Source organism: Coffea eugenioides, chromosome 7 (genome assembly GCF_003713205.1).
Source record: "Coffea eugenioides isolate CCC68of chromosome 7, Ceug_1.0, whole genome shotgun sequence".
Taxonomy (NCBI): Eukaryota; Viridiplantae; Streptophyta; class Magnoliopsida; order Gentianales; family Rubiaceae; genus Coffea; species Coffea eugenioides.
Genome location: NC_040041.1, coordinates 10,567,309 through 10,706,519, shown reverse-complemented (window position 1 = coordinate 10,706,519; position 139,211 = coordinate 10,567,309). Strand labels below are relative to the sequence as shown.

The 139,211-nt window shown below is 35.2% G+C and overlaps 18 protein-coding genes, 9 non-coding genes and 1 pseudogene across 42 annotated transcripts in view; 12 read left to right on the top strand and 16 right to left on the bottom strand.

Moving 5' to 3' along the window:
- LOC113776851 (F-box protein CPR1-like) overlaps positions 1 to 525 on the bottom strand; it is a 1,218-nt gene extending 693 nt beyond the window's left edge. The window contains exon 1 of the mRNA XM_027321906.1: positions 1 to 525. This exon is cut by the window's left edge and continues 693 nt beyond it. Within this exon, the coding sequence (XP_027177707.1) occupies positions 1 to 525 (525 nt within the window).
- A 1,557-nt stretch (positions 526 to 2,082) lies between these two features.
- Positions 2,083 to 2,391, bottom strand: LOC113778759 (monothiol glutaredoxin-S2-like). The gene has a single exon (XM_027324250.1). It carries the CDS (start codon positions 2,389 to 2,391, stop codon positions 2,083 to 2,085), a length of 309 nt encoding a protein of 102 aa, XP_027180051.1.
- A 4,315-nt stretch (positions 2,392 to 6,706) lies between these two features.
- LOC113778768 (monothiol glutaredoxin-S6-like) lies at positions 6,707 to 7,015 on the bottom strand. Its single transcript, XM_027324258.1, has one exon. It carries the CDS (start codon positions 7,013 to 7,015, stop codon positions 6,707 to 6,709), a length of 309 nt encoding a protein of 102 aa, XP_027180059.1.
- An 8,101-nt stretch (positions 7,016 to 15,116) lies between these two features.
- Positions 15,117 to 15,426, bottom strand: LOC113778822 (annotated as a pseudogene).
- A 4,296-nt stretch (positions 15,427 to 19,722) lies between these two features.
- LOC113778680 (monothiol glutaredoxin-S2-like) lies at positions 19,723 to 20,139 on the bottom strand. Its single transcript, XM_027324157.1, has one exon. The coding sequence runs from the start codon at positions 20,072 to 20,074 to the stop codon at positions 19,766 to 19,768; it is 309 nt and encodes a 102-aa protein (XP_027179958.1). The 5' UTR covers positions 20,075 to 20,139; the 3' UTR covers positions 19,723 to 19,765.
- Positions 20,140 to 26,751: 6,612 nt separating this feature from the next.
- On the bottom strand, positions 26,752 to 27,441 carry LOC113778139 (monothiol glutaredoxin-S2-like). Its single transcript, XM_027323428.1, has one exon. It carries the CDS (start codon positions 27,324 to 27,326, stop codon positions 27,018 to 27,020), a length of 309 nt encoding a protein of 102 aa, XP_027179229.1. The 5' UTR covers positions 27,327 to 27,441; the 3' UTR covers positions 26,752 to 27,017.
- Positions 27,442 to 32,090: 4,649 nt separating this feature from the next.
- Positions 32,091 to 37,721, bottom strand: LOC113778708 (deubiquitinase OTUD6B). 2 transcript variants are annotated; one of them, XM_027324189.1, is made up of 3 exons: positions 37,647 to 37,721; positions 33,430 to 33,544; positions 32,091 to 33,104 (listed from the first exon to the last, which is right to left on the bottom strand). In XM_027324189.1, exons 2-3 carry the CDS (start codon positions 33,531 to 33,533, stop codon positions 32,228 to 32,230), a joined length of 981 nt encoding a protein of 326 aa, XP_027179990.1. In that variant the 5' UTR covers positions 33,534 to 33,544; positions 37,647 to 37,721; the 3' UTR covers positions 32,091 to 32,227. The 2 variants fall into 2 exon arrangements, with proteins under 2 accessions (XP_027179990.1, XP_027179988.1); XM_027324187.1 differs by having other exon boundaries at positions 33,430 to 33,541; positions 37,638 to 37,713.
- A 966-nt stretch (positions 37,722 to 38,687) lies between these two features.
- Positions 38,688 to 43,674, bottom strand: LOC113778805. Its single transcript, XM_027324302.1, has 10 exons — positions 43,386 to 43,674; positions 42,271 to 42,366; positions 42,021 to 42,095; positions 41,592 to 41,660; positions 41,099 to 41,175; positions 40,723 to 40,811; positions 40,160 to 40,289; positions 39,446 to 39,536; positions 39,301 to 39,366; positions 38,688 to 39,180 (listed from the first exon to the last, which is right to left on the bottom strand). Exons 1-10 carry the CDS (start codon positions 43,560 to 43,562, stop codon positions 39,061 to 39,063), a joined length of 990 nt encoding a protein of 329 aa, XP_027180103.1. The 5' UTR covers positions 43,563 to 43,674; the 3' UTR covers positions 38,688 to 39,060.
- A 2,707-nt stretch (positions 43,675 to 46,381) lies between these two features.
- LOC113778591 (F-box/kelch-repeat protein SKIP6-like) lies at positions 46,382 to 47,156 on the bottom strand. Its single transcript, XM_027324041.1, has one exon. The coding sequence runs from the start codon at positions 46,922 to 46,924 to the stop codon at positions 46,382 to 46,384; it is 543 nt and encodes a 180-aa protein (XP_027179842.1). The 5' UTR covers positions 46,925 to 47,156.
- A 6,818-nt stretch (positions 47,157 to 53,974) lies between these two features.
- Positions 53,975 to 57,952, bottom strand: LOC113778419 (F-box/kelch-repeat protein SKIP6-like). 4 transcript variants are annotated; one of them, XM_027323825.1, is made up of 3 exons: positions 57,636 to 57,952; positions 56,773 to 57,455; positions 53,975 to 54,464 (listed from the first exon to the last, which is right to left on the bottom strand). In XM_027323825.1, exons 1-2 carry the CDS (start codon positions 57,887 to 57,889, stop codon positions 56,792 to 56,794), a joined length of 918 nt encoding a protein of 305 aa, XP_027179626.1. In that variant the 5' UTR covers positions 57,890 to 57,952; the 3' UTR covers positions 53,975 to 54,464; positions 56,773 to 56,791. The 4 variants fall into 4 exon arrangements, 3 of the variants coding, with proteins under 3 accessions (XP_027179626.1, XP_027179624.1, XP_027179625.1); XR_003469265.1 differs by having other exon boundaries at positions 56,728 to 57,951; XM_027323823.1 differs by having other exon boundaries at positions 56,773 to 57,951.
- Positions 55,311 to 55,392, bottom strand: LOC113778909. Its single transcript, XR_003469374.1, has one exon. It is a non-coding gene; the product is annotated as a small nucleolar RNA snoR27 (small nucleolar RNA).
- LOC113778901 lies at positions 55,719 to 55,806 on the bottom strand. Its single transcript, XR_003469366.1, has one exon. It is a non-coding gene; the product is annotated as a small nucleolar RNA snoR26 (small nucleolar RNA).
- LOC113778904 lies at positions 55,909 to 56,001 on the bottom strand. Its single transcript, XR_003469369.1, has one exon. It is a non-coding gene; the product is annotated as a small nucleolar RNA snoR27 (small nucleolar RNA).
- Positions 57,953 to 60,119: 2,167 nt separating the features above from the next.
- LOC113777407 (octanoyltransferase LIP2p, chloroplastic-like) lies at positions 60,120 to 67,682 on the top strand. Of its 8 annotated transcripts, XM_027322457.1 has the most exons (8): positions 60,120 to 60,139; positions 60,266 to 60,312; positions 64,368 to 64,516; positions 64,604 to 64,868; positions 65,322 to 65,472; positions 66,261 to 66,663; positions 66,818 to 67,071; positions 67,320 to 67,682. In XM_027322457.1, exons 2-6 carry the CDS (start codon positions 60,295 to 60,297, stop codon positions 66,617 to 66,619), a joined length of 942 nt encoding a protein of 313 aa, XP_027178258.1. In that variant the 5' UTR covers positions 60,120 to 60,139; positions 60,266 to 60,294; the 3' UTR covers positions 66,620 to 66,663; positions 66,818 to 67,071; positions 67,320 to 67,682. The 8 variants fall into 8 exon arrangements, with proteins under 8 accessions (XP_027178258.1, XP_027178263.1, XP_027178264.1 ...); XM_027322462.1 differs by having other exon boundaries at positions 60,127 to 60,312; positions 64,452 to 64,516; XM_027322463.1 differs by having other exon boundaries at positions 60,127 to 60,312; positions 66,261 to 66,456; positions 66,945 to 67,071.
- Positions 67,683 to 67,974: 292 nt separating this feature from the next.
- LOC113777433 (F-box/kelch-repeat protein SKIP6-like) lies at positions 67,975 to 72,050 on the top strand. 2 transcript variants are annotated; one of them, XR_003469166.1, is made up of 2 exons: positions 67,975 to 69,250; positions 71,525 to 72,050. XR_003469166.1 is itself a non-coding variant. In XM_027322513.1 (2 exons), the coding sequence occupies exon 1, from the start codon at positions 68,069 to 68,071 to the stop codon at positions 69,185 to 69,187; it is 1,119 nt and encodes a 372-aa protein (XP_027178314.1). In that variant the 5' UTR covers positions 67,977 to 68,068; the 3' UTR covers positions 69,188 to 69,205; positions 71,525 to 72,050. The 2 variants fall into 2 exon arrangements, 1 of the variants encoding a protein (XP_027178314.1); XM_027322513.1 differs by having other exon boundaries at positions 67,977 to 69,205.
- LOC113778906 lies at positions 69,987 to 70,079 on the top strand. The gene has a single exon (XR_003469371.1). It is a non-coding gene; the product is annotated as a small nucleolar RNA snoR27 (small nucleolar RNA).
- Positions 70,182 to 70,269, top strand: LOC113778902. Its single transcript, XR_003469367.1, has one exon. It is a non-coding gene; the product is annotated as a small nucleolar RNA snoR26 (small nucleolar RNA).
- On the top strand, positions 70,595 to 70,676 carry LOC113778908. Its single transcript, XR_003469373.1, has one exon. It is a non-coding gene; the product is annotated as a small nucleolar RNA snoR27 (small nucleolar RNA).
- Positions 72,051 to 74,087: 2,037 nt separating the features above from the next.
- LOC113777434 (F-box/kelch-repeat protein SKIP6-like) lies at positions 74,088 to 78,825 on the top strand. The gene is made up of 2 exons (XM_027322515.1): positions 74,088 to 75,282; positions 78,335 to 78,825. Exon 1 carries the CDS (start codon positions 74,133 to 74,135, stop codon positions 75,216 to 75,218), a length of 1,086 nt encoding a protein of 361 aa, XP_027178316.1. The 5' UTR covers positions 74,088 to 74,132; the 3' UTR covers positions 75,219 to 75,282; positions 78,335 to 78,825.
- Positions 76,813 to 76,906, top strand: LOC113778907. Its single transcript, XR_003469372.1, has one exon. It is a non-coding gene; the product is annotated as a small nucleolar RNA snoR27 (small nucleolar RNA).
- On the top strand, positions 76,997 to 77,084 carry LOC113778903. The gene has a single exon (XR_003469368.1). It is a non-coding gene; the product is annotated as a small nucleolar RNA snoR26 (small nucleolar RNA).
- Positions 77,408 to 77,489, top strand: LOC113778910. The gene has a single exon (XR_003469375.1). It is a non-coding gene; the product is annotated as a small nucleolar RNA snoR27 (small nucleolar RNA).
- Positions 78,826 to 79,854: 1,029 nt separating the features above from the next.
- LOC113778369 (shikimate kinase, chloroplastic) lies at positions 79,855 to 86,372 on the bottom strand. 2 transcript variants are annotated; one of them, XM_027323759.1, is made up of 11 exons: positions 86,162 to 86,372; positions 85,782 to 86,050; positions 84,936 to 84,994; positions 84,697 to 84,751; positions 83,351 to 83,423; positions 82,995 to 83,082; positions 81,365 to 81,447; positions 81,136 to 81,265; positions 80,933 to 81,011; positions 80,708 to 80,772; positions 79,855 to 80,262 (listed from the first exon to the last, which is right to left on the bottom strand). In XM_027323759.1, the coding sequence occupies exons 2-11, from the start codon at positions 86,002 to 86,004 to the stop codon at positions 80,227 to 80,229; spliced, it is 891 nt and encodes a 296-aa protein (XP_027179560.1). In that variant the 5' UTR covers positions 86,005 to 86,050; positions 86,162 to 86,372; the 3' UTR covers positions 79,855 to 80,226. The 2 variants fall into 2 exon arrangements, with proteins under 2 accessions (XP_027179560.1, XP_027179559.1); XM_027323758.1 differs by having other exon boundaries at positions 86,217 to 86,372.
- A 2,653-nt stretch (positions 86,373 to 89,025) lies between these two features.
- Positions 89,026 to 98,681, top strand: LOC113778303 (developmentally-regulated G-protein 3). Its single transcript, XM_027323661.1, has 10 exons — positions 89,026 to 89,213; positions 90,402 to 90,455; positions 91,577 to 91,750; positions 93,371 to 93,442; positions 93,841 to 93,900; positions 94,693 to 94,802; positions 95,122 to 95,421; positions 96,169 to 96,360; positions 97,911 to 97,962; positions 98,091 to 98,681. The coding sequence occupies exons 1-10, from the start codon at positions 89,172 to 89,174 to the stop codon at positions 98,139 to 98,141; spliced, it is 1,107 nt and encodes a 368-aa protein (XP_027179462.1). The 5' UTR covers positions 89,026 to 89,171; the 3' UTR covers positions 98,142 to 98,681.
- A 1,836-nt stretch (positions 98,682 to 100,517) lies between these two features.
- On the bottom strand, positions 100,518 to 103,687 carry LOC113777739. Its single transcript, XM_027322926.1, has 3 exons — positions 103,353 to 103,687; positions 102,216 to 102,449; positions 100,518 to 100,909 (listed from the first exon to the last, which is right to left on the bottom strand). The coding sequence occupies exons 1-3, from the start codon at positions 103,368 to 103,370 to the stop codon at positions 100,862 to 100,864; spliced, it is 300 nt and encodes a 99-aa protein (XP_027178727.1). The 5' UTR covers positions 103,371 to 103,687; the 3' UTR covers positions 100,518 to 100,861.
- A 16,184-nt stretch (positions 103,688 to 119,871) lies between these two features.
- Positions 119,872 to 125,685, top strand: LOC113777697 (ABC transporter F family member 5). The gene is made up of 9 exons (XM_027322864.1): positions 119,872 to 120,937; positions 121,472 to 121,813; positions 122,504 to 122,644; positions 122,817 to 122,996; positions 123,133 to 123,288; positions 124,402 to 124,503; positions 124,603 to 124,731; positions 125,177 to 125,281; positions 125,374 to 125,685. Exons 1-9 carry the CDS (start codon positions 120,083 to 120,085, stop codon positions 125,467 to 125,469), a joined length of 2,106 nt encoding a protein of 701 aa, XP_027178665.1. The 5' UTR covers positions 119,872 to 120,082; the 3' UTR covers positions 125,470 to 125,685.
- A 1,109-nt stretch (positions 125,686 to 126,794) lies between these two features.
- Positions 126,795 to 131,248, top strand: LOC113777698 (programmed cell death protein 2-like). Of its 2 annotated transcripts, XM_027322866.1 has the most exons (8): positions 126,795 to 126,877; positions 127,516 to 127,616; positions 127,704 to 127,787; positions 127,892 to 127,989; positions 128,104 to 128,420; positions 129,063 to 129,279; positions 129,920 to 130,124; positions 130,759 to 131,248. In XM_027322866.1, exons 2-8 carry the CDS (start codon positions 127,524 to 127,526, stop codon positions 130,843 to 130,845), a joined length of 1,101 nt encoding a protein of 366 aa, XP_027178667.1. In that variant the 5' UTR covers positions 126,795 to 126,877; positions 127,516 to 127,523; the 3' UTR covers positions 130,846 to 131,248. The 2 variants fall into 2 exon arrangements, with proteins under 2 accessions (XP_027178667.1, XP_027178666.1); XM_027322865.1 differs by lacking the exon at positions 126,795 to 126,877 and having other exon boundaries at positions 127,398 to 127,616.
- Positions 131,249 to 131,282: 34 nt separating this feature from the next.
- Positions 131,283 to 135,976, bottom strand: LOC113777700 (DNA-directed RNA polymerase II subunit 4). 2 transcript variants are annotated; one of them, XM_027322868.1, is made up of 7 exons: positions 135,867 to 135,976; positions 135,487 to 135,557; positions 133,498 to 133,606; positions 133,071 to 133,148; positions 132,212 to 132,245; positions 132,059 to 132,127; positions 131,283 to 131,608 (listed from the first exon to the last, which is right to left on the bottom strand). In XM_027322868.1, the coding sequence occupies exons 2-7, from the start codon at positions 135,533 to 135,535 to the stop codon at positions 131,531 to 131,533; spliced, it is 417 nt and encodes a 138-aa protein (XP_027178669.1). In that variant the 5' UTR covers positions 135,536 to 135,557; positions 135,867 to 135,976; the 3' UTR covers positions 131,283 to 131,530. The 2 variants fall into 2 exon arrangements, with proteins under 2 accessions (XP_027178669.1, XP_027178668.1); XM_027322867.1 differs by having other exon boundaries at positions 135,835 to 135,952.
- Between the last annotated feature and the right edge of the window lie 3,235 nt (positions 135,977 to 139,211).

Genomic DNA, 139,211 nt, shown 5'->3' with positions numbered 1-139,211 from the left:
ACTTCTTGATTTTGGATAAAGTTTATATAGCTTGACTACCTTGTAATCTTGGGTGGATGGATCAAAGCCAAACCCTAAAGCATGTGGACTGACCGATTTGAACCCTTTTGGTGGATCAAAGCGGAGGCTTGGAGGAAGTGTCAGGAATTGGCGTGTTGCAGGATTACACAGATGAATTTCGGAGAGATCCGAGAAGCAAACGATGCCATTGCACGCTCCATATATGTCGAATGAGTAACGATTCCACGAAGGTAGCTCTATATTAGGGGCAACACTGGGGAGAGATTCATCTTCATCGTGAGAATGGAATGATAACAGGGTTTTGAATTCGTTCTTGATGAACCGCTTGACGAGGACGACTTTGCGATTCTTGCTGTGTAAGTATTTCAGATGCTTGTCTTCAAAATAAGGGCTGTTGATCAAAGCGAACCATGTTTTAGAGACGCAGCAGAATCTCAACAATGTCTTGACGGGCAGTTTCACGAGGATTTCTGCCAGGGCATCCTCCGGCAACGAATTCGCCATAGTAGAATAAAATTCAGGAGTGGAATCGATGAATGGATTTTGGGATTTTGTAGAGAATCCACTAATTAATATGATGGTCCTTGTCCAAGTTCATGGGCGATTTCAAGCGTCCAAAACAGAGAGAGAGAGAGAGAGAGAGAAGGGTTTCAAAGCCGATGAGTTGGGCTTTAGGGTTTAGCTCCGATTATTGCTTAAGAGGGAAAAAATTTTTGGGTTCTCAGATGAAATATGACACGTACGACGACGTTTCTAGCTCCAAATCCATGTTGATGAGGATTAAACGGAAATTGATGAGAAGAGAATGATTCAACTCCGCAATTAAACCTAATTTTCTCAAGTATGAGTTGTCAACTCATTACTTCGCCAGCAGATATCATACGGAACATTACACGTAATTTTTTCTTTTAAAGATGGTACAAGTTCATCATATAAATACTAGTCAGTCAAAATTACGCATAAGAATTTAGTGAAATTAATCATATAAATTTATGCGTAAATGATACAATTATATATATATAGTATATTGATGGATACACTATCATCGTTGAATTCATGACATTTATGCAAAAGTTAAATTTCAACTTTAAATTTTACATAGTTGTCATTCATCCAACGCTGATAATGTATACATTGTCACTATAGGAAAGATTAATCCATATATATATATATATATGATGAAACTAAAAGTATGGAAAAGATTATTACAATTCTCGGAGACTATGCTGTATTAGTACCAATACGAGCTCGTATCCTTCATTATGAGATATTAAAATTATTATTATTTCATCACCTTATTATTTTTATACCTATAAAATTTATGATTTAAGAAGTTGCTAGATTGTATATAACTCGGAAGGTATGCTATTATCTTTGTACAAATTTTAAAACTTTTTAAAAATTGAAGTATAATTTGTGAAATATAATATACCAAAAGTTTATTACGTGTTTTATATAGATTAGTTGAAAAGTATGAGTATTATTCAGAATAACTTTTAAATGAAATTTTTTTTTTTATTATACAGATTAACAGGTATAATACGAGTTCTTAATAACTAGGTTTTCAAATTACTACAACCAATCTAGCCAGACTATTCACAGCTATCCAGCAAATCAAAAGTCCTGAGAGAACAAAATTAACTATTAACTCATTTCATTTCCAATTGATCAGTTAAAATTAAAAAGCTTAAATCACATCCTTCAAAGCAAAACTACCAGGGAAGATAATTAATTAAGTAAGCTTATCTCTTATCCCTTCCCACTTAAAATAAAAACCTCAAACAAACAAGATGTTAATAGGACAATTGGGCATTAAATACCATCATTGACTATAACCTTATTAGTGCATCAAAATCAGAACGGTACATGGAATATCTGACTTGCATTTCATATTACAATGACTAAAAGTCACTCAAAACTCAATAAAACTTAGACTTAATAAAAATGGTAGGAGTCCATGCTCAAGCCCTACCTGAATTTGGGTTGCTTTGCTCAAAAGGAAAAGACAACAATTTAAATAGCAAAACCAAATCCTTTGGGCGCTTAACTATATTCTGGTTATTACATCCATATAGCCTTTGCCTCGATAAGCAATGGCTTCAGCTTGCCTTGAATATTGAGGCTCATAACCTCATTGGAACCACCAACAAATAGTTTCCCTATGAAAACAGCAGGAACACTTGGATGGCATCCTAATGCTAGCAATGCATTCTCAATTTCCCTTCCTTTAGGATGTTGATCAAGCTCATAAACAGTAGGGTTCGCGCCAAAGCTGCATAACAACATCCTAATAGCATGTGAAATGCAGCAATTGCTCTTGCTGAAGATCACCACTGGCTTTTCTGACCCCAATCTCCTCACTGCTTCCATCCTACCTTTGACAAAAAAAAAGTCTAGTCAAGAACTTCAGAATATGCACTATTATTGAGTTGAGAATTGAGAGGAAGTTTGAGGCTTGGTTTGAACAAAACCTGAATTGCATGAGGTATATATAGAGGCCTAGAGCCATGGAATTGTACATAGTTTTATTCAAGCAGGAATTCTTATGAAAGCTGTAAAAATTTGCTTCCAGAGTTGGTGTTTGGATTGGAATCTATAGTATAGTACCTTAATGTGTCTCACACAGAATAGAATCTCAATTAGTTGCATAAACATTTTGAGGTTTGCTTCTTATGACGGAAAGTGAAAGAATTAATAGATGATAACAGTCTCCTTCCTTTACTAGAAGATTATGATGGCAAAAGGATACATGGCTCGTGGATTCCCTTAGATTGTCAAAATCAAAGAAATTCTTGCTTTGCTGTTATTTTGTATAGCGCCACCAAATTTAGGGCTTCTTTATTGCAAAAATTGACTATGACAAGTGATCATAAAGAAAAATCAAAATCAGTCAAAACCACTTTCAGGGAGATTCTAAATTTCAATCCTTTTGGTTATTAAAAATGTTAAATTATGAATACAAAAGCAAATGAGAAAATCAACCAAACAGACTGTCTAAAATATCAGAACCTAAAATCAGTGGATGAAATAATCAAATGACAACAAATATTAGCTTTTTGCACTAAAGGCCTCAGATCAGCAGGTACAGTCAAAATATGGACAATTATGCTATGACTTTGCACGTGTAATTTGTACAGCATAGGCATGCCCTAAAATGACTTTAATTCTGAAATCAAATTAATAAGAAACAGCAAAATATTACAAAAATTTGAGTCATGAATTCCAAATAACTGAAAAAGAAGAATGAACAGAATCTTCAAGCAAGTGAAGATAAATGCATCCATTTTAATAAAAAGACATTGCCTTCTTCTTGACCGCTGGTCATGATATGTACCAAAACTTGCTTCAACTTAGCATTAATTAGACTTCTCCAGATGAACGGAACCAAATCCTTAGATTGTGTAGAGAGAATCCATGTAAATCACATCCTTTTGGGCTTGCTAAGTATGACTACTTTGCCTTTTATTTCTTTTAAGCAGATGAAGTATACATTGTATTGCATCTAAGACCACTGATAAAAATGGGAGAAATAAATTGTTCAGCAAAAGTTGATACCCTTTGGTTTTTTCTTTTGGAAGAAAGGGATTCTTGGCCACCCACCCAATTGACGGTACAGCATAGCATCATAACATGGACTAAAGCACAATGGTATGGTTCAGAAATCCGTACAAAAGGCAGAAAAAAGTGCCAAGAAGGGGTAGTAATAGCAGATTCCCCCCTTGTGAGAGATATATTTCGACTCTAAGCCAAAAGAGATGCCTTTCTTGATTTCCTCCCCATGATAAATACATCAAATAATGTGAATGATCAAATCACATAAACTTGTTCTGTTCTACACCCTTTACGTTTTCATCCTCGGAACTATTTTATTTTAAACACTTCATACTGAAAAGTTATCAAAATGTTCAAAATTATCCAAAATGGTTGTTAATTTTATCCATAAAAGTGAGCAAGAACGTATATGCTTTCACTAAATTTTGTGTGGGTTTCATGGATTTTGATGTCAAATTTCAGGATACCGTTCATATAGTTTCATTATACATATTTTGAGATAAATATGAAGCATTCAAAGATTGGAAGTGTAAAGTGACACTAAATGGTTGTCAAAAATACTGCCAAGATGTCAGGAATGAAAAAACGTTTAAGTGTAAAATGTGCAATCTTTTAAAACATAATAGATTTAAAAGTGAAATTCATTAGTTTCTATACTTCTATATTCACCAACAGGTTGTAGACTAGCCACCCAAGAGAATAAAAGGTAGTTGCCTGCTCCTACGGGGTAGTCCAGTGGTAAGCGAACTCTTAAGAACTCCTTTGATTCTAGGTTTGAATCTTATCCTGAACTTAAACTCCCGTGACTCGCCCGGGTGTGTTGCGTGAGGCCGTGGCGTACTCCTTCGGTTTGATGTGTCGGTTCGAATCCTACGTGGTTCAAGTCGAGGCATGTTCCGGTTACCAAAAAAAAAAAAATAGTTGCCTACCTCTTTCCAAACCAAAAAAAAAAAAAAGAAAAATATCCCGTTAAGATATGAGAGAGAAGTATTGGGAGACATAGGGAATGAAGGCTAGATACCGCTATATCCTCCAAGCTGCTTGTAAAGGTACTAATTAATTACTTCTTGAAGATGAAAAATCACGTCTTCAGTTAGTCTTTATTCTTGTAAGCAGCCATAAAAATCAAATCAAAGCCGACCATGATGCTATAAACTTGACCAGTATGATGTATAATATTTGCATATTAAGCAACTTGTAAAGGTGTTAATTCATTAGTTCTCAAAGATGAAAAATCACGCCTTTAGTCTCTATTCTTACTAAGCAGCTGTAAAGATCAAATTAAACCCGACACATAATGCTATAAAATTGAACGGTATGATGTATAATATTTGCATGTTTCTCAGTACTACTTAATATATGATAAAAATAAATATGAAAAAGAAAGTTATTTATCTTGAATATAGAATACAAAAATTTTTGGGAGTCCGACTAACAAGCTTCTAGTATATATCTAACAATCGACATTGGAAAAGTTATTTGATTTTCAATTTTTCTTCAGAGTCAATATAAGCTCGTTAATTCCGTGTTCTAATCGTGCAATTAACTAATTACACTCTCTGGACAGGTTTTTAAGGTCTCGATTTGTTAGTCGACCCAATTTCCATGTCGGATGGAATTAAGGTAGACAAGGTATATTTGTACGTTAATACTTTAGCGTCCATGTTAATATCTTAGTGTCCACATTTAGTCTTTTGTGGGTGTATTTATTGCATTACTTCTTAAAGCATATGGTCCAATCTCCACCGGTAATTTTTTTCCTTTTTTTTTTGGTTGACAAGAGAACCCGTAGCTGCTACTCGAAAGTGCGCACTGGATAAACTCTTCCCCGTGCAATAGCCCGCCATGTGCATGAGGCCATAGGCATTATATTTTCACTCATTTTTCCAAGAGTAGAATGAGACTGAATATTAGAAGAAACTCTACTAAATTATTGACTACTCCATTCTCCATTGGGGTGATAGTTCAGTAGTTGATTGATGTCTGCTCTATACCGTAGAAGAAGTCCAAAATCTAACATTGAAATGAAAAAAAATAACCATCTCAATCCGAGCTTATGCCAACATACTAACTGAGATACTAAGTTGTAAACATTAACATACAGAAACACTTCTGCCTTTTTTTTTCCTGCCAAGTATTGTCTCACTATATATTGCTTAAATTACCAATTCGGTGTAGTTGCCTTCAATGTACTAAGTCAACAATAAGTCAAACTAATCTTGCAACACAAAAAAATAAAAAATAAAAAATAAAATACAAGCTGCAGATTAATTTAGTTTAATATCCAATATCACTACTTTGCCATTCCACTTGAAACTAAAGAACCTCGTTGAGTTTACTTTTCTAATAAAGCAAAAAGTATGAGAGAAATAAAGTGCCACCTATATATAGCCCCCCCCCCCCCCCCAAAAAAAAAAAAAAAGAAAACCCCACAAACAAAAATTTTGGTTAGATCACCTTTAGTCACTAAATTATTTAAGGATCTAATTTTGTGTACTGAATTTCTTTTCTTCTTCGTTGTCTCAGTTGGATCTTACAATAGTCATTGCACGTAATTGTTGCCATTTTTTGAGAAAATGCAATTACGAAACTATTTCAGAGTTTGATTTCACCTATTAATTAAATTTGTCTTCTTTTTCTCTCTTAATTTTTTTTTTTTTGGTGTCCTTATACACACAGAATTCTTAATATGTATTAGGGATTTCTTGAAAACTGAAGGACATGCATGCCCATGATATGATAGTATGCAAGGGACATCAACTCAGTTAACTTAAGAAATGACCAAGAAAGCATGTTTAAGAGTTCAATGAGTAAACTGACCCAAAAAATAAGTAAATAAATAAGAAGGTCTGGAGGAAAAAGCAAAATTTTGACATTGTTTGGTGACATATTTTGACTTCCACTTGATAAACCATACAAAAACAAAGATACTGCAATACAAAAGTATCTGGCACCCTTAGTACATCAAAATCAAAAGGTAGAGACATAGAATATCTAACTCACATATTATAATACAAAAAAACACCTGTAGGAGTTTATACTATCCAAGATTCTTAGTGGCTTTCTTTAGAAGGAAAAAAAAAAAAAAGAACCGAGGCTAATTCATTAGATGTTTCAGAACATCTGATTAATCTCACATCCATATAGCGTTGGCCTTGATAAGCAGTGGCTTCAACTTGCCCTGAACATTGAGGCTCATAACCTCATCAGAACCACCAACAAAAAGCTTCCCTATGAAAACAGCAGGAACACTTGGATGGCATCCTAATGCTAGCAACGCATTCTCGATTTCCTTTCCTTTTGCATGTTGATCAAGCTCATAAACCGTAGGATTCGCCCCGAAGCTGCTTAACAACATCTTTATAGCATGGGAAATGCAGCAGTTGCTCTTGCTGAAGATCACCACTGGCTTTTCTGACCCCAATCTCCTCACTGCTTCCATCTTAATATTGGGAAGTGATCTTGGGATTGAAAATTTGCACTAGTAGTATTTGATTTGAGGGGAATTTTAAGGCTTGCTTTGAGGAAAATATTGAAGTGCATGCAGGTATATATAGAAGGCTACCTGAGAATGATTGCAGTAATTTTCTCAAGGAAAGACTAATGTATAATACCTATGTTACGCCTATAAATCCTCTATTATACATTAAAGTATAACACCTATGTTATATATTTTGAAACATTGATATGTGTACTTTTCAAGAGTTCAACTTAATTAGAAACATAATGATAATAATTCAAAAGGAACAGACGTCAATACATCAAAGGGCATAAAATGAATGTTGCATACTATGGTGCACCAGAAAACCCGTTGCCATCTCACGACTACATAGAATCTCAACTTGCTTGAAGATTCTGAAATGGAAAGTTATAGTGGATGATAACAGTCTTTTGCCTTTACTGATTCTGAGTGCGGAATGGTACACAGCCCATGGTTTCGATAGACAAGTCAAAATCAGAAAAATATTGATTATTCTTTCTCTAATCATGTACTGAATTTTCCACGATTGACAGGTTTCACTATATGCCCCCTAACTGTCCAATTTAACGTGTTTTCACAATTATTGTACAAAATTCTATGATCCAAATTTACAAAATTAATCCAAATCCTAGTTACTATTTCTATTCCTTTCAGTATGATCGGGCAGTGGCATATTTTGGCAAGTCAATAACGATTAAGATTAATCCAGATCCTATGTAGTTCAAAAAAAAAATGAAATGGTAGTTTTTTTTTTTTTATCTAATTCAATAACGATGATAAAATTCAATAACGATCATATTGTTTGATCTAATTTGCATACTGATTGGACTTCTCCAAATGAACAGAACATGATACCTTTTGCCTGTGGGCATCCAAATGAATTTGTTAATGTTGCTGACAAATGATATAATTATTTTCTGTCTTTTATTTAAATAGGTTACTTTTACTGATATATCTTGGACCAATAATTCCAAATGAAAATTGGATTCATGTAACGAGAGAAAGATTTCTCATTCCGTAGCCGGGAAGATATGTGGCTATTCTATATCTAAACCAAATAATTTATGAGAATATCTTTCTAACTGCTCTAGAACAATTAGAAGATTCTGTAGAAGAAATATGAGGTTCTGTAAGGGATACAAATAGAAGGAAATTTATAAAACATTCCAAGAAAAAAATCTGCCAATTAAACTTTACTTCAAACTTATTAAGTTATAGAAATTTGTAGAGAATATCAAAACAGTTTTAAGAAAAAAAAAGAGGTTCCGAGAAAGTAAAAAGAAAATCTTAATTTATACAAGTTACTAATTTTAAAAAAGAATCAATTTGATTGAGCAAAAGAAGTTTCTCTGTTTGGATTAGTTATTTTTGGAGTGTTTTTGAAATATTTTACTGTAATAATATAGGTGAAAAACTTTTACTATAACTATTTTTGAAAGTATTTTTGAAATATTTTGCTATAGCAATAATTCGATTTTATTTGTATATTATTGTAACATTGTATATGAAAAATTTATTTTTCAAAAAATGACCAATACAAACGCAGAGGTTACTTTTTTATCCAGATGATTGACCCCTCAATAAAAAGAGGAGCCTCTCACCCAAAAGAATTATATCATAATCTAAACGAGACTTTTGACTAAATCAAATAACGGGCATGTTACATGGATCCGTACAAAAGGGAGAAGAAGGAACCAAGAAGTGCTCAAGCAGATTCTCCATTTCTGAGCAAAGGCCAAGAGAGATGCCTTTCTTGATTTTCTCCACATGATAAATGGACTAAGTGATGTGGATGATTCAATCATATTTACCCATCAAATCTCATCAAATATTCCTTGGAAAAAAGATGGCAGTTAATGGCGCTGAGGGTCGGTTTGGTATCCTCTTTTTGTAATAATTTAATTAATGGGCTAGTAATTCTCTTTCTATATAGCTTGGATCAACCTCAAAGATCGATAACTATAGATAAAACCAAGTATGCTTAGCAAAGCTAGTGCCCATGTTATGTAGGGAGAGTGTGAATTGTAGATCTTTTATGTCGACTATTTGGCACAAAATCCTCAGTGTTCAGTTGCCGCATCAAGGGCATATATCCTATGAAAAAAATGGCATTAGAATTGCCAAAAAGCAACAATTTCGTAGCTCAATCTTAAACAGCTGTAAAATGCGCAGACGATGAAAGCTTTCCAACATAAAATTCTGACTACTAGAAGAGAATCATATGTAGCTGCGTACTTCCTTCATCAAAAAGCAAAGAACATGATTTAGGACACAGTTACATCTTAAGTTAATGTGTTTTTATCTTAAATTAATGTTGTACACACTGAAAACGTAATAAATTGTTTATACTCCCTCCGTCCCGTTTTGTTAGTCTTGGTTTTTTTTTCACACAGATTAAGAAAGTGTAATTAATTTGGTTGGAAACATAAATTTAGATTAATAATTTCCTAAAATACCCTTATGCTAATCACGAAGAGTGCCAATTAATATCAGTTACAGCTAATGGTGCCAATAAATATCAGTTACCGTCAATAGTGCACCGCCAATAGTTACCGCCAATAGTGCACCCTGATTGTTTCAATTACCGCCAATAGTGCCAATAAATAACAAAGATAGACTTTTCATTTATCTATGTATTGGAAAAGCTCAATGTATTCAATGTAGTGGGTTAGTATTTAATAACAATGTATTAATAACAAGATATTTAATAAGGTTATTTTAGACAATTTGAAAGATTACTACATTCCTTAATGGGAAAGTGGACTACAATTTGGAACAGACGAAAAAGGAAAACAAGACTAACAAAACGGGACGGAGGGAGTATCATGTAGGTGTAGTGATACGAACCTGACTCTCCAAACTCCCGCTTTTCAAAGAGACAATTTGACTAGACAGTGAAAAGACCTATGTTGACCAAGTTATGGATAATATTGGGATGGAAAATAGGGTAGGCCGGTCACAATTTAGGTGAATACCAAACTGATATGACACTCAATCCACTCAAAAATCCTCACTTGAGATGAACCAAAATTTGAAAGACAAGAGTTTCCACTTAAACTTGAAGAAAGAACGAAATTTCAAGTTTCATTCATTTGAATCGACCGTCTATTACAATGATGTTTAAAACCTTATATAGGCAAAACCCTAACCTAAACCGAAATCCAAATCGAACTTGGACTGATTTCACTTATTTAATAACTAATCTATTGGATTCAACTAAATTAACGGCCCATTAAGTTCAAAACTTAACACAAGATTGGCCATTTTATTGACTAAATACATCTAACCAAATTACTTAGTAAAAAGTCAAACAATAATTACTTAAAACAGACAAAATAGGAAAAATCCTAAAAGAAATTAATGACACAAAAACCGCAGATGGATTACACATAAATTCCACTGGTTAAATGGACCGGTTTGTGAGCAATAATTTAATCTTCCTTCTCGAGCTAAGTCAACATCTTCCAAGTTTCTTGCTTGAACCTCCTTGCATTCGAATTAAATTAATGGAAATTTGAAAAGGTTTCTTAATCCGTCCTGCACAAGCTTTAATTTAATGTCCATATCATGTAGACTATATATATATGTTTATATGAGTTTTTCTAACGAGTGTCTATTAAACATTTGTTAACATAGCTAAATGCCAACTATAAACATACTAACAATTATCATCACTTTTCTTTACCTTTATATACTTTCCCTAATTAGTCATACCTTTCCAAAGATCTAACACCTAAAATACGTCTTCACCATTGTTCATTGAACATCCATTAGACAAACCCTGTGTGTATATCACAAGACAGAATACTCCAATTCCAATCCACTTTCAAATTAATTTGCAATAAATTTCTCCAATCATTTCAATGTCTTGCATATCCTCCAATTCTCGTGTTGCTTCTTGACCATCGAACATCTCATGATGCCCGTGCAGCTATACCTTTTTTTTTTTTTTTTTTTTTATGAATACACACGAATTACATTCGAGCAACACTGCAAGTAAATCCACACAAATTGTGCGTACAATAAACGATATATGTGGGATAAGTAATACACATATCTTTAACATCAGAAGCACCTTTAGAGTGACCTCTTAACCAGCTCGAGTAAGTATGCTGGTTGACATAACATTCTTACTTAGTTACTGATTTTCAAGGTATCCTAACATAAAACTAAAAGGTCCCTCAAGTCATGGATCAAATTTTCTTACTTTACAATACACCTAAATTTTCTTCAATTGTTCTCGATGCATCAATTTTTTCAATGTGGTAAATTAATCGATTAAGTTCGCCCAAATTGAATATGATTTTTAATGGGGTAACATGTTTCTGCATCAAAAGATAAATTAACCGCCAAAAACCGATGACTTGTGGATTGAGGAGGGAAAAAAATTCACTAGAGGAGATATCTGTCCATAGATCATTAATTTTATAAGGCCCATAATTGTCCCACTATTTCTATGTGTGAAAATATTTTTTTTTTCTTTTTTAAGCAAATGATGGATTTTAAGGCTATCTTTATAATTTCAGTGCAACATGTATACCTAAGTTGTCAAAATTCGTTCAATTTGAGGTTGATTGGTCGATTGTATCATGAATTCGGAGTTTTGCACCCAGTTCTTACTCCTGGACCTCAACTGTTGTTTCCACAACTAGAGAAGCACTCATTGGCATTTCACACTAATATAAATTAAGTTGATTTTCTTCATCACTAAATTGGTTAATTTTTTTTAACAAAAAAAATTGAAGCAAATTAATCATTGTCAACAAATTTGCACCAATTATACAAATTTGCTTTTTAGCATTATTGCAACACATATTTGCATACACTTGATTGCAAAACTTTGACTGCTGAGCGATCCCGTGAAGAATAAAGGCTAGCAAGAATGGTTTTTGGTTGGAAAGAGAGAACAAGGGGAAAAAATGAAAAATTAACAAAACCCAAAATTGTATTCCGCTGCCGGGATTCGAACCCGATGAGTTTCACTCGAGCCAATTTGATAAGTGCCACGGCGGATTTACCATTAGATATATGATATATGTTACATCCAACCGTGAAAGTATATACACTGGCAGTGTATATAAAATTTACTTTATTTTTATTCCATAATAATATTCGTCTCTTCTTTATAGGGGAAGGGAGTATAAATGAGAATTTCAAGATTTGAGATCTCCCCACTCGCATTATACAAAAATAAAAATAAAAATAAAAAATATGTTCATAAGTCACCTCCCAGACCATGAATTTTCTTGAATGCCAAATTTTAAAAATCCTACTAATATCTATTTGGAGTTTCTTTAATTTTAAGTCCGTACACACCCATACACAACTCAACTGGGAACAAATCACAAAGCCCAGGTTCTTCAAGAACATGTTGAAGTGTGATCCAATGATATGCTAAGGCCCAAACAAAAACTCATAAAGTCAACGTATTTTCAACTTTTTTTTTAATCCACTTACTTCTGCCTACATCCTTTCCACCCCTATTCAGTAAAATTTACATGTAAAATTAAAATTTTCCTTTTTTGATTGGTTAAACTTTGACTGCTGAGCGATCAAGTGAAGAATAAAGGTTGGCAAGAATGGTTTTTGGTTGGGAAGGGAGAAAAACGGGAAAGAGCGATCAAGTGAAGAATAAAGCAGAAAAAAAGAAAAATTAACAAAAATCAAAAAACGTTTTCCGCTGCCGGGATTCGAACCCGGAAGTTTAACTTAACCCAATTTGATAAGTGCCACAGCGGATTCACTGCCTGTTGTATACGAGTCTCAGTTTAATTTATTTAAACTAAGTTCTGAAACTCCTGATATCCATCTAATATTTCCTTTTTCCAAAAGTGATCCTTTGAACCCCAATTTCTATTACCAAGGTTTTTTTTTTTTGGTTCCATTCTACCTCTTCATTATCTTTTATGCATTCTACAGAAATTAATACTATGTTCAGAAGTTACTTCCCAAACCATGAATTTTCTTGAATGCCAAAATTTAAAAATCCTACTAATATCTCTTTGGAGTTTCCCAATTTTAAGCCCATTCACTAAATTTTACATGTAAAATTAGAATTTTCCTTTTTTAATTGGTTAACCTAAAACATTATATTTTCCGAATAAATAACTTGTACAAAATAAGAACTGTAACTCTATTACTATGGAAACTCGAATATATATAGCCTTTTTCCTTTTGGGATTTCAATATGTCGTCAACGACTGACATTGTTCATAACTAAATACTAATATAAATACTAATAAGATTCAAATAAAATTTTCCCTAGCCTTTTCTGACTTCTTAAATTATACCCTCCTCTGCTGAAAATACTTAAAGATTCAAATAAAATTGTCAATAAATGTGACATCAATGCAGACTTGCTCAATGAATTAATGAATAAACTTAACGGCCATTCTCTAGACAAAGAAATGCATGTGTTAGAAAAATGCCCGAGGACAAAATGTAAACTGCAAAGCCATATTCAAAGACTCAAGATTGAAGAGCCGAACCAAACAATAACTGAACCAGTTCTTTCTCCATTACACTTTAAAATCTAAGGAATTTGGAACATTTTAATAAATTAGCTAAGCAAAATATATATAGGGAAAATCCTCCAAAACGTCCCTCATATTTTGTAAAATGACTTTTTTCGTCCCTCACTTTTAAAAGTATAATTTTATGTCCCTTACGTATTCACATCGGTCAAATTTAGTCCCTAACTAGGTGTCCGATCATTTTTTGGCCGGAATCCATCACGTGCAAGGCACGTGATCATTTTTGAAGGGTAAATTTATCAAATTATATTTTACATAATCTGATCTATAGTTCTCCACATTTTATAAAACAAATTTTTTCGTCCCTCACATTTTATAAAATGATTTTTTCATCCCTCACATTTCACAAAATGAATTTCTCCATCCCTCACATTTCAAAAAATGAATATTTCCATCCCTCACTAATTATGTATGTGAGGGAAACCCTAAAAAAAAAAATGTGTGTGAATACATTTTGTTTAAACACATGTATATGTCTATTTGATTTTGCTTAATAATACGAATAGCATAAATATATGTATGTGTCTATTTGATTTCACTTAACAATACGAATACCATATATTATACGTGATCATTTGATTTCATCTGGTATTAGCTAGTAAATAATCTTGCATTCATTGTCAAGTTGGCCAATAAAGCTATTTTCGGTCAAAATACAATAAGAATATGCAAATTAAGGTTCTATTGGTAAATATTAGTCATAATCATACAAAAAGAGAAGATAGCCCACAAGTTGGGCCCAATTACATACATGTGTTTATGCTATTATTATTAAGCAAAATCAAATAGACATATACATGTGTTTAAAAAAATGTATTCACACATATAATTAGTGAGAAATGAAAAATTCATTTTTTGAAATGTGAGGGATGGAGAAATTCATTTTGTGAAATGTGAGGGATGAAAAAAATCATTTTATAAAATGTGAGGGACGAAAAAAATTATTTTATAAAATGTGGAGGACTATAGATCAGATTATGTAAAATATAATTTGACAAATTTACCCTTCAAAAATGATCACGTGCCTTGCACATGATGGATTCTGGTCAAAAAATGATCGGACACCTAGTTAGGAACTAAATTTGACCGATGTAAATACGTAAGGGACATAAAATTATACTTTTAAAAGTGAGGGACGAAAAAAGTTATTTTACAAAATGTGAGGGACGTTTTGGATGATTTTCCCATATATATATTAGAAAAGATAGATTACCGAGGCTCAATTCTTTTCATTGGCACTTAAAAGTAAAACCTCGCAGAAACAAGATCAAGTGGCTGTGGACTTCTAACCATGTGTTACCATCACCACTATAACATTGTTAATTAACGTCAAAATGAAAGTAACATGACATTAACTAACTTTGATGTGAAGTTACAAAACTGGACGAGACTCAAAACCGGTTCAAACTGAAATTGAATAAAACTGGCAGGAGTCCATGCAAAATCAACATCCACGTTTAGGTGGCTTTCTTCAAAAGAAAAAAAAAACGAAGCTGAATTGTTTGGATGGAAAAAGTTGTAGGTGATTATCACATCCATATAGCCTTGGCCTTGATAAGCAATGGCTTTAACTTGCCCTGGACATTGAGGCTCATAACCTCATTGGAACCACCAACAAAGAGCTTCCCTATGAAAACAGCAGGAACACTTGTATGGGATCCTAATGCTAGCAATGCATTCTCGATCTCCCTTCCTTTGGGATGATAATCAAGCTCAAAAAACAGTAGGATTCGCCCCGAAACTGCATATCAACATCTTAATAGCATGGGATATGCAGCAGTTGCTCTTGCTGAATATCACAACTGGCTTTTCTGACCCCAATCTCCTCACTGCTTCCATTCTGCTTTTGGGAAAAATAAAAATAAAAAGTCGATCGAGAGAAGTGATCAAAGGCTTGAAAATGTGCACTAATCTTACTTGATTTGATAGGAATTGTAGGACTTGCTTTGATAAAAAAACTGGAGTGCATGAAGGTATATATGGAATGCTGAAGATGAATGCAATAATTTTTTAACGAAAAGATTGCAGGGATGTAAAATATTGCTACAAAATTTGATGCCTGGATCAAATCAGCAGATATACGAAAAACGGTTGATATATCCCGACTAGATAGAATCTCAACTTGCTTGAAGACTCTGAAGTTGGTTTTCTCATGCAAAAAATAGGAAAGTAATAGATGATAACAGTAGTATTTCGCCTTTTATCACATTGATATATTTCCTTATGCTGTATAAGAATAAGTTATGATCAAAAGGGGTTGAATTTCAACATTATGGATATGAGGGCTTTTTGGGAATATGAAATGTTGTGTAGTTTTTTTAAAGTTTTTGGTACAACAGAGCAGCATGTGTTTAGGTATATTTATCAAAATACCCCTCATTTTGGTACATTTAAAGTTTTGATTTATGGGATAATTTCATAAACTTCCCCTGAGTTTTGTCATAATATCACTCAACTCCTCTCAAGTTTTTAAAATCTCACTTACCTCCCCTCAAGTTTTAATCCAGAATTTTAGTCAATCATCTAGTTAATTTCTTACCAAGCGATAAACGCATCACACGACTATATTTTAGATTAAAAGTGTGTTTAATTAAATCCTACGCCTCTCTCGATGGTCATAAGAGTTCAATTAAATCCATTAAAATTCTCAGTAATATAGGTATATTACACATAATATAACCTATTCTCGTGATTAGTCTATGTGTGTTTATTTATTTATTGCTCGGTTGTATCTCCTTTCTCAAGAGAAAAAGAAGCTATTGTTTATCTAGTTGACTGACCCCTAGCCTCAATAGCAAAAAGAATCTCCCACCCAAATCTAGAAACAGCGTAGAATCCTTGACTAAACCAAACGAGGGGCATGCCATAAGGCTCAGTATTTAGAAGGGAGAAGAAGGTACCAAGAAGGGCTCAAGCAGATTCTCCACGATCTTGAGACTCGCCCACCATAGATGCCTTTCAAGATTTTCTCCACATGATAAGTGGACTAAGTAATTATATGGAGGATACAATCATACTTATCCTTCATATCTCATCATATATTCCTTGGGAAGAAAAATGCTTAATGACAACTAAGGGTCAGTTTGTACCTTTTTTTTGTTTTGTCGTTTTGCTGCGTTAAAGAATCTAGGTTTCCATTTCAAAATCGATTAGCACTAAGTGAAGGGATTCAAGATCTTCATTAATCATTTTATTGGTTAGTCTCCCAACCAATATGGATTATTTAAGCTTTAATCAAACTGAATTGCTCTTTTTGACGAACTCTTAATAGCTTCCAACGCTAGTCCGTGTCAACTATTAGCAAAAATCTGCTATGTCCATTCGCCACATCGAAGGCATATATCCTGTGAAAAACGACATCAGAAATGCAACGACAGCTTGCATATCTCATCTTCTTCTTCTTTTTTTTATTGTTCTTGTAAGCGAAGAGTGGAATTTAAAAAGTAGGAAGAGAATAAGGGAATTAAAAACCTAGCTAATATTGCTAAGGGCTTTTCTAATGGATGCTCTAAGGGCACCATTAACACATCCAATATTCACCTAACCAACCATCTATATATATATATATATATACATACATGCTAACAATTATTATCTTCTCCTGCATTTATATACTTTTCTTATTTAATTTTGTCTACCCTCTCTTGTATTTATTTAATTTTCCTAATTAATTTTGTAATTCCAAAAAATATAACACCTGAAATATATTTTAACAAGTACCCATAGAGCACCCGTTGGACAAATCATATTTCTAATTTCTGAAGTTACAACCTTAGCTATGAGGCCATTTGCATCTCTCATCTTAACTATTCTAAATGTGCAAATGACCTCCAACATTAATTTGTGAACATTACTAGAAAAGAATCACATGTAGCTGCATAAATCCTTCATGAAAAAGGAAAAAAATCTTAGGACACGAAGATTATCTTTATCTGACAAGATAGAGTACAATAAAAAAATTCTCCATTCAATTCAAAGTCTTGTATATTTTGGAAATCATGCGTTGTTTCTACAATCATCTATAAGCAACCATGAATTAACGACTATTGAATGTCTCATGATGCTGAGTAGTCGCACTTTTATAAGTAACCACACTCATTGGATCAATGCGAATGGACTTACCCCTAAGTATTATTTTCTTTCTTATTAACTAGTAAACTATTTTCAAGTTACACTCTAAGACACTTCGTCTGTAACCGACAAATTACATATTCGAATCATCAAGGGGTAAGTAGAGAATTATTCTTGATCCTCTCAAAAAAATTTTAAAAAAAAAAAAGTTACAATACCCCTTAGGAGCTTCAATTTTTTTGGGTAATTATGAAATGTTCCTCAAAAAATAGGTTGAGTTCTTTCGCTTTAAACCACCCGGGCTCATTTCCAAATCAACCTATCTGGCCCCTGTTCTTTTTCATCAATTATTCTCGTTGTATAAAATTTTGTTCAATGCCATACAATGAATTAAGTTTGTCCAAATCGAATATAATTTTTTCATCAGATGACATGCACTTGTTGCATCAAAAGATAAATAGACCACCAAGGAAACCAACGAATTTGTGGATTTAAGAAGAAAAATATGCATCAGAGTTACATATTTGTCCGTAAATCATTGGTCGTATAGAGCTCGTATTTGTCCTTTTATTTTTTCGTGTGTGTCAATACATGTTTTCACCCAAATATTTGAATTTATTCATGCAAATTTTTATCGTATAATTGTTACTGTTTACCTGAGTTGTCAAAATCCGGCTCAATTATTGATGAATTGATGGAACTTTTGCTTTTTCTGTCTTTTTTTCGCCTTTTACTCTTTAATTGGCTGCGCAGTAAAAATCTTGTAACATGGTTAATAACTCAAGCATCATTGAAACTTGAATTTTATTACCAACAAAGAAAAAATACTTGAATATACAACGTTTTCATCTCATGACTTCGAATTGTCCTTTTTTTAAAAAAAAAAAAATTAGAGATTACAAGTGCAACAACTCAAAAAAAGTAGAACAACTTATTCACAAATACTAATACTGGAACTAACAACAACTAAACAATGTACTAAAACTCCCATTTGGGAGTTTATAACAACCTTATTCTCACTCTTGAATCTCAACCTTGGTTTTTTCTTCATAAGCAATTTACATTATTTTGTTCATAGCTAAATTGGATGAAATGTGAAATTTTTTAGCAAAGCAATGTCAAACTTCAATTCCTGGGAGATCAATAAAGGCCAGCACTTAGCAATAATGGTTTTTGGTTGGGATCGAAGAAAAAAAAGGTCACAGAAGCAAAATTTCTACTGCTGCCAGGATTCGAACCTGGTTAATTAGCTTTACTTAAGCCAGTATGATAAGTGCTACAGCAGATTTGTCCCTTGTTGCTTCCAAGAGTCGGTTTGACATAGCTATTCTTTTCCGTGGAAAAAATTTTCATCCAGTGACTAAGATTGAGACGTCTAGACATTAGAGATTCTAAATTTAAATTCCTCCTTTCTCTTCCATGTTTCTTGAATTTCATTCCTCTCAACTAGCCACTCAACAACAAAGAACCTGATCTAGTTAGTTTGATTATGTAGCAAATTAAAAGTATGGGAGAAGATAACTCGTAAATTAGCTAAACTCATTTCTTTCCCATTTGCATTTTGAAACTGAAGCCTAGTGGAACAGGATATAGTGGCATGGGTGGTCTCCTAATTAATACTTCCTCCATTCCAATTATTTTGTCATGTTTCGAAAATCTAATTTTTTAAAAATAGTACTTTGATTGTAATATTTATATTTCTCTTTCTAATTTTACCCTTAGAAATTCAAATTTTGAGTTTGAATGATAACATGCATATAATTAAAGATAAGAATTATAATGGAAGGAAATACTAAAAAGTGTTTTGACTTTCTTAACATAACAAATATTTTGAAACATTCCAAAATAAAAAATATGACACTTTCAATGGGACAAAAGGAGCACGAGTTACCATGATATGACCCACTAGACATTTTTATTATTTCATAATGAGAGTACAAGAACGTAATACATATAACTTTGATGTGATATAACTCGACGAAGACTCGAAACGGGTTTAAACTAAAATTTCAAAAAAAAAAAAAAAAAAAACTTGTAGGACTCCATACTAAAACAAGACAGAAGACCTAGGCTGAATTGCTTAGATGGTAAATTCTATATGTGCTTATCACATCCATATTGCCCTGGCCTTGATGAGCAATGGCTTCAACTTACCCTGGACATTGAGGTCCATAACCTCGTTGGAACCACCAACAAATTGCTTCCCTATGAAAACAGCAGGTACACTTGGATGGCATCCTAATGCTAGCAATGCATTCTCCATTTCCGTTCCTACTGGATGTTGATCAAGCTCATAAACAGTAGGATTCGCCCCGAAACCGCATATCAGCATCTTAATAGCGTGGGAAATGCCGCAGTTGCTCTTGCTGAAGATCACCACTGGCTTTTCTGACCCCAATCGCATCACTATATCCATTCTACTTCTGGCAAAAATGTGAAATCAAGAGCTATTTATGAATGTGCTCCAGCAATTGAGTTGATAGGAAGTTATAAGGCTTGCTTTGAGTGAAAACCTGAAGCGCATGAAGGTATATATAGAGGGCTGGCTGAGAATGATTGGTTGCAATATCTCTTTTTTGGATAACAACAAAAGGGCTATAAGATTACTGTTGCAAATTTGATGCTTTGGGGGTCACATCAACAGCAATATGATAAAGGATTGATATGAATCTCAAGCTGCATTAACATCCTGGCATTGGGTTTTCATGCAGAAAAAGGAAAGTAATCGACGATAACAATCTTTTTGCCTTTCCTTGATGCTTAGTGCATACGGATACTACTGCTCATGGAATCGATGCGGGAGTGGGGCATGCATTTGTGTTGTATTTGGTTTAGTCCAGTTATTATACATGTTATGATTATTGTTGTACAACCACATAATTTTATTTATTGTACCAATTATGTATGAAAATTTTAAATTACGTATATCAACTTTTTCACGAATACAACAATATAATGCTATTATATACCAAACAATGTAATATGTATAATAATCGCAAGAATCGCATGAAACCATAATTGCACAACCCATGAAAAACAGTTTTTGTTTTAAGCTTTTTGTCCCAAAATATTACGAAAGAAATGATAATTATATGCAAAGATGAGCACATAATGGCATGACTGAAGTTAAAGTTCAGCTCAATAAGGTAAAATTAGTTGCAGAGTTAGGACCTAATGTTAGACAGGGCAATTACTTTGATGCATAATGATACGGTACAATTAAGGCAAAATTTTTTGTTGAAAAACTTTAATAACTAGTATGATAATTGCGTGAATTTTGTTAAAATTGTATAGTGTTTCACAATAATAAAAATTAGATGAAAATTATTTTTTCATTCAATAGACAACAAAATCTTAACGATTTTATGTACCAAAAGTTTTAAATTTTATTTTCTGTCTAAATTCTCAACTAATACTTGGCCTCATTTCAAGCATTCCATTATTCATAAATTAAGTGATAATTGTAGATTTCAAGAACTCAAAGGGGCAAAGTAATGAAATATAAGAAATTTTAAAAAATTTTAGGGGGTGCAAAAGGGGTGTACTCGAGCCAAGTCGAGCTCGAGTACTGCTATACTTGAGCTCGAGCTTGATCGAGTCGGAGAATCTCAACTCGAGCTTGACTCGAGGAAATTGTTAAAAGCTCGAGACTCGACTCGATAAGGCTCGACCTTGAGTCAAGCCTTATCGAGTCGAGTAAACTGATCAATCGAGTTTTTTTTATTAATCTTGTAAATTCAGTATAAATTATACTCATAATGATCATTTTATAATTATAATACATACATATTATTTAAATTATATTACTCGACGAGTAGCTCGTCGAGCCACAAGCTACAAAAATCCGGGCTCGAACTCGACTTGAATGTATACTCGAGTAACTCGAGACTCGGCTCGAACTCGGTTTGACCGAGTTCAAGCCAAGTCATTGACCGAACTACTCACGAGCAGCTCGGCTCGCGTGCATCCCTAGATGCAATTATAGGACAAAATTAAAATTTTAAAATATTTCCAAGCCTATTTCAAAATGCTTCAAAGTTGAGGGGAAGCACCCTCACTTGAATGTGGCTCTACCACTGGCTAAAAATGACAAAATATTAATAGGAACAATTATTATGTAATTTCCAAACCAAGCATTGAGTTCCCTAAAGCCAAAGCCTTTCCTCGACAATGTTGAACTCAAAATTATAAGAACAAGGAGATTAGCAATACTCTCTGATAAGGGTTTATTTTACGTATTTTTGAGTTCATTTTATTAGTTAATTCTGGTTCCATTATTTAGTTTTATAACTAAAATAATTAGGATTTTGGTAAAAATATATATTTTCTATTAAAGTGGCTAACATTGCATTTCTATTGCTTTTAAGGGTAAATACTTCATTTTCTTGCAGGATTAATGATTCAATCATCAAAGGGTATGAATGGAGAAGAAAATCTGATGATTGGTGATGAATTGACGTGTGTAAATAAGAAATGAAGTGAAAAACATTTAATTGAAGGAATGCAGTTCGAGACAGTTTTGACACTTTTCGGTATTTCAGCTATATCTGGAGCTACACATATCAGATTGAGGTGATCTTTATACCATTTTGAATCTAAGAGATAGATCTATATTTTGTATGAAAACATTGAAATCAAATTCTGCTGTTTTCATGGACAAAAAATCGAAATACAGAAGCTGCATTCTATGGACGAGGCTAAAACAGGGGTTTGACCAAGTGATAGTATTTCAATCATATCTCAGTCTACAAAACTCCGATTTGGATGATGCTTGAAGCATTGTAAATCTAATTCAAAGGGCTACAACTTTTGTGTTTTTCACAAAAGTTATTTCGACCTCCATCATAGAGAAAATCGCAGTTGAAGTGAGGCCAATTTCACAGAGTTGAAAACAAGAGTTGAGAAAACGTGTCTTGATGGCGCGTTTTGTCAAGTCGCGTTTTGTAGCCAAAATTCTGCAATTTGCTCAGCCACTTCTCTTGTATTCATACTACTTTCCAGCTATATTTAGCAAGAGAATTCGGTTGCACATGCTTCAGAAGATAAAGGGCAGAAAAGATGGCTTATTGTCAAGTCAAAAACATTTGTTATTGACTATCTTAACAAATTTTAGATTTGGGAATCTAGAGGTGGAAATTTGACTAATGGAAATGAGCTTTTGAGCTGTTTTTCCGCAGAGAAAAATGGGGAAGTCAGTGGAGATACGGACGGCAATTTTCTGATAAAAACACATTCTCTCTAACTAAAAAAATTTGGCAGGCACACTTGGAGACTTCATCTTGTAATCATCTAGTGCAAGACATAGCAGAATTTTGGGAGCTTCACCATTAACTTGGCTAAGCTTTTCTTTATCCTTCTTGTAATTGTAACTCATGATGTTTTCCATTAATGAAGTTATGAGTTTGATTATTTTATCATTCATGAGTAGCTAATTTTCTATATCTAGGGAGTAGATGAAACTTATGGCCAAGTGATATAAATTGAATGTAATTTACACTTGTTGTATCTTGTATTAACTTGTCTTCTTGTGCAGATTGATTACTTGTTGTTTGATCACCATTAGCAGGTCATTAGTTGCTATTACTCAATGAAAATTGGTAATGATAATGGAATAACATAAGTAGACCTTGAGTTATAGGTTCATGAGAATAGAAATACATTCAAGTGGATTAATTTCATGCATGAACAAGAGCAATTTTAGTTTTAATCAAGAGATTAGAGAAATCTAGACTGTTCTAAGCCTTATTATCATGAGAATGAAATTTTGGCAATTTTGGAAATGAATCCCTAGTTAAACAAGAGTAGTAACAAGTATTAAATTCATTCATTTCGATCTTTTGTGCCATAAGTGGAATCTACATCCCTAGATTCAAGTTTTTAGTGAATTTTCTCCAATTGTAACTTGCATTTATTAAATCAGATTATAGACAGTAGCAAATATAATTTTTCTGCTCAATCTCATTATAAGTCTAAATAATAGAGAAAATAAGGACCTAGTACTTGTAGACATTGCTCCTCGTGGGATCGACCCGATTAATGCACTAAACTACTAGTTTAGCCTGTATACTTGCAGTCAACGGGTATAAATTAGAATTAAACTTACACTTATATCAAAAACCCGTCACTCTCAAATATGGTATGGAAAGACTAATTTACATATACAAAATTATGAGTGAAAAAAATTACAAAATCTACAATACATTACTATCAAACATTGAAATTAAGACCCTACAACTCTTACTCTTCTCAAACAAATACAATAACAAGGCACTTTACTTATAATTCATGAGTGATAAACAAGAAACAACCACCACAAGAAATTACCTAAATAGAGTATTATTCAAACTGCTAGAAATAATTGACTTGAGTACTACTCAAACTACTAGAAGTAATTGACTTGACCCAAAACCTACTAATAAAAAATTTTGAATTTTATAATATAATTAGACTTGTTTTAATAGGCGAATAGGCAATATGAATTTTACAAATCTGGCCAGAAATATTAAAACAATTTTTCTAAAATATCCCTCTTGATAAAAAGAGAAAAGATTTTATTATTTACCTAAATGAATCATCCCTCAACCAATATAAGGAATCTCCCTCTTCAACAGAAATAATAATAATAATAACAATAACCAGATAATTTTTTTTTTTGATACGTTAAAATTTGTTCCAAAGTGGCAAAATTATGATAAAGCTGATCCAGAAAGTGATCTACAATAGAACTAGATAATTCTCCACCCATCCATTTCAAGAAACAGCACACAATCTTCGAGTAAATAATAACCATGAATGATGAGCACGTAATTGATCCGTACAAAAAGGACGAAGATGGTATCAAGATTAATGGCTCCAAAGTGTAGCAGATTCTCCGTTTTAAGCAATTTTCTTCTTTATAGCTAAGAATATGCTTTCTTGATTTTCTCCACATGATCATATTGTCTTTGCCATCTTATCATATATTCCTTGATCATATATGTAGATGCTTAATGGAGCTAAAGGTCGGTTCTGTAATCTTTTTGAAATTAGATTAAAGGGCTGAGGATGAAGCCATCATGCTGTCATGCATAAGGTGCAAATCTTAATATTTTTATTTTGAGCATCTTAAAGTTGATCAAATCTGTTCTTAAGAACTAAACAAGGAGAAGAATGAAATGGGAAAAAGACAGATTAATCTTTAGTACATTGTCAGTGTAATGATTCATTTTATACTAACAGATTTAGATGCAACTCTTTATCGAATTTGAAATCTTCCTTTTGCAAATTCTATCATGCATCCACGTTTTTGTAAAAAAGCTTTTACAATGACAGTAAAAGAAAAAACAATTCATAACAAAATGCTTGCATTGCAAATTGAAGCCTATTCTCAAACAAGAAAAAAAAAAAAAAAAAAAAAAGTTCCTTGACGGTATATGATATCCACTGTCTTGTAATTGAACTCTTATATATGAATTTTCCACCTTGTTAAACAGTTAACCTTGAGACCCGTAAAAGATAGGTATAGTGTAGATTTAAATTCATGTTCACTATTGGAACAAAATCCACGTTGACCCCAATATCTACATTAACCATATATGATCATGAAATTCTTAATTCGACTCTCAAACTCTCCATTTTATTTTGTTTTTTTTTCAAGGCTTGAAATCTCCCTTGAATTAAAAACAAACAAATATATGGATATTGAGTCTTCGAGTGCTCTTGTTAATGCTAATGTTGATATGGAATCTGGTGTCCTGAGCAAAATTGTGGTTAATAGCTCTCATTCTATAAATATTTCAGTTGACGATCATGTGAATCATGTTCAATCTCCTCCTTTGCTGCATGATATATAGTCTTAAGTTTTTTATTGATACTGGGTAGGGATCAAATATTTCTGATGCATCTCTTGTGTAGGTTAGGTCTGATGAGGGTGCTTGTAGTAACTCTCAGGTGGATCCTTTTTGGCTGACTAATGATTTATGGCAAATGAATTGAATCTGGTTGGTAATTATTCCAGTATTTCACAAAGTGCCAATAATGATAACAATGAAGAAGATCATTATTCACAAAATGAAAGGGATGAAGCCTTTAGTGAAAATTAGTTTATCCCAATAATTTCAAAGAAGGTCAAGGGACAGAAGGGAACATTCAGAGTCTAGCAAGGCGATGCAAACACAACAAAAGTTTAGGATTAATCTTCTATACACTGACAGGGTATACACTTTCACTATTAGATGCGTGACACATAATTCGAATTTGAATTTGAAACTCGAATATTGTATATGTATCATATATCCAATCGTGATAGTGTATACACTGTCAGTGTATATAAATTTATTCAAAAGCTTAAATAAAAAACTCAAACCAATCCATTATACTACATACGTGGAGCGTGTTGAGATTATTTATTATTAAAATTTGTCAAGTTTACATTTAGTCAAACTCGGAGGTATATACCTAATTTTTTATGAGAAAAAAAATATAAATAATCCCCCCAAAAGAAAGGTATTTGATTACCACTATTGCAACTTAGACACATAACCTTTATCCTCTTAGGACTTTAACCTATCACAAGGCTGACATCGTTCATAACTAAAATGGTTATTAATTATTTAACCTTTCCCCAAAAAAAGTGCTTGATTTTTAAACCTTCTCTACAAATCAGCTTTGGAAAAATGTGCACCACTTGTAGCAAAGTGCTTTTCTCACCAATTCCACAAATAAGTGGAGCCCAAAGTTTTCATTTTTCCTTTTTTTTTTTTGGTTCCATTCTTGACCTTTAGTGACCAAAAAAAGTGTATGGGGCGGAGGGATTCACAGCAATTAAGAGTTGAAAATGGCTGGAGTTTATTAGTGCTCTTAGTATCTCTAAAGAGGAAACTGGAATTGACTGTTCAATTGACAGCAATAAGAGCTGAACTTGATGTATCATTGCCAGGGAAAAATATGCCCTATCCTTTCAGGTTTTAAGTAACCATTTCTCTCAAATAGCAAAAATATGAGAACATAACTTATAACTAAACCATTTCTTCTCCATGACACTGTAAATCTAAAGAACTTGGTAAAGTTTAATCAATTAATTAGCAAAAACAAAAGTACGAGAGAAGATAAAAATTGGCTGAACTCAATTCTTTTCCATTGTCACTTTAGAACTAAAACGTCACAGAAACAAGGATCGATCAAGTGGCATGGACTCCTAAATATGAGTTACCATGACCACTATAACATTTTAAAGACTCAAAACCGGTTAATACTGAAACTTAACAAGACTGGTAGGAGTGCATGCTAAACCTACATTTGCCTTTAGATGGCTTTCTTCAATTAAAAGACAAAACAAGAAAGAAAAGTTTCAGTTCGATGGTAAATTCTATATGTGACTTCTACATCCATATTGCATTGGCCTTGATAAGCAGTGGCTTCAACTTGCCCTGAACATTTAGGTTCATAACCTCATCAGAACCACCAACAAGTAGTTTCCCTATGAAAACAGCAGGAACAGTTGGATGGCATCCTAATGCTAGCAATGCATTCTCAATGTCCCTTCCTTCTGGATATTGATCAAGCTCATAAACCGTGGGATTTGCCCCGAAGCTGCATATCAACATGTGAATAGCATGGGATATGCAGCAGTTGCTCTTGCTGAAGATCACCACTGGCTTTTCTGAACCCAATCTCTTCACTATATCCATTCTACTTTTGGCAAAAATGTGAAGTCCTGGGCTAAATGATGTGCTCTAGTATTTTACTTCAGAGGAAGTTTGAGGCTTGCTTTGTGTGAAACCTGAAGCTCTTGAAGGTATATATAGAGGGCAGGCTGGCTCCGGGCTAGTGATGGAAGATTTATAACATTTTTCTTCACAAAATAGCAAAAGGGCCGCAAGATTTTGCTTGGAAAGTTGATGCGTTGGGGTTCATATCAGCAGGTACATGAGAAAAGGATTGATTTGTATTCCCTACTATAGAGTATCACAAGTTGCATTAGCATCCTTGCATCGGTTTCTCATGCAGAAAATGGAGAGCGGTAGGTGATAGATAAGCAAGTAAGAATCTTTTGCCTTTACTTGATGCTTAGTGCGGACGTAGTACGGCTCTTGGATTCCATACATACGTCAAATTTGGGGGAAAATATCAGTATTGTACAAGGATTTTTTTTTATTTGAGCTTTCTTCGTTTTCTTCCTGGAGAGCATTACCAAAAAAAAAAATGAACCTTTTGTTTTAATGGTTCTGGTCACAACCATGAGTCATAGCATGCCTCCAGGACCATCGATGGCTTATAAAAGTACTTACATATTATACACCAAGACAATCCTCTAACATTGTAGCAGAACTCGAACACACTCAACTTTTTTGCGAATAATTAATCCGCCCTTAATAATTGATCCAATGTATATTTCCACATAGGAATATAATAGTTGCATACAAGACAAGCACATATTAGCATGAGTGAACTTGAAGTAGCTTGATAGGACAAAGGACTCATAAGTTGAGTTTAGTCAAGTGCAAATCAGCTCCTATAATTTTTATGATACTTAGTATAAACTTATATATGTTTGGTATAACTGCCAATTTAATTGTATAAGTTGACAAATTCAATTTACCCCTATGTTGTTCTCAAAAGCCAAATCCCTTTTTGGGCAATGTCAATAGTACAAAACTGGCCAGAGAAGATGAAACGAGAGATGGACTTCTCAGAACAAACAGAACATTATTCCTTCAACTGTGTGGTGCTGGGGAGGGATTCCCTTTCAAGTACTAATGCTACCTTTATTCTGTCTTTTTTATACAGCTTGGACCACTGATTAAAAGAGAAAAAAGAAACCATTGTTTACCAGTTGATTCAGCCCTTGATTACTAACAAAAAGGAATCCCCCTCTCCAAAAGAAACGAAAAAGAAAATCATGATAAGATCGGATAATTTGGCACCCATCTTTTTCAAGAAACAGCATACATTCCTTAACCAAGCCATTTATGAGCATGGTATCGAAATCCGTACAAAACGAAGAAGAAGGTACCGAGAAGGACTGTGCAGCCTTTGGAGGATAGCAGATTCTCCATTTCTGAGCAATATTGTTCTCTGTCACAAAAGAAGATGCTTTCTCGATTTTCTCCGCATGACAAATGGATTAAACAACCTGGATCCAACTATGTCTTCTTTCCCATCATATCAGATACCCTTTGACATGGAAACTTAGGTTCACTTGGAGTTGGGGTGCATTTACCAAAAAAAAATACTTTTAAGCAGTAAAAATACTTTCAGGGTATTCGATAACTAATTTTTCGAACTATGTCTTCTTTCCCATCATATCAGATACCCTTTGACATGGAAACTTAGGTTCACTTGGAGTTGGGGTGCATTTACCAAAAAAAAATACTTTTAAGCAGTAAAAATACTTTCAGGGTTTCGATTAATTTTTCGTACAAAAAAAAAAAAAAAAAAAAACTTCTGTTGAAAATATTTGTGTAACAAGTGTTTCTTTATAATTCACCATAACCCCAAACCCAAACGAGACTTAATGAAGCTAATAATCAGTTCTTGAACTTTTTGAAATAAGGTTATAAGGGGCCAAGGATGGAGCTTGTATCAAATCCACCTCCACTTTGTTAAAGTATACAAATTTTTTTAAAATTTTGTTATACTACAATTTTGACCTTAGGCAATTTGGATGAGGGCAAGTCGTGCAATAGAATTTTGTGAAGATATTCATTTCCAAATTTTCCAAATATATAGACCAGCTAGCATAAAGAAAAGTGCCACACTGATTATGCATAAGTTCTAACTCTTAGATAAATCTATAAAAAGGAATTATTCAAAATGGATGAGGTACACCAACATCGTGGCTCTTCCATTCAGTTTTTTGTGGGAAAGAACATAAATAAATTATCTCAAGCACCAGATTTCACTTTAAAGCCTCGAGCCTGATAAAATATAATATTAATCATATATATGCTGATAGTATATGTGCTATCATCCATGATAATTTATTTAAATTTGAATTTGAAATCCAATTTTTACATATATTTTATGTATCTAACTGTAATATTACATACATTATTGATACATATAAGATTTACTCAAAAATATAAAGTAACACATTTGTTCTGTTATTCCTGAGCATCTTAAAATTGATCAAATAATTGTTTTCATTTTTTTTCTCTCAAGAACAAAATCCGCATTGTCGAGCCCCAGCATCCAACACTTGACATTCTAACATCAGAAAGTCACGTCACAGTGCCAACAGCAACTTGCATTCTTATCTTTGAGCGTGCAAATGACAGCAATTCTCCTCGAGTTAGTAGAAGAGAATCAACCCTTGAGTTGGCTCGGATGGTTTCGGGTAGCCTAGTTAGGTCCCGAAATCGTATGTTCGAGTCACCTCTTTATCGCTTGTATATCCTTGAGAGGCGGGGTGCACAGGCGCAGGGAAATTAGTCTGGTAAAATTGGGATACTCCCTGTATTAAAAAAAAAAAAAAGTAGAAGAGAATCAAATGATGGTTGGGTACCCTCCGTCAAGAAATTAAAGACTGAAATGGTGGAAGAAAAAGGTAACAAAACCTGGGACATAAGATTGTATCTTATATTACAAGCTAGAATACTACAGATAATTTCCACTTTTGAAGTTTGTTCTGCAAAAAAATTCTCCTTTCATTTCAATGTCTTGCATACTTTGGAAATCTTGGATCCTTTTTTACAATCAATCATCCATAATCAACCACGAAGTAAAGCTTGTGGAATTTAAGAAGATGCTTGCTTTATTTCGAAGTACATTAAACAATAGGAGAAATACCTATTTTCATCCCTAAATTTTGAGTTATGGACGCATTTCTTCCTCAAATTTTAACCAATTTTATTTTAAACACATTTCTGACATAACACATTTAGTATCTGAACTATCAATTTTTAACCAATTTTATCCTCAAATGGGAAACTAATTAGTAATTTGAACGGAAATTAGACACCTGACGAATATGAACCTCTTGACTGAAAAGCCTTGCATGACTTAAAATTAGCAAAATAGGATGGCTATTTTTACTCTCCCAATTTCAATTTCCATTCAAATTGATCAATTTCTTGTTTGAGGATGAAATTGGCCAAAAATTGATAGTTCAGATACTAAATGTGTTATGCCAGAAAGTTTGAGAACAAAATGTATCCATGACCCAAAGTTTAGGGATGAAAACTGGCATTTTCCCTTAAACAATATGTATTTTGAAACAATTTATGTATTTTGATATTGGCATTTCCCTAAGTAAATTACAGCAAAAGTTCAAGCATCGCCTAATAGAACATACAACAAATCAAATGAAATTGAGAAAAATATCGTAGGAGGAGGGATGGGGTTGTGACCTTTAAAGCAGATGATTTGACCACATGAAGTGGATTATCTAATGTTTCAACTCCATATGGCCATAACCACAGGAAATTAGAAAATTTGGAGCAAAACCAACAGTAATAGCCAATGACATGTAGCACATTCCCGCACCATATTAATTAACATGAAACTAATTAAATTTCAAAAGTTTCAGGTAGATAAAATTAACGGTATCAAGAATCAAAAAGGAAAAGAATAATCCATGCACAGTGCTGTGCTATCAAAAGTTTGCCTATAATTCTCTTTTAAGATATGAAAAACAGAAATTTTCAATCAATCAGACACTTCTTACATCTCTATAAAACAAACCACTATCCCAAATTGTTTGTCGCATTTCAAAATTTCAACTTTTTAAGAATAATAGCTTCATGATGATGTCAATGAATTTGTTTCCAAAGTTACTCTCTAAAATACAAATTTTAAATTTGAATTTAGTACGAAACATGAATAAAGGTGGGAATAACATTAAAAAAAAAAAGAGAGAGATTAAAAGTAACTTTGACTAAAGTAAAATAACAAACATTTTGAGACATCCATTTCTCAAAATAGAAAGCATAATATTTTCAATGGACGGAGGAAGTAATAATTAGCAAGATGAGATGTTTTAGGAAAGACACAAGCAAAGCTACTGAGGACACATCGAAACGGACATGGAAGTGCAGGTAAGCCACAGAAGAGGATAAACTAGATGATGAAGATCTCCACCAGCAGGCTGCAGCTCATGCATTTACCATCTGTTTACTGAAGCATTTATTCTGAAAACGCAGATCTTAGAAGTTGCTACAGACCATTCTCAGAAATTTTGTTCCAAGGATCTCAAATTTCATGACAGGCAAGAAATTTAGTTGGATCAGCGAATAGAAACAATTGACGGCAGTTCAGGTGAACTTACCCATTCACCTATAAGAGCTTGAAATAAAGATCATCACATTTTCAACAGAACAGATCAAAAAATTCACGGAACTACATGCACAAGACTTGTTGCAGAAAAAGAAGATATATGTATAGAAATCATTAATCATATAAATCTATCAGCAGAGTCGAAATAACTTACTTGGAAAAAAAAAAGAAGGAAAAAGTAAAGGACAAGCTATGTCATGTCTAACATTACAATGTAAAAAGAGAACAAAATTGTTGCTTCAGGTCCAAATTTGATACATGTTTTCTGCAACATCGACGTCACAGAGAGTACATTTTGACAAAGGATCAGTCATCCCTATTGAACTGAAGTTGGAATGACGGAGTTATAATGCTCACCAAGCCCAAATGCATGCCTATGGTATGACAGCATAATACTTTTATTGGATAAGCCATTTCCACCTACAAATTTGTACTCATTTCCCATCTCCACATCAGGGAAGGATCCAGAAAATATCATGATATGTTTCTTCAGGCAATGAGTTAGAGCACCAAGTTCCAACTGTCCTCCCCATGCTGCCGTTGATTCCACTTCTGTACAATAATTCTCAAACTTCTCTGCAAGGGTATCAGTGGATTCTCCATCTGCCATATTCTCAGAGAGGAAAAAGGGCAGGAATTCAGATGCATGATTCCTCATATATGATGCCACCATTTGCCGAAGTTCTTGGAAAGTATAAGGAGAGGTACCTCCAGCCTGGAGGGCGAGCTGATCCTCAACAGCTCGGTAAAGACAATGCCCATCTGGCTTTATTTCATTAATGACCAATCCAAGTGGCTCAAGTTTCTTTTCTAACCCCTCATTTTCTGCAACTCTCTCACTGACAATGTTACACTGCTCTTCTCGTATTCTTTGCTCCCTGGCTGCTTCTTGTTGAGCTCTTTTCTCACGCCTCTGAACACTTTTGCTTGGTTTTGATTTCTCAGTTTGATTGGTGGCTGAAACTCCAGCAATGGCCTTAACCAAATTGTCAAGATCTCCTTTATCTTTCTTGTTGCTGCTGCCATAACCTGCAGAAGCCAGTTCTTCTGCATGTCTTTCTTTGAGTTTTGCTGATAGATTGGATATCTCTTGCTCCACTTCTTTCTTCTTAGCTTTCTGTTCAGCCTTGCTGCCCTTAGCAGCTGCCTTTTTCATTCCCACTTCCTTATTTTGTAATTGGGAGATCTCTTTCCTGCAGTATACATGAATTAAAATGCTTTTATTCACAGTAACCAATTCAAAACACAGTGGTTCTACTTATCTGTTTCAAAATAGGTTATCAATTACTAAAGCTTTAATATTCTTTTCTTTAATTCAGGAAATTGTTGTAGAAGTTCCCAATGCAAATCCATCCACTTTCAAACTATATATCAATGGCAATTAACATAAAACATCTAAGAATGTAGAATTGTTAGAGAGAGATAGAGAGAGAGAAGGGGGAGAGATAACTGAATCAACAGTGGTACACCATATTCAAAATTAGAGAACTGATAAAGTCTAGACAAACATTACAGCACCTATGCCTAGAAAGCATCTCCTCAAGGCTTTCTTCCTTCTTCACAGGCGTGTCTTCTAAAATCTCCTCAGAAGGCTTACCCACCACCTCAGGTCCATCCTCCATCTGCAACTCTGAGATTAAACAGGACAGCAATATTGGAATGTCAGGCAAGCATCACATTTCGATGACTATAATTTTGCATTGTGAAATGAAAGAGACATTTGTCACTTGATTATGATGTATCCTTCCTTCATGTCTTAAATAAGCTAAGGGCAAGGAATGAAATATCATGAAAGATCCAACAAGTAGTAGTAAATGGGTGTAATGGCCCATGTATATACTTCGTTCTTTTCATCTGGACATGCTCAAATGGCAGTCAGGTTAACAGAGGTCAACGCGCCTTAAATCAAGAATTCTTAAACTTACAAGAACATGCAACTATTGCACATTTAGTTCATAGTCTAGACCAGGGGTGTGCAACGAATTCGAAATCGGTAAACCGGAAGTTTGAAATCGGAATTTTTCGAAATTTTGACATGTGAATTGCCGACCGAATTCAAATTCGAATTGGCCAATTCCGATTTCGAATTCGATTCCGAATTCAATTCGGAATTCAGAATTCGGAATTTACCGAATTCTTCCGAATTCATCAAATTCAAAAACCTGTTTTCCAATTTTCTTTTTAATAACTTCTCACAAGTCTGCATCACAATACAGGCAACACCGGCAGTGGCAAGCAGAAATATTAAATGATCAGTTTCATATTCTGATGACTACGGATTCTACGAAGGCTGGCTGTGCAGATGCATCTTTGGTTAAATTAAATCTAGCAGTTGGTTCAAAATGGAACCAACACAATCAAGTTGCTGCAAGGAAATCATCTTGAGAACGGCCAAAAGGTCGATTGAGGAACATGGCCAATCGAACTCCACCCTGAGACCTGGGAAGGCAACAACTAACGGTGGCAATAGCAGTCGCAGTAGCAGTAACTTATACAAAGTCCATTTATTACAATACTTATACAACCATTCCAATCCACAAGAATAAAATAGCAGGCACATATGTTCCAATAAACTGCATTTGGGAAACTGAAATAAGACCAAAACTACCAAAATTGACTAATTTTTAGATCACCTTCTTAAAAGATATTGCTTTTATTGAAATTTCGCAACTACTAGAATACTCACAAGCTGTTTGATGAAATGCCTAAGAAAAATAAACTAGAAACACAAATTAATAACAATTATAGCATAGCCCCTATTAAGTAAAATCACCAGCGTACATCAATTTGTCCTTGAAGATGAAGGCTGATGATGGCTTGAAGATGAAGACTGTCGGGCTGATGATGGCTAGCTTGATGGCTTGAAGATGAAGGACTAGAGTGAGAGAGAGTGAAGATGAAACCTGAGAAAGTAGGAAAGCTGAAGGCTGAAGGCTCTTAGTTGAGCTCCTTCTCGACTGAAGACTGGTAGACTGGCGGCAGACTCGGCGGAGGAAGGAAGGTGAGAGTTGTGAGACTGGTAGACTAGCGGGGGAGGAAGGAAGGAAGACCGAAGACTGGAGCTTAAGTGCTTAACAGATTAGGTTTTGCTTTTTTGTCCTTTTTGGAGGTTGTTTTGTAACTTTGTTAATTGGTAGATGTATAACGTATTATTGTTAATTTGTTATTATGTTATATAATATAAATTTTATATTACATATATTGTAAAAAAATATTCTATTATATATATAAATATTATAAAACGAATTCGAAATTAGTTTTCCGCTTTCGAATTCCGCATTCGAAATTCCAATTCGAAATCGGAACTACCGATTTCAAAAACTATATTATCGAATTTGATCCGATTTCGAATTATTCGAAATCGGAAATTCCGATTTGAATTCCGAATTACCGAATTCGAAATTCCGAATTCAATTCGAAATCGGTCGGTAAATCAGAATTTTTCGATTTTGCACACTCCTAGTCTAGACTTAAATTTTGACCTTTACACATTTCAAGGCCATAGACATGCTCAATAGATTAAAAGGTCCCGTTTCACTAAAGACTTTAACTTCAGTTTTCCAGTTTACGTCCAGTGAGGATAGTCCATATTGTAATCTCAACATCAAAAGATTCAAGGGAAGGAACACCCATCAATAAAGCCATATAATTGGAAAATGTCACACAATAATATAACCAAAAGTAAAGGCTTGATAACAGAACACCACAAATCTCATTAACCGGATCATGACTTACTGGCATGAAAAGTATTGGGTGACAACTATCAGCATAGAAAAGTACTAAAGCAGTTCCATTCCTTTTCATTTATTTACTTTCAAGAGAAGAATGTTATACAATTAAAAAAATTTATGCCGTTTCTCAGTTTTAAGCTCATCTTATTGTGGTCTCAGAGTTTCTAACATAAAACCCTAAGCTTCTTTATGATTTCTGAGTGATAACAAGCCAAAAGTAACTAAATGTAGATCAGATTAAGTCAAAGCTTGTAAATTTACATACATAAAAATACACATACTTCTGATCCCCTCATTTTCCACTATAATTCCTATAATCTTCTTCAGTATTTAGCTCGCATTGATTTTAGAACAATTGAGATGTAAGTTTAATTCACCTATAATAAGCACGTCCTTCTTACGACTAAGCATTTTTCTCCATGAATCTAACATTCTACGGCATTGACAACACACGTCATGGTTTAGAAGAATGAGAAAGAGATCAAATATTTAGGGCTCCTATCGTCCGCCTTATAAACTGGCTTTGATTATTTTGATGATCAACAAGTAAGAGAATCAACTACCATAACTTCTTCCATCGCCCCTATTACACTCTCTGCATTTTATTTATGCCCTTGCTTAGTTCTAATTTCCTGTTTGAATTCAGACACAAGCAGCATCTATTGACTTTATCATCCTAAGCTGCTCTAAGACACTGCACTAGGGGCCTTCTGACCACCTTTCCTGAGACCAACTGCCAACATAATTGGTGGATCTCTCTGGTCCTGGTGGTGAAACTAAATGACTCACAAGACCAGGTTAAGACAACCTCAAGCAGTGCTTCCAGCCAACAACAAACACTACTCAAGACTTCGTTTAAAGTGTTAGCACTTAAATAAACAAGCATCGTTTATTGCTTTGCATTATTAAAGGAACCTAATTGAATATGGATAAAACATCCAAAAACCCTAAACTTGAAAACAAAGTGCATAAAAAGTTGCAGCTGAGCTAGCAAAGAAAGGTTTGTCCACTATAAATCAAATGCAAATAGACTTGAATCAATCTGCACTCTACCGAATGAATGATTTCTTCCATACGTGTTGCCAGTAACAATTCAGCACTACTCTTCCACCGACAAATGTTATAAAAGTAAACATTCTTTGCCAACATCCTCACTTCTCAATTAGTCCAAAAAATGACCAGCTATCCTAAATGGGTTTTTAGTAAACCTTGATAAAGCCCTTGTGAATCATGTAAATTAAGACCTCATATTAACTTAAAAAACAACTCATACTTCACTGGAATACGCCTAATTATTTGTAGCAAATTCTTCAATAATTTCATAACCGTCAACTACCCATCTCTTCAATCTCATTATTAGTTTAGTTTCTTTCCAATCTGAAGTGCAAGTGGAGTGCATAAACTGGAACAAAACCAAAATTATTAACACAAAAATCAAACTTTGACAGCGCCGATTCAATTTCTATTTAATCATCAACTTTTTTCTTTTATTTTGAGCACAAATGTAACTTTATTTGATAAGAGAACACATCATACACAGAGAGGACAAACCTCAGTAACAAACTGCTGAACAGCCAAAAAACCAAAAAAAAAAAAAATTACCCCCCCCCCCCGCCCACCTAAATTAAGACAAAACACAGTACATAATAGAGGAACTACTCAAAGATATCAAAAGGCAAACTTCATTCAATAGCTAGTCCACAATTCTCACTCATGCGTTCACCTTATACGCCTCTACGCTACAACCAGGAAAAAAAAAAGGAAAAGAAAAATTAAACAAGATTCCCAGACTTCCACAGGTATCCAAATTTATAATTGTACCCAAGTTGTGGCAAGCATTCAGCTGAATTCAGTAATTAATATGCTTTCTTCATGATAATTCCACGGATAGAAAAGAACAGAAAATTCGATAAATATCTAAGACTGTAGAATAAATAAGCCCATGAAAAGAGGCGGGAGGTGAAGAACTGACTAAAAATAAAACAAAATAAAAACCTGGCGGTGGCGGTGGCGGTGGCGGGCGGCGGCGGCGAAAGAAGAAGAGGGAGGTAGGCAGAGCAGAGGCGGGACAAAGACCACGGCAATACTAAAAACAGAAGAAACTTTTATGCTGCCATAGGATTATGTAATATTACGAGTGGAGAGGCCCAAATTGGTCCAAATTGGTGTTTTTAACCCTAAGTTTCTTAAATTGTTCAAGACTAGTCCTAGTAGTTATTTTTCTAACAAATAATAGAGGTCAAAAATAAATTTTCTAACAAATAATTTTTTAAGTGAAAAATTAATTACTATTTTGGCTGTCCAAGAAACTTTTATCTTCCTGCGGAGAAAAACCAATTGAGGAAAAAAATTTGAATCCACAATATATATACATATAATTGGTCCAAATTGGTGTTTTTAAACTTAAGTTTTTAAAATTGTTCAAAGACTTCAAGTATTATAGTCCTACTAGTTATTTTTTAACAAATAATAGAGCTCAAAAAAAAATTTCCTAAAAAATAATTTTTTAAGTGAAAAATTAATTACTATTTTGGTTTTCCAAGAAACTTTTATATGGTTTTATCTTCGAGTGGAGAAAAATCAATCGAGAAAAAAACATGAATCCGCTATGTATATATATATACACACACACATATATTTGATCCATCAATGGAAGAACCATATAATTTTGGTAATTTGTTGTTGTTATTATGGATAGGTGTAGTAAAATTGAATAACTAAAGGAGAAAGATTTTAATTAGAATAATCTTATTGAAGAAACATGGGCGCAAAAAGGTCAAGCAAGCAAAAGAGATTAGTGATTAGAGCATATGAGGTACACGATATCTAATAACACAGAGCTGATGAATCAACCTAAATTATATTCACTGGGTTGGGCTAGAAGTCAGGGGAGAAGGGTCCTCAGAGCCCTATCTTATAATCATCTTCCAGTTTTTTCAGTTTTTCATATGACCTCACAAATTTTATTTCATGACTTTATAATTGTCAGTAAGTTCCAAATCTTAACATTGTCTAATTACTCAGAATATTTTATGGCTAGTTGCCTTTTTTTTTTCTAATCCACTAGACCACTGGTACAATTGCCAAGAAGTTAAAAGGTAATGATATGGTACAGTTTAAGGAGGAAGATAAGAATTTGACGTAACTGTCCGATACCAAAACATACTTCCAAGTTCCAACATGCATTGAAGGATCTTAGACTTCTTGAATGACAACTTTCAGTTCATCTGAGAGAAGAAAAAGAACAAATCAACAGGTTTAGGCAAAGCCCTCAGAGTGGCAAATTTTCTTCGGACTCAATGCTGAATCCCTTGTCAGAAATGAATTCCTGGTTTGTGACTGATCAAGTGCATTGTTCTCATTCTTAAATCATGTTGATTGTTCTTCTCCACGAAACTGCCATAATTTCATGTTTTGATCACCCTGCTGTTTCAATTGCTTCTATGCACTCCACAACTGTTGCTTTCTTTGACATTGCAGAGATTAATGCTTCATGAAGTGCCTTATTGTTCTTAAGCAGTGATCCAGAAAAGAGTACCTACAATGTAGTTTTCAGGATTAATTGTGTTGGTAAGTAAATGATGAGCTCATTGCTTGCAAGACTTGGTACTAAACACAAATCAGACCAGGCTTAAGGTGATCAGTTGCATAAACTTACTGCCCATCTTGTGAGGTTTTGTTGCTGATCTTTGCTAAGCTGCGGCTTGCTCCTATTTATAAATCTCTGAGAGCAGGGGAAGAAGCCAAATCAATGTAACTAGAAATCTTTCCAAGGAAAGTGCATTTTCAGGAAATCCTTAGACCTGAAGAGTGAATAGATCAGCAGATTGGCCAACCACTTTATCATATGTTAGTCCCTCTGCTGCCAATCCAGCCATTGCAACTACTGCTAACCTGAGAAACATAACTAAAGTTTAGTTTATTAGTCTTTCAAAAAATCTATCCTTAAAACTTCAGTTGAGCTTTGGGATAGGAAGGTTCAGATTCGTCCAAGCGGAGGAGCTTTGATTTATTTCTCCACCATTTGAACCACAGCTGGTCCAAGGTTCTTCAAGATTAGAAGGACAGAAATACAAGCCATTGGACACTTCAGAGACTGGTGGTAATTGCCTTTATGTGCAGTCCTATAAATCCACCCAAGTTTTGACATGAAAAGGAACTTTCAAAAGCTCCAGTGAATGAGAATCCTGGTTCATTACCTTGTGATTGTGTATCATTCTGAATTACCTATTTTTCCCCCAATAAGAAGTGATTCCCTTCTACATACAAGCTAATTTAATAAGGACTTTCAACACTAGGTCGGTTCGTAGTATTCTTTTTCACCATAAACTTAGGATCTGAAGTGTTGCTGCAAAACTTGAATGGAACAGTATAACATGAAATAGACATGCCTTAACGGTTATTTCGACTCTTCTTCAAACAAGAACATCACATTGGCTAGATATTAAAGAGGAAATGGGAATAAGATAATACACTTCCCATTATATCAACAGGCTCTAGTATTAAGACAAAGATACCTGTCTAGTTCTTTGGCATCAAGCTGTCCACTATATATCAGCTGTTCTAGTTTTTCATCAATGAGATTGACATGTTCTTTTCCAATATCCAGTGAATACCCGAGGATAGGAAGGCCAAGTAAGTAGGCAACTGCAATTTCAACAGCGAATTTTGTCATGCCAAAGCAAAATATTTGGGGTACACACATATTTTGCAAAATTGTACGAGACAGCATCCACTTTCATCATAATTTGGAGACCACCTCCTTCTCTTTCTCCTCCTTCCACACTGTGGTCACGTACAACAAAAATAAAAGAATTCCTTGAGGGATTTAATTTCTCATCCCAGCTTAAGCTTTATGACTGAGTATTGTGGCTTAAGGCTCCCCCCCCCCCCCCCCCCTCCAAAAAAACAAAAAAAAAAAAAAAGCATTTGGTGGATTAAGTTTTACATTTCAGATTCCTTTTATACCACTAAAATCTGAAGTTCCACAGCATTTGTCTGGTATTTCATAAAACAATATATAGACAAATACTTCCTTACATTTGCAGATCTACATTTGCCATACTGAAAAAGATGTTACCTAAAAAGTGAGCTGCCTCATGTCTAGCAATCCTCTCCTGGTAATCAGGAAAAAATGATGAAAACCCACCAATGGCTGCCTGAAGGAGACTATATCATGAATACATATCAGCATTTGCTGTAAGACTTGCCTTCCCTCTTATCACTCCCTCTCTTCTCTCTACGACTAAGCCTGTCTTCTGACCTTGTGTCTGTGCTTCTTTTTTTTTTTTTGTGTTTTTGCATGTTGAATTCTATCGATGGTTGGGTGTACAGTGAAAGTTCTGTGCCTGTTACTCACTAATCTCACTTGTCTTCAGTAGACAATCATGGAAAAGTTAACTTTTCACACTTCACATCTATCAAGGGCATACGAAAAGATGTATCTTATGACTTACCCAGGGGAAACGCTCCCAACTGCCAGAACAATTAAAGAGATGCTCCCAATTAAGTATGGAAGAAAGAAACCCCAATCCTGAAAGAGCATAAAGATGATGATCATATACTATGCATCACTAGACAATCAAGCAAAAAACTGCAGAAATCTAACAAAAAGGAGGTGACTTAGTGTCTCAAATTCATACAATGTACTTCAATTTGTGGAGCTTTTGCACCTATTTACCTAATAAAGCATAAAATTGTTTATGGCACCACTCATTTACTAATATAAGTCGCATTTTGAGTGGTAATATCGTTAATCATATGCTTTAAGATCAATATTACAGTTTTTTACTGTTATTGTAGCTTTAAGTTCACCAGAGAAGGGTGCTCCAACACAATGATTAAGGCTTGATTCTCATATACATGAGCAGAAAGATATTCGCCTGCATGATTCATCTATCTATGCTCGGGAGTAGACAAAATAAGTATGCCAATGGACATAAAGCTTACCCCAGGAAGCTGGCTAGTGAGAACACCTAAAAAACCAGTTGTTCCTACCACCGTAAAGAGAAACGCTGCCTGCACTACTGGAAGAATTAGTTAAACTAAAATGAATCAGAACTACTGTAAATTTCTTTGAGGAAAATTATGAAAACATAATCTCCATTTTCTCAAGTAATTATACATAATGCTGCAAAGAAAACATCAGAGCCAATGCATCAAGGTTTTATGTTTGAATTCTGAGCCAAATTAAAATTCTTCTTATTTTAGATAATGCAGATATAGGACACACCAATATCTCTATTTCTTGAAGAGCTACAGAACTGGTTAAGACCTGCAAGGTGGCCTTATAAGTTGAGACCTTTTTTAAGCATTGAATATGCACTTCTATATAATCAGTGGATGTGTTTGAGAATATGCATTTCACGACAAACTTACATCATTTCTAACACTTGGGATTGCAAGGTTCTCTGCATTTTTAATCCCAAGGGTTGTCAACTCTCGAAGAGATGTCTGCGACAGAAATTTCAGAACAATTGTCATTTTTCTGCAGATGAAAACAAAAGAATATTTTAAGGAAACAACATAAAATATATGTTTTCAGAGTACATGTATGCACAGATTTGTAGAAGATGTTAATGCTTGAGTAGAACTTTCCCATAACTTCTCATTCTCAGTTGAGACTGACCGTACGGCGTGATACATATGGCTGAGAACTCCACCTTTTCGCCCAACCAACTTCACTCAGCTGATCAAGTACTTCTTTAACTGCATCACTTTCTTTCTGCAGCATGTCAATAGATGAGAACAATATCAAACAAAATGTAACTGAGGCATTGCAGAATTCTAATATTTTTCTGATCAAATGGATAAAAGAATGGATTGATGTGCACAAGCATTTTATCCTAGTAGCGACTTGTCATACCATAGCAAAGAACTGCATCTGGACATTTAACGGGTCCAAAAATGCTTCATAAATTTTAAAAATTGAACTCGTTTTTGGTTAAATTTGCTGAAGATGCCTTCAGGCTATATCAATAGCTAGTGATGTGATAGACCCTAAAATTGTTTTGCATATGCCTAATAAAAGAAGGGCTAAGAGAAGAATGATCTTGTGATACAGTAACATTTACACTGGTCGGATAACCATGCTGCAATTTCACAACTTAGTAAGAAACTAAGTAAAATGCCTTTTAATACTAGTTACAGATTCGTGGCAGGACCAATGATTGGCCTCAGGAGTTAACCGTTAGCATTTAATATGTGAATATTAGTGGTACGAAAATCAGAGATGGACATTATTATTCATGTGCAAATCTTGTGTACTTTCTATGTTTTAAATGTGCATACAAACGTTAACATGTGTACTACTAGTTTTCCTGCAAATCTGTAAACAAATGTCGTCTGCTAAAGGCAATAACCTATCCTCACTCAATCTCAAATAAATTTCTCATAACCACCGTTACCATTTAGCTGCCTACAGTTTTACAGTGCAGAACATTCCAAAAAGAATTCTGCGAAGATTTCACTCTGAATCGGTTTCAAAAATGCCAACTTTCCATCTGTCCGTATATGGATTCTCATAATAGTCAATAATTTCTCCAAAAGTGAAAAGTCAGACCAATTCAATGCTCACATTTTATCTAAAATTAAAAAATGGAAGCAAAAATTAGTAAAAACACCTCAGATGACAACAATTTTTCCATTTATATCCGTAAAATGCACTAATAATCCACAATAAGAAAAACCCGCATGGAGAAAAATAAAGGTTGAAAAACAAATTTCTGTGAACAAAAGACTAACCTTGGAAATTGCAGATTCAAGAATGCTGAGGTCCACACCAGAAGCAGCTGATGAAGAAGCTCTTATCCTCCAACTCATGGGATGCCTGAAACATGTTCGATTATTCCAACATTGTAAATTAATATGGGAATGGCAAAACAGAGAGGAATAAAGGGTTGAAACGGAGGTGGAAGCCATGTTTTCCTCAGGTTTTCTTTCCTTCTTTCTGTCTTCTGTGAAGTTGGTCCGGGACTCGGGGTCTGGGGATAAGGTTGGCGGGAGGACTTGAATATACGGTTACAAATGTACTAGTCTTTCTTTTCCCCCATATGTAACCATATGGACCCTTTTTTAATTTTTTTTGGTCTTAATACCTTTTATGACATGTCCATTATTTCAATTTGGAGAAAAGTTTCATAGAGAACTTCTACAATGGGTAAAAGAACCTGAATTTGAGGGAGCATTAAAGGGTCATCTCAGAAATACCTCACAGACATTTCTACAAATACTTTGTCTTAAAAAAAGAATCTTTATTTCGTCATGTAGCAGATTATGGCTGGGAAATGGGGGCATACGTATGCCTTTTCCGAGAGTCGGTGGTTATTCAATTCCTTGAAATACAGTTATCTATTCAAAAATACTATTTTCTCCGTCCCACACTTTGATAGTCTCATTTCTTTTTTCACAAAATTTAAGAAAAAATAGTTAACTTTGTTGGAAAAGTAAATTTAGATTGCTATTTTTCTAAAATACCCTCACATTAAATAAAGTACAACTTTATGGAAACTTGAATTAATGGTAAAAAAAGAATCAACTCTCATTAAATGAGGTAGATTTATAGTAACAACAACTTACATTAAATAAGGGCATTTTAGAAAAATTAAAATACAACTACATTCTTCAATTGGAAAGTGGACTACAATTTGGGACAGACGAAGATGGGAAGTGGGACTATCAAAGTGAGACGGAGGGAGTACTATAAAGCACTAAGCAACCAAGAGTATCCTTATTGCCGGCGCAACATTGGATCATTGAACTTACAAATTTTCCTACCATTATCTCCTAAATTTAAGACTATCAAATAGAACCCATTCAACTCTTTTCGATGATGGATAGAGGGAAACAGTTGGGGAGAGAAAAAGGAGAGATTGATGATGGGGTTTGGTGGACTTGGTAGCCCCGCTGTAGACTGCGGCTGACGGAAGACACAAGAAAGAAAGAAAGATTTAACCCGGGGTTAAATCTTTGCTCATCTATGATCTAACAGTTTAGTCCTTACTGGTTTGTTTGAGCGCTTTATTTATTTTTCTTTTAAAGCAAACACAAAAGGAAAATTAGAACCAGAAAATACAAACCCAAAGAGAAAAGGGTAAAAAATAAAAAAAAACCCCTTGTGGTAAAGTTAATATATAGAAAAATCCCCTATGATTTCAAAACGTACAACATGACACCCCATATTTTGAACTAAATTGTAAATGTGACGAAATCCGTTAAGTTTAACGGAAATGAATTATTGGAACTTTAAAAAAAAATTTATACCTAAATTTTAACAAATATACCTGTTCTACCCCTTAGCCGTTAATTATCTCTCTCTAGAGAATAAAATAAATGATTTTGTTAAGTTGTCTTTTGCTTAATTATATCAAGGCATTTTTATCATTTCGTCCATTTCTGTTAAATTTAACAGATTCCGTCACCTTTACAATTTAATTCAAAGTATGAGGTCTCGTATTGTGCGTTTTGAAATCACGAGGGGCTTTTCTCTGTATTACGTTCACCACGGGGGCTTTTTTTTTTTTTTTTTACCCAAGAGAAAATTAGAACCATGTGGAACCACAGAGCAGAACGAGCAAAAGATACAAGAAGCACATATTCATCAAACTGCTGCTTAATCAATTATGGTTAAAACAACTCTAATGAATGTGTCATTTGTAAATAAAAACCAATTATGGTTACAACAACTCTAATTTATGAAATTCGAAATTAAGTTTTAACTTTGCATATGTCACTTACATTTAACCTCCCTAATGCATACATAGGCAGATGGCGTTAGAAAATTTCTAGCACTAAATTACTAACATATTGTCTTTTAGTCCATTAGAATTCATGGTTAAAATATGAAAAAAGAGATAGATTACACTTAACGAGAGTAATCTAGAATGGGATTAATACACACATCGGAATCCTTGCATTGTGAGAAACCATTTTAATGTACATATTTGCAAAATTGTATATTGAAAATTGACATTGAGCAGGAACCATTTAACCTTCATCTGCAATGATCTCAAATTCTTCATCTATGATTTGATGCTATGTGATGGCAATGTTAATCTTGCTCCTTGTAATAAAACGACTAGTATGGAAACATGTTTTTAGTCAGGATATACGAGATTTTCATGATTTTAATACTCTGAATTTTGGTGAAAGATTACTTACAATAATAAGTCAACATTGTTGTAGCTAAAATAATTGATAGCAAACCTGTTAAATTTGTCTTTGTAGCTTATTGGAAATTTTACAAAGAAATCTCTTCTTTTGATGGTTATAAATATAGTGGATATAATTGAATTTAAGTATACCAAGGGCACCAGTCCAAATGCTATATACACTGGTCCAAAAAAAGTTTACAGAGGCCTACGCCTTAGTTTAAGAGAGGTTTTGATTAGACATCAAACTAAAAAAGTAAGTTATGAGCCTTTGATTCGTTAAGTAATTTTTGCTAATTAGACTCTTTTATATTTTCAATTTTAGGTGCCTAATTTTCTAGATTTTGTACTATCTTTTTGTTATAGTAAATTTGCTATCTCTGTGTCTTTCTATTTTTTTTTTTTTTGTTATTGTCTTTATTAAATTGACAAAAACCAATCCAACACCACAAATTGCTTCAAATAATAAATTTTAATAAATTACTTGCCATCTACAACCCTATCTTTCTAGTGGTCCAGGAAACAAGTACTCGAAGTCGAGGGCCAGGCAGAGGCTATATCCCTACTTCCAAACTTCAATATCCACAAACTTCAATATCCACACACTTTATCTCCACCTCCTTCCCACTCCCCTTTTTCTCCCAAACAACACACAACCTCCCATCGAAATTCACCATCGTTGCGCCATAGACGTATACCCTGCAACTCCTTCCAAACACCTTCCTCCACATCATACCCTGCAATCTTCCCAAAAATATTACAACAACACAACACTCCCTGAACCACCGCAGGCTGCCGCCGACAAATTATTAACACGTTTCCGCACTTCCCCACCACCCCAACATCATACACCTCCCCACTTCTACCCGCCATTGCATAAACTCTCCCCTCCATCACCACGCTCGCGTGCATCCGCTTCAACCTCACCTCAACAGGGCTCGGCACCGTGGTCCACAACCCGGTAACCGGGTCAAAAACCTCTGCCCACTCCATAGACTGAGCCGTACCATCCACAACACAACCACCTAGAACATAAATCTTCCCATCAACAACCCCCGCTCCGGCGAACTCCCGGGCCACCTTCATTCTAGGGCCTTCCTCCCACCTATTGAACCTACAATCATAAACCCACATCGAATTTGACGGAATTCTATCAAAAGCTCCCCCAATTACGTATATTTTCGGGCCTAGGACAGCCAACGCGGGCCCTACGGGCTGGATGCGGTTGCGGGGAAGGGGATAAATGGGTTTTTGTGGGTTTTGGCAAGTAGGGACGAGCGTGTATCAGTCGAAGGAGTTGTCGATGCGGAGGTTGAGGTAAAGAAAGGTTTGGGTGGTACGGAGGCGGGGCCGGGCGGTCCAGAGTGTAGAGGAGTTATGGCGGAGTGCCATGTTTTCGAGACAAGAGAGAGATCACGGTAATGGGAGCTGGGGACTCTTGCTAGGCAGTCGATGGACACGTCGTCTGGGAGCTTTGGGATCAGCTGGAGTTTAGCCGATGGTTGTGGCGGCTGGCTGCCACTGGCGGCGGCGGCGGCGGTCATATGGATTGTGAAACTTGGGAAATGCCTATGTTGGTTGACTTGGTTGGTTGGTCGGTCGGTCGGTCAAGGTTGTTGCAACTAAATATGTATTGAGATTTAACTGTAGAGACCTCCCATAAGGTAAAAGTTAGACATAATACTTTGTAAAAATTCCCGAATGGCATTTCCCAAGTACTAAATAATACCGGTTGGACTTGACATTCCTGGCATTGAGTACCTTAAAATACGTTAGCAGCGTATTTGGTCTCGAGCTCGAGGCTCGTCCAGCTCGGTTAATTACTCAGAATATTGACAAAAAAAGATTAATCGCACATGTATGGCTCTGACAAGGTTTTGGTACAAATCTATGGGTATCGGGCTGCATCCAAAAGGCGACTGAAAAATTCTGACTCTAACACAGTCTGGCAGCGAAATTTTTTTTGTTTTTTAATAAAGCTGTAGGCTACCGAACTGTCCGGGCTGACAAGACCCGGTAGCCGACAACCTCTGCACAAAGTTGGCTGCCGGGCTCCCCAGTAAAATTTTTTTTTAAAAAAACTCCAAAGCAGTCGGCAGGGCTTGTGGACAAAAAGAAAATGGTTGGCAGCTAATGTTGAGCATTTCGTGAGACATGTAAAGCTGAACAAAAAAAGCGCTAGTACATAGCAGAGAATGTGACAGCCCCACCTCACCCTAAGGCGAACCAAAGGGTTCGGCGGACCGCCTGCCCAGCTCTCGCCGGGACTCAGTCGTTCAGTTTAGAGCGATCTAATATGTTTCGGGACATACAAACGCGCGTAACCAAGTCAAGATGTCAAAATAAAAAAAAATGAAATCGGAGTCGGTCATGAATAGTAACCGACACGTCAAAACCCAACCAAACATCAAGCAAATATTTACATGTTGAAATTTAGCATATACAACCCAAAGGGGCATACCAAAGTGACTCAAAAGTGGATACGAGTATGGTTTGCCAAATCAAAAGAGAAACGGACCCAAAAATTACATTTAGGGTTTCAATCAATGAGCTATACAAAAGATATGTCCAACTAGCTCAATTCGGCAACTAATTGTCAAATCCAGTCCAAAAGTATTTATTTTCCTGTAAGGAAAACAAAAAGGAACAGAAAGGGGTGAGCTTGCGCTCAATGAGGTACCAGACATATAGCAGTAAACTCATGGCATTTCACATTTAACAAATCAGGTACACATGCCAGATGTAAAGTAAAGGAACCAATGATTCAAATCGGAAGGATACAGGTGGCTCTCAGGAGCCAAATTCCCATTTGCGTCACCGAACCTTGATCGAAATAATAGTTGACACTCCGTCAACGCTAAAGGAGTAACCAATACCGTAGATTCCACTTTCTTCGATTCCTTCCACCACACATACCCCTATCGGGCCCGAAATCCAATCAGATCAGAAATGGTAATACTCGAGTATACCGGAATCAAGGGTCTCAATACCCAAAGATCCCAAAACAGACTACCGTGGTTCGTTATCTAATCGACCAGACCCTTGCCGGCCCGACTCGAGTAACTGGCCACAGGTGTTGAACTCAGAGGTCCCAGAAAAGTCGTTGGATACAAGCTTCCAAACGATGTCAGAACAGATACAGATCCAAATACAGATAACAGATACAGATACAGATAGCAGATTCAGATACGCACTCAAAATTGGCATATGAACAAACAAGAGAACGAGTGTGATAAAGTACACTCTCGCCTCCCTTTTATCAAAACAGTATTTGGCCCCAACAGTCATAAATCAAGTATTTCAGATATTTCACATAACGGGTAGCAGGTAGTGGAACACTCACCGGGGTCAGTACAGATACCTCCCAAAAGAGAGCTTTAATCACCAAGAAACCCTAAAATAATCCAAGGAAAACAATTGAAGGTTCCACTTTCAAAAATCGAGTATATGTGAGGCTCGACTACCAGTCGTATGCCTCGCCAAATAATTACTAAAGCAAGGGTGCAAAACATGATTTTTGGAAACGAAAAGGTAACATGAAAACCTAGGCTCAAACAACCCAAAAGCCCTTCGCTCAAATCACAAGTAAATCCAACTAGCCTTCAAGTAAAATTTCGGCAGCATATCCCTTGTGTTTACCTATTTTCCAGCCATCATGGCTTCATTATTTCCTCAAATCAGTCCCAACATCTCGTACAAAAATAATCTCATTCCCAAAAGCCGTTCACTAGGCTTAATGGCATTCAAGTACAAAATTTAGCTAGGAAATGACCGGATATGAAAGTCAAGCCCTAAACTATTCAAATAAACACAATAAGACTCGATTACAAATCATAAACCAATGCCAAATACTACCAAAATAGGGTTCCATAAGCATACATAGGCATTAGAGGAAACCAGAAAATCTGGAAATGGAATTAGCTTTAGCCCTGAAAAAAAATAGTTTTTGACCTCATTTTACGGTAATGGCACTAAAGGCACTACGATTATCGTATGAAGGTGTAAGAGTCACCATTTCAAAGCTAAGAGATAGGGCTACAATATTACAGAAGGTCACTCAACCCAGTTTCGAGTGTAACCAGGTCAAAAATGCAATCTATTATGCCAGAACCGTAAAAACAGATTCACAGAACGCATTCTAGTGCAAACATCATAAAACAGCCTACATAAGTCCAAATCCAGAAATTCCAAAACCAACTGAAAGATAAGAAATAGGGTTACATTTCATCAGAAGACCTCAACAACCAATTCGGAAGCATTCCTAGACAAAATAACCAATTACAGAAGCAATTCCCAAATTCTGGTAAAACCAGAACAGCAAGGGTAATTTCGACTTTTCTCAAGCTACGCTACTCCGATTGACCTGAAATTTTTCAGGAACCTCTAAAATTTCATTCCCTACAACTTTCATGTTTTAATACAAGGCCAATTTGGCCTCTAACTATGAGCTACAAAACCGGGCAGAATGAAGAACAATGAAACCCTAAGTTTTCAATTTCTTTCCAAAACAGCAATTGCTTGCAATTAACCACTTTTTCCACCTCCTAGGTCCCTTACATACCATTTCCAATCATCATACATAGCCACACAATCATATTCATATTAAAACAGAAAAATCCCCAATAATTACAAAACTTCATCAATTCAACCAAAAATCACAATATAATCCATAAAGTTGCATCTTATACCACCACTAAGCATAAATTAAGCATCATTAGAGGGAGGAGAGTGGTTCTTCATAACTCACCTTAGAAACAAGAGAGAGAGAGCAACAAGTCCTCTTAGCTTTCCAAACAACTCCACCAAACCCCACACAAACACTCACTTAAGGTTTTCTATGGAACAAAAGTAAGATTAAGTGGTTGATTAGTTGAATTTGAGTAAGATGGAGGCAAGAATTTGAAGAGTTTTCTTTCTTTCTTTCTTGGAGGAGAGGGCCGGCTATGAAGAGCAAATTTTGAGTGAATTTTTGGTCAATTTTGAGTTATTTTAACCAAATGGTAAAAGTGGGAATAGTAGTCAAAAAGTGCCACCAATGTCCAAGTGACACTTGTCACTCTATTAATGCATCTCTATCCCTTTGTTCCCTCTCACATCAATCCAAATTGCAACCTCTACTTATCTCTTAACACCCGATAAATTAATTCCAGTATCCAAAACTTACCCTAGTTGGCCGAATTTTACCGAACTTTCCGCACTAGTGGGTCCCACGTCCGATATACATTCTTATTTCTCAAAACCTAACCGATACTAGAAAACTCATCTAAAAACTTTATTTACTCATAAAAATTATCTAGAAAATTGTCCGGATACAGAAAGTGCAGAAAACAAGCCATTGAATATAATAAAACCCTAAAATGAAAAATTGCGGGCTCTCACAAGAGAACTCGACAAAAAAAAAGCTATGTTCCACAAGAGTTTAGCATCCCCTGAATTGGCAGTTGTTTATTTTATTTTTTTTAAGCAACTTTGTAATCTAGCCGTGCAAACGGACCGCTAGATTTTGATTGATGCTCTATATAAGCACTGAGGAACTTCCTCATCGTTACTCCGCGCCTCTCACTTTCTCCCACTCAGAGTTTACATTTCTCATTTTCTCACAGGCGAAGAACTGTCATGTTCTCTTTTTCTCACAGGCGAAGAACTGTCTTGTGGTCTCACAATGTAAACTCTGAGTGGGAGAAAGTGAGAGGTGCGGAGTAACGATGAGGAAGTTCCTCAGTGCTTATATAAAGCATCAATCAAAATCTAGCCGTTCGTTTGCACGGCTAGATTACAAAGTTGCTTAAAAAAAATAAAATAAACAACTGCTAATTTCACGGGATGCTAAACTCTCGTGGAACATAGCTTTTTTTTGTCGAGTTCTCTGCTAGGTACCAGCGCTTTTTTTGTTCAACTTTACATGTCTGATGGGATGCTCAACATTAGCTGCCAGCCATTTTTTTTTTTGTTCATAAGCCCTGCCGACTGCTTTGGAGTTTTTTTTCAAAAAAAATTTACTGGCTACCGGGCTGTCTCAGCCCAGCAGTCAGCTTTGTGCAGAGGTTGTCAGCCCGGTAGCCGACAGCTTTATAAAAAAAAAAAAAAAAATTTGCTGCCGGGTTGTGTCAGAGTCAGAAATTTTCAGTTCATACCAAAACCCTGTCAGAGCCATACATGTGCGATTAATCTTTTTTTGGTCAATAATCTGAGTAATTAACCGTCCAGCTCTTGAAAATTCAATTTAAATTCGATTTAATTATTATTTTTATCTTATTTAAGTTCGAATTCAATGTATTGTATTCAACTCAAATTCGACTTAATGTATTGTATTTTTTATCTTATTCAAAGGGTTTGTTTGGATAGGAAATTATTCAAAAAAAAGTATCTAAAATAATACTGTAACATTATTTGTAATGTAATTTATATGAGATAAAAAGGTGGTTGAAAATTATATTCAGGGTATATATATATATATATATATTGGCAAATCTTGACAATCAAACAAACCCAATTATTGTTATTATACTAACTTTTAGTGTATCAAAATTTAACCAAAATTATTTCTTTTTTTGTAATTGAAATACTTCATGTTCTTGCACTAAATAAATGAAAATTGTGCAATGATATCTCATTGACCTTCTAAAAGGGCCAACTAACAATTTATGATACTTCATATCTATAGCATAACTGTAGCGGTGGACTGAAACTTGGGAAATGCCTTGGTATAAATGTGCATTGGCATAACTGTATATTTCCTGCAGAAACTGTGAAGATTGGTTATAGGACCATATCAGGCAATGTTGTAAAAGACATTAAACATATGTATTTTGTTTGGGAAAGGAACTTGTTTACTCATAATTAGAGCTGCAAACGAATTAAGTTGTTCGAGTCCGAACTTGACTCAAGATCGGTGAACATCGAGCTCGAGTCAAATTTGAATTGATCAAGTCGAACTCGAGTTTGAAAATACTAATCTTGTTAGTTCCCGAGCCGATTCGAATTTGATTATATATATAATTTTTTATTTTAATAATAAAATTATATATATATTCCTAATATTTTATTTTTTTTAAAAAAATTATTTTATTTATTTTTAAAATAAAATAATTATTTTTTAAAAAAAATTTTTAACTCAAACTTGACATTTTGAACTCGTCGAGCTCAAACTTGAATTTGAACGAGCCTCAACTCGATTAGGCCGAAATTCAACTCGTTTGGACCCTTACTCAGAATATACACCCATGATGTGATCTGTATTGGGTACATCAAAATGTGGGAAATGTATCACAATCTAAGGTGCAAAATGTTGGGGATATTACAAAGAAAATGGTTGAATGATACAAAGATAGATACACAAAATAAAGATTTCAAATCTTGATTCAAAATCACTTTTCTTTAGGTTTTAATTGCCCATTATTTGTGTGCAATAGAACTTGGACAAATTATCCTTCACCATAATTTGAAATTTGTTTGTCTTTTACTCTTTGCAAAGATTTCAAATCTTGATTCAAAATCACTTTTCTTTAGGTTTTAGTTGCCCATTATTTGTGTGCAATAGAACTTGGACAAATTATCCTTCACCAATTTGAAATTTGTTTGTCTTTTACTCTTTGCACTAAATAAGACAAATCCTACTTGAACTATGGGCTGTTTTTCAAGAGAATTCTATAGCGTAGAAAAGTAATTTCTATACATGATCCAGGAGTATTTGAAAGTTGCAACTTTTGTCTAATGAATCATGTATTTTCTCAGCCAAGTGATTAACACCAGTGGTCTGAAGTTTTTTTAGAGGTTTTAGACACCATTTCGAGGGGCATTAACCGTCAAAACATGAAAAATTAAACATTTTGACCGTCACTAAGGATCCATCCGCAGATCATACTGTAAAAACATGTAAAATTAAACATTTCCAATGGGCGCTCATACTCTTCTAGTTTTCTCCATAGCAGAAGGATCCCTACACTCGTATAATCACTGTAAAAACGACCTTTTGTGGAAGTTACTTGTATATATATAGCTCAGGATTTACGAATGAAATGTACAACAATGGTCAAAATCACTGAACATGCAGCTGTATTTGAAGTAGAATGACTATAAACATATGAATTTGATCCTAAGTGACATGCAGTTGTACGAGAGCACAAGATTTCCATCCAGATGAAAGGTTTAACAATGCTGAAACCAATAACTAAGGGAGTAGAATTTATAGTACCATGCACGAATAAAACACATGAACTGAACTTTATCTGATATCCAACCGGTCTATGCGAGCACAGTAAATTAATTTCAAATCAGAAGGGAAAAGAAAGGTACATACAAGAAGCAGGACTGGTCCAACTTACATTGCCAGCTGCAGATGAACCCTATATGGTATATACACATAATAACATTACAGAATCTAGACAGTGTCGGGAATGCAGCCGAATATAAATACAGATTACTTTCCAGATGGGCTGTAGCAAACTTGGCCAGTAAATTATCTGCCAATGTACCTCAGATGGTGGTGACTCGGGGACTACGCATTACACCTCGGCACTTTCGAGAATCTGAAGCAGCTGGATGGCTACCCCAATGTTGCTTCGTCACACAATCTGAGCTAGAAGAAACTACCAGTAGTATCATTCTGCTAAGAAGCAATTTATCACCTGCTTCTCAACTGGAGTAGTTGGAAAAATCGATTGCAGTGAGAATCCTGTGAAAAACACCACAATGGTTTTGTCGTCAACGAAAGTACTCAGGATAAATGGAATAGGAAGCTAAAAATCATAATGCATCTCTCATACAAGAAGATCAACAGTAAAGCCCCACGTGCTCAGGCAGCCCTCCTTTTCAGACCAAAATAATGGGAGTGAATGGATGAAACTTCATTTGAACTATAGAAGCAAGCAATTTGAAATTACATGAAGGGGAAGAAGAACAGATGTGAAGCTACCAGCTTTGGCAACAAAGTTCCATAAAAGAAGCCTGGCACTTCAATGATCGTCAGCCTTTTGAAGTGAATGACCTCACAAGCAAAACAGAATTTCTCATTCCCTTAAAGGTAATTGTGAATGCCAATGACAGATGGCAATGGGAGAAAATGACTTGAAAATGAACCAAAGCTCCAAGAAATTAACTCAAATGGAGTATATGTTCTCATCTAAGACTTATCACTTAATGGTCGTCTGCAAATTACAAATAGTAGCTGCAAAAACATATAGGATATTTTCACCTTCAAGAACAAATTTTGAACACCAAGGACAAGTAACAACATGACAGAATGACTCAAAAATAAAAGAGGACCAAAATTCTAAGAGTTGAAACAGAGGGAAAGAAAAAGTGTAAGGTAGCTGACTACACACGCAATTCCATACTATAAAGTCATCATATAGCAAGCAAAAGCGATCGTATAAATTGAACTTTCATGATAAATTCAAATGCTCACTTCTGGGACCGGATTGTTAAGAAAACCCGGGACAAACAAAAGGCAAGGAGGGTAGTATCTCACATTTGCAATATAATCCATGAGTGGTAATTAATGATGCTCAATAAAAAATGGACTGGATCTCAGGAAGTAAGTCTATCCTCAACTGGATTTCAGATAGATAACGCAGTAAAAACATTAACATCACTGATCCAGAATGGACAATCATGACTAAACTACACCAATGTTCAAAAAATATTGAATATGTCTAAATCTAAAAAAAAATTCAAGCAATGGCAGAGCAATCATCATGGGGACATCAAAGTAGCAGAGTATCACATTATAAGGCCATTTTGTCAATCGAGAAAATATCTTAAAAAACAAACAAATCCAAAATGCTCATGTTGCATTTGGCTCTAATCCATTTTGAATACATGGGTAAAACAACTGTGAGTATACCATTCGACTGAATCTCAGAATCTCCAGATTACAACATCAAAAATAAAGTACATAACTCAACAGAGAGGTGGGAAATGGGGAGAACAGCATCTCAGAGTCAATCCCCATAGTTTTCTTCACTGGTAATCAAAGTGCAAGGATAACAATTGTCATATATCATCACTGATGCTCATCCTCAGATCATAAAACAAATTAAACCACCAGTACAGACTTCAATATCGAAAAAGAAATTGAAAAAATGACATTATGAAACCATTAGACTGATAATTATCATACAGGACCTCAGGAAGACAAATTAATCTTCAATTCCATTTGGGAAATTGCAGATAGATAACGCAGTTTATTTCTTATTACATCATTGGTCCATCCAGGAAAAATTCAAAGGCAAATAGGATAATAAAAAAGAAGAAAATTTTCCAGCAAGAAGCTCAAGAAGCAGTAATGAATGATTAAAATGTCTAAACAAGGAGGAGGAACCTAAAAGAACAATTTATGCCTGCGGGACTTCACAGTTAGGCAAAAGAACAAAAGACATAAAACACTAGTTTGGGTCTTCTGGGATTGGATGAATGACGTTGCTTGGCATATGAAAATCAAATGTTTTTAAACTCTTATTAAAGTGGAGGCAGTCAGTCTGTTGGCTAACCCTCGTTACAGTATAGGACATGTTCAGCTACTGGCTTTATTCTGTAGATTTTTTGCTCCATAATTATATGAAAGCATATTTTAGGCAAGATGACCAATTAATATCAAATAAGGGGGGGAAGTCAATTAAAAAGTATAGACTGAACCAATCGAGCTTGTTCCTTTTTATGTCTGCTTCAGAGGTTCAGGGATGTTCCCTCGTCAATGGCCATTCCCCCAATTTGCGCTCTATTTTCCCCTTTCCTCGCAAAGAATGAAGTAAAAGTTCACACTCTCTGCAACGAACCAGTTTTATATAACTATATTTAATGACTACTCAATTAGAACGAGAGAGAGGGAAGTTTACAGGCATGGTATAACCGTACAAGGCTAAACCCATAAAAAACAAAGCATTCAAACAAATGAATCAGATAACTAAATGGCTAACATGCTTCAAAGATAAAAGAACCTGAATATTATAAACAACATATCCACCAAAGAACAATTGCCATACCCTGCACCAAACATCACCATCAGAACTCAGCTGCCATACAATGCACAATCGCAGCTCCATTAGGAACTTTGAGAATCACGTCAGACCACAAAATCCTTCCGCTCAACATTCCATCCCCATCCTTCCAAACTTCAATATCCGCACACATTATCTCCACCTCCTTCCCACTCCCCTTCCCCTCCCAAACTACACACAACCTTCCATCGAAATTCACCATCGTCGCACCACATAAAAACCTAGGCAACCCTTTCCCTACACCCCTCAACTCCTTCCAAACATCTTCCTCCACATCGTACCCTCTGATCTTCCCTAAATAATCATAACAATACAACACTCCCCGAACCACCGCAGCCCGCCCCCTCCACCCCAAATCAAGCCTTTTTGACACGTTTCCCCACTTCCCCAGCCCAACATCATACACCACCCCACCTCTATCCGCCATTGCATAAACTCTCCCCTCCACCACCGCGCTCGCGTGCATCCACTTCTCCCTCACCTCAATAGGGCTCGGCACCGGGGCCCACAACCCAGTATCCGGGTCAAAAACCTCGGCCCAGTTCACAGACCGTGCCCAGCTATCCACAACACAACCACCTAGAACATAAATCTTGCCATCAACAACCCCGGCCGCAGCGAACTCCCGTCCCACCTTCATTCTTGGGCCTTCCTCCCACCTATTAAACCTACAATCATAAACCCACATCAAATTTAACGGAATTTCGTTAATAGACCCCCCAATTACGTATATTTTCGGGCCTAGGACGGCGAACGCAGGTCCTACGGGCTGGAACGGGATGCGGGGAAGGGGAAAAATGGGTTTTTGTGGGATTTTTCTGCTATGGCAATTAGAGAGGAGAGTGTACCAGTGGAAGGAGTAGTTGATACGGAGGTTGAGGTAGAGAGAGGTTTGGGTGGTATGGAGGAGGGACCGGGTGGTGAAGAGTGCAGAGGAGGTTATGGCGGAGCGCCATGATCTTGAGACAAGAGAGAGCTTAGGGTAATAGTATCTGGGGATTCTTGATAGGCAGTTGATGGACACGTCATCTGGGAGGTCTGGGATCAGCTGGGGTTCGGCCGATGGTCGTGGCGGCTGGCCGCCACTGGTGGTGGTGGTCATCTAACCAATGGACTGTGAAACTTGGGAAATGCCAATGTTGTTGCAGCTAAATACGTATAGGGACTCTAAAACTTTGGAAATGCCTATATGTTGAATTATTGATTGGCAACTAGGGTCCCGTCGAGTCGCTCGAGCTCGACTCGAGGCAAAATAACTAAGATCGAGCTCTGTTCAAGCTTTTAAAATTTGAAACTCAAACTCGAACTCGAGCTCGAAGTAAATGTAATTAATTCAAATCAAACTCAATCGAGTTTATTCGAACTCAATCAAGCCTAATCAAGCTTAAGTAATAAAAATTAATATTTTATATATAATTTTAAATAAAAAATATTATTGACATTTCATAATAATAAAAATAAAAATATATATTATAAAAAGCTCGATAGAGCTCGTCGAGCTCTCGAATATTATATTTTCAAGATTGAACTCGACTTGATAGCTCTAACGAGCAGTTCGAGCTAGAGATCGAGCTGGGTCAACCGAGCTCGAGCTCAAGCTGCTGACCAAGTAGCTCGCGAGCTCGAGCCGAGCTACTTGGTTCAGCTCTCCAGCCCTATTGGCAACCACCTCTATAAAATTTTCAAAATTAAACTCAAACTCGGATTGATTATTAATTTATCTTATTATTCATGCTTGATTTCAATGTCATTATTATTAATTTTTAAGTGTTAGCAATATTTAACTAAAATTATTCATTTTATGTAATTGAAATGCTTCATTTTCTTATATACTAAATAAATGAAAATTGTGCAATATCTCATTGACATATCCTCTAAAAGGGCCATTTGACGTATACTCGGACGCCGTACAAAGCGTTGGGGGCCAAAGGGAGAACACAATCTGAGATTTCCAAGTTCGAACTGACAACGGGGAAACAAAATCTATCCAACTGAACTCTAACAAGGAAACAGTTCCAACTGAATTGCCAAGATTTTTTTCAAGTTTCAACCAGCAAGACTGTCTGAATCCTGGTTGAACTGATCAACATATCCAGCTCCCCTTGTCCAATTGCAGTACATAATCAAAATCTGCTGAATTTCTCTTATGGGTTCCTGCCACCAATTTTGAACCACATTGCCTTTTGACAGTTTGAATTGAGATCTCTCGAAGCTTCCCGTCAGTGGGGTTCAACTTTTGCCACCACAACACACCTTGAAGGATGCAGAAGTTGATGCCTCCAGGAAACAAGTACTCTGGTTCCTAGTTAGCTCTTCTTCTTGAACAGGCATTGGAGCAAATCTGATTCCAGCCAACTCAAACTCTTTCAATTTCAGGCAGTCATCAAGAGCATCTGCAGATGTGCAAATGTATTGAAATAAAATTGAGGAACATGAAATAAAATTTGTGAGGTCATGTGAAACACTGAAAAAACTGGAAGATGCCATGTAAAATGTTACAGTGTATTTTGGCTCACAGAGGATTAAATGAAACAAAAACCAAAAAAATAAATAAATAAATTGTGAGGTCATAATAAATTGATGAAATTTCTGAATTATCGAGTTTGAACAACTTATATGACCTAATAATATCAGTTAAGACTATTTGATTAATCATGAAAGTATCAAAGAAAATTTATAATGAACTACATAATGCATAAACAAAAGATAATAACAAAAAAAAAAATAATTTTAGTCTCAAATATGTGTGTGTGTGTATATATATATATATATATATATATAGTGGATTCACGTTTTTTTCTCAATTGATTTTTCTCCATTCGAAGATAAAACCATATAAAAGTTTCTTGGAAAACCAAAATAGTAATTAATTTTTCACTTAAAAAAATTATTTGTTAGGAAAATTTTTTTGAGCTCTATTATTTGTTAAAAAATAATTAGTAGGAATATAATACTTGAAGTCTTTGAACAATTTTAAAAACACCAATTTGGACCAATTATATATATATATATATATATATATATGTATATATATTGTGGATTCACATTTTTTTCCTCAATTGGTTTTTCTCTGCTGGAAGATAAAACCATATAAAAGTTTCTTGGACAGCCAAAATAGTAATTAATTTTTCACTTAAAAAATTATTTGTTAGAAAATTTATTTTTGACCTCTTTTATTTGTTAGAAAAATAACTGCTAGGACTAGTCTTGAACAATTTAAGAAACTTAGGGTTAAAAACACCAATTTGGACCAATTTGGGCCTCCCCACTCGTAATATACATAATCCTATGGCAGCATAAAAGTTTCTTCCGTTTTTAATATTGCCGTGGTCTTTCCGCCCGCCACCGCCAGGTTTTTATTTTTATTTTTAATCAGTTCTTCACCTCCCGCCTCTTTTCATGGGCTTATTTATTCTACACAGTCTTTAGATATTGATCGAATTTTCTGTTCTTTTCTATCCGTGGAATTATCATGAAGAAAGCCTATTAATTACTGAATTCAGCTGAATGCTTGCCACAACTCAGGTACAATTATAAATTTGGATACCTGTGGAAGTCTGGGAATCTTGTTTAATTTTTCTTTTCCCCTTTTTTTCCTGGTTGTAGCGTGGAGGGGTATAAGGTGAACGCATGAGTGAGAATTGTGGACTAGCTATTGAATGAAGTTTGCCTTTTGATATCTTTGAGTAGTTCCTCTATTATGTACTGTGTTTTGTCTTAATTTGGGTGTTTGGGGGGGGGGGGGGGTAATTTTTTTTTTGGCTGTTCAGCAGTTTGTTACTGAGGTTTGTGCTCTCTGTTTATGATGTGTTCTCTTATCAAATAAAGTTACATTTGTGCTCAAAATAAAAGAAAAAAGTTGATGATTAAATAGAAATTGAATCGGCGCTGTCAAAGTTTGATTTTTGTGTTAATAATTTTGGTTTTGTTCCAGTTTATGCACTCCACTTGCACTTGAGATTGGAAAGAAACTAAACTAATAATGAGACTGAAGAGATGGGTAGTTGAGGGTTATGAATTTATTGAAGAATTTGCTACGAATAATTAGGCGTATTCCAGTTAAGTATGAGTTGTTTTTTAAGTTAATATGAGGTCTTAATTTACATGATTCAGAAGGGCTTTATCAAGGTTTACTAAAAACCCATTTAGGATAGCTGGTCATTTTTTGGACTAATCGAGAAGTGAGGATGTTGGCAAAGAATGTTTACTTTTATAACATTTGTCGGTGGAAGAGTAGTGCTGATTTGTTAGTGGCAACACGTATGGAAGAAATCATTCATTCAGTAGAGTGCAGATTGATTCAGGTCTATTTGCATTTGATTTATAGTGGACAAACCTTTCTTTGCTAGCTCAGCTGCAACTTTTTATGCACTTTGTTTTCAAGTTTAGGGTTTTTGGATGTTTTATCCATATTCAATTAGGTTCCTTTAATAATGCAAAGCAATAAACGATGCTTGTTTATTTAAGTGCTAACACTATATACGAAGTCTTGAGTAGTGTTTGTTGTTGGCTGGAAGCACTGCTTGAGGTTGTCTTAACCTGGTCTTGTGAGTCATTTAGTTTCACCACCAGGACAAGAGAGATCCACCAATTATGTTGGCAGTTGGTCTCAGGAAAGGGTGGTCAGAAGGCCCCTAGTGCACTGTCTTAGAGCAGCTTAGGATGATAAAGTCAATAAATGCTGCTTGTGTCTGAATTCAAACAGGAAATTAGAACTAAGCAAGGGCATAAATAAAATGCGGAGAGTGTAATAGGGGCGGTGGAAGAAGTTATGGTAGTTGATTCTCTTACTTGTTGATCATCAAAATAATCAAAGCCAGTTTATAAGGCAGACCATAGGAGCCCTAAATATTTGATCTCTTTCTCAGTCTTCTAAACCATGACGTGTGTTGTCAATGCCGTAGAATGTTAGATTCATGGAGAAAAATGCTTAGTCGTAAGAAGGATGTGCTTGTTATAGCTGAATTAAACTTACATCTCAGTTGTTCTAAAATCAATGCAAGCTAAACACTGAAGAAGATTATAGGAATTATAGTGGAGAATGAGGGGATCAGAAGTATGTGTATTTTTATGCATGTAAATTTACATGCTTTGACTTAATCTGATCTACATATACTTACTTTTGGCTTGTTATCACTCAGAAATCATAAAGAAGCTTAGGGTTTTATGTGACACTAGTAGAAACTCTGAGACCGCAATAAGATGAGCTTAAAACTGAGAAACGGCATAAATTTTTTTAATTGTATAACATTCTTCTCTTGAAAGGAAATAAATGAAAAGGAATAGAACTTCTTTAGTACTTTTCTACGCTGATAGTTGTCACCAAATACTTTTCATGCCAGTAAGTCATGATCTGGTTAATGAGATTTGTGGTGTTCTGTTGTCAAGCCTTTATTTTTGGTTATATTATTGTGTGACATTTTCCAATTATATGGCTTTGTTGATGGGTGTTCCTTCCCTTGAATCTTCTGATGTTGGGATTACAATGTGGGCTATCCTCACTGGACGTAGACTGGAAAAGTGAAGTTAAAGTCTTTAGTGAAACAGGACCTTTTAATATATTGAGCATGTCTATGGCCTTGAAATGTGTAAAGGTCAAAATTTAAGTCTAGACTATGAACATGTTTCCCTACTAGTCATTTTATTACAAGGAGCAAGATTAATATTGCCATCACATAACATCAAATCATAGATGAAGAATTTGAGATCATTGCAAATGAAGGTTAAATGGTTCCTGCACAATGTCAATTTTCAATATACAATTTTGCAAATATGTACATTAAAATGGTTTCTCACAATGCAAGGATTCCTATGTGTCTTAATCCCATTCTAGATTACTCTCGTTAAGTGTAATCTATCTCTTTTTTCATATTTTAACCATGAATTCTAATGGACTAAAAGACAATGTTAGTAATTTAGTGCTAGAAATTTTCTAATGCCATCTGCCTATGTATGCATTAGCGAGGTTAAATGTAAGTGACATATGCAAAGTTAAAACTTAATTTCAAATTTCGTAAATCAGAGTTGTTGTAACCATAATTGGTTTTTACTTACAAATGACACATTCATTAGAGTTGTTTTAACCATAATTGATTAAGCAGCAGTTTGATGAATATGTGCTTCTTGTATCTTTTTCTCGTTCTGCTCTGTGCTCTGTAGTTCCACATGGTTCTAATTTTCTCTCTCTTGGGTTTAAAAAAAAAAAAAAAACCCCGTGGTAAACGTAATATACAGAAAAGCCCCTCGTGGTTTCAAAACGCACAATACGAGACCTCATACTTTGAATTAAATTGTAAAGGTGATGGAATCCGTTAAATTTAACGGAAATGGACGAAATGACAAAAATGCCCTGATATAATTAAGGAAAAGACAGCTTAACAAAATCATTTATTTTATTCTCTAGAGAGAAATAATTAAGGGCTAAGGGATAGAACAGGTATATTTGTTAAAATTTAGGTATAAAATTTTTTTAAAGTTCCAATAAGTCATTTCCGTTAAACTTAACAGATTTCGTCACCTTTACAATTTAGTTCAAAACATAGGGTGTCATGTTGTACGTTTTGAAACCATAAAGGGCTGTTTTGTTTTTTACCCTTTTCTCTTTGGGTTTGTATTTTCTGATTCTAGTTTTCCTTTTGTGTTTGCTTTAAAAGAAAAATAAATAAAGCTCTCAAACAAACCAGTAAGGACTAAACTGTTAGATGAGCAAATATTTAAGGGGTTAAACTGTTCGAAAACCCAAAATTAATAAGACCCCCTTCTTTCTTTCTTGTGTCTTCCATCAGCCGCAGTCTACAGCGGACTACCAAGTCCACCAAAGCCCATCATCAATCTCTCCTTTTTCTCTCCCCAACTGTTTCCCCCTATCCATCATCGAAAAGAGTTGAATGGGTTCTATTTGATCGTCTTAAATTTAGGAGATAATGGTAGGAAAATTTGTCAGTTCAATGATCCAATGTTGCGCCGGCAATAAAGATACTCTTGGCTGCTTATTGCTTTATACTAGTATTTTTAACAGATAACTGTTTTTCTAGGAATTGAATAACCACTGACTCTCGGAAAAGGCATAGGTATGCCCCTATTTCCCAGCCATAATCTGCTACATGACGAAATAAAGATTCTTTTTTATAGACAAAGTATTTGTAGAAATGTCTGTGAGGTATTTCTGAGATGACCCTTTAATGTGGGAATTAGATTGGCATGTGTTTTGACTAGTAGTATTTAGCTTTTAACATTTTCAGCTAATGGTTATGCGATAGAACTTAGGAGATCAATACAGTTGCTGGGAGTAGATTTTCTTTTCTTTTGAAGAATGTGAAACATGCTTTTTACTTGGATGTGAGCTATTAACTTTTATCAGTGGGAATGCTAAACGAGAAAAATTCTTCATGGAAATTATGATAGTCTCTAATTTCAACATGAAACTAACTTACTGGTTGACATCATAAGGGGTGTATTACTGCCTCGTTGCAGTTGCACGCTTTATTGAAACATTGCTGCAAAGAAGTGGAAAAGGTGGTATTTAGCAGACTGAGATTTGTGACTATTATACTAATATGTCTTGATTTTCTACTTGCTAGAATACCACAATAAATATGATTCTACTAGCAAGCACTGTTTCTGGCTCAATCCCAGGAAACCAACTTATTAATTCATCAAAACAGAGGCCAAGCAGTCGTTCTTGTGTTGTAAATTCAGCAGTTGCGATGACAAATGAAGTTAAAAGAAGGTGCATTCACTTTTGAACACTGAGACTGTTTGAACACGCTTTTGAGTTTTTCAAACTTTCATTCTTTGAATTTTTATTGCGTGGCAGTTGTGAGTTTTATGACATGCATAAAGAACTCATTCCCTATGCTGAGGCATGGTCTTGGCAGAAGGACATAGTTAAAAAGAGGAAGGAATTGATCGAAAGGGAAAAAGACTGTTCAGACACACTGATCATTTTGCAGCACCATCCTGTTTATACATTGGGTACTCGTAGTTCTGAGGCATACTTGAATTTTAGCATGAAAAATGCGCCCATTAATGTATATCGAACCGAACGGGGAGGCGAAGTTACATACCATGGACCTGGACAGGTAGATTCTACTTTTCAGCAGAATTTTGTACCTAATATCTTAGGGTGTTATTTTTATAGCTCAGGAATATTTGGAAGATATTCAGACCTGAACCTGGGTTGACTAACTAGTGTTTTGTGCTATCCACTCAGATATGTGTTTCTCATGATAATGGTAGTCATGTTATTAGAACTTTTGTGGGATCAATTTGAAGGGAAAGCCATTTGTTTAAACCTGACTGCATTCAGGCTGGGTATATTTGCTTCCTCAAGCATTTGGGAAGTTGGGTTTGTTCCACCATCCCAGAGTCTAGAATCAAATATGTAATCTTATAAATAAGTAGTCTTATAAGTTGTTCCAGCAGATTCAGTAGCATGTATCCTGTATCATGCTCAAGGCTGTCAATTAAATAAATGTGTTTCTTTGAGCATCAAAACCTTTTTAATTCTGACATTTTACATTTTTGTTTTGTAGCTAGTGATTTACCCAATAATCAATCTCCGATATCACAAAATGGATCTTCATTGGTACCTCAGGGCACTTGAAGAAGTTGTTATTCGTGTTCTTTCCTCAACATTTTTCATTAAAGCTTCACGTATTGAGGGCCTAACTGGTGTTTGGGTTGGTAGGTTGGCAATCCTTTGACTAATATTCTATTGCCTTTGCCATACTTACACAAGGCATGGTTGTGAAATGAGTGAAGGTTATTCAATTTGTAATTTGGAAGGATTAGGTTTGGCCTCTAATAACTGTTTGTGTGGACAAGTATAGAATTCCTTTCTATGTGAATAAGTAACCATGTAGCTGCTGAAAATGCCTTGATATCTTCCTATCATCAAAGAGGATTTGATTGTTGTTCATTTAACTAGTTGGAAGTGACATCCAAGGCAAGAATCTTGAATGTAGATTCCATAACAGAATGAGTTCTGTGAACATTTTGCAAGTAGACTTTTCATTGAAAAATTGGCAGACTAAAAATATGGTCAGTGCTATCACTTTTTTCATCGGTTGTCATTAAGGATAGAAAGAACTTACACTTTTTTATGTCCTTGGATTAAATTTGTAGTCTACTATCATGTTTTCAATTCTTAAGGCACTTTGACAGTCCATTTGTTTTTAGCAACACTTGAATCTCATTCCATATGTATCATCTGAAAATTGTGAGTTTTCAGCACATATGCATAAAGTTGTACAGATAGATTGTTCTTGTCTTTTGTCCTTGACATCTTTTCCCTTCCTCTGATGTGCTTTAGGAATTATCCTTCTGGAAAAGCTGGATTGAATGGATCCATGCGTGATGGTTTTATAGTAAAATTAATTTGCTATTGACTTCTTAATAGCAATGTCATATTTAGCATTTAATTTAAGATTGCTGGTGAAATAGACAGAGACTAACACTTGTGACCCCTTCAGGAGACCAAAAACTGGCAGCTATTGGTATAAAAGTGTCACAGTGGATAGCATACCATGGATTAGCATTGAATGTTGCCACAGATCTGACAGCATTTGGTCAAATTGTCCCTTGCGGTATTCAAGATCGTCAAGTTGGAAGCATAAAGGGTCTGTTGCAGGAACATGTTTCACCTAATCAACGTGGAGCTGAAAACAAGTATGACATTGATGATAACCAGCTGATTGATATTACTCACAAATCTTTGGTTCAAGAGTTTTGCAAAATTTTTCAAGTTCACCTCCGTCATAAGCCTATCCCAGCAGGAATTGCCTGGGAAAGGCCTGAGGTTTTACATTCCATAACTGAAAAAGGAGACTAAAAGAACATGAAGGATGCACCAGGTGCTTTCCATTTTGCTGTTAAGTATGTCTTACACTCCATTTATGCAGAAAATTTCAAGACTCGGCTTAGTTTTACAGTGTCAGGATTCTTGAATATTCAAATTCTCTTTAAAGCAAGTTTGTGCAAATCTTTATGGTCTATTGACTTTCAGAGCATTTTATTCTTTCATTTACAGAGAGATAGGAGTCTAATAAATGGGATGATGAATCTTTTCTGCAAATAGCCATTGGAGCGCAAAATTGCGTGACAGAATTTACATGATTCTCGAGGATTGTAATGGCAATACATTTGCACATCTGCAGATGCCCTTGATGACTGCCTGAAATTGAAAGAGTTTGAGTTGGCTGGAATCAGATTTGCTCCAATGCCTGTTCAAGAAGAAGAGCTAACTAGGAACCAGAGTATGATCTAAAATATGTAGTTTACTTGGTAATTACTCCAGCTAAACACATTACTAGTTTGCATTGTATGTGCTTTTAATTTTCCTTCTCTATATTTTTGTGATACTGTGAAGTAGTTTGAGGGTGCTATAAGTTTAAGCATTACTAGGTTACAGCTGATTTTTACAAAACTGTCATCTTTAGATCATCTTGCTGATTGAAATTTAGTTCAGCATTATAATTTGTATAAAGTTACTTGTGATTTGGATCTGTTGATTGACAAAAAATTTTAATTAGGCTGACTTGGGGATATAGCCTCTGCCTTGCCCTCGAGTACTTGTTTCCTGGAGGCATCGACTTCTGTATCCTTCAAGGTGTGTTGTGATGGCAAAAGTTGAACCCCACTGACGGGAAGCTTTGAGAGATCTCAATTCAAACTGTCAAAAAGCAATATGGTTCAAAATTGGTGGCAGGAACCCATAAAAGAAATTTAGCAGATTTTGATTATGTACTGCAATTGGACAAGGGGAGCTGGGTATGTTGATCAGTTCAACCAGGATTCAGACAGTCTTGCTGGTTGAAACTTTGTAAAAAATCTTGGCATTTCAGTTGGAATTGTTTCCTTGTTAACGGTTGGAAATCTTAGAGTTCAGTTGGAAAGATTTTGGAAATCTGAATTGTGTTTTCCCTTTGGCCCCCAACGCTTTGTACTGCGTCCGAGTATACGTCAAATGGCCCTTTCACAAGATATGTCAATGAGATATTGCACAATTTTCATTTATTTAGTATATAAGAAAATGAAGCATTTCAATTACATAAAATGAGCAATAAATAATAAGATAAATTATTGCTAACACTTAAAAAATAATAATAATGACATCGAAACCAAGCATGAAGAATAAGATAAATTAATAATCAAGTCGAGTTTGAATTTAATTTTCAAAATTTTTTTCAACATATAGGCATTTCCAAAGTTTTAAGAGTCCCTATACATATTTAGCTGCAACAACATAGGCATTTCCCGAGTTTCACAGTCCATTGGTTAGATGACCACCACTACCACCACCACCACCACCACCACCAGTGGCGGCCAGCCGCCACAACCATCGGCCGAACCCCAGCTGATCCCAGACGTCCCAGATGACGTGTCCATCAACTGCCTATCAAGAATCCCCAGATACCATTACCCTAAGCTCTCTCTTGTCTCAAGATCATGGCGCTCCGCCATAACCTCCTCTGCACTCTTCACCACCCGGTCCCTCCTCCATACCACCCAAACCTCTCTCTACCTCAACCTCCGCATCAACTACTCCTTCCACTGGTACACTCTCCTCTCTAATTGCCATAGCAGAAAAAACCCACAAAAACCCATTATTCCCCTTCGCGGCCTCCCGTTTCAGCCCGTAGGACCTGCGTTCGCCGTCCTAGGCCCGAAAATATACGTAATTGGGGGGTCTATTAACCAAATCCCGTTAAATTGGATGTGGGTTTATGATTGTAGGTTTAATAGGTGGGAGGAAGGCCCTAGAATGAAGGTGGGCCGGGAGTTCGCCGGAGCCGGGGTTGTTGATGGGAAGATTTATGTTCTAGGTGGTTGTGTTGTGGATGTTACGGCTCAGTCTATGGACTGGGCCGAGGTTTTTGACCCGGTTACCGGGTTGTGGACCACGGTGCCGAGCCCTGTTGAGGTGAGGTTGAAGCGGATGCACGCGAGCGTGGTGATGGAGGGGAGAGTTTATGCAATGGCGGGTAGAAGTGGGGTGGTGTATGATGTTGGGCTGGGGAAGTGGGGAAACGTGTCAAAAAGGCTTGATTTGGGGTGGAGGGGGCGGGCTGCGGTGGTTCGGGGAGTGTTGTATTGTTGTGATTATTTAGGGAATATCAGAGGGTACGATGTGGAGGAAGATGATTGGAAGGAGTTGAAGGGTGAAGGGAAAGGGTTGCCTACGTTCGTCTATGGTGCAACGATGGTGAATTTCGATGGAAGGTTGTGTGTTGTTTGGGAGAAAAAGGGGAGTGGGAAGGAGGTGGAGATAAAGTGCGCGGATATTGAAGTTTGGAAGAAGGTGGGTGGAATGTTGGCTGGAAGGATTTTGTGGTCTGGTGTGATTCTCAAAGTTCCTGATGGAGCTGCGATTGTACATTGTATGGCAGCTGAGTTCTGATGGTGATGTTTGTGCAGGGTATGGCAATTGTTCTTTGGTGCATATGTTGTTTATAATATTCAGGTTCTTTTATCTTTGAAGCATGTTAGCCATTTAGTTATCTGATTCATTTGTTTGAATGCTTTGTTTTTTATGGGTTTAGCCTCGTACGGTTATACCATGCCTGTAAACTTCCCTCTCTCTCGTTCTAATTGAATAGTCATTAAATATAGTTATATAAAACTGGTTCGTTGCAGAGAGTGTGAACTTTTACTTCATTCTTTGTGAGGAAAGGGGAAAATAGAGCGCAAATTGGGGCAATGGCCATTGAGGAGGGAACATCCCTGAACCTCTGAAGCACACATAAAAAGGAACAAGCTCGATTGGTTCATTCTATACTTTTTAATTGACTTCCCCCCCCCCCCCCCCTTTATTTGATATTAATTGGTCATCTTGCCTAAAATATGCTTTCATATAATTATGGAGCAAAAACTCTACGGAATAAAGCCAGCAGCTTAACATGTCCTATACTGTAACAAGGGTTACCCAACAGACTGACTGCCTCCACTTTCATAAGAGTTTAAGAACATTTGATTTTCATATGCCAAGCAACGTCATTCATCCAATCCCAGAAGACCCAAGCTAGTGTTTTATGTCTTTTGTTCTTTTGCCTAACTGTGAAGTCCCGCTGGCATACATTGTTCTTTTAGGTTCCTCCTTCTTGTTTAGACATTTTAATCATTCATTACTGCTTCTTGAGCTTCTTGCTGGAAAATTTTCTTCTTTTTTATTATCCTATTTGCCTTTGAATTTTTCCTGGATGGACCGATGATGTAATAAGAAATAAACTGCGTTATCTATCTGCAATTTCCCAAATGGAATTGAAGATTAATTTGTCTTCCTGAGGTTCTGTATGATAATTATCAGTCTAATGGTTTCATAATGTCATTTTTTCAATTTCTTTTTCGATATTGAAGTCTGTACTGGTGGTTTAATTTGTTTTATGATCTGAGGATGAGCATCAGTGATGACATATGACAATTGTTATCCTTGCACTTTGATTACCAGTGAAGAAAACTATGGGGTTTGACTCTGAGATGCTGTTCTCCTCATTTCCCACCTCTCTGTTGAGTTATGTACTTTATTTTTGATGCTGTAATCTGGAGATTCTGAGATTCAGTCGAATGGTATACTCACAGTTGTTTTACCCATGTATTCAAAATGGATTAGAGCCAAATTCAACACGAGCATTTTGGATTTGTTTGTTTTTTAAGATATTTTCTCAATTGACAAAATGGCCTTATAATGTGATACTCTGCTACTTTGATGTCCCCATGATGATTGCGCTGCCATTGCTTGATTTTTTTTTAGATTTAGACAGATTCAATATTTTTTGAACATTGCTGTAGTTTAGTCTTGATTGTCCATTCTGGATCAGTGATGTTAATGTTTTTACTGCGTTATCTATCTGAAATCCAGTTGAGGATAGACTTACTTCCTGAGATCCAGTCCATTTTTTATTGAGCATCATTAATTACCACTCATGGATTATATTGCAAATGTGAGATACTACCCTCCTTGCCTTTTGTTTGTCCCGGGTTTTCTTAACAATCCGGTCCCAGAAGTGAGCATTTGAATTTATCATGAAAGTTCAATTTATACGATCGCTTTTGCTTGCTATATGATGACTTTATAGTATGGAATTGCGTGTGTAGTCAGCTACCTTACACTTTTTCTTTCCCTCTGTTTCAACTCTTAGAATTTTGGTCCACTTTTATTTTTGAGTCATTCTGTCATGTTGTTACTTGTCCCTGGTGTGCAAAATTTGTTCTTGAAGGTGATAATATCGTATATGTTTTTGCAGCTACTTTTTTTAATTTGCAGACATCTATTGAGGGATAAGTGTTAGATGAGAACGTATACTCCATTTGAGTTCATTTCTTGGAGCTTTGGTTCATTTTCTAGTCATTTTCTCCTGTCGCCATCTTTCATTGGCATTCACAATTCCCTTTAAGGGAATGAGAAATTCCTGTTTACTTGTGAGGTCATTCATTTCAAAAGGCTGACAATCATTCAAGTGCCAGGCTTCCTTTATGGAACTTTGTTTCCAAAGCTGGTCGCCTCACATCTGTTCTTCTTCCCCTTCATGTAATTTCAAATTTCTTGCTTCTATAGCTAAAATGAATTTTCATCCATTCACTTCCATTGCTTATGGTCTGAAAAGGAGGGCTGCCTGAGCACGTGGGGCTTTACTGTTGATCTTCTTGTATGAGAGATGCATTATGATTTTTAGCTTCCTATTTCATTAATCCCGAGTACTTTCATTGATGACAAAAAACCATGTGGTGTTTTTAACAGGATTCTCACTGCAATCAATTTTTCGAACTATTCCGGTTGAGAAGTAGGTGATAAATTGCTCCTTAGCAAAATGATGCTACTGCAGTTTCGTCTAGCTCAGATTGTGTGACTAAGCTACATTGGGTTAGCTATCCAGCTGCTTCAGATTCTCCAAAATGCCGAGGTGTATTGCGTAGTCCAAGTCGCCACCACCTGTGGTCCATTGGTTGATAATTTGCTGGCCAAGTTTGCTATATTCAATCTGGAAATTATCTTCTGTATTTCTATTCAGCCACATTCTCGACAATATCTACTTTCTCCAATATGTGTGTATAGTAGTAGGGTTTATCTGCAGCTGGCAATGTAAGTTCGACCGGTCCTGCTGCTTCTTGTTGTATGTACCTTTCTTTTCCCTTTTGATTCGAAAGTAATTTACTGTGCTCAGACAGACCAGTGGATGTCAGATAAGTTCATGTGTTTTATTCGTGCATTGTGCTATAAATTCTACTCCCTCAGTTATTGGTTTCAGAATTGTTAAATCCTTTCATCTGGATGGAAATCTCGTGCTCTCATGCAACTGTATATCACTTAGGATCAAATTCATATGTTTATAGTCATTCCACTTCAAATACAACTGCATGTTCAGTGATTTTGAGCATTGTTGTTCATTTCATTCGTAAATCCTGAATATGAAGTGTCTATATATATATGTATGTATGTATGTATAGGAGTGACTTCCCACGAAAGGTCGTTTTTACAGTTATTCTACAAGTATAGGGATCCTTCAGCAATGGAGAAAAATGTCGTGCTCGCCTTCCTAGGGACGAGGACATAGAAGAGCATGAGCCCCCACTGGACATTCGCAGGTGGATCCTGTATGATCTTCAGACGGATCCTTAGTGACGGTCAAAATGTTTAAATTTTCTGTTTTGACACCTTTTTTTCTTGTTTTGACGGTTAATGCCCCTCGAAATAGTGTCTAAAACTTCTATAAAAACGTCAGACCAACCACTGGTGTTAATCACTTGGCTAAGAAAATACATGATTCTTTAGACAAAAGTTGCAACTTTCAAATACTTCTAGATCATATAGGGGGTGATTTGCTATAGAAAATTACTAGAATTCCCTTAAAAAACAGTCCATAGTTCAAGTAGGGTTTGTCTTACTTAGTGCAAAGAGTAAAAGATAGACAAATTTCAAATTATGGTGAAGGCTAATTTGTCCAAGCTCTATTACTAGACAACTAAAATCTAAAGAAAAGTGATTTTGAATCAAGATTTGAAACCTTTATTTTGTGTTTTTATCTTTGTATCATTCAGCCATTTTCTTTGTAATATTCCCAACATTTTGCACCTTTGATCGTGATACATTTCCCACGCTTTGATACACCCAATATAGACCACATCATAGGTGTATATTCTGAATAGGGGTGTAAGAGTCGAGTATATTCTGAATATACAACATCATGGGTATATTCTGAGTTTCGAACTAATCAAACCGAGTCTCGTTCGAACTCGAGTTTGAACTCGTCGAGTTCAAAATGTCTAGTTTGAGTTTAAAATTTTTTTTAAAATTAATTATTTTATTTTAAAATGAATAAAATAATAATTTTTCTTAACGAATAATAAAATATTAGAGATATATATATGTAATTTTACTATTAAAATAAAAAATTAAATATATAATCAAATTTGAACCGGCTCACGAGATAATGAGATTAGTATTTTTGAACTCGAATTTGACTTGATCAACTTGAATTTGACTCGAGCTCGATGTTGACCGAACTCAAGCGATTCGATTCGTTTGCAGGTTGCAGTCCTAATTCTGAATACAAAAGTTCCTTTCCCACACAAAATACATATGATTAATGTCTTTTACAACATTGCCTGATATGGTCCTAAAACCAATCTTGACAGTTTCTGCAGTAAATATGTTCTCATCTCAAGATCTACGTCACTATTTATACAGTTATCCATATGCACATTTATACCAAGGCATTTCCCAAGTTTCAGGCTTTCAGCTACAGGGTTTCAACCTAGGTCCATTGGGGCCTTGTTCAGTTACAGGGTTTTTTAGTGAGTCTCTCTTATATTAGTCTTTGACTCAATTTGACGATGACTCCTGAGTGTTTCTAATTTAACTGGGTGTGTGTTGATTTCGGTTCGGAAGAAAAAATTTCCCAAGTTTCAGTCCACAGCTACAGTTATGCTATAGATATGAAGTATCATAAATTGTTAGATGACCCTTTTAGAAGGTGAATGAGATATTACTGCACAATTTTCATTTATTTAGTGCAAGAAAATGAAGCATTTCAATTACAAAAAAAAAAAAAGAAATAATTTTGGTTAAATTTTGATACATTAAAAGTTAGTATAATAACAATAATTGGGTCTGTTTGATTATCAAGATTTGCAAATATATACATATATATTATAAATATAATTTTGAATCACTTTTTTACCTAATATAAATTACATTACAAGTAATGCTACAGTATTATTTTAGATACTTTTTAGCTTATGGGAGGTCTCTACAGTTAAATCCCTATGCATATTTAGCTGCAACAACCTTGACCGAGCAACCAACCAACATAGGCATTTCCAAAGTTTTCACAGTACACTGGTTAGATATGACCACCACCACCTCCTCCAGTGGCAGCCAGCCGCCACAACCATCGGCTGAACCCCAGCTGATCCCGAAGCTCCCAGATGACGTGTCCATCGACTGCCTAGCAAAAGTCCCCAGCTCCCATTACCGTGATCTCTCTCTTGTCTCAAAAACATGGCACTCCGCCATAACCTCCTCTACACTCTTGACCGCCCGGTCCCGCCTCCGTACCACCCAAACCTTTCTTTACCTTAACCTCCGCATCGACAACTCCGTCGACTGGTACACTCTCGTCCCTAATTGCCAAAACCCACAAAAACTCATTTTTCCCCTTCCCCGCAACCGGGTCCAGCCCGTAGGGCCCGCGTTGGCTGTCCTAGGCCCGAAAATATACGTAATTGGGGGGGCTTTTGATGGAATTCCGTCAAATTCGATGTGGGTTTATGATTGTAGGTTCAATAGGTGGGAGGAAGGCCCTAGAATGAAGGTGGGCCGGGAGTTCGCCGGAGCCGGGGTTGTTGATGGGAAGATTTATGTTCTAGGTGGTTGTGTTGTGGATGGTACGGCTCAGTCTATGGACTGGGCCGAGGTTTTTGACCCGGTTACCGGGTTGTGGACCACGGTGCCGAGCCCTGTTGAGGTGAGGTTGAAGCGGATGCACGCGAGCGTGGTGATGGAGGGGAGAGTTTATGCAATGGCGGGTAGAAGTGGGGAGGTGTATGATGTTGGGGTGGTCGGGAAGTGCGGAAACGTGTTAATAATTTGTCGGCGGCAGCCTGCGGTGGTTCAGGGAGTGTTGTATTGTTGCAATATTTTTGGGAAGATTGCAGGGTATGATGTGGAGGAAGGTGTTTGGAAGGAGTTGAAGGGTGTAGGGAAAGGGTTGCCTACGTTCGTCTATGGCACAACGATGGTGAATTTCGATGGGAGGTTGTGTGTTGTTTGGGAGAAAAAGGGAAGTGGGAAGGAGGTGGAGATAAAGTGTGCGGATATTGAAGTTTGGAAGGATGGGGATGGAATGTTGGCTGGAAGGATTTTGTGGTCTGGTGTGATTCTCAAAGTTCCTAATGGAGCTGAGATTGTGCATTGTATGGCAGCTGAGTTCTGATCGTGATGTTTGGTGCAGGGCATGGCAATTGTTCTTTGGTGGACATGTTGTTTATAATATTCAGGTTCTTTCATCTTTGAAGTATGCTAGTCATTTAGTTATCTGATTCATTTGTTTGAATGCTTTGCTTTTTGTGGGTTTAACCTCATATCATGCATGTAAACTTCCCTTCCTCGTTCTAATTGAATAGTCATTTAATATAGTTATATAAAACTGGTTCGTTGCAAAGAGTGTGAACTTTTACTTCATTCTTTGTGAGGAAAGGGGAAAATAGAGCGCAAATTGGGGAAATGGCCATTGAGGAGGAACATCCCCGAACCTCTGAAGCACATATAAAAAGGAATAAGCTCGTGTACTACCCTACAAATTGTAGTACTGTTTCACACTGAATAAGCTCTATGGGTAGTCAAATTTTTACTGGAAAACAAAGTTAATTGTAGGCTGACATGAATAAGAATAATGGCATATATATTGCCATTGAAAAGATATTGAAAATTGCCTCTGCTTAGAGGGCCCCTTCGTTGCCTTTATTTTTGTCCTTTTCCATATTTTCATTTAATTTTTCAGTAATTCAAGTAACTTAGTTAGATTTTTTTATTCAAGAATTGGTGTTTCATTCATGACCTTTGGAACTTAAACACAATGTCATGTGTTGAATTATGTAAATGTGTCTTTGGTAGCACATTTTGGTATAGTGGCTTGCAACCCTTTGATACTCTTCTGCTGGGTAAATGAACTTTATAAATGTAGTTACCTTCACCTGTGTCCGCAAAATATTATTGCTGATAAACTGAAGTTTCATTATATATTATCAGGCAGAAAAAAACACTTAGCGAAAGAGGGGGGGAAAAGTTTGAAGGTTAAGTGTTGTGCTGTGTATACTTATTAGTAGTGAAGGTGTTTTGGACTTGTGCTTATGAATGCCGGATCCAAGTAGTCAAAAGTACTACTGAAATTATTGAATAGATTTTTGGAATTTTATTACTAAGGTTTAGCCTAAACTATAGCACTAATTTACGGGCTGCTTTGTTCGTGATCCAGAGTAACATTTGGTTTTGGAATAGTAAACTAGGCGATCGCAATGATTGTAATTCAACCTTTTGCTGTGCTTGGCTGGTTCTATACATTTTAATTAACTTTTTTCTCCCTTATTTCTAGTTAATTTTTCATCTTCTTAGTCCTTTTCTGACTTAAATTTTTCCCCCTTATTTGATATTAATTGGTCATCTTGCCTAGAATATGCTTTCATATAATTATGGAGCAAACAATCTATGGAATAAAGCCAGCAGCTGAACATGTCCTATACTGTAATGAGGGTTACCCGGCAGACTGACTGCCTCCACTTTCATAAGAGTTCAAAAACATTTGATTTTCATATGCCAAGCGATGTCATTCTTCCAATCCCAGAAGACCCAAACTAGTGTTTCATGTCTTTTGTTCTTTTGCCTAACTATGAAGTCCGCTGGCATAAACTGTTCTTTTAGCTTCTTTCTCCTTGTTTGGACATTTTAATCGTTCATTACTGCTTCTTGAGCTTCTTGCTGGAAAATTTTCTCCTTTTTTCTTATCCTATTCGCCTTTGAATTTTTCCTGGATGGACCAATGATGTAATAAGAAATAAACTGCGTTATCTATCTGCAATTTCCCAAATGGAATTGAAGATTAATTTGTCTTCCTGAGGGTCCTGTATGATAATTATCAGTCTATTCATTTTTTTTAATTTCTTTTTCGATATTGAAGCGTGTACTGGTGGTTTAATTTGTTTTAAGATCTGAGGATGAGCATCAGTGATGATATATGACAATTGTTATCCTTGCACTTTGATTACCGGTGAAGAAAACTATGGGGATTGACTCTGAGATGCTGTTCTCCTCGTTTCCCACCTCTCTGTTGAGTTGTGTCCTTTATTTTTGATGCTGTAATCTGGAGGTTCTGAGATTCAGGCGAATGGTATACTCACAGTTGTTTTACCCATGTATTCAAAATGGATTACTGCCAAATTCAACACGAGCATTTTGGATTTGTTTGTTTTTTAAGATATTTTCTCAATTGACAAAATGGCCTTATAATGTGATACTCCACTACTTTGATGTCTCCATGATGATTGCGCAGCCTTTGCTCAATTTTTTTAGATTTAGATTGATTCAATATTTTTTGAGCATTGCTGTGGCTTGGTCTTTATTGTCCATTCTGGATCAGTGATGTTAATGTTTTTACTGCATTATCTATCTGAAATCCTGTTGAGGATAGACTTACTTCCTGAGATCCAGTCCATTTTATGTTTAGCATCATTAATTACCGCTCATGGATTATATTGCAAATGTGAGGTACTACCCTCCTTGCTTTTTCTTTGTCCCGGGCTTTCTTAACAATCTGGTCCCAGAAGTGAGCATTTGAATTTATCATGAAAGTTCAATTTATACGATCGCTTTTGCTTGCTATATGATGACTTTATAGTATGGAATTGCATGTGTAGTCAGCTACCTTGCACTTTTTCCTTCACTCTGTTTCAACTCTTAGAATTTTGGTCCTTTATTTTTGAGTCATTCTGTCATGTTGTTACTTGTCCCTGGCGTGCAAAATTTATTCTTGAACGTGATAATATAGTATATGTTTTTGCAGCTACTTTTTTTAATTTGCAGACATCTATTGAGGGATAAGTGTTAGATGAGAACATATACTCCATTTGAGTTCATTTCTTGGAGCTTTGGTTCATTTTCTAGTCATTTTCTCCTGTCGCCATCTGTCATTGGCATTCACAATTCCCTTTAAGGGAATGAGAAATTCCTGTTTACTTGTGAGGTCATTCATTTCAAAAGGCTGACAATCATTCAAGTGCCAGGCTTCCTTTATGGAACTTTGTTTCCAAAGCTGGTCGCCTCACATCTGTTCTTCTTCCCCTTCATGTAATTTCAAATTTCTTGCTTCTATAGCTAAAATGAATTTTCATCCATTCACTTCCATTACTTATGGTCTGAAAAGGAGGGCTGCCTGAGCGCGTGGGGCTTTACTGTTGATCTTCTTGTATGAGAGATGCATTATGATTTTTAGCTTCCTATTTCATTAATCCCGAGTACTTTCATTGATGACAAAAAACCATGTGGTGTTTTTCACAGGATTCTCACTGCAATCGATTTTTCCAACTATTCCGGTTGAGAAGTAGGTGATAAATTGCTCCTTAGCAGAATGATACTACTGCAGTTTCGTCTAGCTCAGATTGTGTGACTAAGCTACATTGGATTAGCTATCCAGCTGCTTCAGATTCTCCAAAATGCCGAGGTGTATTGCGTAGTCCAAGTCACCACCACCTGTAGTCCATTGGTTGATAATTTGCTGGCCAAGTTTGCTATAGCCAATCTGGAAATTACCTGTATTATTCTCGACAATATCTACTTTCTCCAATATGTGTGTATAGTAGGGTTTATCTGCAGCTGGCAGTGTAAGTTCGACCGGTCCTGCTGCTTCTTCTTGTATGTACCTTTCTTTCCCCTTTTGATTCTATAGTAATTTACTGTGCTCACACAGACCAGTGGATGTCAGATAAGTTCATGTGTTTATTCGTGCATTGTGCTATAAATTCTACTCCCTCAGTTATTGGTTTCAGAATTGTTAAATCCTTTCATCTCGAACTCTCGTGCTCTCATACAACTGTGTATCACTTAGGGTCAAGTTCATATGTTTATTGTCATTCTACTTCAAATACACCTCTGCATATTCAGTGATTTTGGTACATTTCATCTGTAAATCCTGAGTGAATATGAGGTATATATATATATGTAGGATTAACATCCACGAAGGGTTGTTTCTACAGCAATTCTACGAGTACAGGGATCCTTTTGCTATGGAGAAAAATGTCGTGCAGGGACGAGAACATAGATGAATAGAAGTGCCCATTGGACATTGCTCCCTTATCATCTTAAAAGACTTGGCCACCAAATATGAGATGAGGACCTTGTCGCCCCCATCCTCTGCTCTGTGGCTCCAAAGAATTATGGAATCTTGCAACTCTTCGGCACAACTCCGTATTCCAATAATAATCAATTGATCTTCCAAACCTTCATCAATCTGGCTCTCAAGCGCAAGGTCCCACATGTGATGTGTAGGCATTCATTGTTGAAGATCTTCAAAATTCATAATCCGGCCATGGATTATTGAGAATCCGTCCACAAGTTCATTTTCTTATACTCAATAGAATTCTCCGCAAAAGCACTTCAAATTATATGTTGAAAGATATTTGTCCAAATTCTATTGGACGCAAATGCCGGACAAATAAAATCTAAAGGAAAGGGATTTTGAATCAAGAATTGAAGCCTTTATTTTGTGTTTTTATATTTGTGTCGTTCAGCCATTTTCTTTGTAATATCCCCAACATTTTGCACCTTAGACCGTTATACATTTCCCACGTTTTGGTCTGCCCAATATAGAGAGTATAGACCACATCATGGGTGTATATATATGCTCTTTGTATTCAAAGTTCCTTTCCCAGACAACATAACATGTGTTTAATGTCCTTCACGACATTGCCCGATATGGTCCTCAAACACTAAAACCAATCTTCACAGTTTCTGCAGGAAATATGGTCCTCATCTCAAGGGATCTACATCACTACTTCGAGCACATTTACGCGCATTGGGCATGAACATTAAAAGTGACGTATATTTGCACTAAAACACAACAGTTGTGGTCAACAAGCTGAATTGATGCTTAAATCATTATGTAGTGAACATGCTTACAAAGAATGCTGACAATCCTTCCTTGCTGACCACTGTAGTATTTTACAGATAGAAGACAGAGAGATAGCCTATACATGAATTACTTTAACCCACCCTGCAGTGTCTAATGCAGCCTACTGAGGATACAGCACTGCACCCTAAAATGGTCAAAAAGAAGAGTATGTGAAACTCATGCGACCTTCGCCACTGGAAAACGAAAACAGGCACTTCAATGAATCATTGCCACATACGAGAAAAAACTTTGCCTCGTCCTCACTACTAACTCTGGTGCCTTCTTATTTCTTCAAGAAGTTCTCAATTTGTACAAGTGCCTGAGGACGTGTATATCAAGATAGCTACAGTCAGTAATAATGTCAATTCTATGCCGCCGCCACCACTTTGAAACCCAATTTTCAGAAATAGCAATGAGAGAAAATCTCCAGTAGGCAACAACCCATGTTTATGAAGCCAGATGTGAAAGATGTACAGGTTTAAGTTGTATGTTGCACGCTCAAGACGGTAACCAAAAACTAAAAAATAATATAACAGAATCTCCCTGGCCACCCTATGGTCATGCTTATCATTCCCTACTCATAACTGCCCAAAAAAAAATGAAGAGGATAGTTGGCCTCTGATCTCAGGCATAGCAATCACCTCAAACAGATACATCCAAAGACCTAAAGAGCCAAAAATCTCGTCTAATAAAGCATTTCATCAGCACAACACAAATTCAAGCATGGCACCTGTATGCACAGATACAGGTATAGAGAGAGATACCTCAATGGCGATTGCAGTAGGAGTGAGATTACAGACATCTTTGCATCCCAACTTAGCTGCAATATCTGCATTATGAAAACAGATAAGGAACTGAATAGAGTGGTTTTCCTTGTTCTTTCTCTTCTTTTCTGCATGTAATTTTTTTTTTTTATTCTCATTCTAATTTAATTTCAGGGACAGGGGTTGTATCTAAAAATGCACAATTAAAATTGCTTAAAATCATACTCTCAAGGGAAACTCTTGCGCTGGCATTGGCATAGGCTTCTCCCCTATCCTCAAGAAGGGTAGACAAACGCTTGAGAGCCTGCTCAAAAACCAGATAGCAATCAAACAAAATATATGCTTCCAATTAATATTGAGAAAATTTAGCAGAATACAAAACCTTGGACTGGTTCAGGTAAATTCTCCAATATAAGTACAGTACACACCTTTGTATAGGCATCTCCTGATTCTCCATGCAGAAGGGGACGTGAATCAGTTCCTACTTTTGCAATTCTCCGTGCCAAGGCTTCTAAAGGTACGTCCAGCCAAACACTAATTCCTTTATGCATGTACTTCCTGAAATCATAAAGCAGCAAAAAGCCATGGTAAATAGATTGCTTAACAGTACCAGGTGAGATAGCAGAGAATAAGCATAAATGTCTCTTATGATAATACCAATTAATGGGCCGAACAACTGCACCCCCACCTGTCGATACAACTAGCCGCTGCATTGAGGACAGCTTTCGTATTATTTCAGTCTAAAGAAAAGGAGCAGGATTAATAAGTTTATTTTACAAAGGATTAAGTAAAGCCAACAAAACAGAATTGTATGGATTACATTAATTAAAGTCAGCATTAGTAACTACCAGTAAATTAAAGATGATGTATTGTGCCCCCTGGGGATTGCTTGAAGACAAAGCATTTGCAAACAAACCCAAGAAATTAGATGAATGTCTACAAGCTACAAGGGTTTATATCAAAAGCTGTGTTGGCATCTCACCCAGTTAAAGGAGCACAATTTCTTTATTGATGCCTTGCTCTTTAGCCAAAGTTTATCTCATACCAACTCTTTGTGTATAGTAGATCAAATTCAGGAATGCAAAATAACAATTATGTCATAGAACAACATGTGCAAAATTATTATCATCCGAAGCTAGTCAATATATTGGCAATTTTAATCAACTTAGACTTGATCTTAATAAACTTTGGCATATTCATGTTCACCTTCATCAAGTCTCCCAATGCTTTAATCAGAATGTCTTACCTCCATGCTTTCAGTGCCTGCCTGCTTGATAGCATCATTTTCAATGATAAAATTGGAGTTATGATGCAACCAAACTTGTCAGAGAGAGAGAGCGGGGGGGGGGGGCGTGGCTAGTGCCAAGAAGTGAAGTTCCTATTTGTTCCTTCAAACTGTGCTGAAATTGGTTTATCAATATAATTTTCCTCCAGCAAGCAAACAGATCTTTACTTTTCTGCATATTTTTTTTACATTGGGAGAACCCCAGTTTCCTTGGGGGTTTTACATGGCTCACTGTAGGTAAAATCTCTTATCAAAACCTTTTCCCTCAAAGCACTGGTGTCTAGCTACTTACCCTTTTTCTCTATAACTTTGGTTTTGGAGGGGATTAAGTTTCAAATAGAATTCTAACACTGAAAGAAGTGTCAAGTCCAGCATGAAGATCCTCTAAAAGCATGTTCAGATGTATTATGTTGATGCATCAGAGATGTTGCATAAATGGAAAAATAACACTTAAAGTTACATCAGGAACCCAGCATTGCATCATGCATGAATACCAGAGCAAGGTCAACATATAAAACCATGTTTCTTTAACCAATTAGGTAACAGCTGGGGGTTAACCCGAATCGGCTAGCCAAATTATAATTATAATTACCATTAAGGGTATAAAATCTACAAGATGCTCCTTTTCCATGCTTTTTCCCTCTCAATAGAGAAAGTTATTCAGCAAATAATGCACAGACATTTGCTTACATGATTGTGTGCACAAAAAGATAGAGCAAAATGTAAATGGACAAAGAGATAGTTGGGCCAAAAAAGCTTAAATGATCCATCTGATAAACAGATGAAGTTCAAATCTTACGAATTTGAATCAGGATTATCATACGAAAAAACTTGAAAGGAAAGACACAGCACGGTATGTTAAGTGAGCTGTCAAGCTTGAACTCTTTTATATCTGTTGACACACATCTTGTTTCCCTTGCATCACTCTATCAATGAACTGTTGAAGTCTTCCATATGTTTGAGGGCATGCAAATAAAGAAATTACGATGCTTAGTGTCTGACCTCGTTGTCTCTAAAGAAGCACTCGCCATATAACTTAAAGATCTCAGCAACAGTAGTCCCCCCAACAGCCTGCTCTATTAGCGTGTCACTGAAACATTACAAAGAAAATGACACGCTAAGCGTGGAGCAATTAAAGAGAACTCAAACAGTACTTGTCAACATAAAAAAGAAAACATGATGATGCAACTATTCTAATTCTTACTGCCTCGCCTATCATAAGTTTTAAATAATTAGATTTCTCAGGATCTTCAAAATCACCAAACTTCTGTTTATATTAGCGCTAAGAAGTTGAAACTGTCAGATAATGGTCAGAGAGAGAGAGAGAGAGAGAGAGAGGAAATGTTCTTGAGACAAACCAGTCAAAAAACGAATAGCCAAGAGTTTCGGACAAAATCCTGCCAACAGTAGTTTTTCCAGAACCCATCATTCCTGCAGTAGAAATTCCATGTAGTCATTGGCATACTCTTCTATGGTTAAGGAGTAAATGGACTCGAGGGTACTATCATTCCTGCACTCTTCAAAATTATAAGCCTAGCTTAGCTTCATTCTGGTATTATCACTATAACTTCTGCATAGTCTGCCATTCTGTTGGATACTTTTACCTGCTGTTAAAATCAAGCCCATCCTTACTAGAGAACATATAGATGACCTGTACATCCATCATTTCAGTTTTCTTTTACAGTTCTTCACCCAACAATAGTAAAACAGTACAGATGAAAAAAATTTAGTAGCATTAGGTTCGTCATTGCTTTCAACTCAAAAGATAGACAAGTGTGACCAAACAGTGCTTGTAGGTCTGAAAATCACATGCTTCATTGTCATAAGGCAGCAGGATCATGAATGAGGCAGGCAGCCACCAGTGCCATCTTCCTCAGAAGAACTCACAAATTAGCAGATGAAAAGGAACCACTGGGGTTGGCCCAGTGGCCAGGGCCCTCCCTGCTGCCAGGTCCAGGGTTTCAACCCTGGGCCTCGCAGTTGTGGGCTGTGGAGAGGCAAAAAAAAAAAAGAAAGAAAGAAAGGCAGATGACAAGGAATAAATTAAGGCATGCGAAATTTGAAGCTTTCGTAGTGACACATTACACAAATATCATGCACACATTATAAATATCAGCAAAGCTTGAGAAAACACGGTCCAAGTTATTAAATATAGTATAATCAGATCCAGAGCTGATTACTGTTACCCTGATGTGTAAAAGCTTTATCCCCGTCCTTATGGAAGCTTATGACCAAAATGTTTAAAAGCCCACTTAAGTATCAGATCTGAGTTTGTTTTCTATCTTTTAGCAGTGTCAGGTTGGTAACCACGATCATCCAATTATAAAGCTTATTCAGGTTTCCACAATACCCAGCAGCTGATTGAATATAGTGTGTTCAGAAGCTTGTATTACTTTGTAAAATGGTCAGACAAGTCTAAGGCATCCAATAGAAGTGCAAGACGGTAGGTAAGTAGCAGTTCCTTTCTTCTTCCTTTGTCCCCTTTCAACACAGATTTTCTGGAATCTTTAGAATTTTATTTGCAGCATAACAAAATATGTTCCGGTAAGAATCTCCGATTAGAAACTTTTCCATTGCTATTTAACACTAACTTTGATAGCAGAAACTAACTATAAGAGACAGAATTGACTAATTTACCAATACTATATCATATAATAATCCCTGGATAAAACTGGGAACCATAAAATACAAAAAAGGAACTGACCAACAAGATATATACAGCGTCCATCTAGATATGGTTCAATGTCTTCTGACTTCTTCTGCAAGTAGAATAACAATACAAATAATGAAGTTAAAAATCTTCTAAAATGAGAATTCAGAATATTTGAAGCATCCCATGAGCTCATTTAGAAGTATGCAATAGTGAATCATCAGGAGAATGTAACTTCCTAACTAGAGAATAATGTTGTCGAAAAAGGAAAAGTAAAAAAAAAAAAAATTTACCTTCAAGATCACAGCTTCATCAGAGGATGTTGGAACACTTCCAGATTCTAGCACCGAAGCTACCACAAAATTTAACAGAACAAATCAATAACTGTAAATCTAGGGTTGCCATTATCCACTTATGCATATTCTCCCTTCTTTTCCAGCATCAGGGAGGTTATAGCATCACAGGGAGCATTAAAGTTTATTAAGGAACTTGAGGCAATGCCAGAAAAAACATATCCTCAAGGTTTAGGCATAAATAATTTTTGAAAGCAAGAACTACCATTGCCCATGATCGAGAAATAAGGGGCAAAATGAATCTCAATGGTCCATGTTCTCAAGAAATTTGAATATCAACAGAGGATAAGAGTTCAAGGGTTGCCTCACCATTTCATCATGTGGAAACTAGACCTTGAAAAGGGATGTTGATGGACGCATAAATTGTCAAATATATGTTAAGGGTCCAAAGGATGACACTGAGCTGCTGAATTTATCTCTCACTCCCTCTTGCTTTACATACTTCCCACCTTGTTTTAAAACATATAAAACCTTGTCCTCTAATGTAGTACCCAACAAATTTAATACATAGTCAAACTATCTGAAATTTACCTAATTTTGTGATATCCAATAGTATATTCAAAAGATTTTTTCTACCATGTTCATCAGAAAACTATGTCTAGGCTAAAAATTCATTAAGTTCAGTAATACAAACATCCTGACTTCTTTCAAGTGCACAGCACAATATACTACAGAAACAACTTCTGATTAGTATTTGCTTACTAAAATCAACATTACTCTTAAATGGAGCTGCATTTCATCATTATAAAATAAAAAATCAATCAAAGCTACATCAATCCAGACTACCTGAAACATTCTGCGAAGAACATGAAACTTTCAACACCACTGATCTCTGCCCAATTACGCCTTTTCCAAATCCAAGATGACAAGAAGCAAGAGTTTGATGATGCCTCTGATCGTTTCCATTAAATCTTTTCCTATAACGCAATGAACTACTCGGTCTCCTCATAATATTTTCGGAGCTATTCAACGTTGACCATTGCAAACTCTGTACAACTTTTGCCTCCATGGAAATCCCACTTAAGAATCTTTTCTATTTTGGCTTTACACTAGTCCTACCATTCAACAAAATAAAGAAAAATTCATTTGGTTCAAAGCATCTAAACGAACAGATTATGTGCACTATAAAACAAACAGCCCCAATTCAAGCATTTTAGATACAAAACCTGACGTGGGATGTTGGAAGAAAGGAAGAAGAGGAGTCGTTGCTGATGGGATTACCTGAAAATCAAAGAAGAGGAGAAGACCGGGAGTATTAGGTGAGTTTTTGTGCTATTTTCTTGGTGATGGTGGTTGGTGGTGGTCCTTCTTCACTATGGAGTTACTAAAAAGCTCTGTAGATGAGAATGTGGGGGGCCTCGGGGGTAGGTGTGAGAATGTGAGTGGGAAAATCAAAAATTGAAAGGCAAAAGAAAGATTTTTCAGACTGTTTTATAGGTGGCGGAAAATTTGCACGTGGTTGGGAGAATTTCTTTTTTCAAGTACATTAACGGAAACAAAGAGAAAATTGTGGTACCTAACTCCAATTTTGTTTGGTTTTCCGTGGCAAAATCTTACACCTAACTAACTCTAAAGCCTAGAGCGAAACAAGGAGCATGAACAAAGTTGGTAACTTAGGCAATTGTACCATGCTAGGATAAAAGTTGAGAAGAACGTTCTATGTCATGTCTTAGAAGATAACTTCGAAGCAACTATTTATATTAGGATGAAACTTTTGATTTTTCTTCGTAAGAAGTGAATATGTCACTAATTTTCATGTAACATAATACGATGATTTGATAGAAATATTTTATTTTATATATAACGAGATAGTGTCAATATAATTACATCGATTGAAATTTTATAATCTGTGTCGTATATGAGTATACGTGTCACCGTCTTAATTTTGCAACACAACTTTGTGAGTGTGCTTATTTCATAGCATCCAATATCTAAAAAGACACCATTTACGCAATTATTGTCGGTTTTAAATTTATTGTCATCTCCAGATGGCTTCAAAAGAAACGAATACGTCATCAAAAATAAATCCATAGGTAACCTATTTTTGTAACACAACTATGTTAAACTGAAATTATAAATTATATTGTCTATTCAAGAATGGCTTCATAAGAATTGAATATATATGATCACCTATTTTTACAACATAATTATAGTCTAAAAGTTAACCATACGACTATATAAATTTAAAAAGTTATAGTTCGTTATCATGGTAAGAAAACTCAAACTCTAAAAGGGAGTTGAGAGTTCTTTCTAGTTGAAACACTGCAATCATATTATATATTTTTTATATTTTAGATGTTTACACGTTTCTTTTTTTTTTTCAAAGAATTCTAGAAATTACATTGTAATACTTGATAATAATGTGCAAAAAGTCTTTTCAACCTACATAAATTAGTGTAAACAGTTAAACAAAAATTCCTTTTCAGAAGGGCTAGATTGATAGATAATAAGTCATACGAAATCTTTAGTTCTTCACATATCTGGACTTTCACGATACTGCCATCTGCTTGTGAATTTTTCAACAGCCATCATTAGCTTATGAGAAGAGTCACATGAATGTTTACTTAATCCATCAATAAATTTCTTAATTTCTCTATTTTTTTCTATCTCTTGTATCTTAATTTCTCTATTTTTTTTTATTCTCTATTCCATCACGTGTGGCTGTCCCATTAATTGCTCAATAGTCAATTAAAATTTGTCAACTAGACAACTAAGAGTCTAGATAGCAAAATAATGCTAAATTAAAGTTTCATTTATTGTAACTATGGGTGCAAATCAGTCAAACCAAATCGAGTTTTGGCCTAATCGATTTGAACCTCAATTTAGTTTTATAAAATTTGAACTCCAGTTCGAGCTTGACGAACTCAAAATGTAAGAATCAAATTCGAACTCGACTTAAATTTGAGTGGAGTTCGAGCTTAAAAAAATTTTAAAAATAATTATTTTATTTTCAAAAATAAATAAAATAATAATTTTTTTAACAAATAATCAAATATTAGGAATATATATTAATTTTACTATTAAAATAATATATATATAATCGAGTCGTCTCACGCGCTAATGAGTTGAATATTTTTGAGTTCGAATTTGATTTGATCAGCTTGAACTCGATGTTGACCAAGCTCGGATTCGAGCTACTCGCGAGCGATTCGATTCATTTGCAATTTACAAGCGGCTTGATTCGTTTGCAACCCTAATTGTATGCAGCCCTAAGTGTAACACGCTCTTGTCTTCCGTTCCTTTGCCATTTCTCTCCTTCCGTAGCCGCTGCTCACCCATGACTATATAATTTTTTTTTCGCCTCAACCAGCCACTGATCTTCCTCAGTCCCTCCCCATTTGCTCCTCTCCCATGGCACTACAGAGTTTGTGCAGAATCCAAACAGAGAATCCTAGCAACCTTCTCCTTCCAATTTATGAAGAATCTTGACTTTAGATTCCTAGTTACACGTCCCCTTATCCATGCTAGTGCAATGAAAAGGAAAATTTTGAAACGTCCACCACAGCTAGTAGCCCAAATTAAGTCCCTTCTCCTTTTGTTTATTTTTTTTTTAATTTAATTTGATTTTACGTAGAAAGAAACGTCGTCGCAATTAGGTGTGCCAGAGGAAGGGCGTATAAATATGAAAAGAAAAAAATATATAATGAGAGAAAGTAAAAATATTATAAAATAATTACAAATGATGAGTTGGCATATACTTTTATAAATGGATCAATGAATCGTCGAGTTGGCAAGTTTTAATTGATTATTGAATAACTTATGAGAGAACTCACAAGTTATTCAATGCTTAAAAATACTTCTATCCTCTCTAAAAATACATGTTAACAAAAGCATCGCAATCTCAAATGACCCTAAGCGCATGAAAAAAAAAATATATAAACTTATTTTAGAAATTAGAAAATGTCAAACTCCAAAGGATGTGAAATTATATCGTATGTGAGGGTGAAATTGCCAATTAAATATCAATATGAGGACCGTAACGCAAAAAGTATAAACTCTAGAACCCTCTCTTCTTCAAAGGCTCGAGCTCTATTGTCTTCCCCCCCTTCCGACAAAAACCTTTTCTTCCCAGTGTTCCAATCATCATCTCCTGCATAAATCCTATACACTCCGGCAAACGACGCCGTTTTCAGCTGAAGAGGAAGAAATCGCTCCATCTCCGTTTGGCTTTCGACAATGGCTACTGTTATGCAGAAAATTAAAGACATCGAAGATGAGGTGTTATATATTTTCTCGATTATTTATCCGATTTTTTTTTGTTTGCGTTTGATTTTTTAAACTTATATTTAATTAATATATACAAGTATGCAACAATTTTTGTAATGAAAACAGTGGCATAAATTACCTGTTTCTCAGTAGCCGTTGTTTTTGGCTAATCATGCATAGATGGGGGCAGGTAGATTCATTACTAGGTTTTTAGAAAGGAATTAGAGAGTAAAATGAAATTAGTTTTATTGGGGGAAATTATTGTGGAAAAGGGAGGAAAAGCTGAAGAAATATGAGGAATGCTGATTGTATTGAATATAAAAATATCTAATGGTTACAGAAATCTGGGAGGTGCATAATTTGTAGGCTTTGGAATAGTTGCACCTAATTTGGGTGGGTATTTTTCTGTTCAAGTTGGATTCTACTGCTTTAAAAGGAAGATAAAGGAATCCTTTTAGCTGATATCTGTGTACCGTGATTCTGTGCTGCTTAAATGCACCAGTATAGTGAAGTATGATAAAATTTATTTGTAACTGCACAAAAGGAGCACGAGTTTTTGGTGATATGCTGCATTATGGTAAACGTTATGGAGAAGAGAAAGAACATGAAACATATGATTTCCCGTTTATCTTTTCTTGCTTGTAAATTAGGAACTATTTTGAAAATTTTCCCTGGTACGTGTTGAAGTATTTGTGGAAAGAGGCAAGCTTGCTTTTCAAGTTTAGATCTTTCTATCATTTTTTAATAGATGAAACTAGTTTTGAATGTGATAAAGGACTTGCTTGCTTTCTAGTTCCTACGGTCGTTCTCTCTGGTTTTCCTGGTCAAACTTGTTCAACCAACTCCACACTCTCCCCCCTGGCCCAAAAAAAGGAAAAAAGGAAAAAAAAAAAAGTAAAGTAGTTGCATTGCTCTTCTTTTCTATGATTTTCTTCAAAGAAGTACTGTTGTAGCTAATTATCTGGTTTGCAGGGCATAGAAATGTATAGTTCAATTTGAATTTTCGCTGTCCAACTATGGCGAGGCATCATTTCAATACTATGTTGAGTTAATGTGGATGCTTGATTGTTTGGTTTTATCTTTAATTGATTTTGCTTCAGTATCTTCCGCACTGCTGCTTGTCGTAGTTTGATTATCATGTTCCTAGGGTTTAATTCTATGCCAAGTTAAGAATTTGAAGTTGCTGAACTGTTGTTTCAGATGGCAAGGACCCAAAAGAATAAAGCTACTGCCCATCACCTTGGATTGCTAAAGGTTCGCCTTGTTCCATTGGGCACTTGTGCTGTTAATTTGCTTTATATTAGATTTCATTTATACCTGTTGGAAAACCAAAATTATTTTACTTGCATGTATTTGTTCAGGAGCCAATTGCTTTTCATCTCACACAGAGATTTTTATTTTATTTTATTTTATTTTGTTGGGCTACCGAGATTTTATTAGTTCTGGTATCTAGACTAATTCAATTTTTTTGGTCAAGTTTTCTTTTCCTTTTTTATCCACTTGTTGTTTATTCAAATTTGAAAATAGAGCCTGCAATTCAAGATTTAGGAATCTTTACATTACCATGTATTAATGATGGGATTTCTTTCAACCTTGGATTTTATCATTTTTAGCTTTTATTTGGATATGTTTTCGTACTGGTGGTAATGTGCAATGAGATGGGTGATGCCAGTCTTTGTCATTTTATGTTTTAGACATCTCATTCACCTATTTGCTGCTCAATCATCCACTGTCTTTCTTGATGAAATTTTTATGAAGAGAGAAACTGGTCCTTTAAACTGCGCGTAATGTGTGAAACGTTAAGTTTTCTTTGTGGCTTTGTACAGTGAAATGTTATTCAGCATAGGCACCCTAAAAGGTATTGATGAATTGCAAAACGAACTATTGCACAGCCACCATTCCTCACTGTAGACTTAACATGATCTATGCTTTTTCTTGATGGATTTCTATTTAGATAATTATAAGGGTGATAATAAGATGTAATTTTGTGGTTACAAATGGTTTGAGCCGCGTGATATGCAAATGTAATCATGTATTTACAAATGGTTTGAGTTATCTTAACTGTGAAATGATCATTGATCCATCTGTGATCGCTGTCAAATGGTCATTGCTTTATCTATGATGCGTTAAGCTGACTGCAGTTTGCTGCTGTGGATATGATAATTTTTAATATCTTGGGATTATGTCTTGATGTGAGATGCACTTACTTTTGACTTTATCGGTGATGTCCATCTGTATTTCTGGTACAAAAGTGTTCTGAAAATTTGAACATGTCTAGATTCGATTTCGGTGAATTTTAAGTCGTTGGTTAATTACTGGTTCTCTACTACCATCTGTCAGAAAATTATGCATCTTACATTGTCTAATCATTGTAGGCTAAGCTGGCAAAACTTCGGAGGGAGTTACTTACTCCATCATCAAAGGGAGGTGGCGGTGCAGGAGAGGGTTTTGACGTTACAAAAAGTGGCGATTCTAGAGTTGGTCTAGTTGGTTTCCCGTCTGTTGGGAAATCAACACTTTTAAACAAGTTAACTGGAACTTTTTCAGAGGCATGTATCCCATGCATGTTAATAGCGTGTAATTTTTTCCTAAAGTTGCATGGAAGCTTTGCATGTTTTAAATGTGTCCTTTCAGTATTTTAACATGATATGCATTTGTTGCATTAAAAACCTTATTCCATATGTTGTTAGAGGTAGTCAGGTAGATGCCTTTGTGGAATTAAATTTAATAGTTAAGTTCAGATTGTCTAATCCTTCTTGTAAGAAAAAGTGTCCAATTTGACCATATATTATCATATGTGATAATGTTATATCTATTTTGATACTAAAAATAAATAAACAGTTACCTAGCATAGTCTTCTCAGATTCAACATAGTTAGGGAAATCCAAATGTCAACAATTTCATTATTTTGTCACTAAAAGCAAATGTACGTAAAATAAGCCCTAATATATTTTTTTAATGTGAAAGTGGCTGAAATTGGTATTTAAGTCTTGCACAGTTCAGCTGATGTGGAAAGGAAGAATAAGAAAGGATTGGATTTCTGACCTGCAACATGGTTGTTATAACACCGGCTGATGTGTGGCAGGCTATTGGTAGATATGGTTCAATAGCTTGACGGTAAATGGATGTCTTTGTAAGTTAGATGTTCCTATTCTATCTTCGTCCTCTTTTTCTATACCCCTCTAGCTTACGAAAGGAATGCACCTAGTCAACCAGAAACCTACTTCAGTTCCACTACCTCTTACGAAACTGCACCATTTTCACCTTGATAATTGAAGAAAATCCCACATGGAAGATATTAAGCCAGAGGAAACCAATGCATGTATCAAACTTAGACCCTTTTTCTACCAAATGCATGTATAAAAGGGAACTGTAATCCGATTCCACAGAACTAGAGTGAAAACTGCGACACACCAAGTGATAATACATGCGAATAACACAATTGCTTTAATCAGCTGTAACATTGATATCGTTACCTTAACTTGAACCATCTTAGTGTTACTTTTTTCAAATTATGGTTGATCCGTTTGTTTGATTATTGCTCATTGTCTTGGAGGAACCAAATGGATATCGTTGTTTGTCTGGTGGTAGCTGGTCTTTTGGTGGCTTGATTTATTCTTGAAGTTACTTTTGTTTTCCCCTTTTGTTTTTGGTTGATTTTTTTGGAGTTACAAACTGGGAAAGTTTGGCTAAGTGATGGTCGTGACTTGTGATGATTGATTGACCGTAGGGAAACGTATTAGTGTGGGGTTGGCATTGTAGAATATTAAGAAGGGGGTTGAAACTCAAGGTTGGACCTTGTTTTTTTTTTTTGCTGGGGGGGGGGGGGGGGGGGGTGGTGGTTGGTGCGGAGAAGGGGAGAAAGAGAGCAACCAATGTTTTTGTATGGTTGACTTGGCCAGGAGAGTTTGTACTATCTTGTAGGGAGGTACTGCATGTCTCTCTTTCATATGCCTTTATCTCACGGAAGTCTCTGTAATATACAAGATTTCATCCTAAATCATACTAGTTAGATTAACTTTCCTCCCAGTTTAATTCTAGCATTTCTTTGGTTTCTTTGTAGTTCTTTAAAAAGGTTTTAGAGGCCCTTGATGCCACGAAATAAGCAAGGTTCCAATGTTTTATCTTTTTTATTTATTATGAAATTTCTTCCCTTCTTTGGCTAACAGGTTGCTTCATATGAATTTACCACATTAACCTGCATTCCAGGAGTGATAACATATCGGGGAGCTAAGATTCAGGTATATACATATATATTTTGTTGTACTTTTTAACTTTTAGTTTGCGAGGATATCAGTTATAATCTGATATTCTGATTCCTGAATGGTTGCCTTTTTAACACGTGCTATTAGGATTTGGTATTGGTTCAGTTGTTGTATAAATTAGCCAAGTCATACTTGCATCACTACCAAGATATATATTGATGTACATTTATATTTTTCCTATATCTGGTAGTGGATTGCACATAATAATTAGGATATGGCAGTTCTTACATATTTACTTCTATGCTTTTATATTTGTGCATAATATGCTTAGTGATGGTGCTGGATGTCATGAAGGATAAATTATATGAATCTCTCATCATTCCTTTCTTTGAGAAGTTGCCTCTGATTTTCAATATGCATGCTTTGTTTGGCAGTTGTTAGATCTCCCTGGCATTATTGAGGGTGCCAAAGACGGAAAGGGTAGAGGAAGACAGGTACTCTATGAAGTTTTGTGTAATTTATATATTTTTTTGCATCTTTCCCTGCTCCTTTTCCTGCATATCATGTGTAAAGTCACTGCTGCATTTGCCTACTGCCAATACTTTAGTTAATTTTTTGAAGATGCAAATTGGCTTTCGTGAGTCTTGGACTCTAGTTCCCATCTCAATGTATTCTGTTTCTACATCGTTTAGATGTTGGGGAAAAGAAGCTTTATTTTGGCAGGACTGTAAATTTTAGTGTTAAATGTTTCTTGTGGAAGTCCTATCCATGGTTCATTTGCGTTAGAGATTCTCAAATGTCTTTTTGCTTTTTTTTTTTGGGGCATAATTTTAAAGAAAGCACTGTCTTCAGATTTCTTGCCTAACCACAAGAGATCACGTGCCAAGTCTTTTCAAGAGGTCACAGTCATTGGTGGAATTTCTTTTCTTGGCTCTTACTGAACCTTTTGTTCATAGACTGGTGCCAGTAAAGGAACTTAAAGTACTTATCAAAACTGATAGATTAGGTACCATCTGGTCTTCCTTCACACCATGTATCATGTAAATATAAATCACAAGATTAGTTTCCTTTAGTTTTTAATCGTATTTTTGAAGCTATATATCTTTGTGGTATCATTGACTTTTGTCTGCATGACCAGATGATGATGTTTTTCTTTTTAACTTTTGGACTATTTTTTGCTTTTCAGCTATACTTAATCATTGTGCCTGAGCTTGCAATAAGCAATGCATCAGATAAACTTTATATACCTGTCCTTGTGATAAATTTATGATTTGTTCTTTAAACAGGTCATCAGTACCGCAAGAACGTGCAATTGTATTCTGATCGTTCTGGATGCAATTAAGCCAATCACTCACAAACGTCTGATTGAGAAAGAGCTTGAGGGATTTGGAATCAGGTCAGAAAACTATTGATGCAGGGAGTACATATTCTTGAATCATCTAGCACCATGGCCTGATTGTGATCTATCAGTTATTGTGCCTGTCTTATTTATTTGTTTAAGAATGAGGAATGATGCCATTTTAACCACCAGAGTTCATGATTGGTAAAAAGCATTTGTGTTCTGTATTTATCTCTATCCTCTTGAGAACTTTCCATGTGTACAACATCCATTTACTCTTACGCTTCACTGGAGTGTCTTCCACTCCTCTCTAGGCTGTGAATTTTCTCAGTTTCTTTAATTTGCTGTTTGTTGGTACATCTTTCTGTGATTACAGATTGAACAAGGAACCGCCCAATCTGACATTTAGAAGGAAAGACAAGGGTGGGATCAATCTTACCTCGACTGTAACCAATACAAATCTCGACCTTGATACGGTGAAGGCAATATGCAGCGAATATAGGATACACAATGCTGATATTAGTCTAAAATATGATGCCACAGCCGATGACCTTATAGATGTTATTGAGGGGAGTAGAGTCTACATGCCTTGCATCTATGCTGTCAATAAGATTGATCAGATTACACTTGAAGAGCTGGAGATTTTGGATAAGCTTCCACACTATTGCCCAGTCAGGTAATTCTGCATTCATGGCATTTTGTGAAGCCAATAGAGAGCATTAGTAGTTATGATAGAATAATTTATGCAAGTGAGCAATGAAATGTCAAATTGTTAAGTTTGGAAAAGAAAAAAAATTGTTGTAGACACCTTTGGAGTGCATAACTGTCTTTTCTGGACACCTGGGATTGGATTTGCCGTTAATGCTGAGACTTTCAAATATCCTAATTCATCTAATGCTAGCAAAGTTCAATCTTGGAAGCACTGAATTTCACTAATCTGAAGCATTCGTTTGTGGAGTTTTACCTGTTGTGGCAGGGGAAATTAGTTTGTCCCCATATATGGTGAATAAACTCCCTCATTCCTTATACCATTCAAAATTAACAAGCTTAAATCCTCTCTGCTCTAGGCTCTTACCTAAGCATTTCCTTCATCAGAGGACCTTTTGTTAAGTTGTGAGAATTTTCTCAAGTTCTTTTGTTCTAGTACTTGTGCCTTGAATAATAGAAGTTTCTACTTGATGCATATATGCATGCATGCGTGTTGACAGATATAAACATATAGATACATGTTTGTTTAGGTGTTTGTCTCTGTGTGTGATTTTTATTTAAGGTTGTTTCTATTGTCTGGTAGCATTGCTTCTATCCTTTCCATATAGGCTGCTTGAGAAGTTTTTTTTATGGTGTTTTTGGATTCACAAATCATAAGGTTAGAACAGAGTCTCTGAAGTATAGCTGATTTTACTTCCATTTCTTGTGTTTGTAGTGCACATTTGGAATGGAATCTAGATGGTCTGCTGGAGAAGATCTGGGAATATCTCGATCTGACTCGTGTATACACAAAGCCGAAGGGAATGAATCCAGATTATGAGGACCCAGTGATATTATCATCAAAGAGGAGAACAGTTGAGGACTTCTGCAATCGAATCCACAAAGATATGGTCAAACAATTTAAGTAGTGAGTCTCTCTCTAAACATTCTGTTTTCTGGGATTTTTTTTTTTTTTTTTTAGAAGGTCTGGTTGAAAGGGGCTTTTCCAGTTTTATGCTTGTAATTCTTGATCTTGCTTTCTTTCTGTCTGTTGCTCCCTTGTTGCTTTGCGTATTCTCCCTCTTTTTTTTTTTTTTTTGGGGGGGGGGGGGGGGGTGGGTGTTTCCCCTGCTTCAAGCTTGCAGAGGAGAGTACTGGGAGGCTTCAGGCTTCCGGAGGAGGGTATTATCTCCATGTCAGCAGCACCGTAAACATCTGTTAAGGGAGGAGAGCGGGAGGATGTCTTGCCTCATTGTTCCCCCACCCCCACTTCACCCCTTTCCTATTTTTCTTTTCCTAACTTCCAAGTTGTTGGTGAATCTTTTTTCTACACACTTTCACTGATGCTCCAAGGTGATCGAATCATATATGGAATTTGATTATTAATTTCTTTTTTCCTTCCATTCACTGCTATAATATCCCCATAACTTTGCTACATTCATGTGAAGATGTTTAAAGTCACCTCACATAGAACATTCAGCTCTCATATTTTATTTATTAAATGGTATTCTTGGTAAGGACTTTATCCTTTGTATGCTAACATTGCAAAAACCTGATAGTTTTTACATTGCCCGAGCATTTAGAAAGCTGTAACTGGAAACAATGATAATACTCTTGTTTCAAGAGTCTTTATGTGTAGGAGAAAGTAATTTGTGAATTGTACCTTTAGTTTCCTTTGCTTACAATATACTCTCACTCTTTAATAAGCATTAATTGTGAAGATAAATTTATCAAGAATAGATGTTGGTTACAAAATTTGAGCATAACCTCAAGCACAGATGTCAGTTACAAAAATTGAGCATAATCTCAAGTACAGAGGTTTACCATCCTAGTTTTCTGTGATTTTGATTTTGATCAAATAATGTATATACATTTCTGAATAATTTTGTAAAGAGATCATCTTAAAGTAAAGCTTTCCGAGAAGGCCTTGGTCTAGTGGCTAAGATTGAGGTCTCCGGAATTAGAAGTCCTGGGTTCAACTCCCCCTTCCCCCTCCTCACTTCTTAAATCCCACCTCTCCTCTGGTAGGGAAAAATTAAAGTAAAAATGCTCCTATAGGTCTTATTGAACCAAGAAAGTTTTGTTAGAGATTACTAGCTATAATTAATAAGGTTGGTACCTCAAAAAGGAGGTACAATTAATTTAACTCCATGAATAACACTTTCTTTTAAGATATGTGATGTCAGACTTACAAGAAGTGATATGTAGATGTTACTCTTAAATTACTGATGATGCACGATATTCGTGTTTGTAATTTGGTTCTATTATGATATGTGAAACGAAGTTGGTTCCTGGAAATTTTATCAATCATTAGACACCTGGCTTTGAACTATGCTATAATAGGAGCATCAGACTTAGCCATGTGCATGTGTTTCTATGTTTGAGAATAGTCTTTCAAAGCGCTCACATTTTGTTGCGGGAATTTATGTTAGGCCATTTCCGTTTTCTTAGTTAATTGTGGTTTGTTTCATTTTGCAGTGCACTGGTCTGGGGATCAAGTGCGAAACACAAGCCACAAAGGGTAGGCAAGGTGAGTCCTTAACTGACTGTTCAGCATGTTTCATTTTTCCACTCTTCTCAGCCTTCCTTTCTTTCCTTATGGTTGGAATTTGTGCCAGCAGCAGTCTTCTTGTCTAATTTGGTTCATATCATCAACAGGAGCATGAGCTGGAAGATGAAGATGTTGTTCAAATCATCAAAAAAGTGTGACTTTACAACCTTTGTCAACATGATGAATGTTGGCTGAGATAGATCTCTGCAGAAGAACTCCATGTGATTAAGCCTGCTATGGACTGCACTTTTCATATATAGGCAATTAGCGGTTAGTAAAGGTGAAGAGATGGCTTGACGTGTAATTAAAGCTGTTTTGTAGTCAAGCTATTTTTGGGAAGATGTTTTCATTCTGATTCTCTTGATAGTTATCATCAGTGAAGCAGAGACTCAGAATGCAATACCATTCCAGCATTCTATGACTGTGATTGCTGCTTTTGTCCTGTTTACTCTCTTAAATAGAGTTTTCTTAAATTAAACTGTTTGAAACATAAGTTGCAGATGAGGAGGATGTTGGACCTACAAGTCATTTTGCGCCGGGAAACATTCAGAGGCACGTTTCAATAGCTCTGAAAGCTACAAATCTGGACTGTTTATTACTTATTTTTGCTCGTGTAAAGTAGTGTTGAACTTTCCAATTGTATTACTGTACAGATCTGAAGCCACACTTTACCCAGACAATAAGATTGAATTCGAATCCGGACTGTAGCTCTCCATGTTCCCCTCCCTTTACTCTCTAGAGTGGCAGATTGCATTCATCAGTATCTGGCACTTGAGGGAGGACAAAATTCATGTCCTCCTTTGACATGGGGAAGCTGGGAATTCAGGGTACTGAATCAATCCTTGGCCTCAATTGTATTATTGGTGGAGCTAGTTTGTGGAGTTAAGTTGGCTAAAATACTTGACAATGACTTGGAATGGTTAAAGTTCCCTCTCTTTTCTTTATGTGGTAATTCCATTATCTCCAGAAAGAAAGAAGTGTTGCTTCAAGTCAATTTGGAACAGAAGAAAAATCCTTGAGGAATGAAAATCTAGCATGATTCAGAGAGTAGTCAACACCTTATCACTAGAATTGAGTCTCTAAAGTTGCAGATTTAGACGTTATTTTGGAAGGCCAAAATGAAACTAAGCTTTTTAAACATAAAACTCAATGATTAGTTCATAAGTTTGTTTTTCCTTTGTTTTTTTTTTCTTCTTTTTCTAGTCGGGGCGTGCTTAATGAGTTTTAGTGTCAGCTAATTTTTATTTTCAAGTATAAGTGGGGTGTCTGACTGACACTGATACTCCCTCTGCTCCTCCTCCCCTCCTAAATTTACATTTGTCTCATGGATTACTCTCACTTTGAAAAATTGCAGCTTTCAGTCCTCAAAATTTGGACAATGCACCAAATTTATTGCTAAAGTTTCAAAAAGAAAATCTTTTGTCCATCCTTTGCACGTATTAGGAAGTTTGGCTACAAGCGATCTTGATCCAAACTATTCCTTACAAAATTAGTCCTCTGTCTTCTATTGTTGGATATATACTGAGAGATTATATTTGGCCATTTCATATCAACTGTTTTAGTGAAACCAAAGTCTATTGCTTAAAAAAAAAAAAAAATCTATATAGTTCCACGCGCCTATAGTCTTCCCTTCTACATCAAACATACAAATGCACCATAAGTTCTACGGTTCTCTTTTCTAAATTTTTTTTTTTCCAGCAAGGAGTAGATTTTAAGTTCCACATTTTTATTATGCTACTGCGAAACAAGTTAGCTTAGCTAGCAAAGATGGGTCATTTTCTCACAAAAAGTCGTATATTCTGTAAGTGATCTATGATTACAGAGGCATGCCCTAATCCGTACTGGTGATCGGAGCTGAATCCACCCAAACTTTTCCTTATCAAAAAAAAAACTATGCTGCTACTCTTTGTGACTGCATTGCATTTACCATTGCCAACATAACAACTTTTTATTTGAAATTTTTTTAACTGCATATAACTAATCTAAGTATTGATCAAAAAATAATTCTAATAATGAAAAAGGAAAATTCTACTCTAAGCGACGTAACTACGTAAGGCCTAATTCAAGGAGGTCAACATCTTGGATTCTTTTCAATCTACAGAAAATGAAGAAATTTGGCGCTCCAAATTTGGTGAATTTGAATAGGAGAGCTACTTCAATAATTGCGTAATTGTTAACAAAACCTCCTGTCAACTTAGTTTTTTATGTTCTAGCTTACTCTCCCCAAGATTATTCCTAAAAATTTGTTAGCAAATTCATGCTAGTGTTTGATTTTGGTTCGTGTGGCACTGAATTCGCATAAATTTTTTGTAGTGGTTATAGAATATTTGTATTTTCTTTTTCCTTATACACCAATTATTCATTTTTGCATTTATCAAATTTGAGGTCTCCCATTGCAAAATCAAAGTTAAAACAACTAGTTTTAAGTTAAAAATTCTGAGTTCAAGTTTCAGAAATTATGAGCTTAGTCTTCGAGTTTATCTTTAGCCAGAGCCACTGTTGGGAGAGCACCTTTTTCCTGAACCATAACAGAATAACTTAGAATCATATCTGCTAAAATCAATTTCATGCCAAAAGAAAACCATTCGATTCTTTACTGCTTCCTCATTCAACAGATTGACAGCTCTACTTGATCCTATTGTCATCAGCATCTACAATTTGCAGAATCGAAGATACAGGATTCAGGCAAGCAATGTGACACAGATGAAAGAAGCAGAACGAATCAGCAACACCTATCGTCCATGATACTCGCAAAATCACTCTTAGTTTCCAACTTCTGAGGAAGATTGATCAGAACACATGAGAAGATACACTACTTGAGGATCCATAATCATACAGATAATTACGTTCTAAACCAAATCATTATTCCTGGCAAACATCAGGCTCTGACACAGCAGTTGAAGTAGCTGAAGATGCTCCTCCTTCCCTGCCCATTTAAACCGAAGACAAATCCGATGAGGATGAGAAGAGCACAACTATTTCAGTTTCACGGTTCAAGAATCAATTGCAGCTTAAAGAATTTGCATAAGGGATTAAGATTATTGATGCTACACAAGTAATCAGACAAGAGAGAATCTATGGATCTTAGTATAAGTTACATAAGCCACAAAATGATCTTTGTATGATAAAGGATAATATATCAATACCTATGACTTCCACTTAATTCTATTTAGTACAATAATGACACTCCAGCAGTAGCAGCACCTAACAGAAAATACTCGCATAACTATTTGATCCTCCAGCTAGGCTCCCTGAATTAACAAGTATAATTACTAAAAGGTGTTTTCTTGACAGGTCAATGAACTAAAGAATATTTATGGGCATAAAAGCAGGGGCATCTGATTAAAAGTATAGGGTTGCTAACATCTGCAGCATGTGCACCATCAGTTCTTGTCTATTCCCAATGATAAAAAAAATTTTCTCTAGCTTTTCCATGGAAGGAGTCATTTCCCCTTTTGGATATGTTTCCACCCACAAGGCCACAACTTGTTACCTTATTTCATGTGATGTGGTACTCAAACCAAGGACCACATTCTATCAGTATCATGAGCAAGAGTACTACATGGTAATATTGACTGTGGACTCAATTGGAGGAGCAAATTGCAGATGAGCTATTATCCAGCCAACTTTGATGTGGCATTCCCCAATGCCCACCCAATCTTGATACATTTAGGTTCATAAGCCTTAGATTATGTGTAACCATGAAAAGTTCATTCATACAAGTAACTGATTACTGTAATAATTTATTCGAGTTGATTATTGTTTCTTTTATCAGTGTTTCCTTGGACCAACATTCTCATATTTGATATGCCAAACAATCTTTTCTTCTCAACCAAATTTAGCAATCAAGATCAGGGCATTTAAGGTTGCCCAATGGTGCCACCTAACTGCTTAGCCAGTTGATCAACTGAGTTAACCAACTACCAAAAGGTGAGGATTCTTAGCCGACCAAATGTCCCACCACATGCACCCCACCAGATAAGCCTGTGCACTGTCCTTATTAATACCTACCAACTACTTTTGCTTGTGTCTGCATTCATTGCTGGGGTTAAATCATGCATGATAAGTTACAGCTACTTGATATCTTGATATCTCTATACACGTGATCAAAGAAAACCAAATCTCATCTCACAGCCCCAAAAAGATTAAACGATAGAACAAAATATTTTTTAGAAGAAAAATACAGCAAAAAAAAAAAAAAAAAAAAAAAACTGTGAGTTTAGAAATATTACAGTTGGAGAATTGTTCTGATGGAAATGGTGGTGGTCATCGCTATGGCTAGCAATGGAATTGCTGGTGGCTGAGGATACAAGCTCTTCTTCATTACCAAGACTGGCCCTTGATGGATCCCTCTTGTTCTGCTTTCTATTTTCTCTAATTTTTGAAAAATCCATAGAGTAATCAGGCATGACACCCTTCTGGTCCCAGTCTCCAAATTGTGGCACAGATAGCCATGGTGTATTTTTCTGCAAACAACAAAATTATACACTATAACAGTTTCAGTTTCCGTTGTCCAAAGTTTCTACTGTAGAACTTCAGAAACAATTAATATTGCGAACAATTATGTAACCACTATCACTGTTTAGACCTCGTCAAAGTTATGGAAGTTGATTATCTTGATTATTTATACAAGAGGAAGCATCCTCGAACTTGAGCGCACAAATATTATAAAGGTGGAAGAAAAGTATGAGTATGCAAAATTGACAGTTCAGATTTTGAAAATTACAGCACAAACCTAACACCTAGCTCCAATGAGCTCATCATCATGAAAAACAACACCTTCAAGATACACACAGCAATAGAAATACAACAAGAATCTTTGAAAATCAGATAAGATTAAAGGCGAGAACTTTGACCAGTTCTCACTTCAAGAATTGTGCTTTTTGAGTTGTCAACTACTGCATGGTCAAGAAAACTACAATTGGTGACTAAATGGATCCAAGTATGACTGCCCATTACCAAGAAGGAAAATTGAGGGAATTAAACAGGGGAAAAAAGGAAAAAGAAGCTCCACATTCCTATTGCCTTAAAGTTTCACTGATTCTTCTTTCTCATCCCCTGATGGATGAATAAAAAATACATCCCAACAACTTCTTATCATGCATTTGGGCGGAATTGCCATAATCAAATCGGCAGAATTATTCAAAACGAGCTAAAGAACTATATCGATATCTTGGAAAAAGATGAACATAAAATGTGCAAAACGAACTTCAAATCAACCAAACCAAAAATTGAGCAAGAGCAAACATAAGCAAAAACAACCAAAAACCAGAGAAAACCCCCTTCTTTTTCCATGGTAATTTTTGCAGATTTCCCCAAAGAAAAAACAAAAAAGAAGCCACAAGCTTCAAAAGGGATGAGCCCTTTACCTCCTTGCGATAATCCATGAATACCAAATCCTCGAGAACTCAGAAGATATGAAGAGAAGGTAGCAGTTATAGTAGCTAAAGAAAAAAGCCCTTTACTACTTTTATGGCTGCTACTCTTACAACTATAAAAGCAGACTAAAGCAGTAAAGAGCTCGGTCTGAGGGTGTCCAATCCGTGGGAAGAAATGAATGCTGCTGCAGAAGAAAACCAAGAAGATTACAGAAGGCAAACGCAAATAGACAAAGAAATAGATGGATGGATGGCTGGACTCTGAAGCTGGCAAGTGACAATATCTGTCTCTATTTGTCTAATTCAGAATCGACTTCATCAACATTTGGATGTGAATTGTATATAAGGACGTAATATATATGTATGTGGAGCTATATGCACCGCATGGTCCACATCTTTTACGTGTAAATATTTTGGCCAACTGCCACAGTTTTCTTTCTTCCTGATTCTGCTGCCTGTGTAGATGCACACGCTTTTGCCAGCCTATATTTTACTACACCCACCTTCTTTTCTTGCTTTCCTTTTCATGTATTGGCTGGCTTTGGGATGGCTTTCCTTGATGCTTGTGACCTTTTTCCCTTTGTGAACTAATAATAATATATATATATGTTAAAGTGGAATCCTAATATGTTTGGATTGTATTTTTTTTTGGGAGCTTTTTGTAAAAAAATACTAACACTTTTAATATTTTCTTTTAGATTGATATACGTGAGATAAAAGTCGATTAAGAAATATATTGAAAGAAAATTTTAAAAAAAAATCTAAAAACTTTTTGCACAAAAATATATAAGGTGGGAGGGATTGTAAATAAAAGGTTTTGAATTCAAATCCTCTCATTTATCCAAAAAATATATATAGAAAAATGCTCCATTAGTAGATATTTTACCAAACTGAACTTTATAAAGGACACTAAATCAATTCATTGTGTTTTACCCAAAGGACTAAATGATTTTTTGTAAATCTTATGCTAAATATGCTGTTGAAAACAAGAGAGTCGAATATTATGCTAAATATTGTGTTTCAAGTAGATATACAATTTTAGTCTCATGACGAACTACTTTGTATCCAGAAGTGTCAATAAATATCGCAAATATATATATATATGTATATCATAACTTATTTCCCTTGAAAGAATATAAGTGATAACACGGAAAAGGCAGAAATTTATCAACCAAATTAATTTAAACCCTTTTAAGGATATTCAAATTTGTCCTAGCAACCGACCTAAGCTGATGTCCTTGTCTTTTCTTGAGTTAATTTTTTTTTTTTTCTCAATGTTGTTAAACTCGGACCGGAGAGCGACTCGGCTAAACTACTAGGTTAGGGGTCAACTGGTCGGATCGATCGGACCGTTCTCAAAAACCTGCTAATGTCAGCATGATGTTATAATTATTTTATATTTTTATAAGTTTTAGAAATATTGAAATTAAGTTCTTGATTATATTTGGCCAATCATGAAAAATGTTTCAAAAATATTAGACTTGCAATCAAATATACACCTAATAATTATATATAAAAATATAAATTCATAATTAAAATAAGTCCATTCTCCAAAATTACTTGAAAAATAAATTAAAACAAATTAATGCTAATTGGAATCACTGATGCTAGATTAATGAGATTATAGGGACGAAAACATCTTAATTTAGAAATCATTTAGGAAAGCGAATGATTTTGATATTTATACTAAATGGGTGACGTTTTCTTATTTCTATTAATAAATGAAAGTGTTACAATATATGTAACTCAAATTATGTTTAAGGAAAAGAAGAAAAAAAAAATTTGAGAAGCAGGTTAACCAATCGAATTGGGTCACTAGTTTAGCCGAATTTTAATAATTTTGACTAATTTTTTATCAAAACGGTTTTATACTACAAACCAATTCGAAAAGAATGTTGATTCACGGTCGAACTGATCGGTTCGACCCGAATCTAACAACACTGCTTTTTCTCAGTGTCTTCTTCTACTTCTCATCTCTCTCTTCTCTTTAGTCAAACATTTCCGCTAAATTGTTGAAGATTTATGATTCAAGTTCTACTTTTTTTTTTTTTGGTCGAAACGATGGTTTCATATATTTATGATTCAAGTTCATTAAAGACATTTTTAGGTGCTTAGAAGTGTACATCCAAGTGTTTTCATGGTCAAACTTTAACCAGTAAAACACATCTTCTGGTAAAAAGCATCAAGTGATTGCCATGATCAAGTTGACTTTTGACATAAAAACAAAAAAAGAAGGAAAAAAGATGACCATGATCAAACTTCTAGTCTTCCATAGACAACGGAAACTAGAGATGTAGTAAGGCTGTCATCTTTTAGAGCTTCTTCCCTAAATTACCTCCAAAGGTTTTCAAAGTTCTGCAAAAGTAAAGAAAAGAAGAAAAGGGTACTCCTTTATATACATTATAAATTATTTTTCTCCAACTATATAGCATAGTAAATAAATAAATCAATAATCCTGTCATTTCATGTCAAATTTTTGGCCTAAACAAGTAGGAAATTTTGTCAATATATTATTTTTCATCAAGATAGTTGTAAGTATACATAGAATGAAAGTTTTTGTGTATTATTTTTTGTGGGATCTTAATACTAGAATCTAATAGATCCACTCGTCCTCAGAAATTCCGCAGGCAAGCAAACAAAGGCATGTGTCTCAAGAAGAATAATGACACATGAAGAGCTATATGACTTCTGAATGACAGGGTGGAGCAACTTTACACCAGGATTGCACATATACTTGAATACATCTATGTGTTTTTTTTAAAAAATTATTTTAAACTGTCTGTGTTTTTATTGGGGAATTTTCTTTTTATTAAAGTGCCTTCCCTTAAAAAGTGGAAAAGAAAAAGAAAGATTAACCTTAATTAACTTGCAAAGTTCTTGCAGAATAATTCTTCCTATGCCCATTATCAATACACTTTCACCTTGGAAAAAGATTTTTAAGTTATTCAAGCAAGACATCGGTGGAGAACCCTATAGTTGAATATTTATTTTAAGGAAGCTGTGCATTTCTTGGATTGATATAATATGGAGTGGTAAAACTTCGAATTACTGCCACAATCACAATCCCTTGTCTCCTATCTTTGTTAAGAATGCAAAGCATTTCATGTTTGATGCTCAAAAATCATTATACATGGTACATTAATGCAATTCAGCTTTGTTTGGATTGTGATTTTTCGCAGAAAAATTTATACATTTTTTATGAACACATTTTATGAATATCCTTTTTACTTTATATAAATTAAATCGTTACAGTACATTTTTTATAAAAAAAAAATTCCTAAAAATAAGCATATTTTATGACAGATCTAAAATAGGGCTAACTAGGATTGATCGCAGTTTGCCCTTTTTGTAAATATGACATAGTCACACTTTTATCTCCTTTTTTACTTATAAAGTGGAATGTAACATTAATTATAATCGCCAACATCACCCCACAATTGCTTCTGATCATTAAGAAGGAATTGTAGAGGTCATTCGTCTAGACAATAATGGAGGATAATTTTTTCTGCCATATGTTGTTGCCATGAATAAGTTGTAAATCAGTACAAACAAATTGTAAGTATTTCTCACTAAGTTGGTAGAAATAGTGTGTGCTATTCATGATCAACAACACTCACATAAATCAAGATCTATACCAAAAAATGTAAATCACCCATTTTGAGCTTTACTCTAACGAAATCTAAACCACATAATTTTCTTTCTTCGTGGCCACATATCTAAACCACAAAATCCAAGAAAATATCTTCTATTACAGATGATGGAAACCATATTTAAGGCTGTCATTTTTTTTTTATTCTTCTGAAATTGCCACTCAAAGTTTTTAAATGTTGAAGAAAAATGAAAAAAAAAGGTACTCCTGCATATACACCATAAGTGATTTTCCCACAATTCGGCTTGCTCTACTACAGTAAATAAACAATTACATAAATTTTCAGCTTATTTCATGCCAAAAAATGCCCAATTTTTTGGCACAAAAGCTTTATAGAGAGATTCATCAATACTTGCAAAATTCCGGAAGAGGGTTGAGTTAGATAATAAGATAGGAGAGATTTTAAATAGGAGGTGTTGGGTTCAAAACTTTCCTTCCGTGCATGCGTGCGCGTGCACACACACAGACACACACACATATATATATACATACACAAATATATACATTTCTTATTGTTATGCGACATAATCAATAACGCGTGTGCGCACACACACATATATATATATATATACATACATACACAAATACATACGTTTCTTATTGTTATGCGTGATAATCAATGCACTTTCACCTTGGAAAAAGATTCTAGTTATGTAATCAAGACATCGGTGGAGATCCCTATAGCTGATTATTTATTTTAAGGAAGCTTTGCATTTCTTTGATCTGTACAACGTGGAGGGGTAAAAGCAAGACTTCATATTGCTGCCACAATCATATCCCTTTTCTCTTATATTTGTTAAGAATGCAGAGTTTGGTTAAAAAACCTAGAAAACTGTCGAGCTACTAACCTTATATTTCAACTCTCCAACTATTATTTGTATATATTTTCTATACAATTACTAACCTTATACATTCTCAACCCTCCAACTATTTTTTTATTTAGGTAAAAGAATTCCACTAAAATGAACTCTAGTTTGTTAAAGATATTCTCCGATAGGTATATATCCATGTCTTGATTTTCATGGTTCAAACTTTAACTAAAATTTCCAAGAAAATATCTAGTGATTGCCATAATTAAACTATTACGGACAATGGAAACCATAGGTTCTCCTTTTGGCAAGCAGGCAAGGGCGTACGTCTCAAGAAGTACACAAATTACACATGAAAAGCTAGGATTTTTTTTTTTTTTTGGTGGCAGCTGGGTAGTGCAACTTTAAATTACGAATACATAATTAACTTTATGTATTTTGGTTTTATTGAAGTGTTTTCTCTCCTCAAAAGTAGAAACAAAAAAGAAAGTGACCCTAAAATGACATTAAAGTTGCTATATATAATCTTTCCTGTGCGTTATAATCAATACACTTTTACCTTGGAATATGAGAGCTATGTAACCAAGACATAGGTAGAGATCCCAATGGTTGATTTTTTATTTTGAGGTAGCTCTGTAATTTCTTGGTTTAATACAATATATAGGGTTTAAAATTATATTTACTGATTTATTTACTTGTATAAATTACATGACTTTATAAATGATAAACAATTAAACGCAGGTGTTTGGATACCCATTATTTCAAAAAAAATATTTATTATAATATTATAATATTTTTTGCGATGTGATATACGTGAAATAAAAAAATAGTTGAAAAGATGAAAAATGCAATTAGAAAAAGTGTTTACGATGTAAGTCAAATAACTTTTCAAATAACAAGATATCCAAATACTTTATTTTTTGAACCTATACAGTTTAACTCTTGATGAACTTGCTAAACAAAAATAGGAACTCAAATTCTTGAAGATTAGGTTCCAAGAAATTATTGAATCCTTTATTGAATTAATATAAGAAAAATCTTCCAGCCAATCTATAACTTGCTCTATGTCGATGAAGGACAGAGAATTCCAAATGATAGACAAGGAGTTGCAAATATACAGCACATTCTGCTAATGAAAGAAAAAGAAAGAAGAAGAAACCAAAGCTCATGTAGAAATTATGAAATAAAGCATATGGTGTAAACCAATTATGCCTAGTGCAAGTTTATATGTAAAATCTGTTTTGCATGTTTGACATTTGTAAATAGTTTCCATTTCACTTTTATGGATAAATGTTTTTCATTTTTAGTCCCACAAAATGCAGCATATTGTCTACCATAGAAGGCTAGCATATTGTCTATTAGCATTAGTATTTGTAACCATTAGTATTAAGACTCATATATATAGGTTGAATATAATTTATGTATATCATATATAACCCCTGTGGTTTTGTTTATTGCCATATGGCCCTTCTAATGTTTCAAAATATCCACTTCACCCTCCTATAGTTTTATGAAAAATGAAAAATTTCACAGAAAATAATCTATATAATGTCGTTAATTGAAATACCGATAGTGTCCTTACTTAAATGCTAAATCAGTTAATGACTTAACTACCTTATATAAAAACATAGAAAAATTACGTGAATAAATGCAAAAATCACAGGGGTAAAGTGGATATTTATACAAACTATAAGGAGATTACATAAAAATTAAGATTTTATCACGTATGTTCTCAGAGTATGTTTCATATGAACCCCTTGACTGATTATGCATTTCGTCCATTTTTCAATTTACATAAAATCATAAGAAGCTTATAGGTTATGTGGCTATTTTGAAACCTTAAATGGGTGATCTGACATTATACAAAATAACAGAGGAATTATAAGTAATTCACCCTATAATTTATGTAAGGGATACATACTTCTGTCTGTGTACATTCATCCTCTGATTACACGATTACAACTGGCTTTATATAATCATGATTAAACTACTATTATCAAGGAATTTGGATTATTATATTTTGAAGTGTTTCAACCAATAATCCCACGCCTGCTGGCTAGGGACGTCATGTCCCGCCTTGCAGACCGGGTACCGAACCGGTCTGCGGCATAAAACATTAAAGTACCCGTTTTTAAAAACAGATATATTATTTCCTCAATATGACAGCAAGGCAGGATTAAGAATGATTAGTGTGGCCAGTGATCTCAGAGTTGGCTAATTGTCCGTAAGTCACAGAGAAAGAAATGGGACCATCTCAATTAATTAGCTTTTGTTGTCATGTGCTTTTGCATTTAGTATCTAGGTAATTATCTCTTTCCTCAGCATTAAGCAAGCAGCTAATTGGCTACTAAATTATGTCAATTAGTGTAAATTTTTTGGAGTTTTTTGCCAAAATAACACTCTTCCTAAAAAATATTCCCAATGTGATTTACTTTCAAATAACGATGTTATTGTTGCCATCTAGTTATCCTAATTGCCATGCAGGATAATAAGAAAGGAAAGTTCTAATCTAATTTATAGTTGCCATCATGAACTAAAAATTTAAAATTTTTTATTATAGAGGCACAAGAAGATTGCATAACTTTTATAATTTCCTTATAATTATTTAAATAAATTCTGCCATTATTGGCCTTGCTATTATTGGTTTCTGAATTTTTTAAAATGTATCAAACTTATTGCATATATTTTTTTAAAAAAAAATAAATTTTAAAAGTACAAAAATTGTAGCAAAAATTTCAATGAAAATTGTAAGCAATTACAAAAACTTCAAGGCTACCATATTTGTTTATGTTATCCTTCTTACTCCTTAAAAAGACAAGAGAATAATTTTTATTTGCCTTGAGATTATCGATTCGAGAAGCATATTTTTTAGGTGTTGTTAATATAAATATTGGCTCCTTAGAATTACGTTTGACAAAGGAAAGATAATTAAACAAAAAAAAAATACGGGAAGGTTTAGAAAGAAAATTGGAGAAGATATTGTCGCGCCCCATTTTTCGCGATGGAAAAGAAAATAAAAATAGGTATTTATAAAAGCTATGATTTCCATTCAAAAATAAGTGAAAAGGACCTAAAATGGGACTTAAAAAAAATGCGACAATTTGGGTCCAAAATTTAGTCTAAAAGGGTTTTGAAGAAAAATTAGGAGTCGCCACTTGGTATGGAGTTTTGGTGTACCAAGTCACCCAAAAATAAAGTAAAATAAAATAAAACCCTTTTTGACAACTCCAGGTCTTTGAAAACAAGAGAAAATGGGTTCGGGAGTCACGGTTGAAGAAAGGGAAGGCAAAGGTTCAATTGACTCAAACCTAAGGCACCCTTTCAACCTAGTCTAAGCTAGTTGCGAGGTTTAGTCAAAATTTTCCTAATCTAACCCTTAATTTTATCATATTTGGATGTTTCCTATATGGATGCAAATCTAAATATATCGAAAGGGACAAAATGTTCATTCAAGGGGTTTAATTGAACCAATCGCATTAATTGCGAAGGCCAAAATGATTCCTTGAAAGTGTCACGAATATGCAAATGATGAAATTAAAATAAAAGAAATTAAATTAAATTATATACATATATATAAGTGATCAAAGAAAAGGAGAATGCAACATAAAGGGTACGGGAGGCAAAACTCGTGACATAATTTTCTTATACATGGATTAATAGGGTACTTAAACTAGAAAGTTATAATCACCCATTTCCCATGTTTGAAAAATAATTATCCTAACATGAACAAGCAAATGAACTAGCTTAAATGAGATGCAATTCTAAATGACATGATTAGCACCTATAGCGGTTAGGGGATAATATAATAGGGAATATCATGCAAATGAGAAAAGATCCTAAAAATGAAAATATGCATGAAAATGTAGTGAATAGCATACAAAGATGAATCTAGCGCAAGATGACCTAAAGGGTCTAGCGTTGGACTAGCCCATTTCTAAAAGTCCTTACTAGCGTTGGACTAGCAAGTAAGCGGAGGGAGAAACCACAACTAGCGTTGGACTAGTGTGGTGACGTCATGCATTAACAATTCATAGTGAAACAAATAAAACATAAATTAAAACAAATAAACACATAAGAGCACGTAGCACATAACACGTAAACATAATATCTAGATGCCAAAATCCTAAGAAAAGCGGATAAAACACATAACACATAAACCACATAAACACGCAACCTATCTATTACATCGGGGAGCGCCTAACTACAATCTAGAAGGGAAAAATATAATAAAACAAATCTAATTATCCTATCTATTACATTTTTGAGGTATTTAAATGCCTCTTGAATCATTGTAAAAATTAACTAAAACATATATAAGAAAATTTGAATGAATATTTAAATCAAATAAATAAAGCATATAAAAATATAAACACATAGGAACACATAAGAGCACATAAGAGCACGTAATTGACATTGAAATAATAAAAATAGGGGTACCTCCCGTTTGAAGTGGTGACTAAATGGAGTCAAATTATCCTATTTATACTCACAATGAACAAAAGAATCATGGCACCAATTTAATTGAAAAAACAATAATAATAAAAGTACTAAACTCACACTAATATGTCAAACATAAAGAAATTTAAAACATCTAAAAATTACAAGTTGAATATGTTCAAAAGTAACATAATTAGTTATTGAAGAAAAGAAACAATCATAATAAAGAGAGCCAAAATTTGCCAAGGACTGAATTGAAAAAATTGAAAACTTTTGGGGGACAAAAATTATATTTTCCAAAGTTCAGGGGTTAAAATTAAATGAAAGATAAAATTCAGGGACCAAAGTGCAATTAATTTAAGGACCAACATGAAAGAAATTTACAATGTTCTGGGCCGCAGTGAAACTACTCCAAAGATCAGGGGCTAAAGTGAAAATTCGCTAGCAGATCTTCTTAAGGAAACAGGCCCTTGGGCCATCATTTATATATTTCTGGGCCAAAAAACTACCTAAGCCCAACCGAAACCCAAAGGAAAATAAACCAAAACCCATTTTCAAAACCCAACCAAAACTAACTCTTGGCCCAACCGAAATAAAACATTAGCCCAAACCATTTGTTTTTCTTCTTTTCTTTCCTTTCTTTTCTTTTCTTTCTTTCTTCTTCCTCCACCTTCAGCCGTTTCTTTTTCCTTCTTCTTCGGCCAGCTGAGGCAGCTTCAGCTGGCGGCCATGGCGGCCGCCGGTGGCGCCGCCGCCACCGCCGGCGACCTCTCCGGTCATCAAAATTTCTCAAAATACACCTCCCCACTCCATTTTTCGCGTAGATTTCATTTCCGGAGTTAGTTTTTACAAAAGATGACCCAAAAGTGGTCAAAATGCAAAAAAACAGCCCAGTTTTTCATTTTTAAAATCACTATAATCACCACTAAAAATCACAAAAATTTATACTACAATACTCCTTACAACCTCTACAATACAACTATGATTTTATTTTGACAAGAAAACAACATAAAAGGACTAAAATAAATCAAAACAGTCCCCTAAGATTCTTTCTTTTCATTTTGGTATTTTTTCAAACGGTTAACATGCATGCATAAAAAACATTTCCTTTTCCTCAATCTAGTTCATGCCATTTCCCAATTTTCAGCAATACAACAACAACAATAAAAACCAGCAAAAGCAAGATAAATTAAAATCAAAATGCATCTAATATGCTTAAAAAAAAAACTGGAAAATACCTCAATGAAAGTGGAATTGCCTTGGCTGAAGTTTTTCTGATGCCTTTCTTTCTTTTTTCGGTTGAGAGCCAAGAGAGAGAGCCGAGAGCCTCCCTTCTTTTTTCCTTGTCTCTGTTTTTGTTTCTTGTCCTCCGTTTGTGAGAGCCGAGAGACTAGATTGAGGAAGTAGTTTTTTTCTTCTTTTTTTTTCCTTCTTCTTTTCGGTCCAGCCCAGAGAGAGCCGAGAGCCTCTTTTTTTTTGTGTCTTTTTTTTCCCCCTTTTTTCAAGAGAGAGCCGAGAGGGACTTGTAACCAAAAATGGAGCTTGTCTGTAGGATTTTCCGAAATGATGACTTCTGCCAATGAAAAGAAAGGTCCCTGGCAATTGAGTGTGAAATGGGTTAAATGTATTTTGGTAGAGAAAATGATTATGATGATTTTTTTTTTTTTGTTTGTTTTTTTTCTTTTTTTTCTTTTTTTTTTCTTCTCTTTTTTTTTTTCAAGTAAACCTGCAAAAATGAGAAAAATGCACATTAAAATGCTAGAAAATAAATAATTCATTAAATAGAAAAATCTTGAGAAAATATTAAAAATTGACAAAAATTTGGTGTCTACAGATATTACATGGGAAAGAGAAATGAAATGTGCCTTTATCTCCATCCTAGCACATATGCAGCCTAAGTGGCAAAAAAAGGATCATAAAGACAATAAATTTTAAAATTAGGTTACTTTGGGTATATGTTTTGGAAGAAGAGTTATTTTGGTAATAAACTCAATTTTTTGCATGGGGTACATAAGTTTTTTTTTTTTTTTTTTGCCCTTTTGTACTAAGCCTACTTGATGACCAAAGCTATAATAAGATTTATGACTAAAAAAATAAATATGCTAAATCTGTTTCGGTACAAAGTTTAAGGGTAATTGATTTTCCCATAAGACTCAAATAGGCAATCCGTTTTAAAATGCAGTCAAGCATCCCAGCCCTTGTAGGACCTTTTTTTTTTTTACGGCAATGATAATATTTCTATAACCTAATCTAGAGGGATGGGAGTCTAAATAGTCTGTATATAAGGGATTAGTAGGTATAAAAATCTGACTAAATCAAAGAATGTTCTGGCACCTCCTTTGAATTTTTTTCACAGCAAGTAGGTACAGCATTTCTAATAGCCTTGTAGGACTATTAGAAGAACAATTTATTATTTAGCAAGTTAAAAACTTGGTTATGTTGACTAGAGATATTACAAGGCAAAGACAATCATAAGTACATATTTCTAACGTTCAAACTAATTTATAAATCGTTATGGTAAATAGTTTTTTTCTTCTATTTTCACGTATACAGGTTTTTTGAGTTATTGCCATAGTTTGCTAAGGAGTTTGTGAAATCTCCTCATAAATTTGGCATAAATTTATAGATGCTCCTATAAAGAGTTTTATGCAAGGTTGACCTTTTAAATCATAGTTATTCTTTAAAAAAAAAAAAAGCATAGAACAATCTCCAGAACAACCCTTTAAACCATAGTTATCAAATCCAACTCTATTTTTAAAAAAATAAAAAGAAAGAAAGAAAGAAAGAGAAGGGCTCTGTCCACCAGCTTGGACCGCCCAAATTGGGAATTCGGCAACTAATGGTGACCAGTCACTAATGAAAAGGCGACGAGTCACTAATAGTGATCAAAGCAGATTACAAAAGGTTTGACCCTTACAAATTAAATTAAGCTTAAACTCTTGGTTGGACAAGAGAATTAGGATGTGTTTGATAAAATTGAGGTATGAAATATGAAATCTGAATTCATTGATTTATTGAATTATTAAGTATCAAGTATAATACATTTGAACGTATATCAGATTAAAAAAAAATAAGTGAATAGTTTATCACTTATTTTTGAAATTAAGTTTTGTTTAAAAAATTCAGTGCTACTTAATTAACTCGGATATTCTATTTTTGATCATCAAACTTATTGAACAGTTAAGATCTGAACCGATTGAGTTTAAGTGCTAAACTCTATTTTTTATTATCAAACGCGTTTGAACATGTTAAGATATGAACCCATTAAATATAAGTGTTGATTAGGTTATTAAATAAAGCCTTAAACCAAAAGATTAAAGATAATTTGGGCACCCACATCAATGTATTAATTACTAATTTACTATGAAGAGATTGTCAATTACTTCGTGTCTTCTTCTACAGAATCGGTAGTTTTCATCTAAATACTTTTATAATCCGGAAATGACAAATTGCTAAAACCTTTAAATCTAATTTTTTTTTAATCTCAATTAAATTTCTCTCTAGAAAGTCCTCTACTCATTTCTGGATGACTCCAAAGAATATTTTAGGTAATCCTGAGTTGAAGAAGTTAGAAACGTTGCAGTTTTCTATTTTATGTGAATTATCATATTGGAGAAAGATAAAGACAAATCTTTGGTGGAACCTACGTGAATATACCCTCGTACTTGGGCTTGAATGTTTTGTTCATTGTTTTTATTGCATTTTCTGTAATTAGTTTAACCAAAAAGAAATTATGATAAATCAAAAAGAAGAGAAGAAAAGAAATTATATGACCCCTCTTCAAAGAAACTGCTACTACTATTTAGAGACTCCATAATACCAACAAATAAAATTGGAGTAGTTGTCAAGTTTTATATCAACTAGTGCTTGAGGCACACCCTCACTCAGTGGCGGAGCCAGAAAAAATTTTCAATGGGGGCAAAAGCAACACTAAAATTTTTTTCCTACTCTTTTGTTAGTTTTTTAAGTTAAAATGAAAAAAAAATTTTGAACTTATTTCAAATGGAATTTTGTGACCTACATATCCTTTTAGAAAATTAGGTCATGAACCAATTTAAAATATCACGTAATTTTTTCACTTATTTAATAAAAAAATTTTGGGAGCACACTTAAGATAATATCAAAATTTTATACATATTATAGGAATTTAAGGGGGAGCAGTGAGGGCCAGTGCCCTCACTTGTGTGCAGTTAATAAAAAACATATTTATCGAAATTATCTTCTTATGATATTTTTTTATTGGTTGAATCTTTTATAATGCAGATAATTATACAAAGAGATGATGGAAGTTGAGCAGATTACGTGGGAGTTGGCAGTTAGTGTGAAAAAGTTGATAACCTCAACAAATAACTAACACAAATAGCTATCTCCTAATTGGGGAAAAGTTATTTTTAATAAATTGGAACAAACCTACCCTTGTCATTAAGGGTAGATTAGAAATTACAAAAAATGATATTATATGTTTGCACTACATAGTGATTCTCAAAACATTATATATTACATAGATGGATATTTAATGGACAACTATTAAATTCGTATTCATTGAAGAAAATAATTATCTTCCCCATGTATTTGTTAATTGAGCTTAACAAGTATCTTGTTCAGTATAAATAAATTGATCCATGACAGTTGGAAAATGAATTTTTCCAGAGTCCGAATTTTAATGTTATAGTAAACATGACAAGACCACTCCCATCAAATCTATCTGTGATCGTATTCGACTCGATTTGAGAGAAATAAGGGCATGAACAATTGTCAGACAGATAGACAATTGTTTATAAATTAGTAGCCAACTTATAAATTTTTTGATGATAAATTTCTTATAACGGCATATAATTCTAACATTACTAACATATACGACCACTATGCTCAAATGTTCAAATATCACATCTTTGTTTCAATATTGATCGTAGAGTTTTTTTTATTTTTTGTAACCCGGAACATGTCCCAACCCGAGTCCTTAGGACCGAACCGGCACAACAAATCGTAGAGTTGTTTATACTCAATTACATTTTGTTCAAAAGGACTTGGACCATTAGCAGGTTGCACTTGCCCCAAATTCGACTTGAGAAGGGTAATGCCTTAACCAAAAAAAAAAAAAAAAAAAGTTGTGACAGCCATCATGTTTTGACAGAATTTCATCTTCAATGTGGGTTTTCATATGGGAGCTACAGATTGGACACCTAGCTCAATCCATGACCACTCCAGTGGAGCCCAATCCAGTGTAATTTCATATTGGGTTTTCATTTCTTGGGTGTAATTTTTCTTTGGAAACAACAATTTCTTACTTTATCTTACTTTTTTTTTAAAAAAAAATTTCTCCTCTTGAAGGTACAAAAATAGTGTTCATATGGGCGTCTATGAGTCTCACAATAGTAGCCAATATAATGCAACAACAATTCAGGAAGTGCCAAATCTTTATCATCTATGTTGGGGCAAACAATGCTTGTGTTGGGCCAATTCTTTTTCATGAGTTTCTGGTCCACAATGAATCTTTAAGCCCAGATGATCGAGAATGTAGTAGGCTCTGCTTGGATTAGTACTTTTTTCTTGAAAACTGTTTTTGTTTTTGGAGTTTACAGTAACATTCCAAAAAATAACTCAAAAAACACGCACAATTTTAAATACAACTTACAAAAAATAGAAAAAATATGTAAAAAATTATCAATTAGTATCCCATTTTTCTTTTTTTTTCACCCAAGAGCACCACCCAACACACAACACCACCCACTGCCACCATCATCTCTTTCTCCCAAATTCCACCAAAGAAAAACCCGCATTCATATCTCCGCCATCTCCCAAGCTAAGTAAGTATTTCTTATACATTTTTTTAACGAGGAGAAGGGTAGAATTTAAGAAGCGAGAAATTGAACAAGAAACTACAATTTTCGAGGCTTCAACCTTCTGATATTACATTTTTTCCCATAGCTGATTTACTTTTTCACTCTTTTCTTTTTTTTTCCCTTGAAAAATGATTAAAACCGTTGTAGTTACTATGCAACTTGTATGTAAATATGACAAAGTAAGTAATCATACATTTTATTATCTATTTTTTTTCCGACACGCCTTACATAAATCACAAACCCCCTAATTTCTTGTAGAGAAACCTAGCAATTTCAATCACAAATGTCTTAGTAATATTGTAATACTCTTCCCTCAAAAAAAAAATAAAATTGTAATATTATTTCTTTCTTCCTTTTTTTTGGGGGGGGGGGTCACATTCCTATGACCCATTTATTACCACACATACAATATACTCTTGGAGGCACAAATCTCTCTGCTGAAAAAGTCCACTTGATAACTAGTGTTGGCAAGGTCACAAAAATGACAGGATGGAATCATTTGCTTGGGGGTGTTGAAGGCTTGGAAGGGGATTGTGCACCTCAAATTCTGAGAAGAGTGATTTGCCAATGGATGGCATTATCTATCTGTTGGGGCCTTCTAACCTCAACATCTACTTCCTTCAGCCACAGAAAAAAGTAACAAGGGACAAATGCAAAATCATAAAAATATCTCTTTTCTTGTTTTTTGGTATTATTGGCATAATAGTAGTATCATGGTGTGAGGTATGTGACACAAAAATGTAGATGAAAATATAAATTTGTGATTAAAAAAAAAAAGGTTTAAAGAACAATACATTTTTTTTCCCTAAATAATCACATGTCCAGTGGATTTAAGGAACAATGTTCTTTTTTTATTATTTCCTTTTTTTTATGTTATTATGGGAATAGCATATTTAAATGAATTTTATGCAATGAAGCATGGTGGCGCTAGGTTTGATCATTTTATCTTGCAAGTGATTGCATATTTAGTTGCATCCAACAAGTGCAAAATAGTTCAATTACTTAACAATATTATATTGATTTTGGGTAAAGATTATTTGCTTTTATCTCAATTTTCTTGGCACTTGTAACTACGTTGGTGTCCTTTGGCTTATAAGAAAAAGTGGTCAATACTTACTCCAACAATCTAAGATTACTTTTTAAGGAAACTAAATACACTTCTTGAACTCTTAAAGTCAGATTCAATAAGAATCTTGGAGAAAATTTAAGTTTGTTCTAGTAATTTACTAGTATTATTGATACTCTCCATTCATGAAACTTTGCTTAAAAGTATTTATCAAATATTCATTGATAACAAATTAACTACTCTAAGTTTGAGTTAACTCATATTACTAATAAACATAACAAAAAGACTTCCTAAGTTAATGCATACTTTAAAAAAAAAATATCATGCATTATAAGCAAATCAAAATATATTCTTACCTCTTCTTCTCTCGTGGCTTCTTAAATCCCATTTACCCTTTATCCTTTGTTAAAGAATTTCTTAAAAAAAAAATCTATATATATATAATTCTTTCATTTTTTCCTAATTTTACATGGAAAAGTAGAGTGTAGCAATTTTTATTAGCAAAATGTTGACTATTCATCCATTTCAAATTTCACAATTGTGGACAAGAAAAAACTCTCATTGCTAGTAATTCTTCCATTCTATTTTCTACCACTTGTTTAGGAAACTTAAAAAAAAAAAGGGGAAAGGGGAAAATAACAAAAAAAATCCCCATTTCTATCAGCCAGAGACAAAGGTTACTAGTGTGTCTCTTCATCAGCTCACTTTGCTTTTGCTTCTGCTTCCATTCATACCCTCGACACTCCCACAAAAATTTCTGAGAAGAAGAAGAAGCAGGAGAAGAAGAGTTTCTCTCTTCCGAACTCTGAATTTCTGAGAGTTCCTAACAGAGAGAAACCCGAACAAGAAAATTACACACACTACACACACTAATTATACTTCGAGACCCCTTTACGTTTTCCTTCTATTCAAGAATCATGGATTTAGCTTCAAAACTCCAACTTATCGACCTAAGGTCCACTTTCCTCAGCGGAACCTCCCGGAGAGGCTTCGCTCTCCGCCCTCCCCACCTCCCTATGCTCCCTACAACAACTGCCACGACCCTGAAAACCACAACTTTTCCTAAAAAGCAGCCTAAAATTTCAGCCAAATTACAGGCTGTGGCGGTGGAAACTGCTGAAACTGAGGTGAAAGATGAAATAGAGTCGCTTTTTACGGAGGATTCGGACACCCAATTGAATTCTAAGCGTGTAAATAAGCAGTCAAGTAGTGGGGCGTCTAGTGTTTCATCTGGGATTAGGCTGGAAAATGTTAGTAAGAGTTATAAGGGTGTGACTGTGTTGAAAGATGTGAATTGGGAGGTGAAAAAAGGCGAAAAGGTCGGATTGGTAGGCGTAAATGGAGCAGGGAAAACGACCCAATTGAGGATTATATCTGGTTTAGAGGAGCCTGACTCAGGGGATGTGATTAAGGCCAAGGCTAATATGAGAATTTCGTTTTTGAGTCAAGAATTCGAGGTATTGGGGACTCGAACAGTGAAGGAAGAGTTTATGAGCGCATTCAAGGAGGAAATGCAGGTTGCTGAGAGGTTGGAGAAGGTTCAGAAGGCTATAGAGAAGAGTGTGGATGATTTGGAGTTGATGGGAAGGCTGTTGGATGAGTTTGACTTGTTGCAGAGAAGAGCTCAGGCTGTAGACTTGGATGTGGTTGAGGTAAAGATTAATAAGTTGATTCCTGAACTTGGATTTGTTCCTGAGGATTCTGATAGGCTCGTGGCTTCATTTAGTAGTGGCTGGCAGATGAGGATGTCCCTTGGGAAGATTCTTTTGCAGGTAGACACCAATCTGTGGTGTATGTTTCTGTGAGAAATGTTGATTTTGAGAATACGTTAAGTGGCAGTTAGGACTGAATATTACTCTTTCTACAAAATGCGCTAACTTTGGAACTTATACTAATTAGCCGACTGATGAATTGGTCTCAGGATGATGGTCTGGCTTAGTTTGATCTGTGCTAGTTTATTTTGTATTTTGTCTGTTTAGCATTTGACGAATTATTTTGAGGATAGAATTTAGTAGACTAGTTCAACTTAAATATATTTTTAATTCAAGGTGGCCACAATAATTACAATTTTGATGAATGTAACTAAATTTGAAACTAAATGTCACCCGAATGATATTGAAACTGCATTGTATTTGATTTTGTACTAAAGAAGTGCTTATGATCACTAAATAGATGCTCAATTGTAGGTAGGACACTTTTTCGTTGGAGATGTGTTACTCCTACCTAATCTAAATCCAGTTTTGATAGGTTTAGTTATGTGTTGTATGTTGTGGCTCTTATACTGAGCTTGTTGCAAACACTTGCAGGACCCAGATTTGCTACTTTTGGATGAACCTACAAATCACCTTGATCTTGATACAATTGAGTGGCTTGAAGGTTATCTCCAGAAGCAAGATGTGCCAATGGTCATCATATCTCATGATAGGGCTTTCCTAGACCAGCTGTGTACCAAAATTGTCGAAACAGATATGGGTGTATCAAGGACGTATGATGGGAATTACTCTGATTATACTATTGCAAGGGCAGTTTGGATTGAAGCTCAGTTTGCAGCATGGGAGAAGCAACAGAAGGAAATTCAGCAGACAAAAGAGCTAATGAACAGGCTAAGTGCAGGAGCAAATGCAGGCCGTGCATCTACTGCTGAAAAGGTATGATGTTTGATTGAGAATCTTAATCTATATAAAGGACCTATATTCCTTTAGTCCCGTAATTTGAAAACACTAGTCAAATATTCTTAAGTGATGGTCTTCCTTTTTATAGCTTAATTACTTTACAACTATAACTTGAGAGTCCTGCCTGGTAATCAATTTGGACACCAAAAGTCTGAAGTTTTCCTAAATCTTGATTCCTCTTACAGTTGTATGACTAAGATCAGATTCCTGTTGCATTTGATAGGATGTACATTTGATTTTCCTGAAAACATCCCCAAAACCACAAAAGAAAGGAATCTGAAGAAAGAAATGAGAAGTAGAAAACAATTACTAGTCCATGTGGCAGTTCTGCTACTGGTATAATTTGCTTTGCTATCATGTTAGTGTAACATTTTGTATCTTTTTTTTTAAATGAAGTAAATGTGTTTCTTATTCTAATTATTTTTTAGTATATTCTTACTGACGAGGCTTTTAGGTTTAATAATTCAAACTTCATTCATGTAATCCCTTATATTCTATATCTTTCATTAGCTCATTGATTGTGCCATTGTTTTGGCAAGAAGTAATCTAGTAAATTCCTTTTAAGGAATGGCTTTAGAATGAATTCCTTATTTCTCTTTACTCACTTTTTTTTTTAATATAAATTTTTGGTACTTCCTGTCCCTGGGTGGGATTTTGGAATAACAGAAGCTGGAGAAACTTCAGGACGAGGAACAAGTTGATAAACCTTTTATTCGGAAGCAAATGAAGATCAGGTTCCCTGAGCGTGGGAGAAGTGGGCGCTCTGTAGTGACGATAAAGAATCTGGAGTTTGCATTTGGAGATAAGGTACTTGATGAACACCACCAAGGTTTATTTCTTTCAGTGTTTGTTCATGTAGGCTGAGACAAGTGTCATGAGATTTCACTTCTGACAGTTAAATGAATTTTCATGGGACACCAAACAATTCAGTTCCCTATTTATACGTTAAAAGTATCTTAACATAATTTCTTTTTGCCAGACACTATTTAAGAATGCCAATTTAACAATCGAAAGGGGAGAGAAAATTGCCATCATTGGCCCAAATGGATGTGGTAAAAGTACTTTGCTCAAATTAATTATGGGCCTACAGAAGCCAGATAGAGGTGAAGTGTTGCTTGGGGAGCACAATGTATTGCCAAACTACTTTGAGCAGAATCAGGTTGACACCCTTGTTATTATTGCCCTTGAGAATATTTTGTTTATTAAACTGTAGTCCTGGTCTAATGATGACCGGAATATTCAGAATGCTTGCTTATTACTATTTTTTTATATGGATGAATTTTCTTCATTTTTAGGCTGAGGCTCTTGATTTAGATAAAACAGTGCTTGAAACAGTAGCAGAAGTTGCAGAGGACTGGAGGCTTGATGATATAAAGGGACTTCTTGGGCGTTGTAATTTCAAAGCTGATATGCTTGATAGGAAAGTTTCCTTCTTGAGTGGTGGTGAGAAGGTAAGGCAATCACATTTTATTGTGCATGACATGCATATTTGGATTTAAGCTAAAGCTCGCTCGAGTTCTGAATTACTGGCTATATCTGTTTACTACAACTTTTTCCTTTCTCAATTAAATTAGTAGAAGTGGATTTTTGTAATAAAATCTTTCGTTCTTTTAATTGGGAGGAGTTTAATGTAATTTGGAACTTAGGATTATGTCTTCTGGTCTAGTTGCCTTCATAAAAAATCGAACTGTGGGTGTGTTAAAATCATAATTGGAAGGCCTATTGGATATAACAAGGGAAGAAAGATGATAAAGTGATGCAGCTATTGCCAAACTTCATTGTTTGAGCTGCTTTTGTTTATTATTCTATCATATGGTCTGGCACATAATTGAAACGCACTAAAAATTTTGAGCAATGAGCCATCCACACTTATATTTCCCTGTTCTGTTTTAACACTATTTTCTGATCTTTTTTCTCTTGAAAAATAGGTTGAAATACGCGCTTTAAAAGAGATTTCATATGTTGCAGGTCTTGTATGATAAGCAGATTGCACGATTTTGGGATACGTTCTTAATATTAGGGTTTACTGCCTCTGTTGTTTAGCATTTTTAATCCAGTGCCACTCGTTTCTTTAAGCTTGACCTTTTACTCCTGTGCTTTTGAACTAAAGGATAGGTGAATGTTGAAGAGTAGCAACAGACACATGAAAATGCATGTTATTTTCACATACCAAAGAGACAAAGCACATATGGATACTTCTACGAGAGAAGAATTCTCAGAGCACAGCTTGTGGTTTATTTGATTTGAAATAGTTAAATTTGAGAAACAGAAGTAGAGCAGAAAGATGGTGTTTAGGATATCAGAAGTATAAGGACTTTAGGATATTAGATACTGTAAAATTTTTTGTCTTTGCATCCTTTCTTAGTTGTCCTGCCTTTGAATTTGACCTTTAAATTTGTGGAAAATTTGATAATTTCTGTTTTTAAACTTCAAGGTTCAGAATGAAACTTCTAAATCTTTACAAGCCCATCATAGCCATTTCTATTTGCCTGTTCTGAAGCAGTTTGTTATGGTTCAGTAGTTAATATTAAGCAGCTTAAGCATTTGGCCTGTTTCTCTTTCAGGCTCGACTAGCATTTTGCAAGTTTATGGTGAAACCTTCAACCTTGCTTGTCCTGGATGAACCAACAAATCATTTGGATATACCTTCAAAAGAGATGCTTGAGGTTTGTGTGGGCTCATTTATTTCCAGGCATGAGTGTAGACATCATAGCATAAAATGTATTTCATCTTCGTGACTATTTAAACTGTATTTATTCTATCAGGAGGCCATCAATGAGTACAAGGGAACTGTTATTACTGTATCTCATGATCGGTACTTCATAAAGCAAATTGTTAACAGAGTGTTGGAAGTGAAGGATGGTCATGTGCAAGACTATGTTGGAGATTACAACGTAAGTTTGATTCCTGTTTTAGCAGCAGTATGTTCAAATGAATATATGACTGATAACTAACCATCACTAACCTCTGCAATTACATCACATTTGTATTTCAACCAGATAATACAATGAGCCTTTGACTTTGACAAACCATACAAACACATTGCGTGTGGATTTATATTGCATTTTTACACGTAGACAAAATTTTAGAACTTCAAGTTTGAACTTGCACCTTTTCGGTTAGAATCAAAGCTTCGAACCTTGATGTGGTTCAATCATGAAGGATTTTTTCCTAATCTGTTAATTGACTGTGCTTTAAGTAGGCTTGAGTTTGACCTGAACTTGAGGTTGGTCGAAAGAAGTTGGGCAACTTTTTCATGTCTAGGCCTTTGTGATATTTGTCACTCAAAAAGGGCTCTTTTCATTTCCATTTACCAATCACATCATTCTTCATTTGCAGTATTATTTAGAGAAGAACCTTGAAGCAAGGAAGAGAGAGCTTGAGCGCGAGGCAGAGCTCGAGGAGAAGTCCCCAAAGGCAAAGGCCAAATCAAAGATGTCAAAGGTAAAGTCACGTGTAGTAAGTCACAAGTGTAAGAATTGCGATCTCTATACATCACCATTGAAAGAACTAAACTTTCTATTCGTGGCCAACAGGCAGAAAAGGAAGCTAGGAAGAAGCAGAAAATGCAGTCATTTCAAGCTGCTAGACAAAAGTCTAAAGGGTTGAAGAATGCTAAAAGATGGAACTGAGTAGTTTTAGTTACTTACCACAGTGCTGATCCAAAACCTATACTTTGTACAAAGCCTGGTAGAGGATGCATAGCTTCCTGTCCATCTGTGTATACAAATTAAATAGAAATAGGTCATGTGATTTGCTATGATCTGGCAGGCTATAGCTTCTTATTGGAGGCCATGAAAAGAAAATACAAGGTTCTTTGATCAAATTATCATTCTATTAGCTGCAGAGTTTTCCATCCAACAGCCCCCTCCCTCCCTCTCCTCCTCCTCCTCCCCCCCCCTCCCTCCCTCCCTCCCACCCTTTTTTGGCAGTGAAAGTATTGCAAGCATTTTTGTTCTCTCCAAGCCATAGCTATTAAAGGCTCTCCAAATAAAGCCATTTGTGTATGATGTTACCAACTTATCTATGCAATAAAGGAAGGTAAGAACCACCAGTCTTTGGGCTGGTGGCTACCACCACATTAAGGCTTTGTGGGGTGGGAGGCACAATTAAATGTGGTCTTGCTTAAAAAATCACGTACTCGTCTGGTCCGGCGGTGGCTCAGTCCCCTCCGAGTTATTCCAAAATCTCCTTAGGCCCTCCCACTGACTAAAAAAAAAAAAAAAACAAAGGAAAGTAAGACATCACTTTTAGCATAAGAAGCCTCCAAGATCTCCTTAGGCCCTTCCACGGACTAAAAAAAAAAAAAACAAAGGAAAGTAAGACATCACTTTTAGCATAAGAAGCCTCTGCAGGATGGAATGGGTTTTGGCTGTTGAAAGAATTAAAAGGGAGATGGGCGTCATAATTACAAAAATCAAGTAATTAAAAATTACAATGAGCAATGTAGAATTTCACAGATTGAATAGACGTAAATTAACCTCCATCCACACACCAATTCAGGTAGTGTGCCTTCAATTGGTCCAACCATCAAAGGATAATAGCTTGTAGTTTGCAAATAATTAGGGGAAATAGTCACATCTTATTAATTTTGAACTTTTATTTGACGTTTAAGATGCTCTTATTAAGATGGGTAATGACATATTCATCATTGGATTAATAGATAGGAAAATAATAGTTTAGAGTAATTAAGCAAAACAGACACAAGTGTATAAACTCGGCCAAAAAAATTGATGTCCTTAAAAGAATTACTACATGAAAAGAAATTACTTGGCAAAAAAATAATTGGAAAAGGAAAAGGAAAAGGAAAAGGAAAAGGAAAAGGTACAGGACTCAATTAATACAATCTTACAATTGATGTCCTTAGCGCTAAATAAGCAAAAATTGCCTTCTCTCTTAATTTGCCCAGTTAGCTTGTCCTTTCCCAACAATTTTCCAAAAATCAAATTATTGGGCTATTTTAACCGCCGATTCTGCATAAACCCCGCCTCAATTGCAAACCCAGCTCTCTCCGACGACGCCGTTTTAGCTGAGAATAAGGTACCTTCTCTTCTCTTCTCTCTGCATCTTCATTTTATCTTGGTTTGTATGTTTTGAGGTATGAGAGCTTGAAATTGTTTTGCTTATGCTTTTTAGCTTTATCTTCACTAGAAAAACTGTCTTTTTTTTTCTTTCTTTTTTAGCTTTTCAATTTTGGTTTTGTGTGTGGTTTTTGTGATTTTTCTACAGCAAGAAGATTTTTTAGTGGTATTGGTAAAAGACTCTAAAAAAAAAGAAAGCAAAAGAGAATCTTTACTGAGTTGGTTTCTAACTTAATTTTTTTTGGGTAAGTAGGAATTTATTATGTTGGTTTTTTGCTTATCTGGTAAAGGGCCATCACAAAATTAGATTTTGTCCGGAACTAGTGAAAAAGAAAGATGTTTTAGCATGTTGGTTTTGGTTATGTATAAAGGGCCTTCACAAAATTTAATTTTGTCAAGAATTAGTGAAAAAGAAAGATATCTGGAATTGTTGGTAAAAGGTTATCACTGAATCAGGTTTTGTGAAAAATGGCTGAGTTTCAGTTGCTTATACTTTGTCCTCGTATTGCAATGAAGCAGTCAGCGAATGATAAAACGCTTCCTTCTTAGAGCGTGTACAGCTTATGTCAGCGTTTTTTGTTTTCTGTTTGGCTATAGATAACCCAATGGAAGAAGTTATATTGGGAATGCCGGGACCTTGGGCCGATGATAATTATGAAGTGGCTGACCATTATACAACCAAAATTGGAGGACTTCCTGTAAGATAGTTTGTTTGATTTTGAGAATTAGACTTATTTTCAAGGAAGTTCTTGCTGTGTTTTTATTATTGTTTTTTGTCTGAACAGGACTGGCCAATTCCTGATATTGGTATTAAGCCTGAACTGCTAATATGTCCATCATGTAAAAGCAATCTCTGTCTTCTTGCACAGGTTTTTGAATAGTTTGCCCTTTTTTTCGGTGGATAACAATCAGCTCAAAGTTTGAGTCAAAGTGCTTTCTTTTTTCTGGGTTTTGTGTTTCTTATCTTCCTCAGGTTTATGCTCCGATTTCGAGCGAGAGTTTGACACTTGAAGAACGTGTTATTTACATTTTTGGTTGTGTAATGCTGCAATGTGGGAGCAATCCTTCAAGGTTTAATGGTTCTGGCTTACTAGATTCCTATTAAGATCTCGAAGTTGGATTGACCAGAGTTATTCTTGTTCTTGGTCTTCTTTGTTTTTACTTTTATGGTTCTTTTGTATGTAGTTGGAGAGCTCTTCGAGTACAGAAGTCAGTCAGTAGTGAAGATCCATTTGTACACAGTAATGATGTTGCCCCTTTTCCGTCGTCTTCTGTTTCAGCTGTTAAAAATGATTGGCAGCAAGACTTGTGGACATTCGAGTCTAGAGAGGATGATGATGGTGGAAACAGTGATGACTTAGATCTAGAGGACTTAAGTAGGGCATTTTCTGAAGCTGCAAGTTTGTCTTCAAATTCAAAGAAACAAAGTTGTGATCCTGAGGCTAGTCTGAAGCCTTCATCTACAGATGAGAAATCTAAAGCTAATGATAAACGATTTCCTGGTATAGCTTGTGGGTGTGTTTGGAAGAATATTTCGAATGCATTTTTTACAACATGCAGATTATTGTTTTGAAGTTTATCTCAGAATGTGTATGTGTGCATATCTGTAAGTTGAAACTCCTGCATTTCAAAAAAAAGGTACCTGTGCCAAGATAACCAGATTGAAGTGCAAATCTGATCCTTCTGAGCAGCAATCCCCCTGTTCAGTTAGTATCTATTCTTGAATGAAAGAGAATGGGGAGGTGGTGAGTTCTTGGGCCAGGATAGCATTTTCCATGAGTTGTTATGATTCCTGCTGTAATATCCTGCCAAAGTCCTAATCCAATATAAAATCATGTTGTCTCTAAGCTTTTCTACCACAAAAAAAGGAATCAATACTTGGCCATTTTTTATGAATTGTAAACCTCACAATCATCTGGACTATTAGCCTTTTAGTTAGCTCATTTGTTTATTTCAAAATTCAGTTTCAGTGTAATACTATAAGGCTGAATTGTTTATTTTGTAACAATGTGATTTGTGCTAAAATGATAGTCTCAATCTGCATAATCCATTCCTAGCTGTGAGTTTCTCTGCAGGATATTTTTCCATGTTTTGCTAGAAAGTCTTGTGAAAGATTTTAATTATTTTAATGTTTTTTATTGCAGTTTTGCCTTGCTTCTACATATATGCACAGGAGGTCACTTCCTTGTGGTCGAAATATGGCTCACTGTCTGTGAATGGGAACGAAAGTGATCTTAATGATCATACACCGGAAGAGAGATGGGAAGAGGAGAAGTACGAATATGATAAAGCCTTGAATGCCGATAGGACTTACCTCAAGTTCAAGAAACGTATTGATGCATATCCAGAGCAATGCTTCAGGTGAAGTTGTCAGGGTTCTTGACCGTAGAAGTAGAAGTGATGCTTTTCACCGTCCTGTGTACTTATAGTTGATTGGCAGGCTCTGAACCCAGATTATTGTTTCAGTACTTTTAGAAGCTCCTGTTTTGGCTGTGAAAGGCAATTTTTATTTTGGGCAAAAAAAGGGGGGGAGGGGGTTTATGGGGCAATGTACGGTCTGTCGCTATTAAGAAGATGTTTTGACTGGTAGCAGAACTTTTTGATCCTTAGAGACCAAGTGAGGAGATATTCTAGTAAGAGTTACAGATATATATCATGAGGGGAATGAGTTAAAGTCCATATTATTTGGTTGAAGTTCTGATTTGAGAGCTTTATTATCATGTCATGGATAAAGGTCAACAAAAACTTATCGACACTCAAGTTTTTGGACTTCTTCATGCAAAGTAGCTAGCAAAGTGTAGAGATTCTCTCATTTAATTTATTTTGTTTTTCAACTGTTATTATCTTCTTCAACTCATAGTAAGTGTGCTTTATATGGATTAACCACGTATCTTGTAGTAGCTAGTTTCATCATTCCTTTCTCTTAGGATACAACTAGAATACTTGGTGGGACTTTTGGACTCTGCCCAATTCTGAAGTTCTGCAATGTCAATGCTTTCAGATATTCATATGGTGGGAGGCCACTAGTGGCCTTTATGGATAAGGAAGATGCTGGCACATGCTGCCTTTGTGGTGGGTCAAGGCAATACGAGATGCAGCTGATGCCGCCATTGTTATATTTTCTACAGAAAGCAACCAGTAAACAACCCAACATTTCTTTGGAGAGCTGGAACTGGATGACTCTGATCATCTATACCTGTTCTAAGGTGACTCTAACCGTACAAAATACTGTGCTGAAATTGGATGCAAATATTTTCCTCATATTGATATGGCTAATTATCTACCATGACTGTGAACCACCAACAACATTGATTGTGAATTAGAGAAACAGGGTACCATTGCAACTTGAAAACCTGATGGCTCTTTGAAAGCCCGTCATAATTTTATTATCCAGAGTAAATGTTTATGTATAAGAAAGACATGCGATTTTCCAATGATTGTGTTTTTACTATGAAACTGCTCAAATTATTCAGAAGGTTTTGTCGGAGAGAATAATGAAAAGTAAGTCAATCTTCAATAACACTATTATCACATATAGTTTCGAAGCAACTATGAAGGTGGCCTAAACAGGCTGCTAAATGTTTGAAGTCATTCTTAACTCCATATCATTGGATGATCCTCTTTAACCTCAGTAACCTTGTCACTGTTCCCCTAGGATTTGTAGGCTCTTAGCCATCCACTTCTTATAGGATAGTCCTCAACAACTCATCCCCAATTACTCTTCGTTCGTACTCCTCATGGCTTGCAGCTATGGGCTAATTTGTATATATGTGGTTCCAAGTATGCTTTGTCTTGTTCATCTGCATATTCATCTAATATCATGATCCTTGTTCCTTTTAGAGCTGTGCAGAGTCTATCCATCTGGATAAGCCCAACAATCACGGCTGGGTTGTAGCAGAGGAAGCTGTTGTTGTACAGTTGGAGTAACATTATACCTCAAAGTTGTACTTATGGGCGTAGTAGATGGCATCAGAAAACATGCATTTTGTTTTTTAGTTCCCCATTTTTGAGCGTTTGACTTCATCATTTTGTTTTTTTTTTCATTTAGATGATGAGCAAAGAATCGTTAGTTTTCTTTTGATCGTGTTCTTTCTTTCTTTCTTTCTTTTACAAGTAGCTATAGAATGGGGGAAAGAATGAGGCAAAGTTTTTGCTGCTCAGAGGAGCATAGCAGCAAAAGGAATTTGGTCAGCAATTGGAGCCTCCACACTTCAGTCCCCAAATAATTCAGGGGCTGTTTAATGCGGAGATTGTACCATATGCTCAAGCTGTTGAACTGTTAAAACAAGTTCCGGTACTTCACTTAATTTGATTGATGTATACAGATTGATATTATCATGGCAGATTCCTCCAGCTAGCCAAAATTGCAAAGGTTGAAGTAGTTAAACATTAGACTACATTTTCTTCTTCAAATGAACAAGAAAATTGTTCAAAATAAGATGAAAACATAATCGATTTGAAAATCCCAACAATTACATCCCAATTTAAGCAGCCAAGCAAAAAATCTGTCCCGTCTTTGGCACCCAATGTAGAATTTACATGAGCACGATATGCCACTGGCATTTACCACCGACCTTTCTGTCCTAGATGGATGTTGCTGCTCAAACTTCTTCTACTCAAATTTCTTGACCAGAGATAAGTCATTCAGCATCTTCTCAATAGCATCGTCATCAAGGGCACGGCCTCTATTCTGTAAGAAGAAACATGAAACATTCCAAGATGAAGATTAAAGACTAAAGCAGAAAACTCCAAAGTATTACAGACTGAAAGAGGCAACAGCTAGATGGCTAAAGAACAAACATCTGCAACAGTAACATCCCTTTTGTGGCATAGTTAATGTCGGGGATATAACAAAGTTCCATTGGTGGCTTATCCGCTATGAGACAGTTGAAGAAAAACTTAGGAATGTCGAATATTAGCATGACCATCCACTTTTACCAAACTAGCAATACCATCGAACAAATGCTGGAGCATCGAAAGCATAAAACATTCTTTTATCGAAGCCTTTGACCACAATAATCAAACTGATGAAAGTGTTGAGTTGTTATTGGCTTCTCCAACTTATTTATACACAGTTGTTGGTTGTATTTTCCGTAAAAATAAAACTACACTTGACACGGTTAGTGAACCACACTGGTACCTTGATTGATGGGACCATAGCAATAGCTTCCTCAACAGTCTCTGGGCAAAGATTACCAAGTACACAAAGCTGCAGAAGACAAGGAATTAATGGCACTTTTAAGGTTCCTTTCAACAAATGAAGAGAGACATGTTGCATTTGTTGGATACTCACCTCAAATTCAGCAAGCTGGTATCTGCTAAGAATCCTGATATTTGACTAAGGAAGATGACAGTCAAAAGGGCTTTCTTTTGTTTTTTTGTTTTGTCCTATTGAAAATATAACTAGTTGTCTCCTATTAGACCAATAAGGAGGCATGATCCTATTTCTTTCACAGTGGCTAAAACTAGCAAAGGATATGGAAAAAGATGTGATAAGCACAATCCAGATAAACCATTGACATGAAATCAGAAGAGAAGTCATCAGTTGTTCTATTTAATGGAAATATCTGAAAAGCCACAGCAACTACAAAGATCATATATTGGTTACTAACAAATAATAAGAACAATAGTTGAGTGACAACCCACAAGGCTTTATGCCCAGCACTGACTCAATGAAGAGGATAATCACATTGTCAATGTAAGAGTAAACTATTGATAATTCCACACTAACATAACAAATTCTGCAACAAACGTGATGATGTGAAAGATTATCTATGAGCCTATACTTAAATCTAGACGTTTATAAAACTGTCAATATGCTTATTCATTTTGTTGAAGCAATGAAGCACCAATTTATGTCGGTTAAGTTTATAAAGGAAGATGTGAACAATTATCAAGGCTAGGAACCACATACTAGATATTGCCAGGTATCTCTTCTTAAGCTTAGTAATTCAAGCTTTTCTTTCTTTGTTTATTATTGACTATCACAAAATGACTCATCCGAACTCCTACTGATAGAAATCAGGATTTAATCATTATACCACACTATATGTCCTCATTATCTGTCCAACTAATCACAAGATATATAACTTTATATGCATGAAATACGGAGTCCAGGAAACAAAAGAAAGAGCTTTGTTGTCTAAGGATACTCTCGGACTTGTCTGACAGAATCAGGATTCTTGTAGCGGCTGAAACGCTTCACATACTGCAGAGACTTCTCAAATACTCTGAAACAAGTAAAAACCATAGTACATTAAGACATTTTTCTTTAAAAAGTTACAAGTTGAAATGCAAGATGCACTCAATCTCATGTTCATCAAAAGACATGACAGAGAGATGATTTTACCCGCCTACAGGTAAAATTAGTATAAACTACATGCGGAGGTCTGCATCTTAAACTTCAGAAATTTTTCATTGATATCTTTTTAAAGACATTGATCGAATAATCGCAAAAGGCGATTCAAATTATAAGAGAAAACAATCTAAGTTGTTCATAGAGAAAAATATCAACTTTTATCTCCCATCCATATGCAGAAGTTGGATAAAAAGAAGTAGACAGCCAGATGAAATACTTACTGAGACATTTGATTCATTGGATCCTCTGACATCTGCTGAAGCTGCTCATACTTATGTTCAAGAATTAAGGAAACTTCACAATTCATCAAACACTTGGCCTTCAAAAATTCTGCAAAACCAGCAAGGAAGAAGAATCATTTAGTAAATGAATGCTTTTGTATACCAAGAAATATGAAATGAAAACATTTGATCAGAGGATTAATAGAATTAATTTTTTTAAGCTGTATGAACAAACAAAGTAAACACCTTGCTCATCTTGAAAACTATGATGAACAAGATAATACAAAATCATTAATTTGCACATTTGGGGAGTCTGCAACAGTTTACTAAATCAATAAAATGTGCAGTAGAATGAAATTAAACAGTCTTGTGTTACAGCGAGAAGTGTTAGCCTTTTAGTTACCCCTCCGAAAGCAGATAATGCATAAAATCCAGTTACTGCTTTTGTTTTTAATGAGAAGGCAATAATTGTCATGCATTCAGTAACTAACTTAGGTAGAAGCTTGAGCATTACAACCTGCAGACATATTCTGGTGTGGGGAACAGATGCACCAAAGTATTACAGCAGTCATTCAAAACCAAAATCACAATTTAAAAGTTCAACCATGAAAACTCATAATTTCAAAAATCACCAGTATCATAGCAATTTGCTTTGACGCTCAGCGTATTATGCAGGAAAGCACCAAGCGAAGTGCCAAACGCTGTGTCCTTCCTGACGACATTGAAACTTCCATTAAAGCAACAGTGTCTCTCTTTTCCTAAAGTTTTTGCATACAACATCTTAAAGGCTTCTGAGACTACCAACACATCATTTTCTTGAGAAACTGAAAATCAAATCTCTATATCAAGACAAAAAAGGATCAGAAAATAGTTTCTCAAAAAATGTCAGCCCAAAACTTTGCAACTCCAGAGACGTGCACTGCTTAAGGCCGTCTTTCTGAAAGTCCACCAAAAGTCAGAAAAAAAAAAACCTCATATCATCAAACATCAAGATCGGGTTTTTGACATTTCACCACGTCTTGATGAATTTGAAATATGAAAAGTTCCATCCTCTTTGGAAACTTCATACTTATAATGGCACCCCACATAATGAACTATTTGATGTATCCTTCCCTGTCCAGTATCAGCAGATTAAAACAGCCGAAGAGACCCGCATGTAGTTCATTTTACTCCTATTCAAAACACCGTTAACATTAAATAAGAATTATCACAAGCGTCACCCTCTTTTAAAACTTCAATTGGCACACTGCCACGAGGGGAAACAAGCATAAAGAACTTCTGTCATTCAAGCACTCCAAATACCATCGTGCAACCTAATTTCCTTCCATAGCCTCTCTTCTGAAAACTTTGGAATTGTCAGTAAAACTACAAAAAACAGTGGCAAAAAGTTCAGGATCTCCCTTTTGCTCCAGCGTTTCAATATCGCTGGTCTCCCGTAAGTTACTCTACTAAGTCAAATCTATTACAGCTTCTCTACGTGCAACCAAATCTTCTCTCTACCTCATTAAGTATTCTTGTTTATTGAACTCCTGACATCAAAGGTTTCTCAAGCAACTTATAAACAATTCTATGTATTATGCGCATCTCACTAGCTCGGACCAACACGTCCTCTTACATTTGCTAACTCTATTATTGACTCACTTATATAAATGCTGGTGATTCTTGAAGCAACAACATCAGTCGTGCAAAATAACACAAACAGCATAAATAAAACATTCCAATGCAGCCGAAAGAATGACTGACCACATCAGGTTCAATTCAGAAGAAAATGATGCAAGTCAAACTCGATAAAAGATCAACCATCCTATTTTGTCATTCGAACAATTTGAACGGCTTATCCCCTGATATAAAGGAACCATAATTTGTGCAAGGAAATTTCTTCTTAAAACTTTGATAAATTCAGAACACCAATAGCTAAGCAAGATATCATCTTTTACACATTAGAACAACAACAACAAATCATAAAATCGTATTAGGAAGTGTGATTACCATCACCAATCTTGAGCTCAGCGGCGTTCTCTTCCTCTTCTCCCGACATATTTAGCCCAAGTTAAACTAACCTATTTCAAAATAAAATTTCACCATTAGCTAAAAATATCTCTAAAAATTGCAAGAAAATAATAAACAACAGTTCATTAGAATTTGCAGATAAAAAAAAATCAAAAACCAGAGCAAAAAAAAAAAGATTCTTTAATACATATATATCGACTAGAACTAATGGGCACACACAAAATCCATTATCATTGTACTGAAACTACAAAATTAGCACTAATATCTGACTAGATGAAAAGGGTTTCGAGGGAAACGAAAAGTGGTGATTCTTGGAGCTGCCGTGACCTTAATTTGTCGGGTATGGCGGGAGAGGGTACCTTGGAGTAAAGGGTTTTGATGCAGAACTTTGATGGCGAGAATCAGCTCGTTTTGGAGAAGAAGGGAAATAAAGGGGAGGAGTAATTCGGTGATTTAGCCAACTTCCGTTGGCCCATAAATTTAAAAATATACTAAACTTAGCCTCAGGATTCATAAGATTGTCCCAGACCACCCCTTCAATTTTTTTTGAAGGGTTCAATTTTTTTTTTTTGGTAGTTAACCCTTCAAAAAAAATTTCTTTTTTGATAAAAAATGAACCAATTTAAGAGCTTGATGGACAAATAGGCCAAATCAATACATTCTAGATAGCTATTACAATTTGAGTAAATTTTATATATACTTTTCGTGCATACGCTATCACCGTTAAATCCATGATGCATGAGTAGAAGTTGGATCTTAAATTTAAATTTTATATTTTGTATAGTTATTATTTATCTAAAATTGATAGTATATACACTGTCACTGTATATATAAGGTTTTAATATATTGATTAAACAATCAAATTGATTATCTTCTTAGGTTAAATTTATCATGTGCAAAAAATTAGACATTCAATTCAAAACCAATTAACAACTAATAATGAATCAAAAAAATTCGAAATTTTTATTAACTTGTCAAGACGGCCTTTTAAAGCTGATATATTTTTCTTGTCATTCAAAAAGGAATAGTAACTAGGCCTGTCAATGGTCCGAGTCTAGACTCAAATCCGTCAATTTTTTACGAGTCCAGGTAAGGATATAATTCCGTTACCCGGACCCGGATCCGGATCCGTTTTGTTAAACAAAAAAACAGGTCGGATACGGAATATATAGCATTTCCGGCATGTATCCGACCTGTATCTGGATATAAAATAGATTAATATATATATATATATACCCCAATAATATACCCCAAATTTACTTCTATACCCAAAAGGCCCAAACAACTAAATATTATCCATGGACATGCAGAGCCTTTGGCATATACAACACCTGTTGCAAAAGCATGGATTTGAATCTTGCAAAAAGTATTTATCAATGCTAAACATTATATCTAGAAGATGTTAATTAACACATGCAATATAGTCCAGCTAAGACTTAAACCAAGTGATAACATTGAAATAACACTTGTTGGACAAAATTAAATTGACCTTTCTTAATAAAAAGTAGTACTTTTTCTATTTGTTGTAAAACAGGTTTCGGCCATTGTTTCGGGTAGACCCGGACCCGGATCCGAGGCATAGGAAGATTCTTTCACCATCTGAGGCATTAATTTACTTACTAAAATATCACCCGTTTCTACCCCTATTAATATAGGAATTGGAAGTGGAATGAAAGGGATGATCCACCCGTATTGATATGTCTGTTGCATAAAAAACCTCATAAGATTAGACCCGACCCCAGAAAGACTAAAAGAAAATCATGTATTGGTCCTAAATTTGAACGATAAAAAAAAACAATTTATAAAAAAATAACAATATGATTTCTAAAATAAAAAATCTACTCAAACAAGATACACAAATTACTTATATATTAGATGAAATCTCAAAGAATCCCACGATTTTTTATTTTTATTTTAGTGTAAGCAGGAGGATTCAAACCCAAGATCTCTTGCTTACACTCCCTCCTCCCGTACCACCGAACCCAACCCTCCCCCCACGATTCAATATACTAAATTTAAAAAAACATGTCAATCGGATTCGGGTCCGGAACATAGAGTAGAAGACTCGTCGGGTAGACGGGCCGGATACGGAACCGGTACAGTATGACGGATCTGGGTCTGAAATAATAAATTCCGACCCGGATTCCACCGTTGGCAGGTCTAATAGTAACACAACATTCTTTGTTAAATGCATGTAACGAAAACAACCCATCTTCTAGAGTACCTTAATTCCGATTTGGGCTTTTAATGGGTTTCGGTCTACCTGAGTCCACCCGAATCATGTTGAAATAAATTGGGCTGAATCATGTAATTATTAGGTTGGGTTGAGTTTGAACTCCAAATAAAGCCCAATTAAATTATGGGTCGAGTTTGAATTTAATAGCTTAACTCAGCCTAACCAACTAAGTAGATAAGTACACATTTTTATTGATAATAATTTTTTGTAATTTTTTTTTGAGAAGGGGAAAGGAGATTAGAATTCAGAATTGTAAGTTTTGAATTCTCAACCTTAGTCATTAAAACTAGAGCCTCAATTGATGTATGTTATTTAATAATTATGTATTGTGACGTACATAATTTATAATTTATCTATAATGATAAAATAAAATAAATATTATATGCATATTATGGATTAATTATGAGTTTGAACCAAATCTAAATTAGACCTAAAGTTCTAATATCTTTATGAGTCAGAGTTTGGACTTCTCAATGCCTTGCTCACAAGATTCCATTGACACCACTAATTCCTGCTTTGGTAGATTATAAATTTATAACAAAGCAACATACTCTTCTTATATATGTACAACGATGTAGGAGGGAATGCTACCTTAACTAGGTGAGGCAAGGCAGAAAGCAAAACCAAGAGAAAGAAATTCACGATCATCTCTCTTAGCAAGTTTCAGAGAAATCTTACAGAACATATTTAAGGAAAGAAGACAACTAAAAATCCTAAAACTAACAATTAAGTTTCGTTCAAATATGGCTCCGTTCCTTTCTTTTTTACTTTCCTTCAATCAAAGTATGCTTAAAGTACCAAAAAAGTGAGATAAAAGAAAGTGAGACCAACCACTGCCCCTGTGACTGCAACGGATCTTATGTCTCACTTTCTATACCACTCTCTGTCCCATTTTTTTTTATTATATTACTATTTCTCCTTCACAAACATCATGTTTTATTTCTTTTTTATTTTCTTAAAATCTAATAACTATTAACTGAGCAATACACAAAATTTAGCAAACTCAAAAAATCAAAATGCATAAAAAATGAGTTTTCTAATGAATTTTTGACTGTATTTTTTAATTTTTTTATTATACATTGCTTTTTTAAGGTTGTTTTATTTATTTATTTTTACTTAGTTAATAGTTATTGGATCCTAAGGTAACAAAAAAAAACTAAAATATGATATTTATGAAGGAGAGATAGTAATCTAATAAAAAGTGTGACAGAAATTGATACAGGAAGTGGGACAGAAGATCCGTTGTACCCTGTGCAAGTTTTGTTGACGATAAGAAATCTGGGAGAAAGTGGGAAGTTAGTGATGCACGTTAAGTTGTACGTATAAATCATCGAAACATGATCCCATTTTTAGTTAAACTGATCTAGATTTCATGTAGAGCAAGTCTAAGAGATTCACTCAAACTGAGCTGTGTGTCCGACCTCTAATGATGATCCATACAAATATTACAAAATCTTTGTAAACACAT

What these genes read in the sequence shown, in the direction of transcription:
- LOC113778759 (XM_027324250.1), bottom strand. Translation starts at nt 2,391, where the DNA reads ATGGAAGCAGTGAGGAGATTGGGGTCAGAAAAGCCAGTGGTGATCTTC.
- LOC113778768 (XM_027324258.1), bottom strand. Translation starts at nt 7,015, where the DNA reads ATGGAAGCAGTGAGGAGATTGGGGTCAGAAAAGCCAGTGGTGATCTTC.
- LOC113778680 (XM_027324157.1), bottom strand. Translation starts at nt 20,074, where the DNA reads ATGGATATAGTGATGCGATTGGGGTCAGAAAAGCCAGTGGTGATCTTC.
- LOC113778139 (XM_027323428.1), bottom strand. Translation starts at nt 27,326, where the DNA reads ATGGATATAGTGAAGAGATTGGGTTCAGAAAAGCCAGTGGTGATCTTC.
- LOC113778708 (XM_027324189.1), bottom strand. Translation starts at nt 33,533, where the DNA reads ATGGAGGATGGACCTGAGGTGGTGGGTAAGCCTTCTGAGGAGATTTTA. An exon ending in GAGATGCTTTCTAGGCATAG is followed by an intron (nt 33,105 to 33,429) that starts GTGCTGTAATGT and finishes TGTATACTGCAG; the next exon opens with GAAAGAGATCTCCCAATTAC.
- LOC113778805 (XM_027324302.1), bottom strand. Translation starts at nt 43,562, where the DNA reads ATGGCTTCCACCTCCGTTTCAACCCTTTATTCCTCTCTGTTTTGCCAT. An exon ending in GTTGGGAGCGTTTCCCCTGG is followed by an intron (nt 40,812 to 41,098) that starts GTAAGTCATAAG and finishes TTCATGATATAG; the next exon opens with TCTCCTTCAGGCAGCCATTG. An exon ending in CTGATCTATTCACTCTTCAG is followed by an intron (nt 39,367 to 39,445) that starts GTCTAAGGATTT and finishes CCCTGCTCTCAG; the next exon opens with AGATTTATAAATAGGAGCAA.
- LOC113778591 (XM_027324041.1), bottom strand. Translation starts at nt 46,924, where the DNA reads ATGTGGGTTTATGATTGTAGGTTCAATAGGTGGGAGGAAGGCCCTAGA.
- LOC113778419 (XM_027323823.1), bottom strand. Translation starts at nt 57,889, where the DNA reads ATGACCACCACCACCAGTGGCGGCCAGCCGCCACGACCATCGGCCGAA.
- LOC113777407 (XM_027322457.1), top strand. An exon ending in CATACCATGGACCTGGACAG is followed by an intron (nt 64,869 to 65,321) that starts GTAGATTCTACT and finishes TTTGTTTTGTAG; the next exon opens with CTAGTGATTTACCCAATAAT. An exon ending in CCTAACTGGTGTTTGGGTTG is followed by an intron (nt 65,473 to 66,260) that starts GTAGGTTGGCAA and finishes TGACCCCTTCAG; the next exon opens with GAGACCAAAAACTGGCAGCT.
- LOC113777433 (XM_027322513.1), top strand. Translation starts at nt 68,069, where the DNA reads ATGACCACCACTACCACCACCACCACCACCACCACCAGTGGCGGCCAG.
- LOC113777434 (XM_027322515.1), top strand. Translation starts at nt 74,133, where the DNA reads ATGACCACCACCACCTCCTCCAGTGGCAGCCAGCCGCCACAACCATCG.
- LOC113778369 (XM_027323759.1), bottom strand. Translation starts at nt 86,004, where the DNA reads ATGGAGGCAAAAGTTGTACAGAGTTTGCAATGGTCAACGTTGAATAGC. An exon ending in GGCTATTCGTTTTTTGACTG is followed by an intron (nt 83,083 to 83,350) that starts GTTTGTCTCAAG and finishes GTAATGTTTCAG; the next exon opens with TGACACGCTAATAGAGCAGG. An exon ending in CTACTGCAATCGCCATTGAG is followed by an intron (nt 80,263 to 80,707) that starts GTATCTCTCTCT and finishes ACACGTCCTCAG; the next exon opens with GCACTTGTACAAATTGAGAA.
- LOC113778303 (XM_027323661.1), top strand. Translation starts at nt 89,172, where the DNA reads ATGGCTACTGTTATGCAGAAAATTAAAGACATCGAAGATGAG. An exon ending in ATCGGGGAGCTAAGATTCAG is followed by an intron (nt 93,443 to 93,840) that starts GTATATACATAT and finishes TTTGTTTGGCAG; the next exon opens with TTGTTAGATCTCCCTGGCAT. An exon ending in CCACACTATTGCCCAGTCAG is followed by an intron (nt 95,422 to 96,168) that starts GTAATTCTGCAT and finishes TTGTGTTTGTAG; the next exon opens with TGCACATTTGGAATGGAATC.
- LOC113777739 (XM_027322926.1), bottom strand. An exon ending in ATCAGAACAATTCTCCAACT is followed by an intron (nt 100,910 to 102,215) that starts GTAATATTTCTA and finishes TTAAATGGGCAG; the next exon opens with GGAAGGAGGAGCATCTTCAG.
- LOC113777697 (XM_027322864.1), top strand. Translation starts at nt 120,083, where the DNA reads ATGGATTTAGCTTCAAAACTCCAACTTATCGACCTAAGGTCCACTTTC. An exon ending in ACTACTTTGAGCAGAATCAG is followed by an intron (nt 122,997 to 123,132) that starts GTTGACACCCTT and finishes CTTCATTTTTAG; the next exon opens with GCTGAGGCTCTTGATTTAGA. An exon ending in ACTATGTTGGAGATTACAAC is followed by an intron (nt 124,732 to 125,176) that starts GTAAGTTTGATT and finishes CTTCATTTGCAG; the next exon opens with TATTATTTAGAGAAGAACCT.
- LOC113777698 (XM_027322865.1), top strand. Translation starts at nt 127,482, where the DNA reads ATGTCAGCGTTTTTTGTTTTCTGTTTGGCTATAGATAACCCAATGGAA. An exon ending in CCAAAATTGGAGGACTTCCT is followed by an intron (nt 127,617 to 127,703) that starts GTAAGATAGTTT and finishes TTGTCTGAACAG; the next exon opens with GACTGGCCAATTCCTGATAT. An exon ending in ATCTCTGTCTTCTTGCACAG is followed by an intron (nt 127,788 to 127,891) that starts GTTTTTGAATAG and finishes TATCTTCCTCAG; the next exon opens with GTTTATGCTCCGATTTCGAG.
- LOC113777700 (XM_027322868.1), bottom strand. Translation starts at nt 135,535, where the DNA reads ATGTCGGGAGAAGAGGAAGAGAACGCCGCTGAGCTCAAGATTGGTGAT. An exon ending in CCAATGAATCAAATGTCTCA is followed by an intron (nt 133,149 to 133,497) that starts GTAAGTATTTCA and finishes TACTTGTTTCAG; the next exon opens with AGTATTTGAGAAGTCTCTGC. An exon ending in TCTGTCAGACAAGTCCGAGA is followed by an intron (nt 132,246 to 133,070) that starts GTATCCTTAGAC and finishes GTCAAATATCAG; the next exon opens with GATTCTTAGCAGATACCAGC.